This window comes from Salvelinus fontinalis, chromosome 5 (assembly GCF_029448725.1).
Source record: "Salvelinus fontinalis isolate EN_2023a chromosome 5, ASM2944872v1, whole genome shotgun sequence".
Taxonomy (NCBI): domain Eukaryota; kingdom Metazoa; phylum Chordata; class Actinopteri; order Salmoniformes; family Salmonidae; genus Salvelinus; species Salvelinus fontinalis.
This window is the reverse complement of record NC_074669.1, coordinates 53,360,278-53,488,580: the sequence shown is the minus strand read 5'-3', so window position 1 is coordinate 53,488,580 and position 128,303 is coordinate 53,360,278. Positions and strand designations below refer to the sequence as shown.

The window sequence follows — 128,303 nt, the reverse complement described above, 5'->3', positions numbered from 1 at the left end:
GAAATTATTTGATGAAACATTGAATTTGAACTGCTATTAGCCCATAGAAACACATGAAATAACAGATTCTAACATGGAGAAAATCTAAAGGAGTTCTGTTTTTGAAGTGTCTGTGCTATATCTGAGAGAGACCCGAAAGCTCATAAAAAAACAATAATTAGTGTAATTACCCATATACCTTTCACGTGGAAATGCCTTATTCACTTCCATTCATTTTTCCGTCCCGGTACCGGGACACCTTCAGATGAGTCCCATGACGCTTTGTGGTGTTGTAGAGCAAAACATCATCATGCTCATGAGAGTGTTAATCTTTCCATACAGGGATCATATTAGTTTGGACGCTACAGACGTTTTTGTGAGAAGAAAGATTTCCGGGATGTTTCCTGGTCTGACCAACCCCGCTGTAGCTCTGCCGCCTTCCACCACAGACGTGGAAGGCCGACATCGGCGGACGGGATAGATTGAGACGCAGCCCATGCCAAAAAAATACACATCTCATGCTGAAACAGGCAGATTTTGATGGGGATGAAAAAATAACAATAACACTTTTCCCATCTCAAGATGTTAAATTTAAAAAAAATACGATAGTGACTATTAAGAGCCAAATAAGGTAATAGGGGTGACAACTTCTTCTTAAATCAGCCATAAATCCCCTTGTGATGCTTTTACACTATGATTTGACTATTAGATGTTAATTGGACTATTAGATAAAAATTATATAGTTACACCATATTAAAACAAGAGTTCAGCTCACGTAACAGGTTTGACCTTAAAATGAGGAACAGGTGTGGGGGGGAGGGGTTACATTAAAGTGAATCACTAATAAAAAATTATCTTCTGAAATAACTTTGTCAAAGCAACCAAATAACTAGGGCGTTACAATGATGGTGAGAACTTGGGAGAAATATTGGGGTTAAGTGGGTTAAAATCTTCCTAGAAGTCACAGATGATGCACAGAGGGATGTACAGTTGAAGTTAGACGTTTACATATGTAACGGATGTGAAATGGCTAGCTAGTTAGCGGGTGCGCGCTAGTAGCATTTCAATCAGTTACGTCACTTGCTCTGAGACATTAAGTAGGGTTGCCCCTTGCTCTGCAAGGGCCGTGGCTTTTGTGGAGCGATGGGTAACGACGCTTCGTGGGTGTCAGTTGTTGATGTGTGCAGAGGGTCCCTGGTTCGCGCCCGTGTCGGGGCGAGGGGACGACGTAAAGTTATACTGTTACACATACACCTCAGCCAAATACATTTAAACTCAGTTTTTCACAATTCCTGACATTTAATCCTAGTAAAAATTCCCTGTCTTAGGTCAGTTAGGATCACAGCCTTATTTTAAGAATGTGACATTTCAGAATAATAGTAGAGAGAATGATTTATTTCAGCTTTCATTTATTTCATCACATTCCCAGTGGGTCAGAAGTTTACATACACTCAATTAGTATTTGGTAGCATTACCTTTAAATTGTTTAACTTGGGTCAAATGTTTCAAGTAGCCTTCCACAAGCTTCCCACAATAAGTTGGGTGAATTTTGGCCCATTCCTCCTGACAGAGTTGGTGTAACTGAGTTGAGTTTATAGGCCTCCTTGCTCGCAAAAGCTTTTTCAGTTCTGTCCACAAATTGTCTATAGTTGAGGTCAGGGCTTTGTGATGGCCACTCCAATACCTTGACTTTGTTGTCCATAAGCCATTTTGCCACAACTTTGTAAGTATGCTTGGGGTCATTGTCCATTTGGAAGACCCATTTGCGACCAAGCTTGAACTTCCTGACTGATGTCATGAGATGATGCTTCAATATATCCACATAATTTTCCTGCCTCATGACGCCATCTATTTTGTGAAGTGCACAACATGATGCTGCCACCCCCGTGCTTCATAGTTGGGATGGTGTTCTTGGGCTTGCAAGCGTCCCCCTTTTTCCTCCAAACATAACGAGGGTCATTATGGCCAAGCAGTTCTACTTTTGTTTCATCAGACCAGAGGACATTACTCCAAAAAGTATGATCTTTGTCCCCATGTGCAGTTGCAAACCGTAGTCTGGCCTTTTCATGGCGGTTTTGGAGCAGTGGTTTCTTCCATGATGAGCGGACTTTCAGGTAGTCGATATAGGACTCGTTTTACTGTGGATATAGATACTTTTGTACCTGTTTCCTCTAGCATCTTCACAAGGTCATTTGCTGTTGTTCTGGGATTGATTTGCACTTTTCGCACCAAAGTACGTTAATCTCTAGGAGACAGAACGTATCTCCTTCCTGAGCGGTATGATGGCTGAGTGGTCCCATGGTGTTTATACTTGCGTACTATTGGTTGTACAGATGAACGTGGTACCTTCAGGCATTTGGAAATTGCTCCCAAGGATGAACCAGACTTGTGGAGGTCTACAATTTTTTTTCTGAGGTCTTGGCTGATTTATTTTGATTTTCCCATGATGTCAAGCAGAGGCACAGAGTTTTAAGGTAGGCCTTGAAATACATCCACACTTTCACCACCAATTGACTCAAATTATGTCAATTAGCCTATCAAAAACTTCTAAAGCCATGACATCATTTTCTGGAATTTTCCAATCTGTTTAAAGGCACAGTCAACTTAGTGTATGTAAACTTCTGACCCACTGGAATTGTGATACAGTGAATTAAAAGTGAAATAATCTGTCTGTAAACAATTGTTGGATAAATTACTTGTGTCATGCACAAAGTAGATGTCCTAACCGACTTGCGAAAACTATAGTTTGTTAACAAGAAATTTCTGGAGTGGTTGAAAAATGAGCTTTAATGACTGCAACCTAACTGTATGTAAACTTCTGACTTCAACTGTATGTCAAAATGCTGAATTTTCGCAATGTAGCAAGTCTTTCTTCATATTAAAAAATCATATTTATTGAATTTTCCATGTGATCTATGATATATTACAGGGCACGTAATTTAATACAACAGGCTTAACAATTCAATATTCATGCACAAAATCTACTTAAAATATCAAAGGGACGCAAAAGGCACTAATTGCATGGAACGACACACCTACAAGATGAATGATCCAGAGCTGCTTTGCTTTCTTAACAGTTTTGTCCATATCCTGCTTCTTATTCTCATCTCCTGACAGAAGATCTCTGTGTCTTAATTGCCTTTCTCCTTTCCACTATCTTCCTGTTTTCTTTCTTTGTGGATGAACAGCATATGCCTGTTGAGGTTAACCTTGTAATTGAAGCTTTTTCCACATTCTCCACACTTAAATGGTTTCTTTTCCATGTGAATCATTATATGTTTGGTTAAGTCACTCTTTTGCTTGAAGCTTTTCCCACAGTCACCACAGCTAAATGGTTTCTCTTCCGTGTGAGTCAGTAAATGAGAAGTTAGGTTCCTCTTCCTGTTGAAGCTTTTCCCGCAGTCACCACAGCTAAATGGTTTTTCTCCTGTATGATTCTGGATATGATCAATGAGGGTCTCCTTGCGATTGAAGCCTTTCCCACAAAATCTACAATGAAATGGTTTTTCTCCTGTGTGAATCATTTGATGTCTGTTCAGGGTCTGCCTGCGAGTGAAACTTTTCCCGCAGTCACAACAAAATTGTTTCTCCCCTTTCGTCTTTCCATTTTCGTTCTGTTTTCTTTCTTTGTGGACAAGCAGTATATGCCTGTTAAGGCCAACCTTGTGATTGAAACTTTTTCCACAGTCACCACAATTAAAAAGTTTATCTTCTGTGTGAATCAAAATATGTTTGGTTAGTTCTCCCTTCAGCTGAAATCTGTTCCCACAGTCTCCACAGCTAAATGGTTTCGCCTCTGAATGAATCCTCGAGTGGATCTTCAGTCGGCCAACCTGAGTGAAGCATTTGCCACAGTCAAGGCAGCAATGAGTTTTTTTAGACGTGGTGTTGTTTTTTTTAGATTTCCTCAAAGGTTTGAGATCCAACAGTTTACAGTCACTCCCTCTGTCCTCCACAGTCTGGGTCTGGGGAAGATCACATTCACTATTCACACAAGGAGGAGCGAATATGAACTCTATGATGTCAGCCTCCTGTTCCTGAAGCTGCCCTACTTCCTGACTGGTCCTGATTTCCTTCTGCTCCTCTTTAATCTGTGTGGGCGCTGTGCCCTTCTGGCCCAGACTGGGGCTCCAATCTTGCGCACAGTGCTGCTGCTCAGGTGTAACCTCCTCCTCAGAGACAGCGAGAGAGAACTGGAGGGAGTCTATTTTACGTAGTTTTATCTCCGGTGTGATCCGCAGCAGTCTCTGAAGCCGGTAATTCTCCTGTTTAGAACGGGAAATCTCCTCCCGATACTCCTCTACCACTTTCTCTACTACGTCAAAAATCTCCACTGCAGCCACCATTAAACGCTCACGAACAAACACACTCAAAGACTGTAGTTTAGACATTTTTAGAGAACTGAGAGTTCTGCATCTAAACCCACGCAAAGAAAATACCTGGTGCAAATTCTAAACAATTTTCCCTCTAATTCTACTTCCGTGTTGTTTTCTTCTTTTGTGTTTGTCAGCGGTTGGCTAGTCCCAAACAATAAAACAGCGCCCCTAGCTGGATGGTTTAAAGGTTGATATGGCGAGTGATCATGTAAAATGTTTAAAATAATCAATATAATAATGCTATTTATATACAACGAGTGGTTCTAATTCTGAATGCTGGTTAAAACCGCATTCCAGCCGATGTCTATTCCACAATAGAAATATATAACGTTAAAATGCCTATGTACCCTGTTCCATCTGACTGAGCAATCCACTGTCTCATCAGCCAAGCTAAACAATTTATAAACTTGATCTCCACTATAAAAAGCATCTAGACATTATCTCACATTTCTTTTAGAATAACATTTTGTTTTAAACAGCAGCGATTTGTATAAACCTTTCTGTCTAGCTCTCCGACATTTGCAACATTGTTTCAATATTGTCCCATACGTGTTGGGAGTCATTATGAGGCTGTAGAGATGCCGTTGAAATACAAACTATTGGGAATAAAAAGTATGTACGTCAAACCAGATGGGTTATTGAGATGAGAATGAACATCCTTTCAGAAAATGCAGTGGGGTAATAATAACCAGAGTTGATTATCTTGAGATATTGAAGAATCATAGTACCCGTCTCTGTAACGTTCCACTCCTTGTACTTCGTCTTTGGCAAATGACATTGAGTACAAGGACTTGAATGTAATAGCTGAACAGAGAATGTCAAGCTAGCTAGAAAAATCCCACACATGCTGATGAAAAACAAAATAATTATGACTTCATTAGATTAAGAAAGCAATGGTTACACCTACGTGCCACAGAACCATAAGGAGAAAACGTAATCGATATTGTCTGCTTCATGGTTAGCCTATTTTTTTGTAAATCAACAGATACTGTTGAAAACAATTGGTCATAAAATGACTGGTTGATCAAAGTAAAGAAATTAAATCTGGAAAGGAGTGTGGATTGTTGGTACATGAGTGCACCTTTTAGTTTTAGCTCAGCACAATCACACGTGTTTCTAATCAAGTACATGATGATTGGTTAATTAGTTGATTTTATTCGCAACATTAGTTATTAATAACATCAGTTCACCATTCTCTCATCACCCCTGAGATATATTCCAAAACCAACGGCCATGAATTCTCGTTTCTAATAACGTGAAAATATCAACATAACAGCTGCGTGACTTTCCTCACAGAGCAGGAATGGTTTCCCACAATACTCTGCACTGTTTGATAATTATATTGTCATTCAAATAAAATAAAACTTTATTTACATAGAAAGTTTTACAAAAGTAAATATCTGAAAACTACATGAAGGATGTGGAGTTTCCTTGCTTTCCTAACAGTGTTGTCCATATCCTGCCTTCTCATTCTTAAACCTATTCTCCCTCAAGAGACTGAACAGATTTGGCATGGGTCCTCAGATCTTCAAAAGGTTCTACAGCTGCACCATCGAGAGCATCCTGACTGGTTGCATCACCGCCTGGTATGGCAACTGCTCGGCCTCTGATCGCAAGAATCTACAGAGGGTAGTTCGTAAGGCCCAGTACATCACTGGGGCCAAGCTTCCTGCCATCCAGGACCTCTATACCAGTATACCAAATATTGTCAAAGACCGCAGTCACCCTAGTCATAGACTGTTCTCTCTGCTACCGCATGGCAACCGGTAACAGAGCGCCAAGTCTAGGTCCAAGAGGCGTCTAAACAGCTTCTACCCCCAAGCCATAAGATTACTGAAAATCTAATCAAATGGCTACCCAGATAATTTGCATTGCCCTCCCCACCTCTTTTACGCTGCTGCTACTCTCTGTTATTATCTATGCACAAGTCACTTTAATAACTCTACCCACATGTAAATATATTACCTCAATTACCTCGACTAACCGGTGCCGCCGCACATTGACTCTGTACCGGTACCCCCGCATATAGCCTCGCTCTTGTTATTTTACTGCTGCTCTTTAATTATACATTTTTTATTTATCTTAAAACTGCATTGTTGGTTAAGGGCTTGTCAGTAAGCATTTCACTGTAAGGTCTAAAACACTTGTTGTGCTCAGCGCATGTGAAAAAATGTGATTTGATCTCGGAGATTCTATGGTATCGTCAACCTGAGTTAAAATGAAGTTTGACATTTCCAAATAAAACAATGGTTTCACCTGTGGAAGTTCAGATCCCTTCCTTGACACTCCCACCCAAGGGGTTCTATAGACACAGCAATCAAAAGTTGCATTGATGTTATTTGTCCATTCTGTGAGACATTTTGTTTGTGATCTTGTGTGCAAATGTCACATCCATAACACTGGAGTTGCTCCTCTGTCTTAATTGTCTTTCTTCTTTCCATTTTTGTCCTGTTTTATTTCTTTGTAGATGTTCATGGTCTTGGCTCAATTTGTTTCTAAAGCTTTTCCTGCAGTCACTCTCCTGTGTGTTAAGAATAACCTTTGCCTGTTAAGAGTAACCTTTTAATTTAAGCTTGTCCCACAGTCACTACAGCTAAAAGGGTTCTCTCCTGTATGAGTCCATATGGACCTCTTCAGGGGCCCCTTAAGATTGACATTTTTTCCCACTGAGTTTTTTTTTTTTTTTTAGACGTGGTGCTGCGTTTAGTGCTGGGTTTCTTCAATGGAGGGGTTTGGAACCCAATGGTGGGCTGATGTCAAGTCCTACTGGATCGCTGCTTGCGGCTGATCTGTGGCTGGAGGCACAAGAAAACATTAGTAATGTTCAGAGAATGTTATTTAAAAACATAATCATTCCGTTCTCAGCAAGAACAAAAATCTCTCTGTCTCGTTAAGTGCCCACTAATTGGCCACACCTGATCTAGAGTGCTTGTTTCCTTTGAAATGGGGTTTGTTTGAATAAACTAAAATGAACAGCTTTGTATGAGTTACAAAAACATGGCATGCTCCTGATGGCGCAGTGGACTATAGAGAAAAGAAGATCATAGGTTTGAATCTCACTGATGCCGTGCCACAATAACAAATGTATGTTTGTATGATTAATGCCGAAGCAAATTAAATTACATATGTACTATCTGTGCTTGTTATTAAACGTTTTATTGAAACATGTTCTCAGAATGTTAATTATTTTCAAATAACTTATAATTTCCATTCTCAGAACGTTACTAAAACCTTCCAGGAAAAAACTTTCAGGGAACCATAGTAAAAAGTTCTCAGAACCTCCCTGCAACCTAAAAGTTCACAATCCCAGCACAGGTAAATGTTTTACTTGCGTTCTAAGAATGTTTAAAACATGTTATTTTTTACCGGTCAGGAAACGTATGGCTTTGTTCCCAGAACCAATAGGAAACCAAAAAAAAGGAACCAAGGAACCAAATGTGCTAGCTGGGTAGTGGCTGTTTAAAGAAATCTGAACCATGATTACAGATTCTCTTGGCCCATAGACCACTTTCAGGGTGAGGAACAGTCTAACATCAGGTTGTAAAATCCTGAGCTACTTCTTTAACATCCTTTCAGAGAACTTACTGGGGTAATAATAACCAGAGTTGATTATCTTGTGATGGTATAAAAATCCCACTCAAGTGAATACTGATGCAAAACAAAACAAACACCAATTCAATTAAGAAAGCAACATTTACACCAATCATCCACAGCACAATGAGGAGAAAAATGAATGATGTTATGTTATTTGGTTATTTATTTGTAAATGAACAAATATAATATATTGTGGATTGTTGGTGCGTACATGAGCTCTAGGGAGATTCTCAATTGGGCTTCTCAAGTCCGTCCTCTCCTCGACTCATCCATCCTCCTCTACCTCTGTGACCCAGAAACTGAGGGGATTCGATTAATGCCCCAGGTGAACCGGGTTAGCGTTGATTGCATGCCTCATGACACTCAAGTGGAGACACCTCTCCTCGATTACCTTTTTCAAAAGGCGAGGAGAGGACAGCGGTGAGGACGCGAGGAGTCAAGCACCCAAATTGAGATTCTCCCGTTGTTTGCATCCCAATTCTCCATACTTCTCTCAAAGTGTGCACTTGAACACCTCCCCGTAAAGGATTTCAAAGCATTGAGTTGGTGAAAGCATTGGCTGGAGGGAGTTTCCATTATTATTAAATCCACCAGGACACCTACACCACCCGATGTCACAGGAAGGCCATAAAGATCATCAAGGACAACAACCACCCAAGCCACTACCTGTTCACCCCGCTATCATCCAGAAGGCGAGGTCAGTACAGGTGCATCTAAGCAGGGACCGAGAGACTGAAAAACAGCTTCTATCTCAAGGCCATCAGACTGTTAAACAGCCACCACTAACATTTAGCGGCCGCTGCCAACAAACTGACTCAGCTCCAGCCACCTTAAAAATGGGAATTGATGGAAATTATGTAAAAATGTACCACCAGCCACTTTAAACAATGCCACCTAATATAATGTTTACATACCCTACATTACACATCTCTTATGTATATGTATATACTGTACTCTATATCATCTACTGTATCTTGCCATCTTTATGTAATACATGTACCACTAGCCACTTTAAACTATGCCACTTTATGTTTACATACCCTACAGTACTCATCTCATAGGTATATACCGTACTCTATACCATCTACTGCACCTTGCCTATGCCGTCTGTACCATCACTCATTCATATATCTTTATGTACATATTAGTAGTTGCGGAATTGTTAGGTTAGATTACTTGTTGTTATTACTGCATTGTCAGAACCAGAAGCACAAGCATTTCGCTACACTCGCATTAACATCTGCTAACCATGTGTATGTGACTAATAAATTTGATTTGATTTGACTCTAGAGAACATAATAGAACAGTGTTCCTCAATACATTCCCGGGGGATCCCCAGGGAGTGCATATTTATGTTTCAGCCCAGCACTACCACAGCTGTTTCTAATGAGGGACTTGAATCAATGATTGGTTCATTAGTTCACCCCCCCCCCCCCCTTTCCCCTGAACATTATAACATGTTTAATATGTTGATAACGTCAGTCTTGCCATTCTCTCACAGCCCTGAGAGACATAAAAAAAAAAGAAGGAATTCCTGTTTCTAATAGGGTGAAAACATCAACATACTTTGAACAACAGACGTGTGAGTTTCCTCACAGACCAGGGGCCTGTTGCACAAAACTAGGATAAGGGATTAAGCCAGGATATCTTGGTGATCCTGGCTCAATTGATCCGTAATCCGGTTGCACTAAAGATGGATAGGGGGCAGGAGGATATGTTATGGTATAAATTACCATGGAGATTTATTCTGTGGAGCTAGCCTGCTCCAGACCAGGCTAAATTCCAGGATCTATTTAATCTCATCCCTAATGTCAGTCAGCAGTCACCACAAATGGAAACCAATAGTTATTTCACTGCTCACTATACATTGTTATCACATATAACTAGACCCACTGTCATTATTTAAACGTTTGTGATCATTAATTTCAATGATTTTGGATAAAAAATAATTTTTAGATGATGTTGCTATCATTAGATAATTTACAGTTTCCCATAGACTATAAGGCTATATATAAAATGATAGAATATTAGGGCCACAGAGGGGAAAAAAAACACAAGTAATAATATTGTAACCAGTTGTTTTAAAGGAGGACAGTTGTTAAAATGACAGATGTGGGGCATTTCGTGAAATTGTACTTCAGTATGGTTTCATAAACAAAGACATGCTGATGTGCCAGAATATTAAGTATCACATTGTCATAAGTATCAAAACTGTAAAAACAATATGTAGCTTTTCTGCAGAAAGAACCAGCCTCATAAATTTATGACTTTATCCTTTTTCTTCAGTGTGGCCCTAGTACTCTGTCATATAAACAAATACACATTCCATATGAATATAAAAACACAATGTGTAACATTATGTTCCTTTATTGAATAAGGACAAAACAAAGCAGGTAAACCATCAGCTCCTTTCAAAACTGAAGTCACAGTGACTCTACAAGATGGAAAGCACAGAATCCAAGCATATTATACAAAATGATACATACACATTCAAAGGTCTGTATATAACACACCCTGCATGTCTGCACACTAAAATAAATGCAGGACAAATCCATACACATCAACTGAACAGACAAATGAATGGATGCAGTAGCCTCCCTGCAGCCTTGTATTACACACAGTATACCGCACAAACATCATAAGAGGCCAAATTCGTAAAAAAAACGAACCCAAAAAAACCCAAATTCCTCTGCCACCGCAGGACATATTTAACCAAAATTGAAAGCACACATACTAACTAAAATAATTCAACACATATTGGTCCCTCAGCAGCCGACCACTGTCGTCATCAGGGAAGATTGCCGGATTGTCCCAGTCCATGGCTGGTGGCACTCTGGGGGCCCTCTCCTTCCTCAGGCAGGCCACATTGTGGAGGACAGCACAAGCCACAGTAATATCACATGCCCTAACAGGGCTGACCCTTAATTTGTGAAGGCAGTGAAAGCGTGCCTTCAGGAGGCCAAAGGTCATTTCAACTCTGGCCCTGGTCCTGGCATGGGCATGGTTGTAGGCCTGCTGTGCTTCCTGGGGGTCTGTGAAAGGTGTCAGGAGAAAAGGCTGGCAGCCATACCCCCTGTCTCCCAGCAACACACCAGAGAATTCACCTGTCAACACAATCTCATCATTACTACCTCATAAACACAGAGATATTCTTGACACAGCCATGATGGTTATAAATAGGGGTTGTGTGGCTTACCTTGTGATAGGCACTGATAGATTTCAGAGGCCCGAAAGATTCTGGAGTCATGGACTGAGCCAGGCCATTTTGCCACAACATTGCTGATCACAGTCAGCATTGCAGACCATCTGAAATCATAAGATGAGGAATATTACACCAATCAATGCACATCACTGGCAATGCAGAGTGTTCGTCAATGGACAATATCAAAAAGTTATGTTCACCTGAACATTAATGCTGTGAAAGGATTTCCTATTTCACAAAATCGGCCTCATGGGCACCTGAGGGGGCTTTTATCCTTATGTGTGTGCAGTCCACTGCACCAATGACATTGGGGAAACCTGTCACACAAAGTAATGAGTATCCTACTATGTGTTAACAGTTGTCCTGTAATTTGTAGATCCTCTTACCTGCAATCCTATAGAACTCCTCTTTGATGTCACAGAGTCTTCTGTGGCCAGGGAAGGAGATGAAGACATCTGCTAATGCTTTGATAGCCAGACACACACTCCTTATTGTGCGGCAAATTGTGGCCTTGTTCAGCTGTTCTGCATCCCCCACTGAGTACAGGAAGGCTCCACTAGCAAAAAAGCGCAAGGCCACACAAACCATTTGCTCCACACTCAGTGCATGGCTCCGTGCAGTGCGGTGCTTAATCCTGGGACCCAGTAGTCTGCATAGATACCTGATGCCATCTGCAGAAAACCTGTATCTTTCATATAGATGGTCATCAGGGAAGGCCAGTGGGTCCAACCGGTCCCTGAAGACCCTTTCTCGCCTGAAGGCTCTCCTCAGCACAAGTGCTTCTTCATCCACCACATCTCGCACGAATGGGCATGCCATTGTCAGAGCAGAAAGGAACACACAATTTTGGGCCTTCATATAGGCTAGTGGCCACACCTGGTGCTGGGGGGGTGGGCAAAAGAGGGCGATGCCTTATAACGATGACTTGGTTGTACTGATTGCTGGGAAAATAAAAAAAACCTTAGAAAGATGCCACCGTCCTGTGTGCTCACAATAAGAGCTCATATGTCATGGCTCACTTGACTTTACGAGAATATACCTAATTTTTATTTTGAGCTGTGTCATCTTCTTGGAGCTGGGGGAGGAAAGAAAAATAATGATTAATACATTTGTGTTACAGTTAGCATACAGTGTACATTGAAGGCATATCTCACCTCCCTCTCAAGTTTTTTTTATTTCAAGGTCCAGTTTCCTAATTGTCCTCTTTTTTATTTCGGACTCCAGTGCAAGATTTTCCATCTTTTTCTTCTTGTACTGAATGTCTATGTCTGCCAGTTCTATTTGGCGCCGGAGGTGGTTGCCATACAACTTTCTGATAGCTTGTGAGCTCTGTGAACACAATACAATTAGCGCAGCTGGAATTTGGCAGGATGTGGTGTCCTTTTATTAATACGCACTATGTTGCCAGGCTGGTTTTCCCACTGTATAGCATCTGGGTCCTGTAAAAGAAATTAGATTTTTTGATTTTGATGAGGACTCCTCACCATTGTAGAGTAAATAGTACTTTCACAGTCTTAACATGATACCTCATGCCTTCTGGAATCCAGAGAGATGGTCTCCTCCTCATCATCATCGTCTCCATCATGTGCTGTTGCTGCTGCACTGGGGCCTTCACCCTATCACATTTAATCGGATTCATATTGAAGCTAGTAGACAAGACATGCCAGGCCTACATTATGCCTTTGATGGAGTACTCACTGGATCAGCATCGTCTGGTGCTTGTGCTGGTGGCTCTAACAGGAACACAGTGCTGCCAGACACTGCAAGGCAATAGGTAAACCAAAGTCAGACAGTCCAAATTGATTCAATATGAATGTGGTTGTATCCCATGTAGAGATGGAAGGACATACCTTGAATGAAGCGGGTGGCATCTTGGGAGGAACCTATGCTCGTCTCTTTCCCCCCAGGGATCCCCTCTAAGACGGGCCTGCCTTTATTTAGCTCCAAGGCCATGTCCTCTGCTGGGGTAAGGTCAGCCTTTGGTGACCCACCACCCGTGCCTTGTCTGTGGGTATTCTTTTTCACTGCTAAAACAGTACAGACAATGTGTGAGCAGGCACCTTCTGGGTACAATATATGCTTGTGCTTTGTTAAATATTAGTCAGGGACCATACCATTCTGCAGAATGTTCTTGTATTTGATTTTGACCTGCTGCCATGTCCGTTTTGGCCCGTTCATGTTTAATCTACACACACACACACTTAATGGAGTCACACTGCAAAAAATTACTTGGTATTTTTGTCTTGTTTTCAGTAAAAATATCAAAAAATGTATCATAGCTTTATACAGTGTGATGGAGTTACTTTACACAATTTCACTCATATCTGCAGTGCATTTCAATTAAAAATTTAACCGTTTCATAATTACAGTACAACTGCATTTTTGGAGATGTGAATTAAATATTTGAATTGTAATTGTGATGTTTCAGCGGAGCGGTGACTGTGTAATTGTGCACTACTTACGCATTCAGGCGGTCTGCAATACTTTGCCACGCTTTTTCTCTTTGCTTTATCACTGTGGCGGTGTTGCCTTTCTTCTTAATTATATCTTTTACCTCCTCGTATGCCTCCATGAGGATTTGTGCTTCCGACGGGGAAAAGTACGCGGCTCTAGTTGCCATGGTAAATCAGTTAATCTGTGATCTGTGGCGGGGTCTATTTGAGTGAGCCGTGAGCGCGCACCTATCCAGGATTGGTTTCACCTGGCTTAATGAATCCGTGTCTGCTCATCCTGGCTTGGTCTTTGTGCAACCAATTAAGCCTGGACGCACATGTTTTGGCTTCATTGAGCTCAGCTGAGTCATTTATCCCGGATGTCTTAATTCTACTTTTGTGCAACAGGCCCCAGGACTGGTTTCCTACAATACTCTGTACTCTTTGACCATGAAACTAAATCTCACTCATTTTATAAAACTAAATGAATCACACATACAGTATATTTATCTTAAACCTACAACATGAATGATCCAGAGTTGCTTTGCTTTCCTAACAGAGTTGTCCATATCCAGCCTTCTTATTCCCATCTCCTGATACTCCCATGATCTCTGTCTTCCTTGCCTTTATTTTATCCAAATTTTTCACTGTTTTCTTTCTTTGTTGATGTTCTATATATTACTGTCCAGGTTCAATTAGTGTCTGAGGCTTATCCCACAGTCACCACTGCGAAATGGTTTCTCTCCTGTACCTTTGTGAGTCTGCAAATGCACAGGTAGGTTTTCTGGGAGTTTTCTAGGAGTCTGAAGCTTTTCCCGCAGTCAACACAATTAAAAGTTTTTTCTCCTGTGTGTGTCAGTAAATAAACAGTTAGGTTCCCCTTCTTGTTGAAACTTTTCCCGCAGTCATCACAGCTAAATGGCTTCTCTCCTGTGTGAATCAGTGCATGTTTGGTTAGGTCTCCCTTATGCTTGAAACTTTTCCCACAGTCGCAACAGCTAAATGGTTTCTCCCCTGTATGAGCCCATATATGCCTGTTAAGGGTAACCTTCTGTCTGAAGCTTTTCCCGCAGTCACCACAGCTAAATGGTTTCTCTCCTGTATGAGTCAGTAGATGCGCAGTTAGGGTCCCCTTGTGTCTAAAGCTTTTCCCACAGTTCCCACAAACAAACGACTTCTCCCCTGTGTGAGTCAGTACATGCCTTTTAAGAGAAACCTTTTGATTGAAGCTTGTCCCACAGCTAAATGGTTTCACTCCGGTGTGACTCCGGATATGCTCAGTTAGGTTCTTCTTGTGTCTGAAGCTCTTCCCGCAGACATCACAGCTAAATGGTGTCTCTCCTGTATGAGTCTTTATATGCTCATTTAGGGTCCCCTTGCGATTGAAGCTTTTCTCACAGTTACCACAGCTAAAGGGTTTCTCTCCTGTATGAGTCTGTATGTGCCTGCTTAGGATCCCCTTGCAATTCAATCTTTTCCCGGTGAGAGGTTTTTTAGACGTGGTGCTGGGTTTCTTCAATGGTGGGTTGGGATCCAATGGTCGGCTGATGTCAAGTCCTACTGGATCGCTGCTTGCGGCTGATCTGTGGCAGGAGGCATTGTCTTGATTATCTGGAGGGTCACAGGGATTGTCAAGGTGGGTCACAGTGACAAAAGGTTTGAGATTCACTGGTTTAGAGTCAGTCCCTCTGTACTCCACCGTTTGGGGAAGAGTCAAGGACTGAAGTTGATCCTCCTGATCACATTCCCTTTTCACACAAGGAGGAGTGAATATGAACTCTATGATGTCAGCCTCCTGTTCCTGAAGCTGCCCTACGTCCTGACTGGTCCTGATTTCCTCCTGTTCCTCTTTAATCTGTGTGGGCGCTGTGTCCTCCTGCCCCAGACAGGGGCTCCACTCCTGCTCACAGTGTTGCTGCTCGGGGGTGGGGCCCTCTTCCTCAGAGAAAGCGGGAGAGAACTGGAGGGGGTCTATTCTACATCGTTTTATTCCGGGTGTGATCCGCAGCAGTCTCCCTCGCCGGTCATTCTCCTCTTTAAATTGGGAAATCTCCACCTGGTACTCCTCTACCACTTTCTCTATTACTCCCAAAATCTCTACTGCAGCCACAGTTAAACGCTCACTAGCGAACACACTCAAAGACTGTTTAGACATCTTCAGTGGATTGACAATCACTGGTTTAGGGTCACTCTCTCTGTGCTTCCCCGTTTGGGGAAGAGTCAAGGACTGAAGTTGATCCTCCTGATCACATTCACTTTTCACACAGGGAGGAGTGTATATGAACTATACGGTGTCAGCCTCTAGCCCTTGAATCTTCCCAACCTCCTGACTGGTCCTGAGATCCTCCTGTTCCTTTTTAACCTGAATGGGAGCTGGGTCCTCCAGACTGGGGCTCCATTCCTGCTTACAGTGCTGCTGCTCAGGGATAACCTCCTCCTCAGAGACAGCGAGAGAGAAGTGGAGGGAGTCTATTCTACGTAGTTTTATTTCTGGTGTGATCCGCATTAGTCTCCGTAGCCGGTCATTCTCCTCTTCAGATCTGGAAATCTCCTCCTGGTACTCGGCGACCACTTTCTCTACAACGTCTAAAATCTCCACTGCAGCCACTGCTAAACGTTCATTAACAAACACAATCAAAGACTGTAGTTTAGCCATTTTCAGAGGACTGGTAGTTCGGCATTCAGTCGAAAACAAACTCGTCTCGACTTGCAGAATTGCTTGCGTTGCCGTCTTCTTTTGTGCTTTCACGGGGGTGGCGAGCCCAGAAATAGACAACAACGGCACCTGCTGGATGGTGTTTTGAGCTGGGCTAGATAAAAAAGCAAATTGGAAGGGTGATATTGTGAGTGTGATGTAAACGGAATCAACATAGTAATCTATTTCCCGTATATAGTAATAGTTCAGATGAATGATAAGGCTGTACAGATATCGTTTGAAATACAAACAATTGTATTGGGCATACAATAACAGACTTAGCAAGAGAGAAGATGTTACCGTGTCATTCTGTTTTCACTATTTTACAACGTGATGTTAGACTGTTCCTCACCCTGAAAGTGGTCTATGGGCCAAAATAAACTGTAAACCATTGGGGTCTCTGTACCTTACTTAACCTTTAACTTCACTACATTCCAAAATAAAAGTATTTCTCCATACATTTTCACTGACACCCAAAGGTACTCGTTACATTTTCACTGACACCCAAAGGTACTCGTTACATTTTCACTGACACCCAAAGGTACTCGTTACATTTTCAATGCTTAGCAGGACAGGAAAATGGTCTAATTCACACACGAATCAAGAGAACATCTCTTGTCATCCCTACTGCCTCTGATCTGGCGGACTCACTAAACACATGCTTCCTTTGTAAATGGTGTCTGGGTGTTGGAGCATACCCCTGGCTATCCGTAAATAAAATAAAAACAAGTAAATGATGCCGTCTGGTTTGCTTTAGTCCCAACAACGAATATTCCAAATCAAAACTCGCCTACACCGATGTATGCTCGCCTCCAATTCTACTTTTGCGCTGTCGTCTTCTTTTGTGTTTTTCATCGGATGGCGAGCATCTAGCTGGATGGAGTTGTAGCAAAGAGTGCAGTTGTAAATTGGTGGTCGGGCACATCATTCTGTAAACTTAAGCAGATCTTGCGGTGTTTTTTTTATACTTCTCTCCAGTCTCAATGTATTATTAATATAGATTTGTAGGGAAGAAAATACATGTATGTGTATGTGCGTGGCAAACGTTCAGCTCAGATGATACGGGTCGGTTCTATTGATTCACAAAGGGGCCTGTTTGCTTAACATATAATTACAGCTTGTAACAGTTTGAATATTTACACATTTCCATGACACCAGTGTGAGTGAATAATGTAAGTAATTGGCCAATTTGATTCAATTTAATTAAACTTGATCTGTTCAAAGTTAAACTTTTTGGCAAAACACTGACATTCTTGCAATGTAACGTACCATTAATTAACCATCCGAGAGCCCAAATAGTACCTCATTCAATAGGGGTTCCTTTGCCTGTACATTGTCTAAAAATATTGTACACATAATTACAGTCCCTTTGATATACTCCTTACATCTGTGTGTGTGCATTTGAGGAAAAACATAACAGTATTGATGATGAGGTTCTCTTGTGCAAGTAGCACTACTATTTTACATCACTCCGCCTCCTTGAACAGGGAATGTAATGGCTGACACTGGGCGGTTAAGCGTACCTTGACTGAGGGGATTCAGCAACAACACCGAAACGACTTGTTTGTATTAATTGAGAAACCAGCCTTCTCATGGCTCTTAGAATGAGCCGTTGATCATAACGTGTTACGACAATTTCTTATAAACTCACTGAGGTAATTCATTTCTTTCCACTAATTTTATTAGCCAAGGCAAGTGGCTAGTTCACCACCAGCTAACGTTAGCTAACTTAGCATCATCACGCAGCTCGCTAGCAAGTTAGCTACCCCCTTACCCAAAACAAAACTAGGTTGGTGCTGTATTTTCGAGTAGACATGATTAGCTAATGTATCTAACAAGCTACGTGTACTAATTTTGAACCTGTTATAGCCAACAATAACTAAGTAGGTAGCTAACTATCTTGTCAGGCTGTGAAATCTTGTTTTTAGTTGGCCAGCTAGCTACCTAGATAGGTCACGTTAGCTACTAGCAAGTTGACGTTACCTACGCAAGTGCCATCAAGGTATTGTAATTCCTAGCTAACTGTAATTCCTACTAGCAAGTGACAGTACTTTCCCCTCCGAATTGAACATAAGCTTTTGTTTTGAACATCAATTGTTCAAACTTCCCAAGGGCAGTGAATGTAACAATTAACGTTAGTTAGCCTTCAACGTATTTTCCATTATCGGAATTTCACCCCCAGCTTTCGCGGGGAAGGTAGGGGGGGGGGGGGGCTCTCAAGTGTTACCATGGCGTTCAACTTCATGTTGCCAAACAGTGACAAAGCCAAATGTAAACTAGTTTAGAATTGCATAGCTACATTTGGTATCCCAAATTATGAATACGCCGCATCGATTTGTCCCTATACTTTGTTACGTTAGAAGTTCTCAGAGGGGGGCTATTTGTTGCTAGTGACAGTTGGCTCCTGCGAACTCACAGAAGTGGAGGGAATTTCGTAAACTTTACCGGGAATTCTAGCGGTCTACAACGCAGAGGTTTAACGCTAATCCATCTAGACTAAACCGTGCCCTTTGTCGTGAAGTTGGCAAACTAACGTTACAGTTAGTCATCAAGAAATCCTTACTCAATCTGCTACCTCTCCAATAGCAAGCCAACCAATTAATAGTGGGTGACTGAATACACCGCACAGGTACGTAATCGATAGGTAAGGTAACGTTATTGAAATCGGTATTGTTTATTACTATTAGCTATGTCATAAATAAGTCATACACTGGTTTGTAGCAAGCTAGCTGTAGTGTTTTGGATTATTAACGTTATGCTTCACATGTTATGGTTTAATTTACTGTCATATTTGTCATAGGGGAAAGGTCGGTGAATGTTGACTGTTGCTTAGTTGCAGGAACATTCCGACGAACAAGGCACAGTTTCTGTCTGGAGGCTGTTTCTGAACGCAACAAACTCCTCTAGAATCATGCACTCTGTTAATGTCATTACGGTGTAGCTACTTTGGAAACACAGCTCTGTATATTGGTTTCCTTGTTTGTTTTGACGTGTGTGTGTCAGGGGTTCCATTTGGAAAATGTGGCCCAGACAACGTGACCTGAAATATTTTAACTTGCTGTCAATTTGAGAAATGTTCCTGAGCTATAATGTTATGCATTGTGTGTGTATAACCCATTAGGAAGTCCACTCACGGTGCTCAGAATGACAAACATTTTGATTATGGTATTCATCTTAACAGAACATCCAACTCCTGTAATGAAGCAGACACTAAAGCATTATTTTCAAAAATGTGCTAAAATTCAATTTGTGGGAAAACAAACAGTGCACCTGATGCCAGCGGTTCTATATGTGACTGAGATGACAATCTCTGTTAGAAACTTAGGTTGCTAATATAACTGGGATTTGATATGAAAACCAACAGGAGAGATGCTGGTTTAAATGGCATATGAGGAAGTATTTTTATAAAATAATTGCTTCCACGTTTCTATGGTCAGGTTTTTCCTAGACTGCTTTGTAGCAAGGTAAGACAAGTGGTGGGTGCCGCACTGATAGCATGCCTACCGTTACCTTTGTACTTAAATGGGAGGCGTGTTGCAATTGCCAGTTGAGAAATAAAAATATGACATTTTTAATTGTGGCCATCAAAACCGTTTTGAACAGGTGACTGCGTTAGAATTGTTGCCCAATGACTGGTCTTATTAAAGTACATGTTTTACTCCAGCAACAACAAGCTGAGGAGCTGCTGCTGCTGCAGCTCTAGCGCTGTCTGACAAGTGATATTCTGCTCAACATAGGCTCTGTGTGCTGTGCGCAGGTAAGAAATTATACATTACAACCAATGTTCCCTCGTTTTCTTCGTCACTGAGCAAATTTCAGGTCTGCTGAGAACAAATTTGAAAGTTGTGAAAATTTTGTGCAACTTCTAACGCGCTGTTACTCTGAGCACTGAGGTTGTATCTGCTGTAAGTTAGTTTTAACAGTGGCCATGTGTGTAGGCAACTGTGGCTATTTGATCATAATGTAGGCCTGCCAGAGTTGCCTAGCATCAATAACCATGACGAAAATGCGTCCCATAACATTTTAACATGGAAATAGCTGTTCTCTCTCAGCCTACAGTAGCAGCCAATGTGTGGTATTCAATGTAGGATTCCATGAGACTTTTGGGAAAAAAACACGCAGGGCTTGACAATAACCTCTTCATCAACTTGTCCTTCAGGCAAGGTGACTGAAAATGCTGTTTGACGCAAGAAACGACTTTACAAAATAAAATGCGCTATTGTCATACCATTATTACAGAGAATCAGAAATTATGATACCCTCTGCCTATAGGCTTGAATAAGCTAAGTAGCCAGTCTCAATTTTCTTTTTATACACAAATGAATGTTGTTACTCCTGTGGACAGAGTACATTGGAGGTCGATCATGATTGACCGGTTGGTGACCACTGCTCTAGAAAGTTGAGTGAAGTTATCTGTGAGCTGATATTTCCGCGCTGCAGTCGCGGGGGAGCAGACTCCAATTTTATTTCCACTAAATTTAACAAAATAACCTAATGGACGATAAGCATGACTGTGAAATGTATTTCCATCAATTAATATGAAGCATTATTTTTGCACGGTGTGGATTTTATTTTATTCTCCTGTTCAATTTGGCTGGCAATAATTTTATCGGCTTCATTTTCTTTATTGTCCTAAAGCCAACAATTACCGGCTAATTGAAAACCTGGTGAGTGTGTGTGAGTAAATGAGTTGTTTACAGTATGCCAGTATGAAAGAGTCTCCAGTCCAAAGCCGTTCTAGAGTGTTGACTGACGATGCATGTCAACGACCCAACAGGTGCGGAGCGGAGGAGGACATGGCGACAGGGGGCTCTCCCTTTGACGACTGCGCAGACGAGCAGGAGCTGCACAACTGGACCGTTACCAACGGCAGCAGCCTGGAGGACAGGCTCAACAACATGGTACAGAGGAAACGAGAGTGACAAAGGATGTGTCCCAAATGGAACCCTATTCCCGATGTAGTGCACTACTTTTGACCAGAGCCCTATGGGTCCTGGTCGAACGTAGGGTACTGCTGAATAGGGTGGCATTTGGGACCATTGAGAACGGACACTAAAAGGCTAAATCCTAAATGGAGATTTGCGAAAGTAACAAAAATCTTTGTGATTGCGTAAGTCGTTTGTGGATATATAGCCCCACAGTAGAGGTGTCATAATACCCATAAAGCCTAGAGGTCAAACAGGGAAATGGTTCCAATCATTACCCCAACATTCATCTACACGAAACACAGTCCTTATTTGACGTGTTTCTAAAAACCCTTATGGGGGGGAAATGAATGGTGCAAAAACAGTTGGAACTATTTCCCAACTTGTCCGGTAGGTTTTATGGGTATTATGACTCATACTGTGGTATCTATAGCTTTAGTAAGGATTCATCCCACTCACTGACTAGCTCTAGAGTCTTTCAATCTACCTACAATGCTGACCAAAGCAAGACATGGATTTGAAATAGTGTATTACAAGTTTATTGTAGTGTGTCCTCTTTGGGCAACCATGATGTGCAGTACATGGTATTACATAAAACACATGTATATGAGCTTCTGTCCTTTTAAACTCCAGGTTGAAGTTTCCCCTAGGTAAATGTCAAGGATCAGCTTCCCCCTCCCTCAATCCTAACCTGAACCATTTGTGGGGAGGAAATACAAAAACTGACCCAAGATCAGTGTTTAGGGATAACTTCACCCTACACCCCTTTTGAGCTTCCTGTCCCCTCTCAGGACTGGGGCATCCAGCAGAAGAAGGCCAACCGCTCGACGGAGAAGAACAGGAAGAAATTCTCAGCCGGCGGCGTGGCGGAGAGCCGGCTGACCAATGACATCTCCCCGGAGTCCACACCTGGCACGGGGCGGAGAAGGACAAACACCCCTCACACATTCCCCCACGTCAAGTACACCACCCAGATGTCGGTGCCCGATCAGGCCGAGCTGGAACGTCTCCGGCAGAGGATCAACTTCACTGACCTCGATGAGGTGAGAGGATTCTCCCTAGAGTTTTCTGAACTATGCATTTCTTGGCGGATTCATCTGTGATTGTTGGGGGTTGGTGTCTGGAAGGGGGGGTAATAGTTCATCCGGAAATGTGTAAAGTAGTGATGCACCGATATGACATTTTTGGCCGATACCAATATCCAATATTTTCCTTGCCCAAAAAAACCATAATAATAAAAAAAAAAAGGTTACCTTTTTATTTAACCAGGTAGGCCAGTTGAGAGCAAGTTCTCATTTACAACTGCGACCTGGCCAAGATAAAGCAAAGCAGTCCGACAAAAACAACACAGAGTTACACAAACAAACGTACAGTCAATGACACAATATATGTATTTAAAAAAATATATATATACAGTGTGTGCAAATGTAGAAGGGAGGTAGGCAATAAATAGGCCAGAGGCGAAATAATTACAATTTAGCATTAATACTGGAGTGATAGATGTGCAGATGATGATGTGCAAGTAGAGATACTGGGGTGGAAGAGGGTAAGTAATAATATGGGGATGAGGTAGTTGTGTGTGCCATTTAGATTGGCTGTGTACAGGTACAGTGATCGGTAAGCTGCCCTGACAGCTGATGCTTAAAATTAGAGAGGGAGATATAAGACTACAGCTTCAGTGGTTTTTGCAATTTGTTCCAATCATTGGCAGCAGAGAACTGGAAGGAACGGCAGCCAACGGAAGTGTTGGCTTTGGGGATGACCAGTGAAATATACCTGCTGGATGTGATACAGCCTGGATTCAAACCATGGACTGTAGTGATGCCTCTTGCACTGAGATGCAGTGCCTTAGACCGGTGTGTCCGTGTGTGTGATAACTATTTAACTAGAATGCTTAAAAGGCCACATTAAATATTAGTTATCGGTAAGGGTGCAAAATCAAATTCCAAGTTTTTCAGAAATCCCAGTTGGGAGATTCCTGGGTTTCCCACCAGTATTTCTGGAAAACCTGGGAATTGAGAAAGTTACCGGAATTTTGCAACCCTAGTTATCGGTCAGGTAGCCTAGTGGTTAGAGCGTTGGGCCAGTAACCGAAAGGTTGCTAGATAGAATCCCCGAGCTGACAAGGTAAAAATCTGTCGTTCTGCCCCTGAACAAGGCAGGTAACCCACTGTTCCTAGGTCGTCATTGTAAATAAGAATTTGTTCTTAACTGACTTGCCTAGTTAAATAAAGGTGAAATGTAAAATAATAATTAACATTCGGCCGTGGTTGGGAGTCCTATAGGGCAGCGCACAATTGGCTCAGCGTCGTCCGGGTTTGGAAGGGATAGGGCGTCATTGTAATTAAGAATTTGTTCTTAACTGACTTTCCTAGTTAAATAAAGATTACACACATACTGACCAAAAAGTCATTTTGTTGGCATTTATGTATGTCCCCATTACCAGTAAAACATAATCAGAACCTAATTCTTTCACTTGCTGTGCTGTTTTGTTGTTAATTTGTTCAGTCGTTTCATTCTCAACCAGGATTTCATCATACATGTCAAGCAGTGAAGTTTCAGCTCTCTGTTCGTGGCCTCTTCCTCGGTGCGCACTGTCACCATGTCCGTTTCCATCTTGTCCAGCTGTGTATGTAACATTTCACGTAAACCCTGTTTCTTGTATGCATCGAAGTAGCGGTCCTTGTACATAGCATCGAGCATGGCGGTGACACCTTAAAGAGCGAATGCCACCGACTCGCTTGTTCACAGCCTGTGTTGGCAGTTTTTATAAGCAGTCGTTTCAATGCCATGTGGTGGTTTATTTCTTTACTATCAAATGAGGAGAGACAAACTTATCACACAAGTCAGAGTTATACTTTAACTAAATCTTGAATCACTTATTAATAATAGAGGTCAATACAACGCACACACATATATGTGTGTGTGTGTGTAACTCCGGTAGGGCAACATCTGAAATCTAGTGCACTTGGTATTGTGTATATATATATGTGTGCGTTGTATTGACCTCTATTATTAATAAGTGATTCAAGATTTAGTTAAAGTATAACTCTGACTTGTGTGATAAGTTTGTCTCTCCTCATTTGATAGTAAAGAAATGAACCACCACATGGCATTGAAACGACTATATAATATATATAAGTGAATCGATTGAGTGCTCTACGATAATGATGGCTGGTCGTCGATTCACGGTCAAATGATTCGTTGAGAGCCGCGAGACAAAAGTACAAAAGTATTTTATAGCCAAGATACACCCCTTTCAACCTACATGACGAACAACAGATATATAGAATGGGTCACAAGGTTAAGATTTGTATGAAAGATACTGTTTGCTATGTATTATAGGTATCTGCTGTGTCAACAGTTTTCATTGTATAGAGACCAGTGTCTGGCCTTCTGACTCCAAACTGGAACCATCTCTCCCTGGTACGGTATAGAACAAAAACATTAACTCATGCTCTGGAATGCTCTTTAGGTTTTATCACCCAGAAGACATCGTAAATCTCCTGTCAGTGTTATCTCCCAGAGGCCCATCCTCAGTAGAACACACACAAAAGTTAAGAATACTCCATTCTGTTGAATAAAACAACCATTTGATGCAATAAAAGTATTATAACATAATCTTGCAATTTTGCTCTCACAGCCATGACAGAGGGTATCACGTCTGCTGCAGTTGATGAGCTTATTTCTCGAGTCAGTTGTTCGAATGGAGCTAGCTAGTGTGTTCATGGTTCCAAGTTTCAAACATGTTCTCAAATGCCATTGAAATGGCAGCAGCGGAATGACAACCAGCATTTTCATGAGCATGCAATACGACTTTCCTCAGTACGAAATCCTTGACGACCCATTGGGATGTCAGACTCGGCATGCTCATGGGGTTGATATCGCCGGTCCAAATGTCAGTCGTGAAGCTAATAGCAGTGACGCTATTAGTGTGTTACTCCGGTAGGGCAACATCTGAAATCTAGCGCACTTGGTATTGTGTACCGGTGCTCAACCAGTCGGCAAAAGCCAACCTCACCCACGACAGAGAACTGTTGATTGTCAAGGGCAAGGAATTCCATTATCTTGCTGTTAATGGATTTCCCCTTTGAGTTGTCTCGCTGAACTTTTCTTACTCTTTCGAATGGCTGCTCGACTTGTTGACTGCTCGATCCACACAGCAGACGTTGTGTGGGCTAGGTTAGGAATGCTGTGTTGCGTGTGTAGCGCCAAATTTTTCGTAGCGTCAGTATGTCATGTTATATAGGTATGCACGTCAGCTTTGACATCGGGCGGTGAACTAGACATCGGGCCGATACCGATGTTGGCATTTTTAGCTAATATTGGCCGATTCAGATATATCGTGCATCCCTAGTGTAGATTTCACCAAAGATGTTGTGGAAGGGTACTGTTCTTGTTAAAAAGGCACACTTTTCTTGTTGTCTTTAGGAATGTGAATAGTTGAAAACTTTCAATGTTCCAAATAACTTTCTTTCCAGCTTTTTATATCGCAGAGGTTCTGCTGCGTTCTGTTTCATAGTACTGGAATATAGACTGGAAGCCAGGTTGTGACACATCCCTCGCTCTCTCTTTTCCCAGAGGAGCGTCGGCAGTGACTCCCAGGGCCGCGTCACAGCAGCCAACAACCAGCGAGAGCTGGCAGCGGAAAACAAAAAGCCCTTCAAGTTCCTGCCGCTGCACGTCAACACCAACAAGAGCCGGGAGGCGCCCTCAGCCTCGGCCCCCGCAACCCCCTCCGTCGCCGCCACCGCCAAGAAGCAGAGCCCTGGCCTGGGTCTCAGGGACGCCTTCACCCCCTCCCTGCCCAGCAATGACACCCCCAGGCTAGGTAGAGGGGCCGAGAGAGGGCTCCTTCCCCCTAGGGAGGATGGGAGAGGAGAGCTCAGCATCGACAGTAGCCAGGTAGGCAACGTCTAGGCACTTGGGATTACTGAAGGATTAGGGCTTTTCAGGACTTCTATTTTAGACTACACACAGACAGTATATGTTTTGTTTGATCAACTACTTATTGCACAATGCAAATGATTGAAGTTTGTAGTTTTTTAATACTTAGTTAAAATAGAACAGACAGGACAATGCATACGATAAAGGTAGTTTAGTTTTGGGTTAATTTGTCCTACTCAGTAACCCATTTTGGACAAAATTATATAAATAGCATACCTTGAATGGTGAAAATGCTGTTCCAAGTATGCTTGCACTGAACTGATCGTCATGTACTGTCTGCAAACGATCACATGGTGTGCTGTGTTCTCGCTCCTGTAAGAAAATAAATGGTAGAACAAGGATGGGAGCCTAGGCGAGCAAGATGACGATGAAACCAGTGTGTATTGAGGGCAATTTAAAAAAAAATATGCCACCACCGCATGTTCCCAAGTGAGTTCTGCCCTCGTTTAGCTCAGTCTGCAGTGAGCGGCCTGGTATCCGCGCTCTCTCACACTATTTCTCTGTCTCGCTCTCTCTATCATTTACACTCGCAGACCTGCACGTACACATGCTCTCTCTCTCTCTCTGTTGTCACACTATCTCATACACACCCTGTCCCTCACACACCCTCACACTCTCTGGTGTCCCTGTCAGGTGGTGAGCAAGCTGGTTCAGATCCGGGAGTACATCGGCAAGGCCAGCTCCATGAGGGATGACCTGGTGGAGAAGAAGGACATCCCGGCCAACGTGGAGCGCCTCACCCACCTCATCGCCCACCTCAAGGAGCAGGAGAGGTCCTACCTCCGCTTCCTGCAGAAGATGCTGGTCAGTACAGTACACTGGCTTATCCTGGCTTTCTCACTGTCTCTCTTTCTGTGTCTCGTTGTTTTTCTCCTTTTCTCTCGCTTTGCTTTGATCTGTCTCATTTATTTTTTATTTTTTATCTCTTTTGGCCCATCTCTCTTTCCATCCTTCTGTCATTTAAGGATGAAAGGGGCTGCTTTCGGAAGACTTTTAGTTTCAATTCACTTTTTCTATGGTATTGATAGTAAAAACAAGCTACGCTAGCCTTCTTGGGCTTTTGCTTGTTAAAACTTCTTATGGCTGCATCCCGCTACCGGGATCGATATGACAGCAGCCAGAGAAAGTGCAGGGTGCCAAATTCAAACAACAGAAATCTCTTAATTAAAATTCCTCAAACATACATGTGTCTTATATAATTTTAAAGGTAATCTTGTTGTTAATCCCACCAAAGTGTCCGATTTCAAATATGCTTTTCAGTGAAAGCACTACACCATAGGTCACCATCAAACCACAATAAGCACAGACATTTTTTCAGCGAAAGATAGCAATTAGAAAAAGTAGAAATATAGATAAAATTAATCACTAACCTTTGATTATCTTCATCAGATGACACTCATAGGACTTCATGTTACACAGTACATGCATGTTTTGTTTGATAAAGCCTCCACTATAACGTGACGAAATGTCCAAAAGTTCCGTAACAGTCAGTAGAAACATGTCAAACGATGTACTGAATCAATCTTTAGAATGTTGTTAACATACATCTTGAATAACGTTCCAACCGGAGAATTAGATTGACTTCAGAAGAGCGGTGGAACGGACGTCCTCCTCATGTGAAGGCGCATGGTGAATGGGTGATCAGCTTGTGGCAGTGGTGACTAATTCCTGTCTCCTTCGGCCCCCTTCACATTAGAGTCATCAGACAAAGTTCTATTGACTGTTGACATCCAGTGGAAGCCGTAGGAAGTGAAAGCTCATCCATATCTCGCTGTAATTTCATTGAGAGCTTGGTTGAAAATCGGCCACCTCAGGAAAAAGTTCAAACAGGAAGTGGAACTTCTCAGGTTTTTGCCTGCCATATGAGTTCTGTTATACTCACAGACATAATTCAAACAGTTTTAGAAACTTCAGAGTGTTTTCTATCCAATACGAATAATAATATGCATATATTAGCAACTGGGACTGAGGAGCAGGCCGTTTAATATGGGCACCTCTGTGCACCTTTCATCCAAGCAACTCAGTACTGCCCCTGCAGCCATAAGAAGTTAAAGAAGCCTGCAGTCCACTGCTTCTTTCTCACATTGCTGTTGATAGTTCAAGTAGTTGTGTTTGGGAACTTTTCACTGCACCCTGGTCATGTATATATTTTTTAATGCCAAGGTGTCTGAAACACGCCGACAAGACAGTCGTGTGTCTTGTTCCATTTGGCAGACAAATCTAGGACATGACACGCATTGCTTCTGAACTGCTGGATGGCACGTGTCATTTGATCTTGCTATCAATATTAAATAGGTGACCCCCCTCTGGCATTTATGTGAGTAATTATCAGCAGTCCTATTTTCATTATTGTATACTAATTTTATCACTCCAACCACTGTTCAGGTATTACATTGAAAGGGAAGGAAATGCTTGAGGAGACCTGGTTTCCATAGCTACTACACAGTCAGTATAGGTCAGGCCAAAGAGGGAGCTTGCAGTACGTGCCTACTATTTTACTGACCGCCCCCTCTTCTGTAGGCAAGGGAGAACGAGGAGGACGAGGCGGGAACACAGGACTCGGCCGTGGGTTCAGGCTCATTGCCAGAGAGCGCCTCCCTCAACATGGAGGTGCGCTCCTCGGACGCCTCCAACGCCACCGTGAGTAGCCATTCCTTTAGTTCTGACAGCCCCTCCTGCTTCAGCTAGTTTTTTAAAATTATTTGCTTTTGTATTAGAGGTGTTTATCTCGTTTGTGACCAATCCAATCTGATACGCTGACTAGGGATATGCATTACAATCTCTACCAGATAGTAAGACGCTGCTTCTAGAAGTAGTCACCCAAGCAGACCGAGGCTAATCTTATTGCCCACCATCCCTCACTCTCCCTCCCCCTCTGCATCCCTCCATCCCCCTTCCATTGCTGGTGTAACACCAGGAAGTCTGCGCGGTCAGCATCTGACGCACAACCAGATTTGCTTGTGCGGGCGATTTTTCTAGTGTGTGTGTGTCTCCAACAGGGCCGTGTTGCAGGCCGCAGTGAACAGAAGGAGGAGCTGGAGAACTTGAGGAAGCAGCACGAGCTCCTGAAGAAGATGCTGGAGCAGCAGGAGCAGCTCAGGGCTCTACAGGGCCGCCAGGCAGCACTACTGACCATGCAGCACAGCTCCCAGCACGCCTCCCACACCATGGCTGACACCGGTGAGACACGGGCCGTATAGAGAGGGCGCATGCAAAGGAGCACACACTCTGACTGGACACACAGCGCACATGCAGAGTCGGTAGCTACACACACATACGTAACCTTTTTTATTTGGTGTGTGTGTTCCAGTGCCGACAGAGACCACAGGCAGTGTGTCAGGGCTGAGCATCACCTCGGAGCTGAACGATGAGCTGAACGACCTCATTCAGCGCTTCCACAACCAGCTGCACGACTCCCAGGTACCAGCAACATACAATACCGGGTCGTAGGAATTAGGGCACACCGTAGCCAAAAGTATTAGCGTTTTCTTCTGTCTGATGCCTAATGAATACAACCCTGGCAAACATCAAAATGTTTACTTTACGCCACAGGCTGATGTGGTAATAACAAGGTATTGTTACCCCTCTATTACAGACGTGGTGTATAACCCTGTAACTAGAATGATTACATTTAAATGAAGGGATAACTCGGCAAAATGAAGTCTTCATGTTGAGTAATTAGAACTTGTTACCATTTTATTGTCACTTTATCCTGTGTGGTAATGTGAAGTGCTACCCATCAAAGTAATATATGCTGAGTTATTTGTGTTCATGCACCTACTAACATCCTGTGTCCCTTTCCTTCCTCAGACCAAGGCAGCAGTCCCAGACAACCGCAGACAAGCCGCGAGCCTCTCCCTCTCCCGGGAAGTCTGCCGCTCTCGCTCCTCCCAGCCGTCCCCTCCTCCCCACTCTGCCGCCTCCTCCTTCCTCCGTCCCCCCCCTCTCACCTCCCTGACCTCCATCACCCCTACGTCGGCCTCGGCGGCGAGCGCGAAGCTGACCAAGCTGCAGGAGCTGCAGGACAAGAAGCAGACCATGGACAATATCCTGCAGGAGCTGCACTCGCTCCGCGACCAGACCCTCAACAACAACTCCTGTAAGTTATGGTTTGTCTCTGTAACTGACTAGGAGTAGGTTAACGCCGTCAGGGATGGAGGCCTGGAGAGGGGGGAAGTTATATATATATTTTTTTCTTATTTTAACACCTGCAACTGCCCTTTCCTGCAATCATAACAAACTTTTACATGTTTTCTTTTTTTTTGTGGCGCAGCTCCCATCTTAGGTTCTTTGGGGAGAACCCTGGTGCATATGATAGAAGCTTGTAAGTTTGCTGTTGTGCATGTGTGAGTGATGTGTGGGTTGGTCCCTCAGGTCGCAGCGCCAGTGTGTCCCTGTCCTCTCAGCATAGCCTGGCTCTGGGCGCGGGCCCCTCCTCGGACCGCCCATCTGCCCTGTACAGAGAGCCCAATGGGGCCTCAGCCATAAGAAGGGACGCCTCCACCTACCACCCCTCCACACACACCCAGCAACCCCAGCATGAGGACGCCCCAGCTGACAAACTCCGGTACTAAACTCAAACTATTATTATGATCAGTGCACATCACACCACAGTTGTATTCATGGGGCAAAAAAAGGAAGAAAACTGACAAACGCAGAGGGACTTCCTGGACTTGCCCAAATCAAGTTTTATTGGTTGCATACACATATTTAGCAGATGTTTTTGTGGATGTAGCGAAATGCTTGTGTGCTCCAACAGTGCAGTAACATAAAAAAATTCGCAACAATACACACAAATCTCTAAAACAATGGAAATGTATAAATATATGGACGAGCAATGTCCGGAGTATAGGTATGTATGTATGTACACTACCGTTTAAAAGTTTGGGGTCACTTATACATTTCCTTGTTTTTTAAAGAAAAGCATATTTTTGTCGATTTAAAATAACATCAAATTGATCAGAAATAGAGTGTAGATGTTGTAAATGACTATTGTAGCTGGAAACGGCAGAATATTTTTTATATGGAATATCTACATAGGCGTACAGAGGCCCATTTATCAGCAACCATCAATCCTGTGTTCCAATGGCATGTTGTGTTAACTAATCCAAGTTTATCATTTTAAAAGGCTAATTGATCATTAGAAAACCCTTTTGCAATTATGTTAGCACAGCTGAAACTGAAGATTTCGTACAAAGCCGTGTACTACTCCCTTCACAGAACAACAAGAACTGTCTCGAACCAGAATAGAAAGAGGATTGGGATGCCCCGATGCACACCTGAGCAAGAGGACAAGTACATTAGTGTCTAGTTTGAGAAACAGATGCCTCACAAGTCCTCAACTGGCAGCTTCATTAAATAGTACCTGCAAAACACCGGTCTCAACGTCAACAGTGAAGAGGCGACACCGGGATGCTGGCCTCTAGCAATTTGATGTTATTTTAATGGACAAAAAAAATGTGCTTTTCTTTCAAAAACAAGGAAATTTAGAAGTGATCCCAAACTTTTGAATGGTGGTGTATGTGTACAGTGCATTTGGAAACTGTTCAGACCCCTTGACTTATCCACATTTTGCTACCTTACAGCCTTATTGTAAAAGGGATTAAATAGTTTTCCCCCCTCATCAATCTACACAGAATACCCCATAATTAATTACAAAGGAAAAAACGTTTTTTAGACATTTTTGCAAATGTATTAAAAATAATGAAAATGTTACATTTACTTAAAGATATACTTCTCCTTAATGCAACCGCTGTGTCAGATTTCAAAAAAGCTTTACAGCGAAGGCACACCATGGAATAATCTGAGTACAGCGCTCAGAGACCACAACAAGCCATACAGATACCCGCCATGTTGTGGAGTCAACAGAAGTCAGAAATAGCATTATAAATATTCACTTACCTTTGATCTTCATCGGAATGCACTCCCAAGAATCCCAGTTCCACAAATGTTTGTTTTGTTCGATAAAGTCCATAATTTATGTCCAAATACCTCCTTTTTGTTTGTGCGTTTAGTTCACAAATTCAAATTCACAAGGCGCGAGCACTAGGTCCAGACAAAGTCAAAGTTCTATTACAGTTTGTAGAAACATGTCAAACGATGTATAGAATCAATCTTTTGGATGTTTTTATCATAAATCTTCAATGTTTCAACCAGACAATTCCTTTGTCTTTAGAAATTAAAAGGAACAGAGCTCGCTCTCACCGACCGCACGCCTGACTTAGCTCATGGCATTCTGCCAGACACCTGGTTCAAACAGCTCTTATTCTCTCCCCCTTCACAGTAGAAGCCTGAAACACGGTTCTAAAGACTGACATCTATTGGAAGCCTTAGTGTAAATTTGGTCTGATTGCACTTCCTATCTTGGATAGGCAAAGACTTGAAAACCTACAAACCTCAGATTTCCCACTTCCTGGTTGGATTTTTTCTCAGGTTTTTGCCTGCCATATGTGTTCTGTTATACTCAGACATCATTCAAACAGTTTTTGAAACTTCAGAGTGTTTTCTATCCAAATCTACTAATAATATGCATATCTTAGCTTCTGGGCCTGAGTAGCAGGCAGTTTACTCTGGGCATGCTTTTCATCCGAATGTGAAAATAGCACCACCAACCTTAAGTTAAGTATTCAGACCTTTTACTCAGTACTTTGTAATCGTTGCCAAAGCTGCTTCAACAGCCTAGAGTCTTCTTGGGTATGACGCTACAAGCTTGGCACACCTGTTTTTGGGGAGTTTTTTGCATTCTTCTCTGCAGATCCTTTCAAGCTCTGTCAGGTTGGATGGGAAGTGTCGCTGCACAGTTATTTTCCGGTCTCTCCAGAAATCTTCGAGCAGGTTCAAGTCCGGGCACTGGTTGGGCCACTCAAAGACATTCAGAGACTTGTCTCAAAGCCACTCCTGTTTTGTCTTGGCTGTGTGCTTAGGGTTGTTGTCCTGTTGGAAAGTGAACCTTCCCCCTAGTCTGAGGTCCTGAGGACTCTGGAGCAGGTTTTCATCAAGCTTCTCTCTGTACTTTGCTCTGTTCAGCTTTCCCTTGATCCTGACTAGTCTCCCAGTCCCTGCCTCTGAAAAACATCCCCACAGCATGATGCTGCCACCACCATGCTTTACCGTAGAGATGGTGCCAGGTTTCCTCCAGATATGACGCTTGGCATTCAGGCCACAGAGTTCAGTCTTGGTTTTAACAGACCAGAGAATCTTGTTTTCTCATGGTCTGAGAGTCTTTAGGTGCCTTTTGGCAAACTCCAAGCGTGTTGTCATGTGCCTTTTTTTACTGAGGAGTGGCCTCCGTCTGGCCACTCTAACATAAAGGCCTGATTGGTGGATTGCTGCAGAGATAGTTGACCTTCTGACAGGTTCTCACCATCTCCACAGAGCAACTCTAGAGCTCTGTCAGAGTGACCATCGGCTTCTTGGTCATCTCCCTGACCAAGGCCCTTCTCCCCCGATTGCTCAGTTTGGCCGGGCGGCCAAATCTAGGAAGAGTCTTGGCGGTTCCTAGCTTCTTCCATTTTTAAGAATAATGGAGGCCACTGTGTTCATGGCCACTGTGTTCAATACTGCAGATATTTTTTGGTACCCTTCCCCAGATCTCTGCCTCTATATAATCCTGTCTCGGAGCTCTACTGGCAATTCCTTCGACCTAATTACTTGCTTTTTGCTCTGACAACTGTGGGACCTTATATAGACAGGTGTGTGCCTTTCCAAATCATGTCCAATCAATTGAATTTACCACAAGTGAACTCCAAGTTGTAGAAACATCTCAAGGATGATCAATGTAAACAGGATGCACCTGAGCTCAATTTTGAGTCTCAGCGAAAGGTCTGAATACTTATGTAAATTATGTATTGTGTGTAGATTGAGTTGTTTTTGTTGTTGTATTTAGTACATTTTACAATAAGACTAACATATCAAAATGTGGAAAAAGTAAAGTGGTCTGAATACTTTCCGAATGCACTGTATGTTATGGGATGTATAGACATTGCGGATAGTATGTGGATAGAATATTTAGTATGTCTGTAGGATAGAATATTATATATTCTGCAATAGTTGAATAGGATGGCATTGACTAGAGTACAGTATATACATCTGAAATGAGTAAAACAGTATGGAAACATTAAAGTGACCAGTGTTCCATGTCTATTGGGACTACCTGGACTTGTGTGCCCTAATGAATACAACCCAGTGCCAATGAAGCAAAGGAGACGAGTAGAGGGAACCAAGTCAGACTATTAGCATGCACCCTTTGTATCTCTCCTGTACCGGCAGCTGAAGATCCATACTGCACTGTTCCTTCAGACAAACTCTACCATCCATCACCCTTATCCCTCTTATTCATTCATCAGTCGGCGCAACAATAGATCCAATTAGTTAAGTGTCACTCCTTCATTGATTTCAGTTGTCCGTGTATCAACCTTGGTCTCTTTCCCACATTCCATTTCTCCCTATTCATTCCCCCACATTCTCTCTGAAATTTGACTCAAAAGAAAGACTTGTGGTGCTTTCAATTCTTGAGGGGGGTGCACACTTTGGGCAGAAGGCCAATCCAATCCTTTTAAATCCTCGAGGTGGAGACATTTAAAACAGAATCAAACCATTTTAAAAAAACAGAATCCCCCTCCCACCACAGGAAGCTGAAGGAGGTGCACAAGCGTCTGAACGAGCTGCGTGAGCTGGTGCAGTACTACGAGCAGACATCGGACATGATGGTGGACACGGTTAACGAGAACGTGAAGGAGGAAGAGGAGGAGGCGGAGACTGAGGAGGACGGCTCCATGCTGGAGACAATGTTCGACTCGGAGCAGGAGAACCGCCGGCCCCCCATCACAAACATCAGGTACTTGAGGGACAGACGGAGTAGGGTGAAGTCATTATTACAACTCATTAGAGCTGTTTATTAGTGGGCCTTGTCCATTTGTTACTAAGCATCATTCGAACCGGAAACCACTGACAATAACTGGTTAGCTTCAAACCAAGCATATAATCTGTTCCCTTCATGTGCCCCACATTACCAGGTCTTTATTGTAAAAGATAGCCAGGCAAGTCATTGAGAACAAACTAAGAAATATTATTTAGATGAATACAATTCCCAAGGGTAAATCATGGCAGAAAGTGAAATTGAGTCTTGACCCTCTTCTCCATCTCTCTTTCCCCTGGTCAGAAACCCACAGCATTCTGGGAACTGGACAGAAATGAACAGTCTGACCAACGGCCGAGGAGGAGGCAGCACCAACAACCACGCTGACGGCAGGCTCAACACCGAGTGTGAGATCAACAACCGCTGTGCAGCAGCCAACCTCCGCAGCCTCAACATCCCCTCAGCCATAGGTAGCGCAACGCACATTACATGCTGTACACCTGTACACCCCCCCCCCCCCCTGCTGTTCTCACACATACACACAACCCACTCATCTCACTAACCCTGATTTGTCTCTGCCTCTACCAGAGTGCCAGTACAACCGGCCCTACAACCAGGTCAATGACGATGATGATGACGATGCCCTGGAGGATGAAGAGGTGCGGGGGGCCAGGGGCCGGGACAGCGAGGGCTCGAGCAGGAGGAGCAGCCTGGGGAACGAGGACGCAGACTTCGCCCACAAAGTTCACCGGCTGCAGACGGCCAAGCAGAAACTACGGCAGCTCCAGGAGCTGGTGGCCATGGTGCAGGTGAGAGGACTGACTAGAAGCAGAGAAACATAGCATAGTGCAAGTCAGTAATGGGACCAATCTCATCCAAAAAGTTTACTCAAGTTTGCCAAAAAGCACCTGGATGATCATCAAGACTCTTGGAAGAATTTTCTATGGACGGATGATTCAAAAGTATAACTTTTTGGATGCCATGGGTCCTGTTATACCTGGCGAAAACCAAACACTGCATTCCAAAGTAAAAACCTTACACCAACGGCCAAGCATGGTGGGGATAGTATGATGGTTTGGAGATGCTTTGCTGCCTCAAGACCTGGACGACTTACCTTAGAGCAGAATTCCTGTTCCTTCCATTATCAGAATTCAACAGGGAACTGTCAGGCCATCTGTCTGAGCTGAAGCGCAGCTCGGTCATTCAGCGAGGCAGTGAGCCAAAATACACAAGTCGACATGAAAATGTCTAAAAAGCAATACATTTGATGTTGTGGACTGGCCTAGTCAAAGTCCATACCTAATCCCAATTGAGATGATGTTGTGGCAGGACAAGAAGTGAGCAGTTCATCCTTGAAAACACAAATGCCACGGAGTTACAGCAGTTCTGCATGGAAGAGTGGGCCAAAATTCCTCTTCAGCGATGTGAATGACTGATCAACAACTACAGTAAACATTTGGTTGGAGTCATTGCAGCTAAAGATGGCACAACCAATCATTGAGTGTAAGGGGGCAACACATTTTTCAAACAGGGGCTTTGGGTGTTGTATGTAATTGTTGTGTTATTTGTTCACTCAGGTTCCCTTTATCTAATTATTAGGTTTTGGTTGAAGATCTGATAACATTCAGTATAAAAAAAAAAAAGTGTATATATATGCAAAAGCAGATCATATAAAAGGGGGGCAAATACTTTTTCACAGCGCGTGCGAGTAGAAACATATCAACACACACAAATAAGTCAATAATACAAAATAGACCACATGGTACAGAATCTAAAATGACCATGGTGCAGCTGACTGGTCTAGACAGTTAAGAGTGGAGGAGGACCCTTTTACATTCCAAGAAAATAAAGAGCTGGAATTTGAGCCGTTCAAGATGGGCAATGGCCTTACGGAATAGTAACCATGTGACTTTCTGTCTCCCAGAGTGACGATACAGACGCCACCACGGCCAACGAGGACGAGGGCCTCCACCAGCAGCCCAACAACACCAGAGGTGCTGCTGCTGGCTCCTCTGCAGCAAGGAGCCCCAGAGACCTCACCCTCACAGACAAGGCCAGGTAGGAAACTCACTCACACCCATACGGAGCACTAACACACACACCCGCGGTAGAAGCCGTTGAACCATCATAAGTGTATGAAAGTACCTCCGTCTATTTATATCTGAGTGAGTGAATTTCTGCCTTTAAGCGTGTGTGAATTACACCGCCGGTGATTCTGTTTGTGAATCTAAAATAAGTTGTGTGTCTCAGGGAGAAGCTGTATGAGGAGAAGCTTCGTCAGCAGCAGCAGGAGTTGCAGCAGCTTCACGAGGAACGCCAGCGGCTGATGGAGATCCAAGACCAGATCCAGGACCTGCAGTGGGCCTGCCCCGACCTGCAGGTAACACACACTGAGCACACACCACTCTATTTCCTGATTGATTGTGTTGAAAGGCTTTGGTGTCAGAACTTGTTTCTGACTTTTTAACCTTAGTGCTCTATATTGGGAATAGGGTGTTATTTGAGAGAGCCTCGCCCTTCCTCTCTCCTATCATTCTCTCGCATACACGCTCTACCTCTCCCTCCCATCTTCTCCTCTCCAGTCATCGGTGTCCAGCAGCACAGTGAGTCAGCAGGCCCTGATGAGGAAGGTCCCGGCTGCAGCTTCCACCCCAGCCCCTGCTCCTGCTGCAGCCCCCAAAGCCAACGCTTCTCCTGCCGCCACCGCCGCGCTCAAACCCACAGCCCAGGCCGCCGCGAACGCCTCTGTCACTGACAACGAGGTGGGTTCTTGATTTGTTTTGATCTGACAGTGTCAATTCACAGTAACGTCAAGGATAGTATGCTCATCCCACGAACTTGATGGCTCGCCAAAATCATACAGAAGACTTTTTACCTGGATTTACCTGAGGGTTAGCGTGACCGAGTTAACCATGGCTGGATGTCAGGGAGCTGTATAGGAGTGTGAGTTATCATGCAGACGTAACCATGAAAATGACAGCGCTCATTTACCTTCATGTTTCCCCAGCAGCTGTGGTGTGAGATGCGGCGCCACCAGATCCTGCGGGAGGAGCTGCGCCAGCGGAGGAAGCACCTGGAGTCCCTGATGGCCGAGCACCAGAGGAGGAGCGGCCTCAGCGACTCCCCCTACAGGATGGAGGACTCGGAGGATCACGCCGCCTCCGCCACGCAGCCACTCGGCAGAGACGAGAGGTGAGCGAAGCGTTACCCCCCCCCCCCCCTAGATTAAGACCCCCAAATAATCGGGTGAATTCCATGATGTGAAGCGTTCTGAATGTATCAGATGGAAGTAGATTGATGCTGTTAGCCATCAAATGCTTTCATATCTACATGAAGTGCCTAGAGGGATTGGTTTTGTCTCTTGGTTGGGCCTTGATTGACTTTGTTACCTTCCTCAGGACCATGGCCACATGGGGCGGCTCCACCCCGTGTCAGCTGGACGAGGACGGCTACCCCTCTGAGTTGGGCGCTGAGGAGGAAGAAGAAGAGGAGGAGGAGGAGGATGAAGAAGAAGACGGAGCAGAGTCCAGCTCCAGTGATGACGTCCCATGCTACACTAGGAAGCAGAGATCCTACAGCAACAGGAAAACACTGGGCAGGTCTGTGAAAGAGGCATACAAGGAAACCCATTGTTTTTCAATTACGCATAAATATACAGGGCACAATAGTCTTAACCTCAAAGTCTATTTGATTTTGAATTTTAGGAACCCTTTAGGTATAAAAAAAACTATAATATACATATTTAACCCCTTATTTTTTTGGGCACAAAACTACCTTTGTGCTTCCATGTGTTTGTAGGGGTTACCTTCAGACGAGTCACGTGACACTTGTGGGGGTCGTAGAGCAAAGCGGGGAACACCAACGCGTTCGGGAGTCTCGTCTTTCCGTCGCAATAGTTTGTAGGCCAAACCGTTCCGCCGCCACAGACGTTTTCATGAGAAGACCAATTTCCGGGACGTCTCCTGGTCTGACTGACAACGCTGTGGCTCAGCCACCTTCCACCGCAGAAGCGAAAGGTCGACATGGGTGGATTGAGATGCAGCCCATGTAAACTGATATCACTAGCTTAAACTGACCTATTTGATTTATATATATATATATATATTTTATTATAGGTTTGTTAATAGACTCTTAAGGATTAATCCATTGTAGTAGTGATATGAGGGGTTAGGGTTAACCTTAACCTAACTCCAGTCCAAGAGATACTGAGTCTGCAGGCTTTTGATCCACCCCGTATGATTCTATTGATATATGGTTGAATACGGTATTCTACTGCTATTTATGTTCGTTTTCGTATAGTTTTTTTTATTGTTGTCGAGAAGGAACCTGCAAGTATGGACTTCGTTGGACGATGTATACCATATGTAGCCCCCATACATAATACAAATAAAACTTGAATCTTGGCATCATGAGAGTTCTGTGGGGAAAATTGGGTCTTGCATTCACAGCAGCACCCACAACTCGCTGGACACCCAATAATACAAATATATCACTCTCCCCCTTTGTGCTTTTTCTCCAGCAACGTTCTGAAGCCGCCGCAACAATTCGCATCCGAAGCTAGTGGCCGTCCCTCTCCCCGTTCTCGAGCCAAAGAACAGCAACAAGCCCACGGCGGCGTTAGCATCGGGGGTGCAAGGCGCCAGGAGAACCTGCGCTGGGCGGCCGAGCTATCCTTCCAGGAGGGTTCTGGCCCTGGGTCTGGGTTGGCATCACGCCACTGGCAGGAGCAGGTGGGCACACTACAGAGGCAGCTGGACTTCAGCACCAGCATGTGTCAGACCCTACTGCAGGATCAGCAGGTTGGTATAGCAGTTGGCCCACACTTCAGTCACCTAGGCTTATCTCAAACGTTTGACATGGTTGAGGCGTGCCTGATTTAGCCTGTCAGGTACGAGGCTAGCTGGCATGAGTAGTTTGGTTCCATTGTACCTGACGAGCTAAGGGAACCTCGCATGTTCACTTTGTGGAATGTATTGATTTTGGCATGAGGGGTTTGCACCATTTTTGTTCTTTGTACCCTCCAAGCTAAATTAAGTACCTCAAGTATTTTAAATGTTTGGAGTACACATCCGAACCAGGTCTCTCTTACCAAATGAGGTACTTGAGGTTCATTTAGCTTGCCTGGCACGTGGAGATTGTTTCCATTTTACATGACCAGCTAAGCCAAATAAAGTACACCAAGTATTTCAAATATTCTGAATATGATGTATTCGCCCCCTGGTCTGTTTCACCCAACCTATAGAGAAGGTAGCAGCAACCTAAGGCACACCGCCAAAAAATGTTTGGCATTTCTGCTCACTTTCCTTTCTGTTCAACGTCTATTACGTTTCACTAAAGTAAGTTAATAAAGAAAATGTATTACTCACGCCAGTCTTGTGTTAGAGGTGCCTAAATGGATTTTCTCCACGTTGTCATTGATATAGCACGGTGGCGGTGACACTTATTAACCTATAGGGCATGGTGTTGAATTTATTCAGCGTGTGTCGTCCTGATGGAAATGCCAACGCTGCTATTCCTTTATAGAAATCAGCCGTTGGCTTGAGTTCCTATTTGACTGGGTGTCAGAATCTGTATGGGGAAACCAACTGACGGACAGGTTCATGAATACCATTCTGTTCTCTCTCTCCCCCCTCTTTCTCCTGCCCTTCTCTCTCTATCCGTCTTTCAAACTTTCTTTCTCTCTCCAAACACACACACACACACTCTTTCTACATCTCTTCCTCTCACTCTTCTAACCCCCCCCCCCCCCCCCCCCCCCCCCCTCCAGACGTTGTCCTGCATGCTCCAGACCCTGCTGACGGGACCGTACAACGCGCTGCCCAACAACCTGTCCTCCCCTCAGGTTCACCTGGTCATGCACCAGCTCAGCCAATGTTACACACAGCTGGCCTGGCAGCAGAACAACGTCGAAAGGTAGACCGAACACACCGCTACAGACCAAAACAAATCGACTAGAAAAACGTATTCTATTGGTTTATTTACATTTTTGTCATTTAGCAAACGCCCTTATCCAAAGCGACTTACGACTCACTTAGTAGTAAGTGCATACTTGTTCGTACTGGTCCTCCATGGGAATCAAACCCACAACTCTGGCGCTGCTCTACCAACTGAGCCACACGGGACCCATTTGACACAGATGTACAACAAACATTGCACCATATTTTAGCAATATACTGCAGCTAATTCTCATCTTAAGTCCCCAGAAACGTTACTAATAAGTTAATGTCACTGGCTGATTTTACTGCATGAGGGAAATTATCAGCGTCTGTTTTCCAGACCTCACAATTCAGTTTATGAACATTTTATTTATTGCAGCTCTGGGTTGTTAGGTTCACACGCATGTCATGTCTACGTTAATGTATAGTTCTAAATGCATAGTCAATTAACCGTGATTGGCTATCTGCAGTACATGTGAACATGAAATCAGACTTAAACTTGGGAATTCATGAATGTGATTTAGGTTTTAACACTAACTTGCCTGTATCCCGTTTGTCCCCAGACTGAAACTGGTGCTGAGCGACCTGCTTCGTCAACAACAACAGCAGCAGCAGCAGCCGTCCTCGTCGTCAGGTCAGCAGAACCAGGGATCCACGTCCCGGGACTCCGGCAGTGCCTGTCCCCCCCTCTCCCCCACCAGCCTCTTTCTCCCCTTCACCTCCTCCATGCCCCCCTCTGTCAACCAGGCCCTCAACCTGCCTCCCGGCCTGGCCGGATTCTCGCCCTTCTCCTCCGGTACGCCTTCCAACACCCCTTCAAACTTCCATCCTTCCATCCAATGTTTTTAGATCCTTCCTCGATGTTATGAAGTATCTGTTTTTGTATGAGTGACAGTTTTCTCAAAGGAATGTAAAATCCAAGAATGTACACAGACTATAACGAACATACACACCCCCCCCCTGTCAGAACAGCCTCAATTTGTCAGGGCATGGACTCTCTAAGGTGTCGTAAGCGTTCCACAGGGATGCTGGCCCATGTTGACTCCAATGCTTTTCACAGTTGTCAAGTTGGCTGGATGTCCTTTTGGGTGGTGGACCATTTTTGATACACACTGGAAACTGTTGAGCGTGTGAACCCCAGCAGCGTTGCAGTTCTTCACACAAACCGGTGTGCTTGGTACCTACTACCATACCCCGTTCAAAGGCACTTAAATTCTTGCCCATTCACCCTCTGAATGGCACACAAAATACATGTCTCAAGGTTTAACCTGTCTCATAGCTTTCACCTGATCAGTCTGTCATGGGAAGAGCAGGTGTTCTAAATGTTTTGTATAGTTAGTGTTCAAATGTTTCTTTCAGGGACTGGGTGTGCAAAAATGTATCAATTGCTTTTGTAATAATGTTGTAGAAGGCAGTCTTCTACAAATACCTGTCACCTTGACCCAGTTCAATTCAGAGGTTAGCTTTAGAAATTGAGAAGCTCTGGCACAGAGGGCATACTGGAATACTAGGAGAAATTCCTGATTTGATACACTTGTAACAAAGTTGTTTCCAGATCACAATATACGCAGGTTGATGTTTATTGTCATCAGTCTTGTCCAGGAGGCAGAACTGAGCTATTTTATTTTTTAATGTATTTTTTTTCTCTTAAATAAGCCAGCCAAAATGGTCTATATTGTAAAAATTCTCTAAGAGCTTTTTGTTCTTAATTTAAGGTTAAGGTTAGGCTTTAGGGATAGCAGTTGGGGCTAGGTTTAAAATGAGATTTTATGACTTTGGTCACTAGCTGGCACAGCCGCACTCTGTAGATCTGCCTCCAGAACCAGATTCATAATGGAAAAACCGCTAACTTGCACAATATACCTCAATATGTGTGCTCACTTCGTTTCTTTCTCTCCTCCACAGGGTTTAACTTCAACCCCCTGTTCCCTTCTGCTATGGGTGAGTTCCTTCAGAGTGCTGGTAGCCAAGCCAGCCCAGACAACCAGCAGCAGCAGCAGCTGGATCCCAACACCTCAGTCAAGACAGAGTACTTGAGCTTCCCCCCGCCCCTACAACGCTCCCCACTCAACACTGTAGACAAAAGGTGTGTGTTAGTGATGGGAGGAAAAAATCCATAGTTGCATGTCGTGATATTATTTTTGGACGAAATTGTAACGATACATGTTTTCAGCACTTCTATTTCCCTGACTGATCAAAACGAGTTTTCTCATGCTCTCTCTTGTCCCTCTGTAGCAGGCATAAAGTGAGCAATATGTTTGGAACATCAAATCGCAATACAATCTCTGTCGAATCGCAATACATATTGTATTTTTTTTATTTTTTTTTTATTGTCATTTAGCAGACGCTCTTATCCAGAGCGACTTACAGTAGAGTGCATACATTTTTTATTTTTTATTTATTTATTTTATTTTTTTATACATACTGAGACAAGGATATCCCTACCGGCCAAACCCTCCCTAACCCGGACGACGCTATGCCAATTGTGCGTCGCCCCACAGATCTCCCGGTTGCGGCCGGCTGCGACAGAGCCTGGGCACGAACAAAGCCCAGCCTGGGCGCGAACCCAGAGACTCTGGTGGCGCAGCTAGCACTGCGATGCAGTGCCCTAGACCACTGTGCCACCCGGGAGGTCCCTAAGTATCGTATTGTGATGTCCCTGGCAATTCCCAGCCCTAGTGTGTGTGTGTGTGTGTGTGTGCAAAGAATGAAAGGCATACTTCATTACTACTTAGTTTTCTGTTACTCTCACACACAAAAAAATCCTTCATTAGTCCAACTGTCTTTCTCTGTCTGTATCCATCCCACCAGGCCCCAGAGGCAGAATGAAGGAAGCAGCAGTCGTGGCCATGAATCTGGCTGGCTCAACGTCTCCCAACCTCCAGCTCCTATCAACGAATCCCCCTCCCCTCTACCCCATAGAGGGGCTAACATCCCCCGGACCCAGGCCTTCGACCAGGCCTCCCAGGAGAGCTTCAGCAGCATGCCGGACCCGGCTGACCCCACCACCGTCACCAAGACCTTTAGGGCAGGACGTAAGGTCTCTGCCCAGGCCTGCCTGGCCTCCCGTGACAAGACGCCAAACTCCAAGAGGAGGACCCGGCGGGCCAAGGGACACCACAAGAACACGGGTATGGGGACAGTGTCGGGACATGCAATTCTCAGTGTCGGGACATGTAATGATTTATATTGAGCACTTTTTCTCGAACTTGACATTTTCCTTCCTCTCCGGCAGCTCAGTTAGGGAGGTAACTCGCTCCAACCACCACCATTGTGTAGCACCTGCCTGTTGATATATTCAAAACATAAGAATGGATATTTGAAGACCTCTTAATAATTAGGAGACACAAGCTGAAATGGTGTTGACCAAGTCGCCTTGAGCAATGCCATCTATGCAAAAAAATTAAACAAATGATGTGTAATTGTTTGTTTCTGTTTTATTTCATACGTTCTCCCCTCGATTTGTTTTGAATGTTTCTCTTTCCTTGCTTGTGTGTATCTCCAGGAGTGGAGAGTGACAGCGTGTCCAGCACGGCCGACTTTGTCCAGGAGAGGGCGCCGCAGCCCCATCGCCAGCGGGACCAGAACCAGAGCCTGCTGGACAAACTGACCCAGGAGAAACTGGACAGCAAGACCAAGACAGGCAACAAGCCCAACGACCTCTCCTCCGGTACAAAACCTTGACCCGATCACACCACACCTTGTCCACTCACATCTTTAGTTTGATTATCATTTTTTATTTGGTTTATGTCCCTCACCTTTTTGTAATGTGACCACATTTTACTTTTACGTTTATTTATGTCGTCACATTTTTGTTGTTGATTTTCCTCACAGCGTATGCTTGGAGAACACCTTTCCTTTCTAACAGAATTGCATGCACTGAAGCGCCAGGTAAACTCACCCCTAGCACACAGCTAAGCACCAGCTAACACTGATTGTCACTGATTGAAGTTTGGAGTGTTTAAAAAAAAAAAAAAAAAAAAAACTTTTGTTTAATATCGGTCTTCCAAGCACCTCTTGCATGTAATACAGTTAAACTTTTAACGAACTCAAACTAGATCCCAACCTTTGTAACCTTAGAATCTCTAGCTTGATCTAATATACTTGGCATTCTAATTGGCTTTAAAATATATACATTTTTCAATGCAATTGCTATTTCTTTTACATTTAAGAACATATAACCTGAAATTTGGTACAATGTATTGGATTGTACAGTATCATTGCCTTTGATTAAAGCCGTACATTGCTCTTAGAGAACTACTCGGTGTGCAAGCTTTTTCTCCAACCCTGCTCTTGACACATCTGATTCAGCTAATCAAGGTCCTGATGAAGGTATGTTTTAGCAGGGCTGGAGCTAAAGCCTGCAATGCCACCGCTTCACTACTGGATGGAAACCTGAGATATAGACTGCCACATATGACTGCTTCTTATTACTTGCGACAACATCTTCTAGAGTGTCTTGTCTTGCGGTTTAACACCTCCAGGTGCCAGCAGTGACTTCTCCCTGTTCGAGGCCCTGAGGGAGACCATCTACTCGGAGGTGGCCACGCTCATCTCCCAGAACGAGTCGCGGCCCCACTTCCTCATCGAGCTCTTCCACGAGCTGCAGCTGCTCAACACCGACTACCTGCGCCAGAGGGCACTCTACTCCCTACAGGTGAACACGTCCGAATGAGGATCTAGTGCTGATTCTGGACCAGCACTCCTACTCTGAGACTGTAAATAGTATTTCATACAATCTATGGGTGAACCTCCTAGGAATGGATACAAGCCACAAGGAGCTGCTGATAAAGACCTGAGGGGTTGAAATGTTGTCAAATTATTGTTTATTTTTATTTTCTCATAATGTACAGCTCCTTGTAACCTTCTTCCTTGCTGTTGGATTTTCATGTTTAACCATGTCTCTCTGCTGTTGACCGCCAGGACATAGTGACCAGGCACCTAACGGAGAAGAGTGCGGCCGAGGACCAGGCCTCCTCCCTGGGTCCCGTGGCCTGGGCGGCCGGCTCCCAGTCAGAGCTCACCCCAAGCGAGAGCCTGGCCACCAGCGACGGGGTGAGACAGACGGATATACGCGCACAGGCATATACACACACACACCTACCGCCTCATTAAATCACGTGGCTGTCATATCTCCCACTCCCTCCTTTCTTTTTTCAAACTTACCCCAGCTCTTTTCTCTAGCTCGCTCTCTCCCATAGCTCATTCCCGACACCTCTCGCTCTCTCCAGCCATCCATCTAAAACACTCTGTCCGTCCATTTCTCTCTCTCTCATTACCTCTACCTCTCTCTATACCTCTACCTCCTTTGTTCTCCACCCCACTCTCGTTCTCCACTCTCGTCTTTGATATTCAGTGTTCCAGTTGTCAGAAAGGCTGTGCCTTATCCCATCCGTCAGTCTGGGCGAAGCGTTGCGGTTGCTGCCTGCCGGACAGATTAGATGTGTGGCAGTGCAGGTCTTTGTTCTAGCCCAGGTCCCCGGAGGTTTCGCTCAATTAGAACCATCCCTTTTGTAAATCACTCCTTTGTTCCCCAGTGATGGATGAGATGCCTGATTTCCCCATGTTAGGAGAAAAGGATACAAGGGAAGATCCTCTGCCCATTGTTTTTAGTCTTTTGCATCCCTCACTGATTTCACGAGAGAGAACAGGCGAGAAATACGTCAAGGGAGTTTAGCAGAGCTGTCTCTGAAATGAATCAACGTGTTTTTTTTTGTTACCCCCCCTCGTTCGAGACAATGATGGATGAATGGGTTCTCATTTTGGAAATGGTCTTTTTTTCCCCTTTTCTCGAAATCGTGTTTGTGGTTGAGTAGTGTAACTGAATTCCTTTTTTACCTCTGTCTCTCAGGACGTGTCGGAGAAGAATATCCTGGTCATCAAGCATCACGACCCGAATAAGCGGCGGAATGACGCAGAATCGGTGGACAACGAGAGCACCCTGTCCACCACCTCCAACCTGGAGCCATTCGCTAACGACGACTTAGGTAAAAATAATAATGCACAATCAAAAATTGACACAGTGCTCTAATATACAGCACATTAGGTCAAAAGACAACTTCAGCTTGTGGTAACTTTACTTGAATGTATTATCCCTCATTGCTCTTCTAATATCCTTCTCTTGCTCTCTCCCACCCCTCCTGCCCCTTGCTCTGCTGCCAGGTAACACAGTGATCCACTTAGACAAGGCTCTAGCCAGGATGAGGGAGTACGAGCGCATGAAGCTCAAGGCTGAGCTTAGCCCCAACACCACCGCTGCTACTGCCTCTGAGGCCTCTGCTAACTCTTCTGCTAGCGCTGCTCAGCTGATGGAAGGTACACATCTTTCTCTCGACGGCTCTTTCTCTCGACGGCTCTTTCTCTCGACGGCGCTCTCTCTCTCGACGGCGCTCTCTCTCTCGACGGCGCTCTCTCTCTTGACGGCTCTCTCTCTTGACGGCTCTCTCTCTCGACGGCTCGCTCTCTCGACGGCTCGCTCTCTCCCTCTCTCGACGGCTCGCTCTCTCCCTCTCGACGGCTCGCTCTCTCCCTCTCTCGACGGCTCGCTCTCTCCCTCTCTCGACGGCTCGCTCTCTCCCTCTCTCGACGGCTCGCTCTCTCCCTCTCTCGACGGCTCGCTCTCTCCCTCTCTCGACGGCTCGCTCTCTCCCTCTCTCGACGGCTCGCTCTCTCCCTCTCTCGACGGCTCGCTCTCTCCCTCTCGACGGCTCGCTCTCCCTCTCTCGACGGCTCGCTCTCTCCCTCTCTCGACGGCTCGCTCTCTCCCTCTCTCGACGGCTCGCTCTCTCCCTCTCTCGACGGCTCGCTCTCTCCCTCTCTCGACGGCTCGCTCTCTCCCTCTCTCGACGGCTCGCTCTCTCCCTCTCTCGACGGCTCGCTCTCTCCCTCTCTCGACGGCTCGCTCTCTCCCTCTCTCGACGGCTCGCTCTCTCCCTCTCTCGACGGCTCGCTCTCTCCCTCTCTCGACGGCTCGCTCTCTCCCTCTCTCGACGGCTCGCTCTCTCCCTCTCTCGACGGCTCGCTCTCTCCCTCTCTCGACGGCTCGCTCTCTCCCTCTCTCGACGGCTCGCTCTCTCCCTCTCTCGACGGCTCGCTCTCTCCCTCTCTCGACGGCTCGCTCTCTCCCTCTCTCGACGGCTCGCTCTCTCCCTCTCTCGACGGCTCGCTCTCTCCCTCTCTCGACGGCTCGCTCTCTCCCTCTCTCGACGGCTCGCTCTCTCCCTCTCTCGACGGCTCGCTCTCTCCCTCTCTCGACGGCTCGCTCTCTCTCTCTCCCTCTCTCGACGGCTCGCTCTCTCTCTCTCCCTCTCTCGACGGCTCGCTCGCTCTCTCTCTCTCTCTCTCTCTCTCTCTCTCTCGACGGCTCGCTCTCTCTCTCTCTCTCTCGACGGCTCGCTCTCTCTCTCTCTCTCTCGACGGCTCGCTCTCTCTCTCTCTCTCTCGACGGCTCGCTCTCTCTCTCTCTCTCTCGACGGCTCGCTCTCTCTCTCTCTCTCTCGACGGCTCGCTCTCTCTCTCTCTCTCTCTCGACGGCTCGCTCTCTCTCTCTCTCTCTCTCGACGGCTCGCTCTCTCTCTCTCTCGACGGCTCGCTCTCTCTCTCTCTCGACGGCTCGCTCTCGACGGCTCGCTCTCTCTCGACGGCTCTCTCTCTCGACGGCTCGCTCGCTCTCTCTCTCGACGGCTCGCTCTCCCTCTCTCGACGGCTCGCTCTCGACGGCTCGCTCGCTCTCTCTCGACGGCTCGCTCGCTCTCTCTCTCGACGGCTCGCTCGCTCTCTCTCTCGACGGCTCGCTCGCTCTCTCTCTCGACGGCTCGCTCGCTCTCTCTCTCGACGGCTCGCTCGCTCTCTCTCTCGACGGCTCGCTCGCTCGCTCTCGGCGGCTCGCTCTCGGCGGCTCGCTCGCTCGCTCTCGGCGGTTCGCCCTCGACCTCGCCATCTCTCTCGACATCCCTGGTAGAAATGTGTAAAGCTTGCTCCCCAAAGCCATGTGCTCCGTCCCACTCTCTGGTCTTGTGGTTGGAGGGTGTGAGCACTCCCACTAGTGGATCCAAGTGCAAAGCACTTTGTCTGTCTGCAGTCTCATGTAGAGGCCTGAAGTGTGCCGTCTCACCTTCTTAGTAAAGAAAAATATGACGTGGCAATGGTGTGCTGAGCTGTTTCGTTTCCTCTTGATGCCAGCTTAAAAAACGCACACCTCAGATGGGAGATAATAAGTGTGTGTGTCTGGTCAGGTGACGTCCACTGTCCCCAGATCGACACCCAGCAGCTGGATCGACAGATTAAGGCCATCATGACTGAAGTCATCCCCTTTTTCAAGGTAGGACACACCTCAATACTCTATAGTGGTCTCACTTTTGTCTCCTCTCCATTTATACTAGGGGTGGTCATTCCTCATCCTGGAAAGCTACTGGTCTGGATGTGCAGGCTTTTGTTCCAGATTTATTCTACATTTGGAGTGAGAGTCACAATATACTTATGTTATGTCTTGTGTGACTTGAGCAATGATTCACATTATGTTCTAAGAACAGACATTTTCACTCTTGGAATGAAATGCTTGGTAATGTTAGAAGCCCTTGTTTCTGCCTTAGCCAACCTGTTGATGTCCCAACAAACAATTTGACAAAGCTAGCATGATTGAATCCAGCAGCAATGTGGTACACAGGCTAGCAATGTAATATGTTGTTAAAGGCAAAGCCCTGAAAGAGGTTGTTGTGATCTGTCAGGAGCACATGGACGAGGTGTGTTCCTACCAGCTGCTGACGTCGGTGCGGCGCATGGTGCTCACCCTCACCCAGCAGAACGACGAGAGCAAGGAGTTTGTGCGCTTCTTCCACCGACAGCTGGGAGGCATACTGCAGGTATGATAAGCATTGTGATATTATAGCAATTTAGGGAGAGGTTTTCCCCACTGTGACTCTCAAACCTCAGATTAGTCTGGTAACTGTTTATTTTGGTAGAATAAGAGCTGAAAACATCAACCCGAACAAGTTAACGAAGTGCAGACTAACATAAGAATATATATATATATATATATATATATATATATATATATATATACACAGAAATATTGGTTCAGCCATTTTAAAATAAGTAGTATCAGCAAAGATTTCTATAACTAAACCAAGATAGACCACAGCCTGTTGTTTCCAATGGGAACAAATGAGCCACAGTGGGCAGAACAAGCAAGGCTGGGGGCAGAGCCAAGCACGAGCTAACAAGATCCTATTGGTTCAGCCATTTAAAAATAATAAGTTGTATCGGTGTGCAACTTTCAGAGATTTCTCAACACCTATTCTGTCTATTACCTAGTGCTGTTTTTAGCTTAGCGTTATTGTCAAAATGGAGCCCTAAGTTTCTCCCTCCCCCTCAGGACTCTCTGAGTAAGTTTGCAGGGCGTACTCTAAAAGACTGTGGCGAGGACCTGCTGGTAGAGATCTCTGAGATCCTGTTTAACGAGCTGGCCTTCTTCAGACTCATGCAGGACCTGGACAGCAACAGCAGTAGTACTGCTACTATAGCTAACTCTCAAGCCAGACACAAGAACCACAGGAGACAATCTCCAAATAATAACCAAGTCAAGCGTGAACACAGGAATAATGAGGTAGGTGGGGATAGGGGTGAGTGTTTTCATATTGGATTTGTGTGTGTGTGTCATTCGATCTGCCTAAATGAGGGAATCCATTTCAAGACTGAACATTTCCGTCTACTTTCAGGAGAACAAGTCGCCGGCGGTCGAGAAGTCCTTTTCCCCAGCATATCTTGAAGACAAAGTGAGGAAATCAACATTCAACATCTGATTTTCTAGTGTGGTTTCAAGCCAGGTCCCTCTTTTAGACTACACATCGTGTAGCCCATGTGTTATATTTCTGTCGTCAAACTTGACCCTCCCTAAATGTGTAGCTTTCATTTCAGTGATTATTAGCTGGACACTGTATGAATGTAGATCCATTATAATTTTAGTTTCAATTTGGTTTAGTCATTTTAAAGTATATTGAGTTCGTTTTCTACCCCAGTTTGTTTTTAATAAAAAAAAGGTAATTTGACACCCCTAGTGTAGTCTAAAGGTTGGGGTTAAGGATAGTGTAAATGTCTTAAATAACTCTTTACATCTCACTCTCTGTGTGACAGGATGAAGACGAGACAGAGCAGAAAGAGACCGAGAGGAAGGACAGCAGGAGCAGCGAGGCCTCTGAGATGGAGGAGGAGGATGGAGAGGGTCTGCCTCTCTCTATTAGTGAGTGAACACTACAATACGAGAAGCCAAAATTAGCCTAAAAGCTTCTCTGCAAAGTGAGTTAGTTCAACCACAGCAAACATTGCTAGTGACCGTAACCACAAGAGGAAGCTTGTGATCGACTGTTCGGCAGGTTCACAATGGAGGATTTGTTGTGAATCTTTATGGTCACGTCGTTACAACTCCCGCCAACTTATTTCCAACCAAGTAAACCCCTACTAGGATTTATGATGAGTGCCACACCCTAGACTAGTCATCTCCCAGTGCTTAACCCTTCATGGTTGTTCTTTGCCAGGTCTGTCCAAGGCGGAGACCCAGGCCCTGACTAACTACGGCAGTGGGGAGGATGAGAACGAGGTGGAGGAGATGGAGGAGTTTGAAGCTGAGCCCCAGGACGTCCAGACCTCCCTGCAGGCTAGCAATGACGGAGTTGAGAAACGGGTTAGGACACGTGCCCACACACACTCAGTACACACACTTCCACTTTACTCTCTAGTTACCATCTTCTCCTGTATTTCAGGGAGCAGCAAATGAAGTCCCAGCAAATGGAAACCGAGAGACAAAGTCCGACCAAGAAAGCTCTGAGAGTAACGATGGTAAGAACACTCACTGTTGTTTTTTTCTGTCTCTTTAGCTTTTAGTCAGTCACAATACTACCCGTTTTTCTTTTCATCTACCTTTTGATAAATGGCTGTCGGATGTTTTCATTATAGCAATGTTTGGTCTGATGGATGACTGTGTTTTCAGCCCCTCTGATTCTCAATTAACCCCACCCCCCCTATCCTTTGTCTCTCCCTGCTTCCTTTTTCCCTAAACTTTCCTGCTTGCTTATCCTCCCGCACCCGCCCAGTCAAGAGCAGTAAGTCCGAGTCCATCGAGGTGGTGGACTCCCCAGAGGAAGAGGGGGAGGAGCACAGGAGACCAGAGGGGGAGAGCCAGGGAGGTGTGACCTCCGCCACCACCAACTACCAGGAAGGCTCCCACTCCCAGGGCTCAAACAGCAGCAGCAGCCCTGACACAGAGTCACCCGTCATGGTCAACATAGATGTAAGACCACCACACAGACCTATGGTCCTTTTTTTTTTATTTTCTTCTTCTTTCAAACTACAACAATCTATAAAAAAGTTGATTATGTATATTTTAAATGTGTATTCCAATGTCTTTATTACGTTTCCAATTCTTTATCATTTATATGCTTTCATTCATGCAGGAGGTGGGATCAGGAAACACGAGCCAGAAGTCCGACGAGGAAGACTTTGTCAAAGTGGAGGACTTACCCATGCAGCTCAGTGTCATATGTGAGGTGAGACTAGCCACCCCCGTTATCAATACGTCCACTTCCCTTCTTCCTCTTCTTACAAACTCTGATCATTGGTCTTGTGAAATCTAATAATCTGTGTGTGTGATGAACAGGAGGCACTCCAGAAGAGGATAGTCGAGGAACAGCAGAATAATAATCTGTCTGCTGAGATCCTCAATGGGAACACTGACACACTGGCTGGACTAGTGGGCAACGGACACACACTCAAAGAACCAGGTAGGTCTAGCACAGTTTTCATGAAACCGGTGGAGTGCAACTTCTTCACAGAATGTCCAGGTAAATAAATGTATGTTGCAGAACTGATATTATTCTGTCATGTAGACAAGTAAATGTTGGCTATAGTACTATTTTATCCATCTGCTGTGTTTGCGATATCTCTAGGAAGAATGATTCTTCTACTTTTTTTTCTCTCTTCATCTTTTACAGAAACGATAGGTGCACAAAGTGCATGAAAAGACTCTAGTACAAAACGTTGTCGAATGACCACTACAGAATCATCCTAAAGATGTTCAGACTCCTATTTGTAATTAATGATTGATTTATTGGATGGTAGCAAGGGTTGGCGAGACAATGTCATGACGTGCTAGTGACCTGAGCTTTGCTCGAAACGGTTAGAACAACTACAATGTAACCAACACTGTTTTAGTTTATTTCTACTCCTGAGGCTGTATCTATTAAGCACATCAGAGTAGAAGTGCTGAAGATCTAAGATCAGTTTGGTCTTTTAGATCATAATACATATTGAGTGTATGGACAAGTTAGACCTGATCCTAGCACCCCTGCTCTGAGGCTGTTGATACATACTGCCCCTGAATGTGTTCTATGATTTGTTGCTGATTTGGGGTTTTAGGGCGGGGTTTCTCTCGCTCAATGCTGCTGTTACAAGCCCCGTTTCAATCCTCTAGTCTAGAAAACTTGTTTAAATCGCCTTAGTTCTGTTTTTTACGGATATGGGATCAGTTTGGAATCGGTTTGTCATTTTAAATTGTTTTTTGTTCTGTCTTCTTGGCCTCTTCTCTCTCGCTAGCTCCCATGCTTTAAGCATCTAACCCTTTGAACTCAAGAAATACAACTCTAAAGTACGACTTCAAACTAGATTCAGGCTGCTGGTGAGGCGTTTCATCTTCGGCTGTAAAGACATTGGCACCTAACATATAATTTCATGGGGCTGTCGGTAATGTTTCCCTTCCTTGTTGACATTTTGTTTTGCTTGTTTCTCATGTAATTAGATGTTAACTACTGTACGTAGTTAAGAATAAAATGATGGAAATTTTCAAAGTGGTGGCTTGTCTTTGTAGTCTGGAGACCCAAAATCAGTTTACTTGAATGCAAACTGATTGATCAATGCTTTCATGAGCCCAGTTTATTCCTGGGCACTTTATCAATTGGGTGAAAATCATCCTCTTCTCTGTGATCAATTGGTTAATGGAGATGTTTCCTTGTCATCCCTACCGCGGTAGAAAGGCATGTTAATTTGGAACAAAGCAGTTAGGTGCCATTTGGCCAGTAAAATTGAATCTAAAACAAACAAACTAGACTATTCTTGGAAAATGTGGGGTGACAAGTGTTAGGCAATTCAGAGAAACACCGAGGGTATGTGTCATCTTGTAACTGTACATCAAACATTGAAACAGTGTATAGGCATGGTTTGGAAATGTTAAGTGCGCATTCACTCACAGGTGTTTTGGGTTGCTTGTATGACAAAGCTATTATAATCATCTTTCAAAATATAGTCCTTAATTTACAGCATTTCTCAGTAAGAAAAAGTTGCCCAACTTGTTGCGCAGTGCAAGTTCAAAATGGCTGTCAACCCATACAGAGCTCTGATGTCAGGTATAGCATGTTACTGTACATCCACTATGTTCCAATGTAGGTGCTTATTAGTGCCCACGGGTTAAGCAATTGAGGTTGAGGCAATATTTGGATCGGTGCAGTTAGTGCAAAGACTTGAAATATGTACAACATGATTATCCAGTTGTTTCTGAATCAGTTAAGCCCATCACCACCGTTCTGTGCAATAGATCATTTAGAAACCGATCTGAGGTTTCACCAGGGCATGCAGGGGTTGGGGCAGTCACGGATGTAGGATTCCAGTTTGCCCTCGTTCACGTCCATCAACGTGGTGTATGTGGTCAACTGCAATGACAAGAAGTCAATGTCACTCAGGTGGTCTTTTTGAAAAATACTGACAGGATTTACACATTAAATGTATTTACTTTGGGAATGGTTCAAACTGATAACAGTAAATAAGGGCTCACCTTGTTCAAGACTGGTTTTGTCGACAGCACGTCGTACACTGTCTTCAGTGAGATGTTCTGAGGAGAAAGGATAAGAGGGAAAATCTTAGCACAGACCTTGACTGAGTCAATAATGTAAGGAGCAGAGCTGATCCTTTTTGGTCAGCCAGGGAATGGTTATAGTACTCACTGCCTGCATGGTCTGGTTCATACACTTCATGGCTGGAGTCCTTCGGTTGTCCAAGAACAGAGGCTCCTTCCAGTGATCGTAGTTGGTTTCCAGAACGTACCAGCGGCCCAGCTTCAGCTCAATCCTTCACAACAGGAGTACAATGTTTAGGAATGTGATGCTTCCTGATTAAATCAAATATCTAGGCATCCCCGTGCTAGAGGCGTCACTACCTATCCGGGTTTGATCCCGGGCTGTGTTGCAGCTGACCAGGAAACCCATGAGGCGGCGCACAATTAGCCCAGCGTCATCAGGATTAAGGGAGGGTTTGACCGGCTAGGATGCCCTTGTCCCATTGTGCTCTAGCGACTCCATGTGGCGGCCGGGCGCATGCACACTGACTTTGGTCGCCAGCTGTATGGTATTTCGTCCGACACATTGGTGCGGCTGGCTTCCTTCCGGGTTAAGTGAGAAGTGGCTTGGAGGGGTACCCGCGGCTCTTGACCTTCGCCTCTCCCGAGTCCGTATGGGAGTTGCAGCGATGGGAGAAGACAAATAAACGACCTACTTTACATGCATCCTTAGGTTAGTTTATTACATATCGGCTAGACATTTCAGATTTCCCTTTTGTAGTCTTGATCACATCCCTGAATGTTTTACAAACCCAGTATTTTAACAATGACTATTGTGATGCAAGGTGCTCTTGGGCATCATTATCTACTTTCATTAGTTGAAATTTGGGCTCTAGAAATTCCAACAGCATAAATGTGGGATTTCGTTCCACCCAAGCACCTTCTCAAATCAGACATGCTGGGCTGTAACAGGAGCCTGCCCATCCAGTATTTCTCCATGACAAGTTAGAGACCCCTGCTGCACTAGTAATGTGTTATTGATAGGGTAGTTGAAATTGGATACTAATAAGTGTTTTTAGCCACTCACTCCCAGATGTCGAGGCTGAGGACTCTGGAGCGGGTGATGACACAGCCCTGGCCCGTCTGGTTCCCTCCCAGGATGAAGTAGGCCGGGGCCAGCAGCTTGGTCTGGGCCAGAAGTTTCTTTGCCTCCTCGTAGCTGGACACACACAGGGTTAAAGAGAGGGTGTGTTTTTGTGAGACCAAAGAAATGTCTGTTTCAAAATGCTGGTCTTGAATGTGCTCACGTTCTCCTCCATTATACGGCCCTAATCTCCGATTCCACTTCGTTAAGTATTGCCATCATTAAAGCAAGAATATGTATTATTACCTTCAATAACAAAAAATGAACATTGTCATTTGATACTTCCATGTAAATAGATCCATACCTGGTAGCATTCTCTAAGACGGAACGAGTGAGGAAACTCATCCACATCCCATCTCTATGCCCCAGGATCCACTCCACGATCCCTGAGAGAGGACAGACACACTTAACATTCCCCGCTGCTCATTCATCACAGGTCTATAATGTACTGATTGAAAGCCCGGGAGTCTTACCGATGTATCCGCCATCAAGGCTGAAGCGCTCATTCATGGTCAGAGTGAAAGCATGCTTCAAAGAAAATGAGAAATTAAAACAATTCAGTCAAACGTTACTGTTGCACAACTACCATGATATTAAAACAGATGTAAGAAAGCAATTTTATCATTGGTTAAAAAGAGCACTTCAAGTTCAAGAGATATAAATGTTGATTTCTTCCATTTGTGCCTGCTGAATGCAGCCCGGAGCAGATGAACTCACCGGTTTGATGCCAGTCAACATGCCCACGTAGCCAGCAAAGTTAGTGGACTTGAAGACCGTCTTGTTTCCTCTCTGGAAGTCGATGTTGACCACCAGAGGCTTGAGTTTCTCTGTTATTAACCAGGACCTGTTTTTCATGTCCCACCTGGTAGAGAAAGAAACGAGCATTACTTTCCAGGAAAGAATGTAGAAACTGGAAAATAGTTTACCAAAAAAACATGATTGGTTAAAGAGGTATCGTTCACCCAAATTACAAATGCACACATGATCTAAAAATCAGTGACTGACTAGCGATTTGGGTTTGTAATAGCTCTTAGCACAACAAAATGCGTGGTAGGACCCTTCGTATGCCTTCCTTTATCACTAAACCGTAGCGGTGACATTCTTACCCCATGAATAGTCCAAAGTCCATATTCCGCCCATGGATAAGGTTACCTATGACAATGCAAGGAGAAACCAAAATGCTGTGTGTACATGAGAACTTCAAGCATCACGTCCTACTATTATGACATGTACTTGCTGCATGACTAAAGTACTGATTGAAATGTGTCATAACAAACATGAGCTACTTACCATTTGAGTCCTCTGCCACTAGAGAAGTGCACACAGTAAAGACCTCATAGAAGATGTTGAAGAGGACAACCTCGCCTGGAGTGAAACATGTATAATAAAATCAGAATAGAGGCCGGTGAGACGAACTAGAGACTGAATGATAGTGACATTGTGGTCATGGGTTGGAATAAGGCAATTGTGGGTTAATGTATATTACCAAGGGGAACACCAGAGGCAGTCGCGATTCCTTTTATTTCCTCGTTGAATGGGTAGGGAAGAGTATTCACTATCAAAGGCTGCAGAACACACAAAACAATTAGTCATGGATCAGAAAGAGTTACATGATTAAATCAAACAATAATTGAAATGATTTGATGTGACGAGGTGTCATAGTTTTCCAGTGAAATGATCAAACGCTCTCACCAAGTCCTTGTCCACCAAATCTATCAGTTTCCCACTAGGAACGAAAGCATTTGCCAAATCCCTGATAGCCTGGATCAAGGTGACCAACTGAAGAAAACCAGACAAATAGTGAATAAGAAAACAGTAAAAGTATTGATCTTATTGCAAATACATTTACGTAATTTAAATGGATACAAACAAGACATGTAATGCTCTCACCTCAGCTTTTTTGTCGGTGATGATTAGCTTCCATCTTTCGCTAGGGGGCAAATCCAGGTCTATTGTGTACCAGGTGACAGACCCTTTGAATCTGATCAAAATCGTGACATGATAAGTGTTAGATTGATGCATAATGACATTGAGGTCACTTTACTATCCCCTGAAAGTGGTATTGCACAATATTGTCATGTGAGATTCATTTTATGAGGCTACAGTAGTCACTACAGTAGTCAATGTTGCCCTATGGACAGAGGCAGGTAGATAATGACAATAGGCACCTGTTATACACAATACAAAAACACTTCCTGTTAACCTTCCATAATGTGTGCCTCCTCATGCATGAACTTGTGCCAGGTGTTACACAATGTATGCAAGTTGTTAAGATGTTATGCACATTTGACAGCACCTTGGACAGCTAGCTAACATACTCTAACTAATGGCAAATACTTACGTTGGACCTTTGGGAGGGTACATGCCCGTCTGACATTCTTCGGTATACTGTTAGAGGGCGAAAGAAAGAAAAGCTTTGTTCATGTGCAGACGCATTCTCTAGCCAGCACTCAGGCTAACTAATATTTGGCTGACAGTTTATGATTACAGAATAGTCATTATTTGGATGCACTTACCGGTGGCACAAACTGTGTCAAAACTCCAGATAACGACACCAAGAGAATCCAACAAAACCTATCCATATTGTGCCCCGTTGTTTGTGTGCCTGAAGCTTCTCCCGACTTTTAGTCGGCTTCAAAATACGGAAGTGCATGCTATCCTCGTGATTTGAGAGGAGCGTACCATTACACTATGGGCGGGCGGTTGTAGCCCATAGTGTAAGATTTTATACAGGCATTTTCTCGGATTCAGATACATTGTTTTGTTTATGTCGCGTATTAAAAATATAAAAGTGAAGTGTATAAATAGGCTCCTACTGAGGTGAAATTATATAAATATGTTCTCCCACCCCTGATTGTTATACTGAAGTTAGGTTTCCTACTGATGTGAAATTATATAAATATTTCCTCCCACCTCTGATACTGGTACATTCCTGATTGTTATACTGAAGTGAAACAAGTGCACACATGGCATGACTGGCAATTAAAGATCAATAGAATTGGATTATTGTAGTTAAAGTTGGGCACAGGTTACTCATAAAACAACTTTAAGGGGTTGTGACAAATGACTTTTTAAAGCTAATTCGCTTGTCAACAAAAGCTGTTCAAAATACTTTGAAAAGTATATGAGGCAAAACTGAGGCCTTTTGTCATTCACACCATGAATTATTAGGGATGAGGGGGTAAAATTGAGCTGCCTTTTTCAGAAACCGAACACAAAATTAATAATTTGACCAAATATTTAGAAAGAGGTAATAATTTCATAAAGTATGTGAATTAAGAAACCACATGGAAATAGTAAGCAAGTTAGGTTCAAAAAACAGATTTTGAACTAGTCAAACTCATTTGTTTTAGAAGTTTCATGATGCTTGTATCAAAACCAAAGTAAATCATTTTAAGATTGTTCTATACATCAGTTGGTGTCTCTATTAGCTTCCATATGAGGTCATAAAACTAGCATTAAAGTGCATCCTTGTAGCTGTGTGGGCCAATATAGTCCAAATGTTTGTTTTGGGATAAGTTGAAGTGTGTTTTCTTCCCAGGCGTAATGCAAGCCATTACTGCTGGGATATGAGGCAACAACAGGGCTTGGCCTATGTTAAAAGTACATAGTGTTTGTTAGGTCTTAAGCCTGTGTTAAAATATGCTTAAAATGATTAAGACAAAAAAGTGATTGTGTCGAATTGTGTCTGGGAAATAAAGATAGATATGGTTTTGAAAAAAAAGTGATATTTAATTCCGTACAGACATTTTTCAGTCGGCTTAACTTACCTTGTCCTGTGGCTCAATTTACCACATACCCAGGTTAAGTTTTGCCAAGAGACCACTAAGCTATGTTTTCAAAACTGTAATTTAAAAAAATATATATATATTTCCAGGGATACACAACATCCTGAAATATATGTAGATATCTTTGTTAGAAAGAATACTATATTTCCCTTGATGTAGTGATGCTGAAAGCAAAAAATGGCTCAATTTACCCCACTCTCCCTACAGTATTGCCTAATACACAAACATCAATGGACTGTCCCAAATATCTAACAGATCTACTGATCTGCAGTTTTTTAGTGCAAAACAAAGATAGTGGTGGTAGGCATGTTAGCAATAATTTACAGGAAAATGGGTCACTGGGTAATCTCTCGAATACAATCCAGTTCACCATAACCACTACTGCTGTTTATTATCTGAGATATGACGCATAGGGAAACTCAGTGAAACTATTCAGTCTTCTGAGGAGCCAGCTAGGGAAGGGGTTTAGGGATTGAAATTACACAATAATCACCCAGTTTTACTTTCTCTTAACCAAATAAAATGTATTCATGATAAACAGATTCATCAATGTCAGTCAAACAATCAAACTAATTTTCAAAAAAGAGCCTTTTTGATTTTAACATAAGAAATTCAAAGACGAGTGGACAATCCATAAACTCTTGTATCTTCACTTGCAGTATCGGTCTGCTTTCATCTTGGCTCTCCTGTGGACAAACAAAAAAAGTCACGAGTGGTTATTTTTAGTCCTTACATCACCACTATACACCAGACAATGTAATTAGCTATCATGTGACAAATCAGCTTGTTGAATCACATGTTGAATTGAAACAGGTTTGCGCAAATAGGTTTAGAGTATGTTGGCAGTTTGACCAGTTAAGTGACCGAATCCTGCTATTAAATGGCCATCAGTAAGAGTCATGTCAACAGTAATTTGGACCAGTTCCAGAGCGATTTCTTGGAAAGGAAGTTTGTGTTGATCATTAAAACCAATTTGTGTGCGGTTGTTTCCTTTGGGGCAGCTACTGCCACTGAAATCAAAATTTCACTTAGTCATGCATTGATGTCAATGGGAGACTGAATGAAAATTAGACTTAAGTGGAAGTTTAGGATTTGCCTCTTTGTGAAGATGTTTTTCCCACCTGTCTAACAGCTCTTCGTGGAACTTCCCGTCTTTCCGGGCCATCTTCAGTGTGGTGCTGTCCTCCTCGTTCACCCTCAGCCGCCTGTCCTGGAAACTCTGGAACTTCTTTCTGTAATATCAGAAATCCGTGTTCAGTGAGACATTACACATGATAAGACACGGAAGGACCAGTCACACGCCACTATCAAACACAAAGAATAACATCGCCGAAAAAAAATCTAATCACAGGTGTAGTGAAATGCTTATTTTTTATTTTATTTCACCTTTATTTAACCAGGTAGGCTAGTTGAGAACAAGTTCTCATTTGCAACTGCGACCTGGCCAAGATAAAGCATAGCAGTGTGAACAGACAACACAGTTACACATGGAGTAAACAATAAACAAGTCAATAACATGGTAGAAAAAAAGAGAATTTATATACAATGTGTGCAAAAGGCATGAGGTAGGCAATAAATCGAAAAATTACAATTTAGCAGATTAACACTGGAGTGATAAATCATCAGATGATCATGTGCAAGAAGAGATACTGGTGTGCAAAAGAGCAGAAAAGTAAATAAATAAAATCAGTATGGGGGGTGAGGTAGGTAAATTGGGTGGGTAGTTTACAGATGGACTATGTACAGCTGCAGCGATCGTTTAGCTGCTCGGATAGCAGATTTTTAAAGTTGTTGAGGGAGATAAAAGTCTCCAACTTCAGAGATTCAGAGTCGCAGGCAGCAGAGAACTGGAAGGAAAGGCGTCCAAATGAGGTTTTGGCTTTAGGGATGATCAGTGAGATACACCTGCTGGAGCGCGTGCTACGGGTGGGTGTAGCCATCGTGACCAGTGAACTGAGATAAGGCGGCACTTTACCTAGCATAGCCTTGTAGATGACCTGGAGCCAGTGGGTCTGACGACGAACATGTAGCGAGGGCCAGCCGACTAGGGCATACAGGTCGCAGTGGTGGGTCGTATAAGGTGCTTTAGTAACAAAACGGATGGCACTGTGATAAACTGCATCCAGTTTGCTGAGTAGAGTATTGGAAGCTATTTTGTAGATGACATCGCCGAAGTCGAGGATCGGTAGGTTAGTCAGTTTTACTAGGGTAAGTTTGGTGGCGTGAGTGAAGGAGGCTTTGTTGCGGAATAGAAAGCCGACTCTAGATTTGATTTTGGATTGGAGATGTTTGATATGAGTCTGGAGAGTTTGCAGTCTAGCAAGACACCTAGGTACTTATAGATGTCCACATATTCTAGGTCGGAACCGTCCAGGGTGGTGATGCTAGTCGGGCGTGCGGGTGCAGGCAGCGAACGGTTGAAAAGCATGCATTTGGTTTTACTAGCGTTTAAGAGCAGTTGGAGGCCACGGAAGGAGTGTTGTATGGCATTGAAGCTCGTTTGGAGGTTAGATAGCACAGTGTCCAAGGAAGAGCCGGAAGTATACAGAATGGCGTCGTCTGCGTAGAGGTGGATCAGGGAATCGCCCGCAGCAAGAGCAACATCATTGATCTATACAGAGAAAAGAGTCGGCCCGAGAATTGAACCCTGTGGTACCCCCATAGAGACTGCCAGAGGACCGGACAACATGCTCTCCGATTTGACACACTGAACTCTGTCTGCAAAGTAGTTGGTGAACCAGGCAAGGCAGTCATTAGAAAAACCGAGGCTATTGAGTCTGCCGATAAGAATATGGTGATTGACAGAGTCGAAAGCCTTGGCCAGGTCGATGAAGACGGCTGCACAGTAATGTCTTTTATCGATGGCGTTTATGACATCGTTTAGTACCTTGAGCGTGGCTGAGGTGCACCCGTGACCGGCTCGGAAACCGGATTGCACAGCGGAGAAGGTACGGTGGGATTCGAGATGGTCAGTGATCTGTTTGTTGACTTGGCTTTCGAAGACCTTAGATAGGCAGGGCAGGATGGATATAGGTCTGTAACAGTTTGGGTCCAGGGTGTCTCCCCCTTTGAAGAGGGGGATGACCGCGGCAGCTTTCCAATCCTTGGGGATCTCAGATGATACGAAGGAGAGGTTGAACAGGCTGGTAATAGGGGGTACGACAATGGCGGCGGACAGTTTCAGAAATAGGGGGTCCAGATTGTCAAGCCCAGCTGATTTGTATGGGTCCAGGTTTTCCAGCTCTTTCAGAACATCTGCTATCTGGATATGGGTAAAGGAGAAGCTGGGGAGGCTTGGGAGAGTAGCAGCGGGGGGGGCGGGGCTGTTGGCCAAGGTTGGAGTCCCCAGGAGGAAGGCATGGCCAGCCATTGAGAAATGTTTGTTGAAGTTTGATTATCACGGACTTATCAGTGGTTACCGTGTTACCTAGCCTCAGTGCAGTGGGCAGCTGGGAGGAGGTGCTCTTGTTTTCCATGGACTTTACAGTATCCCAGAACTTTTTGGAGTTAGAGCTACAGGATGCAAATTTCTGCTTGAAAAAGCTGGCCTTTGCTTTCCTGACTGACTGCGTGTATTGGTTCCTGACTTCCCTGAACAGTTGCATATCGCGGGGGCTCTTCGATGCTATTGCAGTTCGCCACAGGATGTTTTTGTGCTGGTAGAGGGCAGTCAGGTCTGGAGTGAACCAAGGGCTATATCTGTTCTTGGTTCTGCATTTTTTGAACGGAGCATGCTTGTCTAATATGGTGAGGAAGTAACTTTTAAAGAATGACCAGGCATCCTCAACTGACGGGATGAGGTCAATATCCTTCCAGGGTACCCGGGCCAGGTCGATTAGAAAGGCCTGCTCGCAGAAGTGTTTTAGGGAGCGTTTGACAGTGATGAGGGGTGGTCGTTTGACCGCGGACCCGTGGCGGATACAGGCAATGAGGCAGTGATCGCTGAGATCTTGATTGAAGACAGCAGAGGTGTATTTGGAGGGCAAGTTGGTCAGGATAATGTCTATTAGGGTGCCAATGTTTACGGATTTAGGGTTGTACCTGGTGGGTTCCTTGATGATTTGTGTGAGATTGAGGGCATCAAGCTTAGATTGTAGGACTGCCGGGGTGTTAAGCATATCCCAGTTTAGGTCACCTAACAGAACAAACTCTGAAGCTAGATGGGGAGCGATCAATTCACAGATGGTGTCCAGGGCACAGCTGGGAGCTGAGGGGGGTCGGTAGCAGGCGGCAAGAGTGAGAGACTTATTTCTGGAGAGATTCATTTTTAAAATTAGAAGTTCGAACTGTTTGGGCATAGACCTGGAAAGTATGACATTACTTTGCAGGCTATCTCTGCAGTAGATTGCAACTCCTCCCCCTTTGGCAGTTCTATCTTGACGGAAAGTGTTATAGTTGGGTATGGAAATCTCAGAATTTTTGGTGGCCTTCCTAAGCCAGGATTCGGACACGGCGAGGACATCAGGGTTGGCAGAGTGTGCTAAAGCGGTGAGTAAGGCAAACTTAGGGAGGAGGCTTCTGATGTTGACATGCATGAGGCCAAGGCTTTTTCGATCACAGAAGTCAACAAATGAGGGTGACTGGGGACATGCAGGGCCTGGGTTTACCTCCACATCACCCGAGGAACAGAGGAGTAGTAGGATGAGGGTGCGGCTAAAGGCTATCAAAACTGGTCGCCTAGAGCGTTGGGGACAAGGAATAAAAGGAGCAGATTTATGGGCGTGGTAGAATAGATTCTGGGCATAATGTGCAGACCAGGGTATGGTGGGGCACGGGTACAGCGGAGGCAAGCCCAGGCACTGGGTGATGATAAGAGAGGTTGTATCTCTGGACATGCTGGTCTCAATGGGTGAGGTCACCGCATGTGTGGGGGGTGGGACAAAGGAGGTATCAGAGGTACGGAGAGTGGAACTACGGGGTCCATTGCAAACCAAAACAATGATAACTAGCCTGAACAACAGTATGCAAGGCATATTGATATTTGAGAGAGACATACAATAAGGCATAAAGTGATTGCAGGTCTTGATTGGGAGAGCTAGCTAAAACAACAGGTGAGATAACAGCAGCTAGTCAGCTAACACAGCAACAGCAGGTAAAAATGGCGACGACTAGGCAGAGAGGGTCGGATTAACTACACACAGATCCTGAGTTAAAGCACAGAGCCGACAGATAAAACACAAATAAACAGAATGGAGTACCGTGAATTAATGGACAGTCAAGCAGGCATCAGCTATGTAGCCAAGTGATCATAGTGTCCAGGGGGCAGCCGTAGATGGAGCAGGGAGGCCTCCACTAAGCTAGCACGCGGCGTTTTAAAGTTAGTAGCCCGGGGGGTGGTCTGCTCAGACGGAGGGGGTCTGCTCAGACGGAGGCCGGTTGAGTGCACAGCGGATGGGGTATTCGTCTGCAGACCAGACGTGGTCGTGTCGACAGAGAATCCAAGCCGGATGGCGATGGCGAAAGAGAGGTTGTGAATTGTAGAATTGTGTTTGCTAACTGGGGCTAGCTTCGTGGCAGTGGCGCTAGCTGCGCTAGCTGCAAGCTAGCTGTGAGGATCAGAAGTAGTGGCTCAGGGATTACGGCAGGAATCCGGCGTTGTTGTCGAGAGACAGTCCGATGCTGGTAAATTGGTGAGTAATTCTGCTCTTCGTGCGGTGACGTTGATAAACCAGTCGTGGATTAGTAGGACTCCAAGTTGCTCCAGGTAGCTAGTAGGCCGGGGTTAGCAGAATGGGCCTTCAGCGGACGTCACGCCTGAGGGGCCTGTTGGAATCCTCGGGCAGATTATGTCAGTATTCCAGTCGTAGAGGATCGGTGGGGTTCCGTGCCCCGTACCGGCAGTAGAAGGGGTCCGGATATTGTAACCCAGGAGTGGGCTTCGGTGGTAGCCCAGGAGCCCTAGCCAGGCTAGCTTCAAGCTAATTGGTGCTTGCTCCGGGATGGAAACGCTAGCCAGGAGTAGTCACCCGGGATTACGGTTAGCTAGTTGCGAAGAACCAGATGAAAATGTTCAGAGTCTGCGGTAGGAATCCGGGGATATGGAGAGAAAAAAAATAGGTCCGCTATGCTCTAGTTTGAGTCATGTTGTACGAACTGGCGAGAGCTTTCCGAGCTAAAGGTTAGCTGATGACCGCTAGCAGTGGTTTCCTGACTGATAGCTGGTAGGTAGTTAGCTGGCTAGCTTCAGTTGAGGGATTCCAGATCCGAAGTAAATAAAAATACTTTACAAAAAAAAACAGATCCACACCACATTGGGTGAGGCTGGTTGCAGGACAGTATTTAGAAGTTGAGGTGTAGGAAAATATTTTAAAAGATATGCGAAGAGAAAGATATAAAAAGATATAAACAAGGGACACGACAGGACAAAGACAGAGACGTCTGACTGCTACGCCATCTTGGATTTTCATCTGAATGTCGTCGTATGTTCCTAGCTCCGACAGTGCAGTAATACCTAACAGCACAAAACAAAACAAAACATGCAAATCCCCAAAATAAAATAATGAAGAAATATTAGAAAGAGCAATGTCAGAGTTCGGAATATAAATAACAATGCACTCTCTGTGGCATAAACCTGACTACTATTATCAATGACAAATGTGTATACAAATGTGTATAGAGCAACTTACACTCGCAAGTACCGTGCCATTTCCATTGAAGTAAACAGTCCTGATAGTAGATACATACAGAGTGCAATAGGCCCTCTAGCAGTGGTTAAAGTCTGTCAGTGGTTTATGATTCACGGGCAGCACTCTGTTCATGCAACACGCTCTGGGATGCTAAGCACTACATCACGATGACGGGCTCAAGGGCAGCCATTATCGGCACGTCAACATGATGAGTCCATTTCCCCCGTGTTTTTTCCTCCTCTAAAATAAAAAACGATGGAGAGAGAGGGGGAAGATTAAAAAAAAATGGAACACGAAGTTGAGGTGGGAAGAGGAGAAACGGAACACAATGACAGCCTTGTTCACGCTTAGCCCTCAGAACTTAATGGGCCGCCGCGGGCCGTAAAAGCGGCGGTTCCGTTCTCGTTCCAATTCCATCCCCGTAGCGTTGGCCCATCAATCGGCCTTTTAAGGGAGCGGGATTGATGAGGTGGCGCCTCTACGCTCCCCCCGCCAGCACCCTCCTCCTTGTGCATCCGGGCCTGTGAATTAGTTGTCAAAATCTCACAGAAGCAGAGTGGAAGGTTGTCGGATGAAAATGGGAGGGAAATCACTGTCTGTCTACGGAAGGTCACAGTGTTCAACCCCTCCACCTTCCTGGCTGTCTTTTCTACATAAAATGCACCCCCACTGTGAGAATTGGTAGGTGAAGTTTAAAGGAAAAATCCACCCCAAAACTATTAGTCCATTGTTGACAGTCCCAATATGTTTTGCATGTCAACCATCAAGTTTAAGATATAGAACTTTCAAAATACAGATATGCAGCCAGTATGAACAATTTCGGTATAATTGCAGTACTCCACAGTCATTTAGGATAACAGTCCACTGTTGATCCTTGTTGGGCATATCTGACTAAAAGGGCTGTCTTAAAGTTGTTCATAAATGCATAAAACATTGTCGTGATATAGGGCAGGCCATGGCGTTTCCGATACCTTTACTTATGTTCATTTGGACAAGATCAGCTGTACAACAGGGGTTTACAACCTCTAGACTAGAGAGCATGGAATCACAGCCTTGTATGATTGCCGCTGCAAATGTTGCTGCCACTGTGAGTGTGATTTAGGTAGACAGACAGTACATACACGTAGTTGAGCTCGCAGTTCTTCACGTTGCCCCTGTCCTCGTCGGCAATGTCGTCGTTTCGCTTGACCTCCCTCTCCGCGCATGACCGGATCTGTTCATCATCATCATCGAGAGAGAGAGACAGAAGGAGAGAGGGGGAAACCACAAAACAGTTGCATGTTGAATAGCAATATCCTGGCCCCCCCTAATGTTCAGAGACATTTTGTTTTTCCCTTCCGTCACCAACTTCACACTGCCCCATTGGGATGTAATTTCTATAGTATAGATGGGGAGGGGTGGGGTTATGGAGCGACCTTGTGAAATATATACATCACCTTAACCATCTCATCGTCCCCCGCCAACTTGCTCTTGGCCTCAATGTCCCCACTTTCACTGTAAGAGATGAAACAGCTATTTGCTGCCATGAGAGCCATTTTTCCCTGGAATGGGGGAAAGAGAAAGAAATTAGTCCCCAAAAAATGGAAGACAAACAGGAATAAAATTAAGAGATTATTTGACAGATGAGTTTCACCTCGCCAGGTAAAATCTCAATCATATGCAGAGAGCATCAAGCTCTCACTCCGAACCGCATCAACAAAGCAACAAGCTGTGAGCAAAACGAGGCTTATCTATATTTAGGGTTACTATGAAACAAGTTCTATATGACATGGCATTATATCACAGTCTTTGTATGCATCGACTTCGACTTTTTTTTTTTGATTGACAGTTGCTTCACTCACGTTCTGGAAAACAGGCTCCCACTGTTCTCGGGAGCCGATGGCGTCGGAACGCCCCACCACGACCCCCTCCGAGGTGATGCCGAGATACTTCCCATAGCCAGACTTCAGGGCTACCCTAGGGAGGAAAACACAGGAGAAACAAAATTCATTCCTGGATACTGGCAGGTTGATTTGAGTGTCTAAAAACTTTTCCAAGACAAAGACCATTTGAACGACAGAAGTTGATGCTCCTTTATAACGTTCTCATTTAAATGCAATTTTGTAGTTATAAAATTGTGAGACTGTAATTGTTCTTCCAAAGTCTATTATAACTCACCAGGGGACACTTTCTATTCAGATAAGTCAACATAGAATGTGCGTAGGTGATATTCACTCCTTTCATACGTACCTAGAGTCTGACAACTTGATGGCAGTGAACTGCTCCGGGGGGTCTGGCCCTTCGTCGTCTGGAAAATTTCAAAGAAAACATTTCCCTTTTAAGAGTCACGAAGCCCTGATTGATATTCTAAAATCAGAGCATTTTCACTTTTTTTTTTACTTTCCTTATTTTTTATCAGAGAGGAGCATTCGTTTTGGTTTAATGAGGATTAAAAACAAGATGACTCTATTATCGCTTCAAACATTTGGGAGCTTGGCTCTGCCGACTTAACATGCAGAGTGTCGCGACGTCGGGCACGATTAGCATTTCTCACATTCTCTCGCCGGGGTTGTGATCTTGAGGAAGAAAAATAAATCTGTTTCAGTGGTGCCAATACAATGCATTTGATCTCAGATGTATTAACGTACAATAACGATGTGTCATTCTGGAAAAACAGTCCATATGCATAATTTCCCCTACCCTTGAGACGTACTGAGCATTCATGTTTTACTAATGCTTCATGGTCCTTAATAACACACAACCTCGGGCTACACGATGTTGCTGCTGTGTGCTATCGATCGCCAACACCCACCCTACTCTCTGAAACCCAGACCTCAAATCTTGCGTAATTGCATCAGATGCTCGATTAGGTTCTGGGGGGGGAGGGGGGGGGGGATGTATGAGAACAGATACTATAAGACTAAAGAAATCTCCACCCTCTTAAAAACAGAAACTCTCAGCTAAAGGCTCCACCCCTTCAGAAAATGTTCCACTTGAAATCATTGCCCCAATTTAAGCACCACCCTAAATGCGGTGGCACCCTCTGGAGATCGGCCACGGGAGTGTTTCGGTTACTCTCAACTTATCGTTTGATTGGTCAATGGCGGTTGGTTTTGGGTTGAAAGGTTACACCTTCAGATGTTATAAATGAAATGCCTTTGTCCTCTCTTATCCTGTATCCAGTCCATGGAGGAAGGTTGCATGATCAATTCTCCTTTCCTAGACTTCTAGGTCTCTGGCTTAGTAAGCCTTTCTTTGTTCACACGTTGTCCTGCAAGTTAAACTTAGGATCTATATGCTTGGAAAATACTGCCTAATGCTTGCTTGTATATATTCATTATCTTTATGGAGTCAGATAAACATTTTAATAGGCTAATTGCTGAGTCGCATGTGATGTATACTGTATATTCACATAATACATATTATCAATATATATTACTGCCCATTATAGCTTCATGCCCTGGTGTCCTTTCCTTTCTCAGTGATGGATAAAAGTTGTGGATGGATTTCTACCCTATTGCTTTGTCCTGCCAGATCAGGGGCCATTGATGAAAGGAAGCTAGTTAATCATACAGTGAAACACACAACGTAAGGATGTGACCATCACAGGTTCTCACAACTTTAGGGAAAGTTAAGGGGGGGGGGGGGGGTCTGTCAATTTCAAGGACAGACTGATGCAAATGTGAATTGGGAAACCACACCTCTGTGTGCAATCATTGAGCATTGGGATAGCGAATAAAATCCCTAGGCTCACATACCACCATGTTTCTCAGACCACAATAGCCAGACGGACAGGTTAAATTCTAATTATATTCCATCCCCTAAAGCAGGCCTATATCTCCCCGTGATCCTTGACCTTAGAGGGCATTCACAACGTCTCCTGCATCCAGTAACTAAGCATCTTGAGGGCTTTTCTCAGTTTGAGAGGGCTAAATTATTCTAGACGGGTTTCCTTCTTACGGAAAATCCCATAAAAGTGCAGAAACATCATCTCTCTCTCTCTGTCCCTGTAACTCCATTTCTCTTTCATCTCATTCAAATGAGCCTGCCTCCCAAGTTTGAGCCCCACCAAGGGAATAGGAGTAGTTCACGTTTTATTTTCCTGGACGTTTTTCCCTCTTTCTCCCTCTTCAATGAAAAACCGTGAGCTGAATCCCAGGTACGCGTTTCTGTCTTTGGGTGGATGGTGGATGGGTTTTATTGAACATTTCTCAAAACATGTCTCACCTTAGGGCAGAGAATATTTGCCTGGAAACTCCCATTTAGTCTAGCTTGGCTAGTTAGGTTAGGTGTTCCACCCCCAAGTCGAGGCCTTTTCCCTGAGGCTCAGGGGCTGGTGTAATGGGGCTCTGGCTTGCTAGTCAGTGGGGCTAACGGTGGGGAGACGAAGCATATCGTCTGTGAGCCTGGATTCAAAGATGTGATTCCAGCACACGTTGGCAAATGTCCCTCTAACTTGTCATACTTGGAATGGTAAACATACAACCGAAAATGAAAAGGTTGGTGCCAATCTTTCCCGTTCATTTTAGATTGTGGACTACACTTTTCATCTTAAACTACCCAGTGGGTCCGGATACTCGCGCTCAGATGCTATCTATTGTGGACCCTAGACAATACCACTTGGTGGTATGAAAACGTGACCAATTTAAATGTTGTGCTGAAAAACTATGCATTTAAGAGGCAAAGAATCACAATGACATTAGGTCAATGATACTCATTTGGATCTTGATATCCATAAACCATGAGACGAGAGAGCTCTTTGCCTGTTACCTTGTTGCATTCTAACCCATCACAGAGCTGTGCAATACATTCCCTCCAAATATTTCATCGTCTTCCTGCCTCTGCAAATGGATGGGCACCATAAATCGTAGCTAGCACCGGATTCATATTGATGATATCCAATAACGTGCTTGAGAGGACAAAGAAATAGATTAATGCCGTGTGTGTGTGTGTGTGTGTGTGTGTGTGTGTGTGTGTGTGTGTGTGTGTGTGTGTGTGTGTGTGTGTGTGTGTGTGTGTGTGTGTGTGTGTGTGTGTGTGTGTGTGTGTGTGTGTGTGTGTGTGTGTGTGTGTGTGTGTGTGTGTGTGTGTGTGTGTGTGTGTGTGTGTGTGTGTGTGTGCAGGAGCAATTCCAGCTTCCTCGCTAAACCGTTACCCGGCAAGCTGTGCAGAAATGAATGTCCTAATAGCTTCTGGAACAACATAGTAGTTCAGTTCTCCCTTTCATTTTCCGTGTCCACTCTCTCAGAGTGTGATTTCAAATTGATTTAGAACGAAACGCCACTAAATCCTATACCGTTTAGGACCAAATTGGTTTAGATTTCAAAATGCTTGGTACCGCACGCAGGCAGCCATCGAATGCGGCGGTCATCGAAAAAGCAAGAAAATAAAGTTGGAAGAAACAATTAGTGAACACCCCCATTCTCCACAAATGAATGACACAAAAAATTCTCTGCCACTTTGCCAGGCTAATGGAACGTGACGTCCATTACGGCTCTTTGGTTTCCTCGCTTCGTATTGGAATAGAATGGAACATGAGAAAACTGGGGTCATGGGGGAGATTTCCTTCCATTCTCTTCTGGGATTCATTAATTTCAGACGATTACCAGCTCCATTTGCTCTGTCTATAATGCCGGATTACAGAATCCAACAGAGACCCAAAAAAGTGCATACAATTTTTGGGGTGATATCAAATTGGTAGTTACAGTCTTGTCCCATCACTGCAACTCCCATACGGACTCGGGAGAGAAGGCATCCGCTGAAACACGACCCCGCCACGACCCCTGCTCGCTTAACATGGAAGCAAGCCGCGCCAATATGTAGAAGGAAACACTGTACAGCTGGCGACCAAAGTCAGCATGCATGCGCACGGCCACCACAAGTCGCTAGAGCGCGATGGGACAAGGACATCCCAGGCGGCCAAACCCTCCCCTAACCCGGACGATGCTGGGCCAATTGTGCGCTGCCTCATAAGTCTCCCGGTCGCGGTCGGCTGCAACACAGCCCGGGATCAAACCCGGATCTGTAGACCACTGCGCCACTCGGGAGACCCCGACGCAGACAATTCAAGTAAATGCAAGTGACATGCTGGGCTGGCTTGCATTTCAAAAACGACTTTATAAGAGGGAGCAATCAACAGGACCACTTTAGATTTTTCTCTCTCTCCTTCATTTCAATCTTGTCAGTTTGAATTGCAAAGTGAAATCATTTAAGAATTTACAGCCATTTTAGAGTGACTCATTCTGACAACTTGAGTGAAGTTGCCATCTAAAACGGCTGCACAAGACACCACATCGCCTTGACTTAAGCAGATTAAGTTCACAAACAACGTGTGCATCAAGCTACCAGTTGCGCGACCACCAATAACCATAATTTATGATAACCATAATGTATGATGATTATAAGTAAATCAAGTTCCAATTGAAACTACGGTCCCACAAGTTTTTTTTTGACACATGAAGATACCTTTAGTTTAGTGCGCCAACCTGTTTTGAGTTGTGCAGACCACCCAAGTTGGTAACATTGGTGCAAGTCACTTGAATCACAGTTGATTTCAGCAGCTGAGCTGCTAGGGATGCTACAGAGATGAGGGGATTCAAGAAGTGTTTTGGCGATAGTTTGCCAAACTACCCTCTCAAAGCTCCTGCAACATCTGGCTGACATTTAACTGTGTCTGTGGTTGCCTGTGGTTGCTAGCCTGGCTCCACATCTACACCAGCGGAAGAAGGCAGAGGGTGATAATGAATGGCACATTCAGCCCCTGGTCAGAGGCCACTTCTGGTGTGCCACAAGAGGGCGTCGTCTCACCATGTCCGTTTATCCATCACATGTCCAACCGAAATGTTCAGTGACACTGGGTATGCTGATGATGTAGGGCTGTCCCGAGCCATATACAACTAACCAGCATCCAGGTGGACACTTCCATGGGCTTGGAGGCAAAAGCAGCTGGATGATAGGGCCACATCCAACAACATGCTCCTGAATGGGAAAAAGTCTGGAAATTCGGATATGTTATTCTAGAGACCATCCACAACCCGCACCACTAATCCTAGAAGGACAGGAAGTACCAGTGGTAACAACAACTAAGTATATTGGTTTTCATCTAGACTCTAACCTCAGTGGTGACAGACATACTACACTGGTCAGACCTTGTCTGGAATACGGTGGAGTGCTGTTAGTTGGATGCAGTAAAAAGCAGCAGGCCCAACTAGACAGGGTGCAGAGGGCCTTGAGGATCATCTCCAGAGTTGGAGCAGTCCAACCACAGCTCCACTCACTGCAGAGCAGGTGAGAGCAGGCTGCAGTGCACCTGGTGAAGGACATGCACACTCTTGACCATCCACTGAATGACCTGCTCCCTCTCTTAAGGGAGGTGACTGCACCACCAGGCTGCTGAGAAACAGACTGTCCTGTGTTACTGCCCGTATTATAAAACAACAAAAACACCACTCTACCCACAGCTGTCAGACTGTACAATAACTTTAGCTCTTACAGACCTAATCTTAACAATTCAGTTATGGACATCCCTTCAAATTAGTGGATCAAACTAAAGGCTACTCAGCACTACGGTTGAAAAGGGTAGGAAAATTTCCGGTAAATTTCTGGAAATCTTTAGAAAATATTCCATGGGACGTTAAGCCCGGGAATTTGGGGAATTTTGCTTGATATCAAAAAAAGTTAGCTTATAACAGTGAACCTTTTTTATGGGATACACATAGGGCAATTCTAGGTCTTGTGGCATATTTTGGTTAAACTATCCCCAATTCAATGGAGTTGTAACCCTCTGCATGCACAGTGCATTCTTCCATCACATGTACAGCTGATTCTCAAGATCTTGCACACTAATGAGATGCTATTGAGCCCACAATACTACACTGTCTGAGCCAAGGACTACATGCTTTCTGGTAAGTTTTGAGTACAATACTGGGTGGGGTGAATATCTTTTATATGACATACATGATTTTTTTGTAACTAGTAAATAGTAGCCTACAGCAAAGTGTGTTTAAATCATTTATAACTTGTTAACAATTTTTGCTAGTTAGTTTTTGCTACCGTGTGGGTTTTAGCTTGCTTGAGCCTGCTAACCGGGGAGTGTTAATACACCTGTTTCCATACCTGTTTCATTTTAAAACATTTATCTTACAAAGGAGTTGTTTAATCTAACTGCTTAACTATTTATCTGTACAGTAATCCCTCGTTTATCGCGGGGGTTACGTTCCGAAAATGACCCGCGATAAGTGAAATCCGCGAAATAGAAAACTTTTTTTTTTTTTTACAATTAGCAACTATTACATGTATACAAATACAGTGACTCATTGTATTTGTTTTGTTTAAAAAAAATAATCTTCTAATCTTTATAGGAAAATGCCACTGGCACTATCTGATGTGTTGAGACATTTCACTGCAGCTAATGTAGAAGGAAAAGCTGTGTACATTTGCAAATACTGTGCCAAATCATATGTGAAGAATGCAACAAAGATGCCAAATCATCTGGCCAAGTGCATAAAGGTCCCTCAGTGCTCACAACAAGCAACCTCTGACAAAAGTCCCTCTACTTCTATTCGAGGTGAAAATGATGAATCAGACACCTTATCGATATTAACAGCTCATGGTCCTCCTGGAATCAGAAGTTTTTTTGACTCAATAGCGAACGTAGTCAGAGAAATGCAGAGGAATGTCTTGCTCGAGCTGTATATGCAACTGGTTCACCTCTGATGCTCACAGGCAATGTGTATTGAAGAGATTTTTGAATGTTCTTCGCCCAGCATACACCCCTCCAACCAGAAATGCTTTATCTACTAATTTGCTAGATACAGAGTTCAAGTGAAGGTCAAGCAAATCATAGAGAAAGCAGACCGTATTGCAATCATCTCTGATGGGTGGTCGAATGTCCGTGGGCAAGGAATAATTAACTATATCATCTCCACCCCTCAACCAGTATTCTGCAAGAGCACAGACACAAGGGACAACAGACACACCGATCTCTACATTGCAGAAGGCAGTCATCCATGACTTTGGACAACAGAAGATATTTGCACTGGTGGCAGACAATGCTGTGAACATGAAGGCTGCTTGGTCTAAAGTGGAGGAGTCCTACCCTCACTTCACACCCATTGGCTGTGCTGCTCATGCATTGAATCTGCTTCTCGAGGACATTATGGCACTGAAAACAATGGATACACTCTACAAGATAGCCAAGGAAATGGTTAGGTATGTGAAGGGTCATCAAGTTATAGCAGCAATCTACCTCACCAAGCAAAGTGAGAAGAATAAGAGCACCACATTGAATCTGCCCATCAACACCCATTGGGGTGGGGTTGTCATCATGTTTGGCAGTCTCCAGGAAGAGAAGGAGTCTCTCCAAGAAATTTCCATATCTCAGTCTGCCGATATGCACAGCTCCATCAAGAGGATCCCTCCTGGATGATGTATTTTGGGAGAGAGTGGTAAGCAGCCTGACACTCCTGAAACCTATGGCAGTAGCCATTGCACAGATTTAGGGAGACAATGCCACCCTGTCTGATGTTCAGACTCTGCTTGCAGATGTAAGAGAAGAAATCCATACTGCCATGCCCACTTCACTGTTGCTCCAAGCAGAGGAAACTGCAGTTCTGAAATACATCAACAAATGTGAACACTTCTGCCTGAAGCCCATACATGCCGCAGCGTACATGTTGGACCCCAAGAATGCTGGCAAGAGCATCCTGTCTGGTGCAGAGATCAACAAGCCATATGTTGTCATCACTACCATGTCTCGCCACCTTGGCCTGGATGAGGGCAAGGTTCTTGGCAGTCTGGCAAAGTATACTTCCAAGCAAGGGCTTTGGGATGGAGATGCAATATGGCAGTTGTGCCAACATATCTCATCAGCCACCTGGTGGAAGGGACTTTGTGGATCTGAGGGTCTTTCCCGTTGCCTCCATCGTCCTCCAAATCAAAGCGCAACTGGTCCTTGTTTGGGAACACACACACCAAAGCACACAACAGGCTGATCAATACAAGGGTTGAAAAATCGGTGGCCATTCAAGCAAATTTTAGGCTTTTTGAGCCTGACAACGAGTCATCCTCAACAAGGTTGGAAAGTGACAGTGAAGATGAGGCCTCAGAGTCTGATGTTCAAGAGGTGGACATTGAGGAGGTCCAGGGAGAAGACATGTAAGCCTGAGAGGAAGACAACCAAAGCTTTAGTTTCTAGACTATCATTTTACAGATGTATGTTTAAAACGTTTTTGGGAGATGCGATGGATCATTGGGGATCATTCAATATCCCCTTTCTTTTGTTGTTCAGTGAAATCATCCCATGTGAAGAGTCAAATCATTTAATTAAAGTTCAATTCATAACTAAATAGTTTTTAAAATTATTTCTATTGGAATGATTTAATAATTTGAAATTAAGTCTACTTATGATAAGGTAAAAGGTTTATGTTTCTGTCTCCATATGATATGGTAAATATATCCAATGCAAAACACATCTACATTTAAATGGTATTAATTTGCATATATATTTTCATTAATTCCCATATATTCCCATTCATTCCCGTTAATTCCCACCTCTGAATATTCCCCAAAATGTGCAACCCTACTCAGTACTCATGTCTTGTGATGAGTAACCCTGCCCCAAAGATTTGTGTTAGGGTAAATCCATTTAAACAAAACTTTCCATACATGTTTGCCCATGGAAACATTTGTCAGAAAGTGACGTTTTGGACCTGAATGCCAAAACATTCAGGAGATAAATGTGCTCAAAGTTGACACATTTTGCACATCACACCATACCATGAGGCATCCATGTCTTCATCACTGGAAAAGAGAAACGGCTGAGTTTGATATAATTTAAAAGCTGTCAAACTATTACAAAAAGTAACTTTCTGAGCACTTCTACAAAGGGCAAATATGTATGGAAGGTTTACTTGAAATCAAAAGGGGTGCTGTCAAAAAGTGATTGAATTCAAAAGGATTTACCCTTCGGTCTTGAATTGTGCATAAGCCCCCTAGTTGTTACCTGTGGTTTGCAATCTCTTCCAGTGTTTGTCTCATAACAGTCTAAAACAGTAATCTGTATCTAAACAAAATTAAAAGTTCCACTACCTTCAACCTCCCTCCCTGCCCCCTGGTAACAGGTGGAGCAGGAGAGTGAGAGCTGTAACAGGGACTCGACCCCTAGCTCATGCGGTGCAGAGGTGAAAGCCTAACGGACTGTACCACAAAAGCCTCTGGATTGAGGCAGTACAACGCTCCCATACGCCACTTACTCAAGCATAACATTTTGATCATGCCCCACACACATCACCAACACTTCAAAATGAACCCTATCGACTCAATGATGTAACAAATGGCAAAATGTCTCTCGAAACACTTCCCCCCTGTCCAATCAAGTAGCATAACAACCTAGTATGGCATACAGCAAATTGTGTGCATCATCATCATGTATTAATGACAAAACACATGACACCCTACTCCCTATATTATTGTGCACTACGTTTGACCAGAGCTCTACGTGACTTGGATGAGAAGTAGTATACTACAAAGGAAATATTGAGTTAATTTAGCTAAAGATAGTCTCTCACTTTTCTTACCTTGATGTGGTGCACCAACTGTGAACAGACCAGTATCCAGGGCATGGATGTAGGAATCAGTCTGCATCTCTATTGCAACCGTTCCTGAAATCTCCCCAAAGCCACTGATACACCACCATCCACCTAGAAAGCAGAAAAAAAACATGATTGTTTGTTACTTTGTGGAGTATCATAGCTAGCTGCCAAGAATGACCAGCAAACAACATACCAACAATATCCGGTTTATCTTGTGTATCGTCCCTTTTTCTTTTCTTATCCTTGTGCTTCTTCTTCTTTCTACAAGACAATTGTGGATTAACATTAGCAAGGTCAAATTAGAAATTGGGAAAAAGGAAAATAGCAAACAGTTAGCTAGCTAACATTAGCCAGTAGCTAACTGTTAATGCCTGGTCAGAGTCGATGAACGATAGCTAGCTAGATATCATTATTAGCCAGCTTGATTCGCCATCTTCTACACAAACAAATATTGAATTCGAAGTTGAGGAATAAACTCACCCCTTGTTAAGTCCTTTCAAAACAAGTTTTGTTATTTTCACTTTTGAATAGTCAGCCATATCTTCAGATTATGGGAAACTAGCTAGCCACCAAGCTAACATAAACAAACGAACGAAAACAACATGCGAGTACGGTGGCTGGCGAGGTAAAAACAAAATATCAGTTACCAAACGAGCGACATCTATTCTTTGGATAATATATTAACATTGTATGTGTTCATAAAACACATTGAATAATGCCTTGTTTGTTTTGCAGCATTTTTTCTTGTTCAATGTAAAAGGTGATGTGTTACTAAGTGTGACAGAGAGTCGTACACGCTCCATATAAGCTCACAGTAATTTAATGGGTAAACCACCAACGTTTATTCTGGATTACTATGGTCATTGCACTAATTGCACTGTTTGTCTACATAACCTGGTTCAAGCATTCATGACATTACCCTGAAGAAGGCACAGTGATGCCAAAACATTTGTGGTTTACCCAATACATTACTGGGAGATTATATAGAGGGTTTGTGACTCTATTTTCTATAGCCTACAGTTTACTAACTGTTACAGTAGTCAGCACCTCTACTAACATTTTTGGGTGTGCAACAGCTCATGCTTTTCACTAGACTAAGTGTGCCAGAGAATCACACACACACATGCACTTAAACTTGCACACACTCACAATATCACCCCAACTCCACACACATCCATCCATGCCGTAGTCAAGGAGCAGCTTAAGTGGCCATGTTTAGAGTCTCTGCACAGTCTCACATAGAGTGTATCTCTGTAAACTACCTGAGTCCAGGCCAAGGCTGGCAGTGAGTGCGAGGGAAATTGACTGTCTGTCTCCTGGCTCAGAGGGGTACTGGAGTTTGGCTTTTCTCTCAATAGACTGTGTGTCTGCTGTCTCTGACCAGAAAATTACTGTAAATTACTACCCAGACATTGGTTCTGTTTTTTCATTCACCAAGACTCCTGGAGGGGCTGAAAGGGAGCATGAACACAGACCAATGCACGCACACGCACACATTCTCTCTCATTCACACACGGGCACTCACACACGCACGCACGCACACACATTCTCTCTCATGCACACTCTCACACACTGGCACTCACACTCTCTCTTTCACACATGCATGCGCACACACACTCTTTCTCACACACAAAGTATTTCTCGTGCACACTCACACACAAATTCATTCTACTTCAACGAACACACATATGTGTGCTGCTCAACATCACACAATGCGCCAGAAACGTTAAACGCTAACTCCACCGACTGCTAACAGGTACATGGCGTTGTGTCAAATTCCTGCACCAATTCCTCCCAGAGTCTTCATTGAAACAACCAACATGTGAGCCATAGCAAGTATCGACCTAGGAGAGAGGGGTGCACTCAAATGAATGTTTATACTAATGACACCCCATTAAGAAAGAATAGGCCAATCAGGAAGCCTGTGACAGGAGGTAATAAATCATTGGATGACAGTGTCAGGAAGTAAAATTAATGAGACAGAAGTCTGCCCTTTGTGGTAAAGCAAATCGCTACCAGGCAGCGGTGTCTCTCAGAGCTGAAAAGTCACACCGACAAAGTGGAGAGACTCAGATGACGTGGGATCACCGAAGTCAATGAAATGCTTTCAGTGATGATAAATGGTCATTTTAGAGAGTTGTATAACTTATGATCAATCAATCAAATGTATTTTATATAAAGCCCTTTTTACATCAGCAGTTGTCAAATTACTTTAAAGATACCCAGCCTAAAATCCCAAAGAGCAAGCATTGCAGAGGCAGAAGCACAGTGTCTAGGAAGACTCCCTAGAAGGCAGGAAGCTATAAGAAATTTAGAAAGAAACCAGGCTCCAAGGGTTGGCCAATCTTCTTCTGTCTATACTTGGTAGAGATTTAAGACAAATCACATATTTTGTTTCACAAACTACTATACTCTATCATATTAGCTAGTATAGCCATCGTACTCCTAACCAGTTACTAGTGATCTGCAAGGACATGCCAGGGTGCAAGCAATATGGTGGAATTCCCTCACACCCTTCCACTTACCTATAGTTTGGAAGGAAATTAGGAAATTTGATTGGATCACAGCCCAGTAACATTTCTCAAAGGGGAAGATTGTAGTGAATGTTCTCTGGATGTCAGACTTAAAAATAATTCAGATATATTGCAGTGATAACAAAATTTGATTATAAACACTGCTGCTTTTGAAAATGTTTGCAATGTGTTTGAGTCGGAGGAGCGAGTAATACCACATACATTTGCAAACATGAAAGTTAGTCTTGTTTTCATAAATATTTTTTGACATTTAGAGTAATATGTGAGTGTGAATCAAATGAGAATCAAGATTTAAGCCTCAATTAGCCAAACGCTCAGACAAAACCAAAGATGTCGCTGGATGGAAAGAGAAGTCACTGCAGCTTAGATTTGACTGTTTTTGACAAAGTTATTAAATCGGTTTCAAGCAAACACACAACTGAAGACGCTCTCTGTGGAGGTTTAGATTGGTTGTGTCCCAAATGGTACAGTGTTCCCTTTGTAGTGCACTTCTTTTGACCAGGGCCTATAGGGCTCAGACTCTGCCTCTTGGTAATTGAGCTCTGTGATGTTCCCTTTCGGTCCTTTGTCTCTTTTTCATGTCCTTAAAATGCATTTGATCTAATAAGTCCGCCTGCTCCATTAGCTGCCTTTCAGCTGTGAAGGAAAATTCATCGTCGTTTATGTGGCCAAGACCCAAAACAAGGATAACAAAAAATTGGTTTAGGAAATTGTATTTCAGAGAGAAGAGAGATGTTAGTGGTATTTGGTTGTGGCATTTTAGTTTGACTTCTAAGCGTGAAGGGATTGTGAAAGTAAACTATGACAAACCATTGAAAGTTAATATCAAAGTGCACGCACGGGCATCAGCACGCACAAATATACACACGCACGCACCACAGTAAACTATGAACCCTATGATGATGGCTATGCACACAGTAAGTAGTTAAACGCCCAGGAACGCAATCCCATTTGTAAAATGATGAGATTGACCAGAGGTGTTCCTAAATAACAGCTATCCAGTAAAAAGCCTCTGGAGGACTGAGTGTTCCGTCAGATAACGGCAGACAGTTTCGAGACGTCTCAATTGATAGGAACTGACATGCAACACTCCCCTCTCTCTCTCTCATTCTCTCCCTCTACCTCTCTCTCTCCCTCCTTCTCTCCCTCCTTGTTCCACTCCTTCTCTCCCCCGTTCCTTTCCCCCAAACCATTAGCTCTACAGTCCCTCAACTCCTGTTCAGCCCGCCTTGCAAACATAAGTGCCATCTACTCTCCCTCGCAACCACCTCCCTCCCTCCTCTCTCCCCGCTGTCACTCAAACCCTTCCTGCGAGGACTCGGGTGAGTCAGGGTGAAGTGACTGACAGCGACCGAGCAGGTATCCCCGACTCCCTGTTAAGTGACGGCGTGCAGTTACGCTCCCCTATGGGCCCCTCTCACTTTGTCAATGTCACCGTGCCCCGCTGACGGCTGCTCTTCAGGGATTACCAACACCTGTAGTGCTCTTCTATGTGGGTGACATTGGTGAGACGGAAGAGACGGAGAGAGCTTGAGTAACGGATTCTTAAGATGTGGTCCCTAGGGGCTCACTGAGTAAAAAAAATGACACAGTGATGTCATCTCCTGACCGGATGGTGGCGGTGGGGGGGGGGGGGGTCTTTGTCATTTGAGAGGGGCGTAACCTCTGACCTGATTATTATAGTAGCTGTTGGGGACTTCCCAACCTATGGATACATGGCCCAGTCCAAAAACAACCCCTAGCCTCTAAATCAAAGGCACTTTCTGTAGACCTGAAAAAAGTGTGTGAGTATTCCCTGATAATGGGCCTCTGTACGCCTATGTAGATATTCCATTAAATATCAGCCGTTTCCAGCTACAATAGTCATTTACAACATTAACAATGTCTACACTGTATTTCTGATCAATTTGATGTTATTTTAATGGACAAAAAAAATGGCTTTTCTTTCAAAAACAAGGACATTTCTAAGTGACCCCAAACGTTTGAACGGTAGTGTACATTTAGTTCAAGCTTCACTAAGCTCAAACAAAGCTAGCACTTTGTGTGTGGCCCCGTGATGTCTGTGGGCCCTGCATTTCCAATTCTGTTTCAAGATAGAAGAGAGAGTGCAAATAAAAAGCTAATTAACGTTAAACTGAAGATGTGCTGCGCTGTATACTCCCAAGTTGAAAAACCGATTAACTCAGGAAGAAAAAGGGGTTCAGACGATAAAAGAAGTAAGAAGCAGTCTAGGGGCTAGTGTTTTGGAGCGAGTAGAGTACTTCTCTCATGGTGTGCTGGACTGTGGCATTGCCTGACTTCATGGGGCTGTACTTCTGGAAATTGACTACAGTCTCTAGTCATTTGTGGGGCTTATGGCAATTTGGCCGCAGGCTATGGAAGATGGGAGTTCAGAAAATGGATAAACAGCCGTGAAATGTCCTTTCAGGACCTTGTTGGAGGTAACAGACAACCCATTTCCGCTTTGTTTCACTCCCCACCCTTCCTTTTTTCCGCCTGTATTTTTCTTAACGCTCACTCGGAGCCTAGGGAGGACGAGAGACTTTGCACTCTCTGGGGACGAGTGTCGCTAGCGACGCCGCAGGGAGGAAAACAGAGGTAACCACTTTATGCGTTCCAGGTGAAGAGGTCGGATGTTGGTGATAGGACAAAAAACGAGTAGTAATTCTCATAAGGCCAAGTGAGAGACAAGTCAATGGTGGTCTCACTTCGCTAGACATGCCATTTCACGGTGGCGCACCTGACAAAGCCATTTCAAACAATAGACTTGATGGAGAACTGACATATGAATGGCTGCCAAACAAAGGTCCGTGGTGAAAATTGTAATTATCAAAATGGCTCCATCCACGGTCATTTAAAACAGGGTCGCTCCTAATTTTAAGGGTTCCTACATAAGGACTTCATTACACATTCATAATTCCAACATTATACATTCATGACAGTAGCCTACTTCAGTATTTCATAACTACACTCGTTTCAGGTGACCAAATGAGGGTGGCTCATTTCATTAATGCTTTTGTCAACAAATGCATACTGATAATTGCAGTAGTAGTGACATTGATGTACAAAAATATTAGTTCCTCATATTAGGGGTTTTGAGAAAAACAGTGATTTGAGAATATCCCTTTACAACCATCTTCTCCGATTCCATATAGTGCCACGGACCACAGTTAAATTTAGGCCTGTAGCTGGCTCTCTGTAATTACAAACTGTGCAGTGGACATAGAAGAAACCAGTCATTTTGGTGTCCAGTAAAAAACACGAAAAAAATCATAAAAATGTCTTCCCTTCTCTTTGTCAGAGTACAGTAATACTCCATTGGACACACTAGTGACACTCCGGTTTCTCGCAGGTTACCCTGCGGTAGATGTCCTACAGTACGCATTCATACAGACAGACACATCTCCCTGTACACCTCAGCATGCCTTCTCCCTGGCAGGTGCTCGCTGTGTGGGGACTCTGAATGCCGTTGGCACACACTCCCGTTCCTGCTACACAACCCCCTCACCCTCTGTCACTCTCTCCTTTCCTCCCTCCTTCCCACCCTTGTTCCACTCGTCTTATGCTGGTCCCTCGACCCTTTCATCCTTCCAGACCTAAAGGTTGTGCTTCATCAGTTGTGAATGTTAAAGTGATTAATTTAGCAGCCAAATGGGTCTTGTTGCTGCTGGGCCAATGAGATTAGGCTGTAGAGTTCAGTCAATATGTGTGTGGGGGGGGGGGGGGGGGGTGCATGTTTGCGTGTGTCTGTGTATGTTTAAAATTCAGTTTCAATATTTTATCATAGTCTACCCTCACCCCTGTCTGTCACATGCCAACACTAGGGGGCAGTACCACCTCATAGATACTGTACGTATTAACCACTAAGATCAGTGCTATCTGAGATCCTTGGGATGTCCCTACCCTAAACCCTAACCTTAAGCCTTACCCTTACCCTAACCTTAACCATAACCATAACCCGGTCTTACCTAACCCTCACCTTAACCATTTTACAATTCTACTTCAATGGGGTAGGGATGTCTCAAGGATCCAGGATTGCAGAGACCTAACCACTACCAGCCCAAGCCAAGTGAAATTGCTCATGCACAGTGCTTCATGCTGCCAGCCTGCCACAGAGTGTGCCACTGAGAATTAGGTAGCATTCCAAAGTAAATAATACTGAAATGTATTTGGGATATGCATATCTGAATGCGTAATTCAGAGGAACATCATTATATTTCAAGGAAATCTTATATGGCTTGTGATTGGAGTGGTGTGGAGCGTGTGTAGAGGGTGCAGGACCAGCCACCTGGAAAGAGAGGAACTGGTTTAAAAAGCACACATGATTTTCATTGAGGCCGTTTTCAACGGCATAGGTACAGGTTGTAGGAGGTGAACAGATCCATGTTGTGATAGAGTTTGAGTTTGTCTACTGCTGATTGTTATGAAAGGGTTAGTTCCAGCCACACAATCTGATTGTTCAGTTGATGGTCCTGCTGTGATTATATATTGCAGTGTGGTTACTTAGACCTCATAAAAAACAACTAACAGGTCTACATCAATTATTGTCGACATCCTACGGACATCCTTAAGGTTTTGAGAAAAATACTGTATAGGGTTGTGTTCAGTAGGGTATACTGCAGCAAAAGGTTTTGCAACAGAATTTATGATCCTCCAATCAAACAGTCCTCCACTGTAGGAGGCCCTGCAATCACAAGCTTTCATTGTGTGTGTGTGTGTGTGTGTGTGTGTGTGTGTGTGTGTGTGTGTGTGTGTGTGTGTGTGTGTGTGTGTGTGTGTGTGTGTGTGTGTGTGTGTGTGTGTGTGTGTGTGTGTGTGTGTGTTAGGGTTGAATATTTTCTCAGTATTTTACAAATTTTCCAATAAATCACTTTTCTCCCCTTTCTCCTGGGAAACCCAGTATTTCCCGCCAAAACCGGAAGTGTCATTCAAAAGCATTATAAAGCATATGCATGTCTGGATCTGATTAAAGCTTTGATCAGAATGAACATTCAAGCCTGATGCTACCTGAGCCTGATGAGCCATACATTAAATACATTTTATGAGCCCTTCATTAACAACATTTAATGAGCCCAAGCCCCAAAAAAAGCCCAAATAATTGTGCCGTTATCCAATACATATATGATATAGGCTACTGCACATTATGCACGACAGAAAAACAGAAAAGCCCATAGATGTAATTTGCTACACGCTCTCTTTGGTAAATAAATGAAACTAGCTCCAGTAGGCTAATCTTTTTGAGCGTGGACTGTATTACTGTACTGTACTATATGGACTGGAATTACCCACATCGTTCAAACCATGATAAAAACAGAAGAGAACATGCAATTCTGGTGCAGCACATGCAGCCTACAAAGTTACAAGTATAGGCTAGCGAATTTGATTTTAATCTTGAAATATAATAGGGCCTATTTTTATAATTAGTAGGCCGACGCATATATACCTTTCATAATATTTCCCCTAATGTTATTAGCCTATCTCCTCTTTCTCTCTCTATTGTTGCTTCGTTTCTTCCTCCCTTTCAAACAGTTAGGCTAAATGAAATAAGTGAATCATTCGAATGACATCCTTGAATAATATAATGTGAGATAAGAATTAGATGCAGAAGGCTTTCACTTCTCTTCACGAAGATTGAATGGTTATGGGTCTGAATAAATAACTGCTGTAGCCTACCGCCATTGCGTTCGCTCTTCTTTCAAACTACCCGTGAGTTCTATTGGCTGCTGTAAAAAATGGTCTATTGGTAGAAGAAACGCAACAAAAATAAATAAGGTCCAGCAAGCTATTCTAGTCTAGCTTTTCCTGCATGGGGCTCCAAGAGCTAAGGAGCATTGTTTAAGGAGAGGCCAGCGAAGCACAGGTGCTTGCGTATTGTGCAAGAGACAGTGGCTAGAAGCTTATTATGCATAACCCATCATTAATTAGCTAACTATAAGGCTAATACTGTATTGAATGTATTTCCTGAAAAAAGTAGGCTAGGACATCTACAGTATATATATATGTCTGTATATATCAATCTACAACAGGATTATTTTTTAAAGCAACGGTTTTCGAGTGATAGGCTATTTTAAAACTCTGCAGCGGCAATAAAAAAAAGAAACAATCTTTACAATTAAAAACAAGGTGACCTCTGAAAGCCAGATGAATATTGGTAAATAAGACTCGCATTCGGTCTTTATATTACTGTAGCGTAGACCATGCTGCAGCAAATGTAGGCCAACCTGTCAAAAAAAAAAAGTTACCATGAGACGATAGGTCTACATGTATTGTGAACTGTGCTCCATACTGAGATGGGTCTGTCCCCACCCTGAGCGTTGATTCAGAAGCCAGATTTAGACGTTGCATATAATTTAACAGTTCCATTTCACGCTATGCTGCTCATATAAATAATTTATACAAATGTACCGGTTTCTCGCAGTTATTTATCCCTGAAAAAGGGAGTGGTTTTGGCCGGTAAATCCCGGTAAATCTCAGTAAGCGTGTTCCCGCCATTCAACCCTAGTGTGTGTGTTGCATGCATATACATGTGTGTGTGTGTGTGTGCAAACCTGGCGTGAAGTGAAGATACACTGAATGATTAACAGTATGTCAGTCTCATAGCAGCTGGAACATGATTCACAGCTCTCTGCATTATAGATGTATGGTTGGAGGTTTAAAAATACACAGGTTGGTGAATAATTCAGCCCCTCCCTCTCACTTTGAGTGATTTTATCCTGAAATGTTTGTTTGTGTCCCAAATTCCCTATGTAATTAAAAATATATATATATTTTTTACCACTTTTTTCTCCCTAATTTTGTGGTATTTAATTGGTAGTTACAGTCTTGTCTCATCACTGCAACTCCCATACGGACTCGGGAGAGGCGAAGGCCGAGAACCGTGCGTCCTCCAAAACACAACCCAGCCCAGCCAAGCCGCACTGCTTCTTGACACAATGCTCACTTAACCCGGAAGCCAGCCGCAACAATGTGTCGGAGGAAACACCGTGTCAGCGTGCACTGCGCCCAGCCCGCCACAGGAGTCGCTAGTGTGCGATGGGACAAGAACATCCCTGCCGGCCAAACCCTCCCCTAACTGGGTCTCCCGGTCGCGGCCGGCTGCGACAGAGCCTGGAGTCAAGCACTGCGATGCAATGCCTTAGACTACTGCGCCACTCGGGAGGCCCTAGTGCACTACTTTTGACCAGGGGACATAGGGCTCTGGTCAAAGTAGAGCACAATGTAAGGCTTAGGGTGAATGGGAGTTGCAAAATTTGGAATAAGCAAAGGCTTTGAATTCTTGTGAAACATATGGACAAGGGCATGTCAAATTGGGTGTCAAATGATGCTGAGTCTGTATTTGTAAGAAATTAAGGCATATATACATGTTTCAACCAATTTCCATCCTAAAAATGAGGAATAAGCAAAGACTTTGATTTCATGTCAAACAGGGTCAACCAGAAAACATCCACTGGAAAAGTCTAAAAAGGTTTTAGAAACACATCAAAAGACAATAAAGTTTATGTAAAGAACCCTGGCATCTAATATTAACACTAACACTTTTTATCTGCCTAAGTAAGAAACATTGCCTTGCGCCTTGAAATTCCGCTACGAAAAATCCACACATCTTTAAGATACAGTATATATATATGAGGGAGGAAAAAGGAAGTTCACAAGAGTAACAAGTAAAGGTAGACCTACCAATTAGTTAGTGTTTTTACTGATATACATTTTGTTTATGAATTATTAAATGATTAAAACTCAAAATTCCATTACCAAATTGACAACAGAATTCCCCCCCCCCAAAATCGGTAACAGAATCCCCCCCCAAAAAATTGGTAACGGAATTTCTGCAATTTAATTGGCTACAGTGGGATATCATAAAAGTTACAAACCATAGTTGGGTTCACAAGTTGGAACAGCACAGTACACTACAGTAAAGCACAGTACTACACAGTAGAGTACAGTAAATTGGAGTATAGTTTAGTAGCACAGAACAGTACAGTAAAAAAAACTAGAGTATAGTTCAGTATAGTACAATACAGCACAATAGAGTTGAGTACTCTATAATGTACTGTATATAGAAGTGTACTCTACTTTACTGTACTGCACTCTAGTCTAATGTTCAGTACTGTACACTGTACTCTACTCTACTGAGCTCTACTGTGCTGTACTTTGATGTCCAAACGTGTGAAATACAGACGTCTATGATTTTTTTCAGATTTGCTATGGTCTGGACCAACCAAATTGGGTCTTGTTTGGTAGTGGAGCTCATTCAAATAATAGCCATTGTGTAGAATAATACCCTAGTATGCAAGGGAGGATATTGCATATTTCTACCTTTGTGTACCTATTTCATGAAGACAATAACGTTCATATCTATAATCATGCATTTACAGTCGAAAATTACATACACTTAGGTTGGAGTCATTAAAACTTATTTTTCAACAACTCCACAAATTTCTTGTTAAACTATAGTTTTGGCAAGTCGGTCAGGACATCTACCTTGTGCATGACACAAGTCATTTTTCCAACAATTGTTTACAGACAGATTATTTCACTGATAATTCACTGCATCACAAATCCAGTGAGTCAGAAGTTTACATACACTAAGTTGACTGTGGCTTTAAACAGCTTGGAAAATTCCAGAAAATTTGGCCATGGCTTTAGAAGCTTCTGATAGGCTAATTGACATATTTTGAGTCAATTAGAGGTGCATCTGGGCATGTATTACAAAGGCCTACCTTCAAACTCAGTGCCTCTTTGCTTGACATCATCAAGACCTCAGAAAAAAAAGAAAAAAAAGTCTGGTTCATCCTTGGGAGCATTTTCAAAACGCCTGAAGGTACCATGTTCATCTGTACAAACAATAGTAAGAAAGTATAAACACCATGGGACCATGCAGTCGTCATACAGCTCTGGAAGGAGACGCGTTCTGTCTCCTAGAGGTGAACGTACTTTGGTGCGAAAGTGCAAATCAATCCCAGAACAACAGCAAAGGACCTTGTGAAGATGCTGGAGGAAACGGGTACAAAAGTATCTATATCCACAGTAAAACGAGTCCTATATCGACATAACCTGAAAGGCCACTCAGCAAGGAAGAAGCCACTGCATATGGGGGCAAAGATCATACTTTTTGGAGAAATGTCCTCTGGTCTGATGAAACATAAATAGAACTGTTTGGCCATAATGACCATTCTTATGTTTGGAGGAAAAAGGGGGAGGCTTGCAAGCTGAAGAACACCATCCCAACCGTGAAGCACGGGGGTGGCAGCATCATGTTGTGGGGGTGCTCTGCTGCAGGAGGGACTGGTGCACTTCACAAAATAAATGGCATCATGAGGCAGGAAAAATTATGTGGATATTTTGAAGAAGCATCTCAAGACATCAGTCAGGAAGTTAAAGCTTGGTCACAAATGGGTCTTCCAAATGGACAATGACCCCAAGCATACTTCCAAAGATGTGGCAAAATGTCTTAAGGACAACAAAGTCAAGGTATTGGAGTGGCCATCGCAAAGTCCTGACCTCAATCCTAACAAAAATTTGTGGACAGAACTGAAAAAGCGTGCGAGCAAGGAGGCATACAAACCTGACTCAGTTACACCAGCTCTGTCAGGAGGAATGGGCCAAAATTCTCCCAACTTATTGTGGAAGCTCGTGGAAGGCTACCCAAAACATTTGACCCAAGTTAAACAATTTAGCGGCAATGCTACGAAATACTAATTGAGTGTATGTAAACTTCTGACCCACAGGGAATGTGATGAAATAAATGAAAGCTGAACTAAATAATTCTCTCTACTATTATTCTGATATTTCACATTCTTAAACTAAATTGGTGATCCTAACTGACCGAAGACAGGGACTTTTTACTAGGATTAAATGTCAGGAATTGTGAGAAACTGAGTTTAAATGTATTTGGCTAAGGTGTATGTAAACTTCTGACTTCAACTGTATGTGTAGTACAGATCAGGGACCCACAATGTAAAGCCCTTACCATAATTCTGTTACCAGGTGTAAATACACATATCCTGAGGCTGCATTTATTGTAGCTGGGGATTTTAACAAGGCTAATCTGAAAACAAGGCTCCCTAAATTTGACCAGCATATCGAATGCGTGACCCGGGCCGGCAAAATCCTGGATCATTGTTACTCTAACTTCCCGAGACGCATACAAAGCCCTCTCTCGCCCTCCTTTCGGCAAATCTGACCACGACTCCATTTTGTTGCTCCCAGCCTATAGACAGAAACTAAAACAGGAAACGCCCGTGCTCAGGTCTGTTCAACGCTGGTCCGACCAATCTGATTCAACGCTTCAAGATTGCTTCGATCACGTGGACTGGGATATGTTCCGGATAGCGTTAAACAACAACATTGATGTATACGCTGATTCGGTGAGTTTATTAGCAAGTGCATCGGTGATGGTGATGTTGTACCCACAGCGGGTATTAAAATCTTCCCCAACCAGAAACCGTGGATTGATGGCAGCATTCGGGCTTAACTGAAAGCGCGAACCACTGCTTTTAATCAGGGCAAGGCGATCGGAAACATGACCGAATACAAACAGTGTAGCTATTCCCTCCTGCGGGCTCTCCTTCATCGCAGCCAACGTGAGTAAAACATTTAAACGTGTTAACCCTCGCAAGGCTGCCGGCCCGGACGGCATCCCTAGCCGTGTCCTCAGAGCATGCGCAGACCAGCTGGCTGGTGTGTTTATGGACATATTCAATCAATCCCTATCCCAGTCTGCTGTTCCCACATGCTTCAAGAGGGCCACCCTTGTTCCTGTTCCCAAGAAAGCTAAGGTAACTGAGCTAAATGACTGTCACTTCCGTCATCATGAAGTGCTTTGAGAGACTAGTCAAGGACCATATCACTGCCACCCTACCTGACACCCTAGACCCACTCCAATAGGTCCACAAACGACGCAATCGTAATCACACTGCCCTAACCCTTCTGGACAAGAGGAATACCTATGTAAGAATGCTGTTCCATTCTTACATAGAACCCTCCAAACTCGTCATTAAGCTCGAGACCCTGGGTCTCGATCCCGCCCTGTGTAACTGGGTCCTGGACTTTCTGACGGGATGCCCCCAGGTGGTTAGGGTAGGAAACAACATCTCCACCCCGCTGATCCTCAACACTGGGGCCCCACAAGGGTGCGTTCTCAGCCCACTCCTGTACTCCCTGTTCACCATGACTGCGTGGCCATGCATCCCTCCAACTCAATCATCAATTTTGCAGACGACACTACAGTGGTAAGCTTGATTACCAACAAGGACGAGACGGCCTACAGGGAGGAGGTGACGGCCCTCGGAGTGTGGTGTCAGGAAAATAACCTCACACTCAACGTCAACAAAACAAGGGAGATGATCGTGGACTTCAGGAAACAGCAGAGGGAGCACCCCCCTATCCACATCGACGGGACAGTAGTGGAGAAGGTGGATAGTTTTAAGTTCCTCAGCGTACACATCACAAACAAACTGAAATGGTCCACCCACACAGACAGTGTGGTGAAGAAGGCGCCTAAAAAGGACTTTCCCAAATGTAACTGCAAGCAAGGATATGCATATTCTTAGTACCATTTGAAAGGAAACAATTAGAAATTTATGGAAATGTGAAAGGAATGTAAGATAATATAACACAATAGCGCTGGTTAATTGATAATGCAAAGAAAGAAAAAACGTTATTTTGTATTTTTTTGTACCACCATCTCTGAAATGCAAGATAAATTAACCATTGCAAATCTGTTCAATTTTTTGTATCAAGACTTCCCAAATGTGCCCAATTTGTTCATTAATAACTTTTCATGTTCAAAATTGTGCTCTCTCCTCAAACAAAAGCATGGTATTATTTCACTCTAATAGCTACTGTAAATTGGACAGTGCAGTTAGATTAACAAGAATTTAAGCTTTCTGCCAATATCAGATATGTCTATGTCCTGGGAAATGTTCTTGTTTCTTACAACCTCATGCTATTCGCATTAGCCTACGTTAGCTCAACCGTCCCGTGGACGGGACACTGATCCCGAAAAAGTTTTAACAGATTATTTGGAAAATGTGGACACAAAAAAACGGAGGGAGAGTTTACCGAAATTCTGTTACCAAACTTAGCATCTGCACAACTCTTCCAGTAAATGGGTTTTTGTAAAATGTTCGGTGTAAATTATTAATGGTAGTCCTGGTGCAGTGGTGGACTGGCCGTCGGGAGCACTGGGACGGTGGCCTGAGGGTCGTTTTGGCCTGCCGTGAGTAGTCGACTTGACCAGCGATAATATAGCAAGCAGTAATGAGTTGGCGGAGAATCCACGCATCAGGCGCGACTCTCACTCTCTCGCTGCAGTGTCCCCGCGCCAAAAAGGACATCAGGTCTCTCCGTGACGCACATGGCAACCGTCTCCTTGCTTCTCTACCGATAACATTTTAGACAAGTCGCACGGCGAATTGGAGCAGAGAGGGAGAGAATAAAAAAGAGAAAGGCCCTTGCCACAGACACAGCTAAATGCTGCAAAATAAGCGACATGTTCACCAGTAAGGGACCAGGTCAGTCAAAAACACTAGCTAAAACATACACTGACACACGACACCCAACATGGCTAGCTAAGTAGCCTAGCTAATAATAGTGACACAACGTCCGGTAGGCTAAACAGTTTGCACGTCTTATGTTTCCGTTTAGGAATTATATCATAGCAATGAGTGCAACATAGCGATCATAATATGACATTGAAGGCAATATGTTTCAACTTGTCACGCCCTGACCATAGATTGCTTTGTATGTTTCTATGTTTGGTTTGGTCAGGGTGTGATGTGGGTTGGCATTCTATGTTGTATGTCTAGGTTGTCTTTTTTCTATGTGTTTGGCCTAGTATGGTTCTCAATCAGAGGCAGGTGTCAGTCGTTGTCTCTGATTGGGAGCCATATTTAGGTAGCCTGTTTTCCTTTGGGTTTTGTGAGTGGTTGTATCCTGTGTTAGTGTTTTCACCATACGGGACTGTTTCGGGTTGTTTGTTTTGTACTTTTGTTATTTCGTTCAGTGTTCGTTTTGATTTATTAAATATATCATTATGGACACTTACCACGCTGCGAATTGGTCCGATCCTTGCTACTCCTCCTCAGACGAAGAGGACGAAACCCGTAAACTAGTAAAAATAGTAAACCTAGACTATGGACTTGCCAGCATTCGGTCATGACTCATGCCACATAAGCTAGGGAAAGTGAACTACAGAAATCTCTGAAACTGGAAACACTTATCTCCCTCACTAGCTTTAAGGACCAGATGTCAGAGCAGCTCACAGATTACTGCACCTGTACATAGCCCATCTATAATTTAGCCCAAACAACTACCTCTCCCCCTACTGTATTTATTTAGCTCATTTGCACCCCATTATTTCTATCTCTACTTCGCACATTCTTCCACTGCAAATCTACCATGCCAGTGTTTTACTTGCTATATTGTATTTACTTCGCCACCATGGCCTTTTTTTTGCCTTTACCTCCCTTATCTCACCTCATTTGCTCACATTGTATATAGACTTATTTTTCTACTGTATTATTGACTGTATGTTTGTTTTACTCCATGTGTAACTCTGTGTTGTATGTGTCGAACTGCTTTGCTTTATCTTGGCCAGGTCGCAGTTGTAAATGAGAACTTGTTCTCAACTTGCCTACCTGGTTAAATAAAGGTGAAATATATATATTTTTTAAAACATACACTGTACAGCGAAACAGGCTCCAGTATTGTAACCATAATACATCCATGAACGTAACACAGTAGCCTGTGTGACACAGCACAGGCAATGAAAAAGCTCATTAGCGCCATTAGTACCAGCATAACAAGTTACTACAATAATATACAGCTCTGGGAAAAATTAACAGTGGTCTCTTCATTTTTCCCAGAGCTGTATATTATTGTAGTAACTTGTTTTGCTTGTACTAATGGCGCTAATGAGCTTTGTCATTGCCTGTGCTGTGTCACACAGGCTACTGTGTTATGTTCCTGGATGACAAAAGGGGGGGGGGGGAGAGAGAGAGAGCCCAGTACAGGGAAAATAGAAAGGGACAGCGAATGCACTGAAAATACATTTCATTATTTTGCCCGTCCTCAGTCCAAGACTTTTGACTTATTTATTAAGTACCACCCAAAACAAACCCCTCAAAGAGTAATTTCCAATGTATTCCACTCCAAATATGGCACAGACAGAAAATGGCTGACATACAATGAAGTAACTCACTCCTTGTTCTGCTCAGTGTTTCTCGCGTTCGCAAAACCTTCAGCCAGTGATAGTGCATTTGTCAAAGGAGGCATGCAGGCCTGGAAACATACTCATCAGAGAGTACAGGAACATGACAGAAGCAAGACCCATAGAGAAAGTGCAGAAGCCCTTTCCCTCAGAGCCAGAAAAGCAGACATATGTACCCTTCTGAGTGATAAGCTAATGTCAGTTCAACGAGACCGGGTCAGAAAGAGGCAGGTCATGGAACGTGTGATTGATGTAGTTAAAGTTATTGGTAAATGTGGGCTTAGCTACAGAGGACACAGACACGAAGCTGCATATAACTTGGAAAACATGGCCGTCAATCATGGCAAGTTCCTTGACCTTATATTGTTGCATAAGCAAATATGATGTATGCCTACAAGAGCATGTTAGTGATTGCATTGAGAAGAGCAAGAAGCAGATGGGAAGTAAAGGAAGAGGGTCCTTGGTAACTATGACGTCCAAAACAACAGCAAATAAAGTAATTGAGGTCCATCAGAATGTTGATTCAGCATTCAATTGCTGTTGAAGTGAGAGAGGCAGGGATGTTCTCAATACAAATGGACACAACACAGGATTTAACATCCAAAGACCAGTGTGCAGTAGTTCTGTGACATGTCACTGATGTTGTCCACCAGAGACTCATTGCGGTCATTGGACTGTGAGTCATCGACTGGACAGTACTTTGTGGACCTTGTGAAACAGACCCTTGAGAAGATGGACATAGATATCAAACAGTGTGTCGGTAATGCAACAGACGGAGCAGCTAATATGCAGGGACAATACAGGGGCTTCTCTGCATCGCTCACAGGAGAGTCTCCTAACCAACCTATGGTGTTACTTACATGTCCTCAACCTTGTGCTAACTGACACCCCTGGGGTTGTTGTGGCAAGTGAATCCCTTTTCTCACTACTGAGTGACACTGCAGTGTTCATTCGAGATTCCTACAAGCGCATGAAGCTATGGGAGGAAACCAGTGAGGACCAGGAGACACAGACGGCTTGATGTAATTGGTGAAACACGCTGGTGGGCCAAAGACGAGGCCTTGAGGAAAGTATTTGGAAGCTTTGCAAAGCCTGACCTTGCACTTTACACGGATGTGGTCATCACTATGGAAATAATTGAAAAGGATGTGACCATAAAACCTGTCATCCGAAGCAAGGCCCAAGGGTACAAGGATGCTCTCCTAAAGTATGAAACCATACTTACAGCTGAGGTTTTTCTCAGGATATTTTAGCAGATGTTCCCTCTCTTTAAATACTTGCAAACAAGTGGCATGGATATCGTAACAGCACAGCACTTGGTGACGGGAACGGAGGATAACCTGAGAAAGTGTACCCGATACTTTGAGGGTGTGAAGAGGGCAGCAGACAACTTTGTTGAGTGGGCCAATGACATTCTGGGGGAGCAGCAGGACTGTGATGCCGAAGCTCAGACTGCTCTCCCAGAGAAGGGGGGGGGGGGGGGGGGGGGAGAGGGGGAGAAGGGGAGAGAACCAGGTGAGTTGGCAGAAGATGTGCCCATTGCTAATGCCGATATGAATTACAAAATCAAGATCCACAATGTGATACTGTTGTTGAAAGCATTCACCGCTGTTACGCAGCAAATGCAGTGCTGTGTGCAGATGTCTCCTGCATGAATCCGAAGCATTTTCCTGAGATCAGAGAAAAGGGCCTTCCAAAGACAGCCATGAAGGAGCTCAGCAATGCTAACGGGAATTTGATGAACATGCCACTGTTGAGGCATTGCAGGCTGAATTGGTCAGCCTTGCACAACAGTGGGAAAGGCTGAAACAGTCAGCATTGGAGGAGTACAACACCAGGGCCGCCTCCGCCACTGATGAATCAGGGGAAGGCTTTGAGGATCCTGATGAAAGTGTGGAGTTGGTGAGTAGAAGTTGTTTCACATGTAAAAAAAACAAAAAAACTACCGATATGCTGCTATCTTCTCCTGTTTCAGTACAATCTGCTCACGGATGCGTATCACATCATTGGTTTGGGCTAAAAGTTCCTCCTAACCCTATCCATCACTCAGGTGGCTTGTGAGAGGACCTTCTCCACCCTGAAATTTGTGAAGAACCGCCTAAGAACCTCCCTCACTTAAGAGAACCTTGAAGTGTTCCCTTTGATGGCAACAGTGAAGGAGATTCTTATGAGACAAAGATGACATCGTTGACAAAATGGCAGAGAGCATTGAGTTACTGCGCCGCCTACTGGTTTACTAGTGGTAATTACTTCCTGGTTACTCTGAAGTAGCTATGCTATGACTCTTAACAGGCTGACAATGGTGAAAGAAGATTTGCTGTGAGTTAAAGCTTTTATACAGAGGCATCTCTTTTGGACTTTCAATTTATACTTGCAGTTATGTAGCCATTGTTCAATTTCATTGACTCAGTTTATAGATGTGTTTATTGTTGTGCTGTTTGCTTTATGGACACCAGTGAGTGAACATTGTAATCTACATTTTTTTGTAGATGAGTGCTTTTTTGACTTTAGTGTTATACTTACATTGTTGTAGCTTATGTTCAAGTTCAGTGAATGTGTGTGTGAACTTTTTTGATACTTTTGATATGCTTGATGCTTGAATATAAAGATAATCATTTGAACAATTGAGCTAACTCTGTATATCTCATTCTCTTTTTAAAAAGTGTAGGCTAATTGTTTTGTGTGTCTAGCCTTGTACATTTGTATGTGCTATGATTGGTGTATTCCTAGTGAGTTTTTGAGGGTGCACCCATAGCCATAGCCTTGAAAACTCAGTGTTCAGATAGGCTACTTGTTGGTCAGTCCCAAATGTTTGTATTTTGTAATGTGGCTAACTTTCCTCCCAGATGAACATATTGGCCAAATGTATAACTAGTTTGGTACCCGTTACATCAACAAATAGGTTAGCCTACAAAATGAGCGGTCTGGTGGTTTGCGTGAACAGAGTGGCCTGGGATGGAGTCAAATTCCCGTCCTGAATTATTGTTTCAATACACCCCTGTCCTGGTGCATAGAGTTTTATGGTTTGTTAAACTTTGAAATCAATGGTTTTTGTTTGGAATACATTTTAATTGAACAATCTGAGTCTCGGCACAATTCTGTTACTGTGGAATTACAGATAACTGGAAAATGTGGTGAAATGGAAAGAAAAACATATTTAAACAAATAGTCCTACATGTTCTCTGTTTGGTTTAACCTCAATAGTCTAAAGTGGCTCCCTTTCCTTGCCTCCTCTCCTTACCTCCTATCCTGCACCTGATTATGCACTGATCTCAAAACACAGGATGGGTGAAAGCAACATGTAGGATGCCTACCAGGAATGATATCTCACCTCTCCATTTCTTACATTTACATTTAAGTCATTTAGCAGACGCTCTTATCCAGAGCGACTTACAAATTAGTGCATTCACCTTATGATATGTCAGTGCAGATGGTGAGGAGGCCATGGATACCCTTTGATGCTCATTCAGGTACTAGAATGTCCTCCTGCCCTCTCAGCCTGAAAGACAGCTCTTCAGTCGCTAATAAGGCAGGCTACATCTCTTACCCATGACCTTTTCCTGACAATACTGCACTGTCCAATCAATAACCTCCATTCAGTTGAACATCGTCCAATAAATGGGCTTTGGTCCTTGTGCATGGAGTATTGTGATGCTATGGAGTCAATATTGAAAATAACAGTTTGTATATTATGGCATGATGATGAATATCCTTTGTATTCTCCCAAGGTTGATTTTGTTTGACAATTGAAATGTTGAAGTAAGGTTCTGGACGACAGCTTCAATTATTTTCATTTTACATTCCTGTGACTGAGCACCTCTTTAGCAGTCCAGAAAATATCTGAAATCCTGGTTAGTGTCAGTACACTACAACTATAAAGATTGATTAGACAATTGTTAAGCTCCACTGTTCTCAGAGCAGAGAATTGTCTTATCAAATCCTCACGTCAGAAGCATTTTCTGCAATTAATCGAGGAAATAGTAGTGTAGAGCATCACATCCACTATTCCAAACAAATTACAGAGAGCTACTGCATTGCAAATGCATTATTCATCCCATTCTGAATCAGACACACGGCTAGGCAGCAGGTAGGCTCATTTGTATTTCTCTCTGCTGCATTTGAGATGATGCAAACATCCACTCTCACTCTAAATGTCAACATTCTAGAAACAAAAAAGCATATCTGAGACAACTGAAGTGTTTTAATACTCGGGTTAAGAAACTCTTTCGATCTGATCTTAGATCACCTTTGATTCTGAAGTTGTATTCTGAGAGGAGAGATGCCGAGAATGGGTTGGAAAGAGAGATAGACAGAAGGGAAGAGAGAAAGAGGGAAAGAGAGACAGAGAGAAAGCCAAGAGAGGAAATGGTAGGGAGTGAGGAGGCAAGAAGAAAGACTGGGAAAAGGGAGATGGAGCGAGAGTGGGGGAGGGGGTATTGAGAGAGGGAGTGAGATAGGGAATGAGAGGAGAAAGCGGAGAGGAAGAGAGGATAAGCCTTCTGCAAAATAAATAGTCTACTTCAAACAAAGCCAACAGAGAGGATGTGCTGTGAAAGGTAATGGTGTGAAGGAGATCCAATCTGACATTAATTTGGTGTCAATGGAATTCAGCGAGTCTAATGTTTGGCTGTGTGAACCCTTTGCTTTGCACAAATAGTAGTGTTATATGGACAGTACATGATGAAAACACAGACTTAGAGCAAGATAATTCCAGTAAAATAGGTTATCAGATTTTGTCATGTTTGACTTAAAATGTTTAATGTATTCCAGCATCTCCGCTCAATATTAGGAAGATGTTCCTAATGTTTGGGATTCTCAGTGTATATGAAAAGCTAACCTGTGCTAAGATAGGCTATACTCTGAATCGCTATTCACAATTACCCCACTGTGGGGGAAAACATGGGTGAGTTCTCATAAACCACCAGCAAAAAAAGCCACAATTTACATGTTGTTTATGAGTGCATTTCACACTACTTTTGGATTATAATTGGATTGTAAGGCAGTTGTCATGCTTAATATAATGTGTGTCATCGTCGTAAATCAACTACATTATACTTAAAAAACACTTCAACTTTAATCAGTAAAATGGTTGTAGCTTTTAGCCTATCCTATGTCAATGAGCGTTAGCATTCTAGCTAACAACTGCCTCATCCAAAATAGGTATTTTGCTCTCCCAGACAAACACAATCTTATCAGCTCTTCAAGCAATAATCTAAACAACATTGTAAGCCTGTGAGAACCCCAAAAAGTTGTCTTGTTTAGAAGTAATAGCTACTTAAATCTAGGCTATGTTGAATGGGCGTAAATGGCGAAGGGCAGTTGTTCTCCTCCAGGGTGGCCGTTGTAGGCCTTGTTTATGAGGTGAATAGCGACTTGGTGTATATCAAGTTTCTATGGTTACCATGGTGCGGTGAGGAAGCCCTGGCAGAGAGCTCTATAAATATTGAATATGTGTGTTATTTCTAAGTGTTTGTTTTGTGATAACTTTTTGAGAGTTGAGTTAAAATATCTGGTGGTGCAGCGGGATTTATTTAAGATACTCTTTAAAAGAAGTAGAGTTTCAGATGTTTTCAGAAGATGGGAAGGGACTCTGCTGTCCTGACATCAGGGTTAAGCTTGTTCCACCATTGGGGTATCAGGACAGAGGAGAGCTTTGACAGGGCTGAGTGGGAGACGCCCTCCCGTACCGGGCGCCAGGATAAAGTGATTAAGGGGGCAGTTGAAATCGGCGAGGGGACTAAATGTTTGGAGTTCTTGCATCGGAATTATATTGAATCCTGCTTATATACTGTAATCACGCTATAACACAAGAAACATCAAGTTTAAATGCAGAGACTCTGTGATCATCGAGTCCTTTTGAAATTCTCTGCTGCGCTGTACTAGCACAATGGACAGCACCCTACAGCTAGGCCATTTTGGTAATGAACATAGGCTACAAGATAGATAGACCAATTCGCCTATTACAAACAACCTATTTGAATGCAGCCGTAAACAGCTGTCTTTCCAAAATAATGCAAACTTAATCCTGAAAGTAGTAGCCTAGTTATTCATGAATGCAAACAAAAATACCGAATAGCAGTTTGGCTTAGAATACCGACACAACTGCAAATGCTAATTAATTTAACTAGACAAAACACAGCTACCGAGTAGTAGGCCTAGTAAACAAAATATCAGATCGATAAAGGCATGGCACAATCTATATTTAGGCTAGATTTACAGAAAACAAACGCAGTAAACAAAAGGCGAATGGAGATCCAAAACCAAAACATGGCCTACCGCCTTACTGCAGGGAGATGCAGCCATGCACAGCTGTCTTGACAAATAAATAGGCCTAGGCCTAAATAAGCCTTCAAACATGCAAAATCATGCTGCTCGGTCATGAGTTCAGCAACACATTGTGATTTGGCACAATTCACTTCTGTGAATCAAATTTTACCCAAGAAATGAATTTGGGAAGGTTGAATACCAGGCGTGCTGCTGCGTTCTAGATAAGTTGCAGGGGTTTGATGGCACAAGCAGGGAGCCCAGCCAACAGAGTTGCAGTAGTCTAGATGGGAGATGACAAGTGCCTGGATTAGTACAGTTTTTACATTAACATTTTAGTCATTTGGCAGACGCTCTTCTCCAAAGCGACTTATAGTTAGCGACTTACATTCATCTTAAGATAGCTATGTTGGACATCCACATATCACAGGCATTTAAAAAGTACATTCTTCCTCAATAACGTAGCTATCAGCAGAGTCAGAGTTAGAAGGGGGGTGGGGGGGACAAATTCAAGTGCTGGTTAATTTGTATTTTTTTTTAAATGGGGGGGGGGGGTCGAGGTGAGGAGAAGGATTATTTAAGATACTGTTTGAAGAGGTAGGGTTTCAGATGTTTTCGGAAGATGGGCAGGGACTCTGCTGTCCTAGCTTCAGGGGGAAGCTGGTTCCACCACTGGGGTGCTGTCACCGCTGTCGTAAGAACGGGACAAAGGCACAGCGGATGTTGAGTTCCACATATTTAATTCAAAGAGAAACTTAAACAAAACAAAATATATAAATAAACAAACAACTAAACGTGACAATGTGGTGCACATGCACAAACACAAAACAATATCCCACAAACACAGGTGGGAAAAATAGCTACTTAAATATGATCCCCAATTAGAGACGACGATTCCAGCTGCCTCTAATTGGGAATCATACAAAACACCAACATAGAAAATATAAACTAGAACACAACATAGAAATTATAAACTAGAATACCCCCTAGTCACGACCTGACCTACTACACCATAGAGACACAAGGGCTCTCTATGGTCAGGGTGTGATAGTACCCCCCCCCCAAAGGTGCGGACTCCGGCCGCAAAACCTGAAACCAAATGGGGGGTAACTAGTGTCGGTGGCCGCTCCGGTGCGGGTCGTAGCCCCCCCCAGACCCCGGATCCGACCATGTGCCGTGCTGAACGCCGTGCCTGGATTGGGCACCAGCGCAGAGGAAGGCTCCCGCCTTGGAGCTGGCCTGGTCGCCGTGCCTGGACTGGACACCGGCGCTGAGGAAGGCTCCGGCCATGGAGCTGGGCTGGCCTCCGTGCCTGGACTAGGCATTGGCGCAGAGGAAGGCTCCTGAGTTGGACTGGACACCGTGCCTGGACTAGGCATTGGCGCAGAGGAAGGCTCCTGAGCTGGACTGGACACCGTGCCTGGACTGGGCACCGGCACAGACGAAGGCTCTTGCCATGGAGCGGGACTGGACGCCGTGCCTGGACTGGGCACCGGTGCAGAGTAAGGCTCCTGCCCTGGAGCTGGACTGGACGCTTTTCCTGGAAGCTCCGGACTGCTGACCCTCGCTGGAGGTTCCAGACCGTTGACCGTCGCAGGAGGTTCCGGACTGTGGACCGTCGCAAGAGGTTCCGGACTGTGGACCGTCGCAGGAGGTTCCGGACTGTGGACCGTCGCCGGAAGCTCCGGACTGGAGACCGTCGCCGGAAGCTCCGGACTGGAGACCGTCGCCGGAAGCCCCGGACTGGGGACCGTCGCCTGGAGCTCCGGACTTGGGACCGTCGCCGGAAGCTCTGGACTGTGAATGCGCACTGGAGGCCTAGTGCGTGGAGCCAGTACAGGTGGCACCGGACTGTTGACACGCACCTCTGGGCGAGTGCTGGAAGAAGGCACAGAACGTACTGGACTGGGAAGGTGCACTGGAGTCCAGATGTGTGGAGCCGGTACAGGTTTCACCAGACTGCTAACCAGATCCTCTGGTCGAATGTTGAGCAGAACACATTTGCACAACATCTCTCTTCTCTCTCTCTCTCTCACAACTTCTCCATCGCCTCCCTGACGGTCTCTGGCTCTTCAGGGAGAGTGCAGGGAGCTGGCACAGGATGTGCTGGCACAGGATGTACCGGCACAGGATGTACCGGACTGGGGACACGCACATCAGGACGAGTGTGCTGCAGCATTCTCATCACTACCACCTCCCTCCGGAATCTTTCATCGAATTCCTCCTCCGACTCCCACACAGGCTCTGGCACTCTCCACTGCTCGACCGCCAGCTCCATGTGTCCCCCCCCCCCCCCAAAAAATAATCTTGGGGTTTCTTTGACAGTGGACTGACGACACGCTCCTCATGGCGAGTGCGAGGAACCAGCACAGGACATACCGGGCTGAGGAGGCGCACTGAAGATCTGGTGCGTGGAGCCGTCACATATGGCACCGGACTGATGACCCGCTCTTCAGCACGCTTGCGCTGCCGCATACTCCTAGCCAACTCCATTCTCCGGTATCCTTCCTCACACTGTTCCATCGACTCCCATGCTGGCTCTGGCACTCTCGTTGGGTCGACTGACCACTTCTCTATTGCCTGCTCCATGTGCTCTGGCTCTTCCCGCGGCTCAGCCGGCCCCCCCTTGTGCCGCCCAAATTGATTTGGGGGGGTTGTCCTTGTGCTTTCTGTGGACGCGAACCCTGGCGTCGTCGCTGTCCTCCATTATTACCTTCCGCCTGCCGCCAAGGAAGGGTCTCGCATCCCCCCATCACTTCTTCCCATGTCCATAACTCCTTTACCTCGTGGATACGCTGCTTGGTTCTCTTTTGGTGGGATATTCTGTCACGGCTGTCGTAAGAACGGGACCAAGGCGCAGCGGATGTTGAGTTCCACATATTTAATTCAAAGAGAAACTCAAACAAAACAAAATATATAAATAAACAAACACCTAAACGTGACTACGTGGTGCACATGCACAAACACAAAACAGTATCCCACAAACACAGGTGGGAAAAATAGCTACTTAAATATGATCCCCAATTAGAGACAATGATACCAGCTGCCTCTAATTGGGAATCATACAAAACACCAACATAGAAAATATAAACTAGAACACAACATAGAAATTATAAACTAGAATACCCCCTAGTCACGCCCTGACCTACTACACCATAGAGAAACAAGGGCTCTCTATGGTCAGGGCGTGACAGGTGCCAGGACAGAGAAGAGCTTAGACTGGGCTGAGTGGGAGCTGCCCTCCCGTAGGGGTGGGAGAGCCAGGAGACCAGAGGTGGCAGAACGGAGTCCTCGGGTTGGGGTGTAGGGTTTGAGCATAGCCGGAAGGTAGGGAGGGGCAGTTCCTCTTGCTGTTCTGTAGGTAAGCACCATGGTCTTGTAGTGGATGCAAGCTTCAACTGGAAGCCAGTGGAGTGTGAGGAGGAACGAGGTGACATGAGAGGAATTGGGAAGGTTGAAAACCAGGCGGGCGGCAGCGTTCTGGATAGATTTGCTTGGGTTTGATGGCACAAGCAGGGAGCCCAGCCAACAGCGAGTTGCAATAGTCCAGACAGGAGAGGACAAGTGCCTGGATTAGGACCTGTGACGATTGATGTGTGAGGAAAGGTCATAAAGGTCTAAGGATGTTGTAGAGCTTGAACCTGCAAGAGCGAGTCACTGCTTTCATGTTTGCAGAGAATGACAGGGTGTTGTCCAGGGTCACGCCAAGGCTCTTTGCACTCTGGAAGGGGGACACCGTGGAGTTGTCAACCATAATGGAGAGGTCTTGGAGCGGGCAGGCCTTCCCCGGGAGGAAGAGCAGTTCCATCTTGTCGAGGATGATTTTGAGGTATGGGCCGACATCCAATCTGAGATGTCTGCCAGGCATGCAGAGATGCGCGTCGCCCCCTGGGTGTCAGAAGGGGGGGAAGGAGAAAATTAGTTGAGCGTCGTACGCATTGCAGATGGAAGACCATATCCCATCACTGCAAGGTTCCTTTAAAAAAAAAATGTAAGTGACTTTGAGATTCTGTATGAAAAGAACTATATAAAATAATACATTATTGTTATTGTTATATTTATTATTATTATTATATCATCCAAAAGGGGACTCCTGAAAAGAAAGCTTGTACACTGTAAATGCTGTAAATGCAACGTTGAAGTTTTTACAGTAAAAATTGTGGAGATCTACAATTCTTTTTCTGAGGTCTTGGCTGATTTCTTTTGATTTTCCCATGATGTCAAGCAAAGAGGCACTGAGTTTGAAGGTAGGCCTTGAAATACATCCACAGGTACACCTCCAATTGACTCAAATTATGTCAATTAGTCTATCCAAAGCTTCTAAAGCCATGACATCATTTTCTGGAATTTTCCAAGCTTTTTAAAAGGCACAGTCAACTTAGTGTATGTAAACTTCTGACTTCTGAATCTGTCTGTGAACAATTGTTGGAAAAATTACTTGTGTAATGCACAAAGTAGATGTCCTAACCGACTTGCCAAAACTATAGTTTGTTAACAAGACATTTGTGGAGTGGTTGAAAAACGAGTTTTAATGACTCCAACCTAAGTGTATGTAAACTTCCGACTTCAACTGTAACTATATGACCTGAAGTCTATCATGAACACGTTTTCAACCTATTTTGACAAATGTTTTTTCCTCTGTTACACACATCACAGATTACACACACACTCTTCAAAAGGTATCTCCACCATCTACAGCCATTGGTCTCCACCCAGAGCATACAATACCTCCACTGTAGCAAACACACAGGTCACAGTGAGGTAACTCAGGTGTGTAGACAGCCATTGCTTAGAGACAGAGGGGAGGAGTTGCAGTGTGGTCTTTATAACTGAACTTCAGTTACATCAAATTCCATGTAGTTGTTTCACGTGGCTATAGCCTTTACAAAGGGAACATACACTACATGACCAAAAGTATGTGGACACGTGCTTGCCGAACATCTCATTCCAAAATCATGGCCATTACGGTAATATGGAGTTGGTCCCTGCTTTGCTGCTATAACAGCATCCACTCTTCTGGGAAGGCTTTCCACTGATGTTGGATCATTGCTACGGGGACTTGCTTCCATTCAGCCACAAGAGCATTAGTGAGGGCAGGTACTGATTTTGGGCGATTAGGCCTGGCTCGCAGTCGGTGTTTCCAATTCATCCCAAAGGTGTTTGATGGGGTTGAGGTCAAGGCTCTGTACAGGCCAGTCAAGTTCTTCCACACCGATCTCGACTAACCATTTCTGTATGGACCTCGCTTTGGGCACAGGGGCATTGTCATGCTGAAACAGGAAAGGGCCTTCCCCAAACTGTTGTCACAAAGTTGGAAGCACAGAATCGTCTAGAATGTCATTGCATGCTGTAGCATTAAGATTTCCCTTCACTGGAACTAAAGGGCCTAGCCCGAAACCATGAAAAACAGCCCCAGACCATTATTCATCCTCTACTAAACGTTACAGTTGGCACTATGCATTCCTGGCATCCGCCAAACCCAGAATTGTCCGTCATACTGCCAGATGGTGAAGCTTGATTCATCACTCCAGAGAACGTGTTTCCACTGCTCCAGAGTCCAATGGCGACGAGCTTTAAACCACTCCAGCCGACACTTGGTATTGCGCATGGTGATCTTAGGCTTGTTTGCAGCTGTTCGTCCATGGAAACCCATTTCATGAAGCTCCCGACAAACAGTTATTGTGCTGACGTTGCTTTCAGAGGCAGTTTGGAACTCGATAGAGAGTGTTGCAATCGAGGAGAGATGATTTGTACACGCTATGCACTGAATCACTCGCCGGTCCTGTTCTGTGACCCTCTGTGGCCTTACAACTTCTTGGCTGAGCCATTGTTGCTCCTAGACGTTACCACTTCACAATAACAGCACTAGCAGGGCAAAAACCGACTTGTTGGAAAGGTGGCATCCTATGATGGTGCAACGTTGAAAGTCACTGCCCTCTTCATTAAGGCCATTCTATTGCCAATGTTTGTCAACAGACATTTCATGTCTGTGTGCTCAATTTCATAGACCTGTCAGCAACGGGTGTGGCTGAAATAGCCGAATCCACTAATTTGAAGGGGTGTCCACATACTTTTGTATATGTCGTGTAGTTCAACATACACTACCTCACTGCAGCAAACACACAGGCTAGATGCAGATAAGGTGCAATAGCCATCGATTAGAGGGAGGGAGCAGTTGAGTTTTGGACTTTATCCCGAATTTAATGTGGTTTAACAAGTTGACTCTACCCAGACCATACTATGTCTTTGTAGAGGTGGAGATGTGTCCCGAGGCAATCAGAAAATGTTAACTAATCACATTCTATCTGATTTATTGCTCTTGGGAAATAAGTAGGCCTGTGGATTTAGTACCTGGTTTACTCATAATCTGACACACCAAGACATCAACACACAGAATTATATACAGTGCAAAATCATTTCTATACTGTATGTCTCATTCAATCCTACATAAGCGGCTATAGCCCAATCTTCGAAGAGATAGATATAGGTCTTTATGAAATTGAACATTGCATACGGTGTCCATATTAGGACAGCCTCAGTGTCCGCAGGTTGTCCTAATATGAACACCGTACATTACAGACTGGGTCATGTTGGCCACATCCCACTGGGCACACAGTGGTTGAGTCAATGTTGATTCCACGTCATTTCAATGAAATTACGTTGAACCAACGTGGAATCGAAGTCTGTGCCCAGTGGGATTGTTCTATAAATACTCTACCAGCTATTTCCCCCCTCAATCCTAATTCCATGGGAACTGTGTTGGGATTATACACAAAAGGCGCATCTTTGACATGGATTTGCATGTTTGGATTAGTAAAGCCTTGTAGTAGAAGCTTGCAGAAAGCCATCATCTTGTTCTGACATACATTAACGTGATGCTTGGTTCCCTTTTTATACATTTTTTACAAACAGACGCTACTCATCTGAGCCGAGTGTGAGGGCCAGGATAATTTCTCTTCTGAAAAAGAGAACATCATTTAAATATATTTTCTTGCTTCTATCTATGTGAGGCAGATAAAGCTCCTCACCTTCGACTATCTACCGTAAAAAACAGACAACCAGATCAAATGGTCCAATTTGCATCTCGGACTCCTCAGAAATGAGCGAGACTGGGTGAGATACCGTGGATTGAGGATTCTTTGGCGCTCGAGTGCTGTCGAACTGTTTCTCTGTTTTGCACAACATGTGTTTTCCTTACACATATTCTGTACACATTTCCAGTCGATTCTTACTCTGCCTACAGCATATCCTTTCACAAATCACGGTGAACAAAACAACAAGTTGTGAATAGCAGGTGCCCTTTAGTAGGCCTGTGTTTATTCAAGCTACACCATGCTATTCTCTTCTCCTTATTCCCCCTTCCTTTCTTTGACAAAAACAAGCCAAATGTACAGTAGTCCTCTGGGCGATCATGTATTATGCATCTCCACACACATTTGCTTATCTAATAGGAGCGTATCGTCTCTGTTATTTAGGAAGCTTAGGGAAGAGAATGCCCCTGGGCCTCGCCTGGTTCTAATCTTCAGATCTGGCTCATGATGTCACATCGGTCCGGGGAACGAGAAGCTACTCAGCGGCTCAAGGCGACGACTCTGGTTTCGTAGCGTAAAGTAGAGAGACTTTATGTTGATTAAAGTTACAGTCTGCAATTTGAAAACAACAAAACAGGGTGCCCTAGATGCAAGGACTGACAGTCCATGACACCCAAGACATTGTTTGTTTACGTTCCTGTTTTTTTGTTGTAAAAGAAATAGATCATATAACCTTTTTAAATGATTAAACTCATGAGGCATTTATGAGTTATATTCTTCAAGAATCAATAAGTAAATCTCAAGAATTTAAATGACCGTTAAACAGCTTCGCAAATCGCAAATTTCCCCTTTTAAACTCAGAGAGAGAAAAGACTCTGAAAGGCCTTAGCAGAGACAGTCCACATGATTGGGGTTTTGGTCCTCATAGTGCCTGTAGGGCGAGATAATACTCCCTGTATCATCACATCTATCTCTAGACTAAAGACACGCACCATATTGGTATTACAAAGGATTTTTCTTCCAAATCACTGGTTGGCATAGATCAAGGGCTGACGTCTGTGAAACGTAATAATTAGCTCCCATGTGAAACCTTTAAAAGGACCGTCATTTGTAGGTTAATAAACACAGGTTTATGAGAATATTGACGTATATAATGTCTTTGTTTCAAATATTAAAAAGCTGCTAATTTGATTAGCCTTCTATAGAATTCTTCAATTGGTATGTCTTCCGTAAGACATGCTGTGTTGGCTTATATCTTGTATGCACTTCAATAAGCCATTCCAAAGATCAAGAACAGTCAAGTCACCCACAAACGGATCTGATATGACATTGGCTCAATGACATCTGTGTCTCCGTCTATTCAACTCCACCAGATTTCGTTTGAATGGGTACAGCGTCCATATTAGTACATCTGAATGAGACAGAATGAATAATTGTTCAGGGGGTTAGTAATTAAGCTAACATTGAAAACTCATAGACCATCCCCTTTAGCTGAGTTGCGAGTCAATTCCTTGAACATCCTCCCAGGCCAACATGATACTGCCTTCAGCGTTTCCCAGTAACCAGTCTTAAGGAGCACACTTCTGGGCAATACAAAGGGTTAGCTGTTCTCCCGGACAGTATTTCTCAAACTCTTTAGTAGACCGAACAATGCACTGTTTTGTTCTACCTCACCAACAACAGCTTAACAGGTCATTGTGAAAGATAATTTGTTTTCGTTGAGTCACCTGGCAAAAGTACGATTTAAACACCTGATTTAACAAGTCAACTAATCACCTGATTCAACTAATCAACGCATTATCAAGCCCTTGGTTCAACCAGGTGTGTTAGAGCTGGGCTAGAGTCAAAATGGCCAACCCAATGGATCCTGTTTAAGACTGAGGATGTGTACTCATGTTACATCAAGTGTATTCATCCATTCCAGCTGGGAGGACAGGTGCAGTCGTCAGGACTATAGGCTGTTCAGCACATACAGTAGTAGGAGTGGATTACTGTTTATTTGCGTGCAGTGGGGTGGGGGGGGGGGAGTCCCAGCATAAGACCCAGCCCTGGAAATCACAGCCGGGGACAGAGAGACAAATCAGTGGAGCAGCATGGAGACGGTGGCATTCATCAATGATAGATGGGCCTCACTCCCAGCCAGCAGCCAGCACACTGTGGAGACCACAGTACAGTAGAGCATGCTGAGAAGCACAGAGAGATGCATTCACACACAAAGGCATAATTACCTATTCTTCTTGTTTAAAGGAGATCCTACTTTAGGGCCGTTTCAGAAAATATCTGATGTACGGTGTCCATATTAGGACAGTCTCAGTCTCAGCAGAAGGCTGCCATAATAGAGACACTGTGTATTTGTGCCACGAAAAACCATTATGTCCAGTCATTATTATAAAAAGGGTCATCAGGTTTGAGCTGAGACCGGTTAAGCCTCAAGTTCTCCAGTGTTTCATTGTCACTGACTTTAACAAGGTAACCATGTCATCACGTAAAAGAACCTAGAACAACATCCCGATGTGACAAATTGGCTTATCAACTCCTGTCAGAATGCAGGACCTTCAGACTCGGGAGAAAACGCTCAGCTCTATTTTTCCTTAAAGGAACATTCCACCCAAAAAGTATTTTTTGGTATTTGTTTCATTATATATTATATATATAATTAATGGCTGTTAACCACTTTTCTGAGTCCTCTTCAGCCTATGGGCACCATGGTGTCCATATTAGGACAGGTTTGACTGCTGAGACCGAGGGAGTTCTAATATGGACACCATGCTGGTAGAAGATGGTCTTCCTCTCTGAAGCAACTGCAATTCTAAAGTCTTGAATGGGTTTTGAGGTGGAATTACTTCATGACAGCATACCACACAGTAACAGCACTCCTGCGGAAGAAAATAAAGACAATAATGTGAGCAAGACAAGGAGGTGTTAACACCGCCAGGCACAAAAAGGCAACCTGAATATTCTCAAATGATCCTGCAATTGCTTGCCACACTCCAGTCAAATATTCACTGCTGAACAGACTTCCTACTCATTACCTAAGGCCCTGATAAAACTTTCTCTACTGATGCAAACTTAACTTCAGCAAATTAGCCTTGTTCTACTTCGAACACAATCTGTCATGCTGCACATGTATTCTCTGGAGCTTAAAAAGGGATGAATGACTTGTACCCACAAGATCTGACACTACAAATGAAGTTCCCTCGGGGAAAAAGAAAGTCCATCTAAAGTATTCATGTAACTTCAAGTAACTTCCTTCATCTAACTGTATTATCTGTGAAGAAATGTACACAACGTTTCAGGTTTATCTATACTTAGAATCATGTGGAATATACACTGCTGCCGGTAAAGGAATCTCTGGTACTTAGTAAATGTTTATCGCAGCTTGACAGGTACTTGCAGTGTGTCGTCAGGTTAATATGAGGATACAAAGCATCAGTCTCAGTAAGGTTGTCAGATTCTGCTCTGGGTGCATGTCAATGCCTCTGGAAATGCTGCGGCCATAGGATACGTCCCAAATCGCACCCTATTCCTACAGAGTGCACCACTTTTGACCAGAGCCCTGTGGGCTGTGTCCCAAATGGTACCCTATTCCATAAATAGTGCACAAAAGGTTGCTGGTTTGAAACCCCGAGCTGAATTGGGGGAAAAACTGCCGGTGTGCCTTTAAGCAAGGCATTTTTTGCTCCTGTGAGTCGCTCTGGATAAGAGCGCCTGCAAAATGACTAAAATGTTTAAATGTAATAGGAAATAGGATGCCTTTTGGGACGCACACATGGAATTCCCCTGAGAGTGTGTTATATCTTACAGATTTATGTTAAACCTATGATATATGATATAATGTTAAACCTATGATATGGGTTCATATGGAAGTTAGGACACTTCTAGAGTTAAAGGGGGGTTTAAATTGTGTGGGGAGTTTTGTTTTCATGCAAGCTAAGAATCTCGTTGTCCATGATAACAATAGAGACCCACAGTGGAGGTGTCATAATACCCATAAAACCTAGCAGTCAAACAGGGGAATGGTTCTAATCCATTTTTCCCATAGGGGATTTTAGTAACACTTAAAATGTGTACTTTGATGCTAATTAGCGTTTTCGAATCTGAGAGTAAATAGAACCGAATATATTGCTAAAAGTCACCTTGTCCTAGAGAGTTTTACACGGTTATTAAAACGTCATGCCAGCGTAAGCCTACACGAAACACAGCCATTATTTTATGGTGGAAAAAACGCTGTTTCCCTGTTTGACATCTACATTTTATAGGTATTATGACTCATACTGTGGTAATATATTCATGTTAGGACCTGACGTGGGTACATTTGTCCATAATATTGGTTTATGTTAGGATCTTGTAGTCGGTATCGATATCAATTCACTGACCGCACGCAACTCTAGTACATTATTGGTGGGAACTTAGGCATGTGACTACTCGCTGGGTCCAACATTGAATGAGAACTTCCATCAGAGCAGCCCACACTCAGGCTCTTTATAGCTGGTTTGAGGTGCTAATTCCAGTACTCTAATTGGTGTTTCCACACAATCACACCTAATGCTTCTCTACACTAAGCAAGCCCCTCTCTTGAGCAGGGGGAGGTACCCCTAAGCAAAAACACAAAACTTGTAAGGGCACAACCTACTGGGCACACACTGTTTGAATCAATGGTGAATTAAATGACATTGAACCAACGTGGAATAGAAGTCTGTGCCTAGTGGAGAGACAACATAACGGAGGGAATAGGAGGTACGGACAAACACAAACCCATAAAGACACACACACACACACACACACACACACACACACACACACACACACACACACACACACACACACACACACACACACACACACACACACACACACACACACACACACACACACACACACACACACACACACACACACACACACACACACACACACACACACACACAGAGAGAGAGAGACACACACTTTTGACACCAACATCATGCAATTCCAATCCACAAGAGCCTATGCTACCTTATTTTTTTGATTGTCACAACCTTTTCAGATGTGGTGTACCTCCTCAAGTCACCACCTCTCAAAAAGAAGAGTCAACAAACATTGACTGGCTCACATCTTCAAATGAATTGGTAATTAAGCCTACAGATGTCTGTCCACTTTCTACCTGCCTTCTTTTCCCCTCCCTCCATCATTTCCACCTGCCCGACTTTGCCTCCAACAATCTGTGTTTCCCTGCGTCCCCTGTGTCTCTCGCATTTGTAACCTTTCAGGATGCTAATTGTGGCGGGGAGAGTGGCAGGAAGACAGCTGCGAGATCAGAGAGAGGGAAATAAAGAGAGAGAGAGAAAGAGTGTGAGTGTAGAGAAGGGGTGGAGAGAGAGGGAGAGAGAAGGAATGAAGAGAGAGGGAGAAAGAGAGGGGGAGAAAGAGAGAGACAACAAGTAAATATGGGGGAAAGAGATGAAAAGAAAAAGGGAGGAGAAACGGGTGGGAGAGAAAGAGAGAGAGCATGGACGAGAGAGAGAGAGAGCGAAGAGAAGAGAAGACGACAGCAAAAAAGTGAGAGCACATGGAAAGGTTATGATCCGACCCTGATCCCCACACCTGTCTCTTCCAACTGCTCCTTCCACTACATACATCTGCAATTCAGCAGGCATTAAGAATGACCCTCATTAGCGTTAATGACTCGTGCTTTACTCAGATCCTAACAGTATACAGTGTAGCGGCGCTCTCATCATACGATCACATCACAATCACATACAATTATTCAAACACTATTGAACACATTCATGTGCTTACTTTAAAAAAGTGAGTCTTGAACCAGGGGTGGCCAACCCTCCACCTGGAGATCTACTAGGTGACTCGTGTTGCCAGTTTTACAGTGTAGCCAGGGGTGGACAACCCTCCTGAATTCTACTGGGTCTGCACTCTTTTTCTCCAGCCCTTCCTGTTACACCTGATTCAGCTCATCTTATGGGATGATAATTAGTAGAATCAGATGTGATACTGTAGGGCTGGATCAAAAGCCTGCACATCCAATAGTTCTCCAGGAGGAGGATTGGCCACTCCTTGCCTTAAAGGTCAAGTCTGTGACCTTCTCCAACTGAGAGGATCGATGCGATGCTTGGCATGGTGTTGAAATAGACTGCTGTTTACTTTAGGATGGTCTTTCTCTCACTCAGTGAGAAAGGTCAGGAGACATTGTTACTACAGTCCATTCAGACCCCTTCACTTGTTCCACATTTTGTTACGTTACAGCCTTATTCTAAAATGTATTAAATTGAGGGGAAAAAATATACATCTACACACAATACCCCATAATGACAAAGCAAAGACAGGTTTAGAAATGTTAGCAAATTTGTTAAAAATTAAAAAATTAAATATCACATTTACATAAGTATTCAGACACTTCAGTCAGTACTTTGTTGAAGCACCTTTGGCAGCGATTACAACCTCGAGTCTTCTTGGGTATGATTCTACAAGCTTGGTACACCTGTATTTGGGGAGTTTCTCCCATTCTTCTCTGCAGATCCTCTCAGGCTATGACAGGTTGGATGGGGAGCGTCGCTGTACAGCTATTTTCAGGTCTCTTTGGAGATGTTCGATCGGGTTCAAGTCCGGGCTCTGGCTGGGCCACTCAAGGACATTCAGAGACTTGTCCCGAAGTCACTCCTGTGTTGTCTTGTGTTGGAAGGTATACCGTCGCCCTAGTCTGAGGTCCTGAGCGCTCTGGAGCAGGTTTTTATCAAGGATCTCCCTGTACTTTGCTCCATTTATCTTTACCTCGATCCTGACTAGTCTCTCAGTCCCTCCCGCTGAAAAACATCCCCACAGCATGATGCGGTCACCACTATGGATCACCGTAGGGATGGTGCCAGGTTTCCTCCAGATATGATGCTTGGCATTCAGGCCAAAGAGTTCAGTCTTGGTTTTATCAGACCAGATAATCTTGTTTCTTATGGTCTGAGAGTCCTATAGGAGCCCTTTGGCAAACTCCAAGCGGGCTGTCATGTGCCTTTTACGGAGGAGTGGTTTCCGTCTGGCCACTCTACCATAAAGGCCTGATTGGTGGAGCGCTACAGAGATGGTTTTCCTTCTGGAAGGTTCTCCCATCTCCACAGAGGAACTCTGGAGTTCTTTCAGAGTGACCATCAGTTTCTTGGTCACCTCCCTGAGCAATGCCCTTCTTCGCTGATTCCTCAGTTTGGCTGGGGGGCTAGCTCTAGGAAGTGTCTTGGTGGTTCCAAACTTCTTCAAATTAAGAATGATGGAGGCCACTGTGTTCTTGGCGACCTTCAATGCTGTAGAATTTTTTTGGTCTGTGCCTCGACAGTCCTTTCTCGGAACTCTACGAACAATTCCTTCGACCCGATAGCATGGTTTTTGCTCTGATATGCATTGTCAACTGTGGGACCTTATATAGACAGGGTGTGCTTTTCCAAATCATATCCAATCAATTGAATTTACCACAGGTGGACTCCAATCAAGTCGTAGAAACATCTCAAGGATGATCAATGGTAACAGGATGCACCTGAGCTCAATTTCGAGTCTCATAGCAAAGGGTCTGAATACTTATGTAAATAATGCATTTCTGTTTTAATACATTTGCAACATTTTCTAAAAACTTGTTTTAGCTTTGTGGTTACGGGGTAAGATGTGTAGATTGATGAGGAAAAAAAATCCCAAGGCTGTAACGTAACAAAATGTGGAAAAAGTTAAGGGATCTGAATACTTTCCGAATGCGCTGTGTGTTGCTGAGACACAAAAGGGTAGACGGTGAGGTGTGAAGCCATACAAATACATCCCTAGAATGGGCAAGGTCCCATCTCAGAACACTGAATTGAATGAGAATTTTGGTTCTAGTCATTCGAATTCTACAGAGCAGCGCTGGTGCAGTGAGGACACAGGTACTTCAGGGCCGTGTTCATTAGGTATGAAATGGAAGAAAACTGAGTGAAACGGGGAGGTACTATGTCACGATCGTGTGGAGGATTGACGGACCAAAACGCAGCATTAGGAAAATAAGCCATCTTCCTTTTTATTATGAAGAAGGAGAACCGAAAACAAAACACTATTACAAAACTAACAAAACAAACAAACGACCGTGAAGCTATCAACGTAGTGCACATACAGGCTACAAACGTATAACATAGACAATTACCCACATCAAACGAAAGTCTATGGTTGCCTGAATGGGTTCCCAATTAGAGACAGCTGATTTCTGTTGTCTCTGATTGGGAGCCATATTTAAGGTAACCATAGGCTTTCGTTTGATGTGGGTAATTGTCTATGTTATACGTTTGTAGCCTGTATGTGCACTACGTTGATAGCTTCACGGTCGTTTGTTTGTTTTGTTAGTTTTGTAATAGTGTTTTGTTTTCGGTTCTCCTTCTTCATAATAAAAAGGAAGATGGCTTATTTTCCTAATGCTGCGTTTTGGTCCGTCAATCCTCCACACGATCGTGACAGAATTACCCACCAATACAGGACCAAGCGGCATGTAAAGCGGCAACAGGACCCACCTACACAGGATTCTTGGACATGGGAGGAAATTTTAGACCGGGAGGTACCAGGAGAATATAACCGCCCCAAAGCTGAGCTGGAGGCAGCGAAAGCAGAGAGGCGGCGATATGAGGAGCTAGCTCGGAGGCAGGAAAAGGATCTGGGCTACACTACGTGGGAGGAGATCGACAGGTGGGCGATCAACCCAGGGAGAGTGCCGGAGCCCGCCTGGGATTCTCTGGCGCAGTGCGAGGAGGGATACCGGCGAATGGAGGCAGCACGACGAAGTGGTAGGAAGCCTGTGGGAAAACCCCAAAAATTTCTTGGGGGGAGGCTTAAAGGGAGAGTGGCGAAGTCAGGTAGGAAACCTGCGCCTACTCCCTGTAATTACCGTGGAGAGCGAGAGTACGGGCAGACACCGTGTTACGCAGTAGAGCGCACGGTGTCTCCTGTACGTGTGCATAGCCCGGTGCGGGTTATTCCACCTCCCCGCACTGGCAGGGCTAGATTGAGTATTGAGCCGGATGTCATGAAGCCGGCCCTACATATCTGGCCACCAGTGCGTCTCCTCGGGCCGGTTTACATGGCACCAGCCTTACGCATGGTGTCCCCGGTTCGCCTACATAGCCCGGTGCGGGTTATTCCACCTCCCCGCACTGGTCGGGCAACGGGGAGCATTCAACCAGGTAAGGTTGGTCAGGCTCAATGCTCAAGGGAGCCAATACGCCTGCACGGTCCGGTATTTCCGGCGCCACCACCCCGCCCCAGTTCAGTTCCACCAGTGCCTACACCACGTAACAGGCTTCCAGTGTGTCTCCAGAGCCCTGTTCCTCCTCCACGCACTCGTCCTATGGTGCGTGTCTCCAGCCCGGTACCACCAATTCCGGCACCACGCACTAAGCCTCCTGTGCGTCTCCAGAGTCCTGTGCATCCTGTTGCTGCTCCCCGCACTAGCCCTGAGATGCGTGTCCCCAGTCCGGTACCACCAGTTCCGGCCCCACGCACTAGGCCTAATGTGCGTCCCCAGGGTCCAGTATGCCCTGTTCCTTCTCCCCGCACTAGCCTGAAAGTGCGTGCCTTTAGCCCGGTGCCTCCAGTTCCGGCACCACGCACCAGGCCTACAGTGCGCCTCATCCGGCCAGAGCCATCCGTCTCCCCAGCGCCGTCTGAGCCATCCGTCTCCCCAGCGCCGTCTGAGCCATCCGTCTCCCCAGCGCCGTCTGAGCCATCCGTCTCCCCAGCGTCATCTGAGCCATCCGTCTGTCCAGAGCCATTAGAGCCGCCCGTCTGTCCCGAGCCGTCAGAGCCGATAGTCAGTCAGGAGCCGCTAGAGCCATTCGTCAGTCAGGATCTGCCAGAGCCGCCAACCAGACAGGATCTGCCAGAGCCGCCAACCAGACAGGATCTGCCAGAGCCGCCAACCAGACAGGATCTGCCAGAGCCGCCAACCAGACAGGATCTGCCAGAGCCGCCAACCAGACAGGATCTGCCAGAGCCGCCAACCAGACAGGATCTGCCAGAGCCGCCAACCAGACAGGATCTGCCAGAGCCGCCAGCCAGCCATGAGCAGCCAGATCCGTCAGCCAGCCATGAGCAGCCAGATCCGTCAGCCAGCCATGAGCAGCCAGATCCGTCAGCCAGCCATGAGCAGCCAGATCCGTCAGCCAGCCATGAGCAGCCAGATTCGTCAGCCAGCCATGAGCAGCCAGATCCGTCAGCCAGCCATGAGCAGCCAGATCCGTCAGCCAGCCATGGGCCGTCCCTCAGTCCGGAGCTGCCGTCCCTCAGTCCGGAGCTGCAGTCCCTCAGTCCGGAGCTGCCGTTCCTCAGTCCGGAGCTGCCCCTTATCCTTGTGCTGCACCTTATCCTGGTGCTCTCCCTTATCCTGGTGCTGCCCCTTATCCTGGTACTGCCCCTTAGTCCGGAGCTGCCCCTTAGTCTGGAGCTGCCCCTTAGTCCGGAGCTGCCCCTTAGTCCGGAGCTGCCCCTTAGTCCGGAGCTGCCCCTTAGTCCGGAGCTGCCCCTTAGTCCGGAGCTGCCCCTTAGTCCGGAGCTGCCCCTTAGTCCAGAACTGCCCCTTAATTCAGAGGGGTTAATGTGGAGGGGGGTCATTTGGAGGAAGCTACGGAGGCGGTTAGTGACTGTGGTGGGGTGGGGACCACGACCAGTGCCGGAGCCGCCACCGTGGAAGGAAGCCCACCCAGACCCTCCCCTAGACTGTGTGCTGGTGCGCTCGGAGTTCGCACCTTAAGGGGGGGGTTATGTCACGCCCTGGCCTTAGTATTATTTGTTTTCTTTATTATTTTAGTTAGGTCAGGGTGTGACAAGGGAAATGTTTGTGTTTTGTCGGTTTTGGGTGGTTATATGGTAAAGGGGGTGTTGGGTGTAGTGTATGGGTTTGTGTTGAGTGTATGTATCTAGCTGTGTCTATGGGTGTGTAGTTTTCTAGGAAAGTCTATGGTTGCTTGAATGGGTTCTCAATTAGAGACAGCTGGTTTCGGTTGTCTCTAATTGGGAACCATATTTAAGGCTGCCATAGGCTTTAGCTGTTTGTGGGTCATTGTATATGTATATGTCGACGTAAGTAGTTTCTGTGTGCACTTGCGTTTGAAGTTTCACGATCGTTTGTTGTTTTGTTAGTTTGAATAAGTGTTTCGTGTTCATCTTCGTCGTGGTAAATAAAGAAGATGTATTCATATCATGTTGCGCCTTGGTCCTCTCATTCATGTCAACACGATCGTGACATACTACCTGAAGTTGTCCAATAAGAACAGCTTGCTTTCGTTTTCAAAATGTTTTGAAAACATGTTTTGCCCTTAAATGTGATACATTTTAACCTTCAGGCAACTGTAGTCTCAGAAACCCTATCCAGGTCCCCTTTCACACAATAATCTTGGCTATCTGAATGTAATGGGTGCGTGGCAGGGAAGTCAGGCGCAGGAAAACGAACTTGGTATAAACGGAGTCGTTTAATACGTGCTCATAAAACTCCAAAAACCAAAATATACAAAAAATAATACAAGTGGGTACAAACTCCGCCGCACACCGACACATGACTTGCACATAACATACAATAAAACAATCTCCGACAAGGACATGAGGGGAAACAGAGGGTTAAATACACAACATGTAATTGATGGGATTGGAACCAGGTGTGAAGGAAGACAAGACAAAACCAATGGAAAATGAACAATGGATCAGTGACGGCTAGAAGGTCGGTGACGTCGACCGCACGAACAAGGAGAAGGCCCGACTTGGGCGGAAGTCGTGACACTAAAACTTGAATCACAGGTGGCTGGTAATCTGTATAGAATCTCTGTTCCTCTGTGCTCTCTTGTAATCTCAGCTCAGACTATAAATATGTATTTACTGTGTTTTGTGTCAGAGAGGCAGCTCTCCCCCATCTCCACAGAGTGGAGCAGCTCTAACTGGTCTTATCTGGCCTGGCTGCTGTCTGGATGGCTGTCTGTGTCCTCAGCTGCCACAGCGGGAGATAGATTCATCGGGAAGGAAACTTTACATGTTCAGGGGAGGGAGGAGAGGATGGAGGGATAGGGGGAGACAGGATGGGGTTGGAGAGGGTGAGAGACAACAAGGTGAGAGCACGACACATAGTGAGGATGGGGAGAAGAGCTAGGCATAAGGTGAAAGGGAGAGAGATAGAGACAAACAGAGGAAACGGGATAAAGCTTCAACTCGCAGCAGTGTAGCGAGAGGCTGTGCTGTATATACGGAACCAACGGATCTTTTCCATTTTGTTTTGTTTTTGTGCAATCTTTGCTTAGTTTCATCATGTCTAGGGTTGCACAATTCCAAGGGTCCTCCTTTATCAATCATGGATAGGCACAAATCTGTGCATAAACCATGCCTGCGATCATTTCCACGCAAAGTGTGAGATTTAGCAATATGAGCGTTTGCTTGAGTGTGTGCTTAGATTTAGACACAGCCATGGCCATGCGTACACACAGTGCCATGTGGTGTAATAAGAGAACTGCTTGTTAAGCGTAGAATACGGAAAATATATGTTGAAAATGTGTGAAATTGTGTTAGTAATAATTTGATACCTTTTCAAATTAATTGTGCTGTATTTCCATTGTGAATTTATGCAACATATCTTGACAGTCTGTATATAATTGGTCCACATCAGTACAGTAATTTGTTCAATTAGAAGCACGTGTGAAAGTGAAACCATTGTTGAAATACTATAAAAGGGGGAAATGGAATGAGAGATGGCTGATCTTACTCTGTTGGAAGATTTGGCACATGCTGCATTTCGCAGAGATTGTGTTTATCTAGCCAGGTGGGACTTTGCAGAAAGTATAGATTGGCTCATCAGATATTGATTCCCAAAACCAATCGTATAGGATATTTGTGAGGATATAAGACCTACTTTAAAAAGGCAAACACATGCCATTCCGATGCACATCCAAGTGCTATCCACCCTCATGTTTTTGGCAAAGGGCACTTTTCAAACGGGAGCTTGCCGGATCGACATTTCACAGCCCTCCATGAGCCAATGTTTTGGATGAAATCCTCAGCAAAACGTACGGTAACACATACAATTTCCCTACACCGTCGCACAACAGGTTGAAATCAAGAGGGGGTTCTTTGCCATGATGCCATCAATGGGTTCCCAAATACGAACGGAGCAATAGACGGCACCCACATCGCCATTCCAAGATGATTTCAACTTTGCGAACATAAAAAAAACATAATCCTGTCATAGCATGCCTCAAATGTATTCATAAATAAACACACTCTCCCACAGGACTGCGTGTGTTCAGTTAAAGGCTTTTAGAGACAACACTCTGAACTAAACAAGCTCTTCACTCTGAACGGCCCCACGAGAGTAAATTACGCTCTCCATGTTTTGTCTCTGTGTAGCAACGCTTCATAATTGTTGAGGTGCTGCACTTTCAGGGCTGCCTGCTCTGTATGGTGCTCTGTACTAATGTGTGTCTGTGTGTGTGTGCGTGTGTGCGTGTGTGTGCGTGCGTGCGTGCGTGCGTGCGTGTGTATGCCTGTGTGTGAGCTGCCTGCTCTGCATGGTGCTCTGTGCTAGTGTGTGTGCATGTGTGTGTGTGTGTGTGTGTGCTGCCTGCTCTGCGCTAGTGCTGCCTGCATCAAGGTGTTGTGACAGTCAACTCCCTGCTGTGGAAGCCACTCTGTATTTATGTCAATTTAACAAAACAACGCTTAGTTTTCTCCCTCCCAAGGCTGCCGCAGACAACAACGACGATATTTCCAATGGAAAATGTCAATAACATCATATTGGATTGTAGTGAAGACCAGGACAGGATTTGTTTAGCGATGTGTTATTGGCGTTAGAGAAGAGGAGAGTTCCTGGAGGAGGGAAACCCAATAGAGATGTGAATATCCCAGGAGCATCAGGGTCAAATCATCTCTGGACTGTTGGTCTGTTTGTCTGCTACAAATGAAAAGACGCCAGTGGTATGCGAAGGGAAGCCAGGCTTCCCCCCCCAAAAAATTGAGAAAGATAAAAAATATATATTTTTGTGTCTCTGTTTGATCAATTTCCTTCAATTCACAAGAGGCTGAATGTATCTCACCGGAGAAAGCATCCGCGCGAACAAAACAGCTCCCCTCTGTCTCAGTATGTGTAGGCCATCTATCTGATGCTGTCTGGTCAAAAAGAGCATAACATTGTTGCCGCCCATAGCATTGAATGCAAGGGAAGCCAGCGAGCCTATTGGCCAATCGGCGTTGAGCTAAAATGAGTGAGTGCAGCTGTGAAAAAAAAGTGTCAAGGGAAGCCATTTGGGATTTGGCCTCAGACCAATCACATCACATCAGAAGCCAAACTTCATTGACAGATTTTTTTTTTGAATTTTTGCATCTCGTTGTGTTGTCCTCCGGTGGCTAGCTAAAATCGTCTCTTTTCTAAATGAACCATGGATGGAGATAGGGATTTGGACTTGTGGTTTTACTTAATTCTCCGTACTGGCCAATGATTATAACGCCGATTCTGATCCAACCATAAATTCATACATTATAAATTCATACCCATGGCCTGAGGGGATGGAAGTTCAACATGTAGCTAGATGTAGTAGGCCTGGCCCATCGCTGTCCATGAAAGGAAGTTAGGCTAACTAGCAAGCATTTTAGCCATGTAGCCTAGGACAACAAAAACTACAAGTGTGTATACTGTATGACAGAGTCGTAGACCATTTAGGCAACATGAAAGAGGATGGCATTGGTGTTTCTCTACAAGTAGGGTGAGTCAACATGTGTTTTTTTCTACTTACACACAGAGAAATCAGTACCATGGACAGCCACATCATATTTAGCTTACGTATGATTGGACAAAATTATTTTTGGCATCTTTTAGTTGTCACTGAATTGGACTAAGCATAGGTGATTTGAGGATGTTGAAACGTCGAAGTTGAAATGGTGCTGGAATAGTGGAGGCAGCTCCTGTTGTTTTCTTTGCGACTTGCGGTCACTCTCCGTGGTTCTAAATCAATAGTTGTTTAGTAGTCTGAAAATGTCTGAAACATTACCTTACGTGACCATGCTGTAGGTCAAACAGTTACATGCAATACGTTTTGTGGACTTCATCGGACAGATGTTGCTCTCTGGTTTTGTGATGAAACAAAAAGGTGTGGTTTAATTGATTCTGCCACTGTCTTCTTATTATCTCAGCCTTAGGTCCATATTTCACGGTGTCAAGGCATATGAACTAACAGGTTACAGAGCAAACAACGCAATTATCACAGCACATAGGCTGTAATATGGCAGTTTTCTTCTGTCTTAGCTTCCCCGGGGATTTTACCCACGCACTGCTACTGAAAGATGCGGAAGGAGATTGGACCAGAACCTGAGGAGATATCATCTGTGGGTTTACAGTAGTGTAGTCTTGTAGCATACCTTAGGGGATTCAATAATGTGTTGAGGAGATGCAGTCATCCCCATATGAATTTTACATTTGGCTCTATACTCCTGCATTTGAGAATGAATGTATTAGGCAACAGTACAGAATGTCACCTTTTATTTGAGAGTATTTTTGATGCGTATCTGTTTCACTGTTTAGAAACAAATGCACTTTATGTATCTAGCCCGCTCATTTGAAAGTGTAAAAAGTATTTGTGATAAAGCAAATAATTGAGGCATCATCGTATAGCTAACGAGTCGACGGTATGTTTACGTGAGCGTGTTTATGCTCAGACTGAGCTCACAAGACCTCTGAGAAGCTAAATAATTTTGACTAACGTCTCCTCATTACCATGACTGGGGTTGAGCGTACCATAGCTGCAGTGTAAATCTACTGTGGGAAGAAGAAATCAGACACAGCGTTTACACAACAGCAAAATCACCACAAACTGCCGTGCTAATAAACTGGACACCAGGATATGCGCTAGTAGGTTCAGCTGTACCAAACAGGCACTCACTGTGGGGTTGCAGAGAGGACTGATATGTAGGCTGGGAATAATAGGGCCTGTCATGAATGTCTCCCTCCACTTTTCAGCTATAGATGCATTTCTATAGAACCTGTGTCTCTCTCTCCACTCTCCAGGTGTTCATGTATTTCTATAGAATCTATCTCTCCTCTCTGGTAGAGATGTATATCTATAGGATCTGTGTCTCTCTCTCCACTCTCCAGGTGTTCATGTATTTCTATAGAATCTATCTCTCCTCTCTGGTAGAGATGTATATCTATAGAATCTGTGTCTCCTCTCTGGTACAGATGTATTTCTATAGGATCTGTGCCCATTGGAACAACCCAGTCTTCAGAATCAGGGGGATAAGCTCTTTCCTTGCGGTTCTACGCCCAGGGAGACAGATTTGCAGCTAATAACATCTGAGCAGCTTCCCAGAGCAGCACTGCTGTTCCTCCTCCTGCCAAAGACCTGTCAGCAACACACTGGAGCTGGCAGGACAGACAGATAGACAGACAGAAGCTAGGAAGAGGGAGACACACACACAGTATTGTTTTACTAGCCTTGTGGGGACACACAATTGACACACACACACACACACACACACACACACACACACACACACACACACACACACACACACACACACACACACACACACACACACACACACACACACACACACACACAATCAGAATGACAAGTGTGCATTTCATGTGACCTTTGCTTTACAAGTCACATCCTCAAATGGTTTCAGAATGGACATAAACTCAATTTTTTCCCCACTTGCACCATCACTCATAACCTTCAGCTGGTCCAGTGTGTTTATTTGGATCCCCATTAGCTTTTGTAGAAGCAGCAGGGGTCCTTCCTGGGGTCCAGAAAAAACATGAAACATGACAAGTAACACAACACAGATACACTAATAGACAAGGACAGTCACACAAATGTAAAATACAAATGACTTGTTTCATGAAATGCACACAGCTGTGATGAATACCAATAGTGAACTCTTTCTAAATGGCTTCCGATATGATGATTCCTGTGGCCTGTAAATGGGCGGAGTCAGTCTTGCTGACCGACCTGCCACAACAATTGGATCAAACAGGCTCTAGTCAGTCTAGTAAAGCAATTAGTATGTCGGTCCCCTCAGCAGTCAGAAAGGGCCTGAGTGTGTGTGTGTGTGTGTGTGTGTGTGTGTGCCATTTCTTTCTGGCGCATAACAATAAGCACTTAGCCATCTCCTGGGAGGGGGGTGAGTCAGTGTGTGTGCGCGTGTGTGTGTTTATGTCGTGTCGTGCTCCTCCGCTGCCACAGAGTTGCGTAATAACGAGGTTAGAGTGTAAACTCAAAGGCAAGGGGAAGAGCGAGAAGAGTATATAGAGAGAGTGGTGTATGGGTTTCTCTCAAGTCTCACCTTTAAACGTAATTTGTTCTTTTTACAGGAAACAAAGTGCTGTTAGCACCGCTATAGAGCTACTCCTGTCTGGAAAGGACAAAGCTGTTACTCACAAAGTCAATATTTTTCAAATATTGGAAATTCTTCATGTTATTTTAGTAGGCCTTCAGGGAAATCACAGGCCTATTTGTCAGCCATACTTTTCCCATTGGAGACTGTATCAACATAGACACGTCTCTCGTGTAAAATAGACTTTTAATCTCAATCGATTCACCTGAATAAATAAAGGCAAAAATAATGACAAACATTTGAAATAAGCTATTTAAAAAGGTTTTGTAGGAGGTGAGAAGCTGTCACTCCGTCGTTGCATATGTTTGACAGTGCTGTTTGTCTCTGTCTATTTTGAGGGGCTCTCAACTTCTCACAGCAGACCACTCTGTCTGGCACAGCGACTCCACATATTCATATCGGACTAATAAACCTTAAACTGTAATAACTGAGTCCAACTTAGGCATGACTTATGGGCCCGCCTCCACCTCTCATCTGCCATCAATTGGCACATCTGTCAATCAATCATCCCGCTGCTCTCTGTAACACTCGTCCAGTTATCACTTGGTTCCAGCTATTCTTCAGCAGCTGTCTATCATTCGTCAGGATGGATGAACTGATTAACGATGATGCTATCCCTCCTCACGGCACACTGCCCACTATACGTCTACTAGCACTGCATGTTGTCTTACTCTCTCTCTCTCGCGTCTCAACGAGGAGCTTGGTGTTACAGCAGGCTTTCTTAATCCTAGCGTTGGGGTGCACATTTTTGTTCTTACCCAGCACTAATTAACACTTGGTTCAGCTAATTAAGGGCTTGAGGATAAGTTGAATCAGGTGCATGTGCTACCACTGGCTGCCATTGCATATACTGCAGTACGGTGTGTTATTTTAGTCCAACTGTATTGTATATAATTGCCCATAGCCCGAGGCTCGTTAGCTTCCTAGCCTAGTGTGCCAGCTCATTACTACTGTATGCTCGCTGCCCCTGTTTGTATTGTGCGCTATGTTAGCTTCCGTTGTACATAGTGTGCTATTGTTTATTGCTACTTACCGTACTGGCTGTTGTGAGCTATGTTTAGCCTGCTACAGGTATAGCCATGACCTATTACTGCTTATGCACACGTACCAACACCGTTAGCACAGCACTGATAGCACGCACTGTTATTATATTGTCATTGTATAGCACTGCTACTGCTATTACCACAGTCTAATATATATGATCTTGTCTTCTCTTGTAGATGCCTTGCGTGTCCGTTTTGCCTTGTGTGTCTGTTTGGTCTGTGGTAATAAAGTGTGAATTATAACATCCGTGTTCTCTGCTGGTCATTTCCATCCTCTTATACCTAAACTGACACCTCTTTTCGGAGACCACCACAAGGTGGAGCTCTTTTTCACAACTGATGGATCAGTTCAGTGCAAGGCCGGCCACATTTGTTTTGCACACTGATTAGAGGACCAGTACATATCACATGTTTCTATCACAGTGCAGCATATCAGCTGTGTTACAATGCATTGGTTTTTGACTGTATCCCCCGTTGTTCCAACATCAAGACGAACCGTTCGATCCTTCTCCGCCGTTCATCTGAACCACTCGTTTCGACTCTAATTGGTCTCTCTCATAATGGACCTGCGGGGACTCAGGCGGCGGGTAGCGGGTAAATGTATCTCCTGTCTCTCTTTCTCTCTCTTCCTGTTTGTAAGCAAGTGAGATGGAATCCCAGGTCTACAGTGAGCTCTCCCCCACGATCCTATAAGGCCCAGACCGAGTAGGAAAAATGGGAAAGGGGGATACCTAGTCAGTTGTACAATTGAATGCATTCAACTGAAATGTGTCTTTCGCGACCCCTCTAAATTGGAGGGCTGCCTTAATTGCCCGGGAAACAGTGGGTTAATTGCTTTGCTCAGGGGCAGAACGGCAGATTTTTACCTCGTCACCTCGGGGATTCGACCCTGTAACCTTTTTTACAAGCCCAATGGGTTTGCTTGAAGAACCACTCTCCCCTTATATAGGTAATGAATGATGGGGCGATGTGGTAAAACATGAGAGCCAGACCTGTTGAGCTGCCTAATGGGGTAATGTGGTAAAACATGAGAGCCAGACCTGTTGAGCTGCCTAATAGGGCGATAATAGGGCGATGTGTTAAAACATGAGAGCCAGACCTGTTGAGCTGCCTAATAGGGCGATGTGGTAAAACATGAGAGCCAGACCTGTTGAGCTGCCTAATAGGGCGATGTGGTAAAACATGAGAGCCAGACCTGTTGAGCTGCCTAATAGGGCGATGTGGTAACACATGACAGCCAGACCTGTTGAGCTGCCTAATAGGGCGATGTGGTAAAACATGAGAGCCAGACCTGTTGAGTTTCCTAATAGGGCGATGTGGTAAAACATGAGAGCCAGACCTGTTCAGCTGCCTAATGGGGTGATGTGGTAAAACATGAGAGCCAGACCTGTTGAGCTGCCTAATGGGGTGATGTGGTAAAACATGAGAGCCAGACCTGTTGAGTTGCCTAATAGGGCGATGTGGTAAAACATGAGAGCCAGACCTGTTGAGCTGCATAAGGGGGCGATGTGGTAAAACATGAGAGCCAGACCTGTTGAGCTGCCTAATGGGGCGATGTGGTAAGACATGAGAGCCAGACCTGTTGAGCTGCCTAATGGGGTGATGTGGTAAAACATGAGAGCCAGACCTGTTGAGCTGCCTAATGGGGCGATGTGGTAAAACATGAGAGCCAGACCTGTTGAGCTGCCTAATGGGGCGATGTGGTAAAACATGAGAGCCAGACCTGTTGAGCTGCCTAAGGGGGCGATGTGGTAAAACATGAGAGCCAGACCTGTTGAGCTACCTAATGGGGTGATGTGGTAAAACATGAGAGCCAGACCTGTTCAGCTGCCTAATGGGGCGATGTGGTAAAACATGAGAGCCAGACCTGTTGAGCTGCCTAATGGGGCGATGTGGTAAAACATGAGAGCCAGACCTGTTGAGCTGCCTAATGGGGCGATGTGGTAAAACATGAGAGCCAGCCCCTTTTGAGCTGCCTAATAGGGC

At 44.4% G+C, this 128,303-nt stretch overlaps 4 protein-coding genes across 13 annotated transcripts; 1 reads left to right on the top strand and 3 right to left on the bottom strand.

Moving 5' to 3' along the window:
* Nucleotides 1-10,279: 10,279 nt before the first annotated feature.
* On the bottom strand, nucleotides 10,280-16,325 carry LOC129855824 (uncharacterized). 2 transcript variants are annotated; one of them, XR_008759565.1, is made up of 9 exons: nucleotides 13,266-16,325; nucleotides 13,002-13,178; nucleotides 12,850-12,911; nucleotides 12,678-12,767; nucleotides 12,306-12,590; nucleotides 12,191-12,226; nucleotides 11,538-12,092; nucleotides 11,146-11,255; nucleotides 10,280-11,053 (listed from the first exon to the last, which is right to left on the bottom strand). XR_008759565.1 is itself a non-coding variant. In XM_055923871.1 (6 exons), exons 1-6 carry the CDS (start codon nucleotides 13,426-13,428, stop codon nucleotides 12,313-12,315), a joined length of 702 nt encoding a protein of 233 aa, XP_055779846.1. In that variant the 5' UTR covers nucleotides 13,429-16,325; the 3' UTR covers nucleotides 12,233-12,312. The 2 variants fall into 2 exon arrangements, 1 of the variants encoding a protein (XP_055779846.1); XM_055923871.1 differs by lacking the exons at nucleotides 10,280-11,053; nucleotides 11,146-11,255; nucleotides 11,538-12,092; nucleotides 12,191-12,226 and having other exon boundaries at nucleotides 12,233-12,480; nucleotides 12,549-12,590.
* A 1,414-nt stretch (nucleotides 16,326-17,739) lies between these two features.
* LOC129855821 (pericentriolar material 1 protein-like) lies at nucleotides 17,740-53,779 on the top strand. 9 transcript variants are annotated; one of them, XM_055923866.1, is made up of 39 exons: nucleotides 17,740-17,933; nucleotides 21,056-21,179; nucleotides 21,995-22,246; nucleotides 25,785-26,108; nucleotides 26,784-26,954; nucleotides 28,671-28,790; nucleotides 29,150-29,330; nucleotides 29,461-29,570; nucleotides 29,961-30,249; nucleotides 30,525-30,717; nucleotides 34,780-34,986; nucleotides 35,311-35,477; nucleotides 35,596-35,816; nucleotides 36,932-37,065; nucleotides 37,258-37,387; nucleotides 37,590-37,769; nucleotides 38,015-38,199; nucleotides 38,406-38,606; nucleotides 39,527-39,806; nucleotides 40,775-40,920; nucleotides 41,507-41,739; nucleotides 42,849-43,029; nucleotides 43,755-44,074; nucleotides 44,449-44,613; nucleotides 44,778-44,834; nucleotides 45,428-45,600; nucleotides 45,867-45,998; nucleotides 46,795-46,930; nucleotides 47,106-47,258; nucleotides 49,178-49,263; nucleotides 49,670-49,804; nucleotides 50,317-50,547; nucleotides 50,660-50,716; nucleotides 51,075-51,180; nucleotides 51,476-51,621; nucleotides 51,701-51,776; nucleotides 52,031-52,227; nucleotides 52,391-52,483; nucleotides 52,594-53,779. In XM_055923866.1, the coding sequence occupies exons 2-39, from the start codon at nucleotides 21,075-21,077 to the stop codon at nucleotides 52,783-52,785; spliced, it is 6,465 nt and encodes a 2,154-aa protein (XP_055779841.1). In that variant the 5' UTR covers nucleotides 17,740-17,933; nucleotides 21,056-21,074; the 3' UTR covers nucleotides 52,786-53,779. The 9 variants fall into 9 exon arrangements, with proteins under 9 accessions (XP_055779841.1, XP_055779836.1, XP_055779834.1 ...); XM_055923861.1 differs by having other exon boundaries at nucleotides 19,943-21,179; XM_055923859.1 differs by having other exon boundaries at nucleotides 17,740-18,907; nucleotides 19,943-21,179.
* A 56-nt stretch (nucleotides 53,780-53,835) lies between these two features.
* Nucleotides 53,836-58,563, bottom strand: LOC129855822 (acid ceramidase-like). Its single transcript, XM_055923868.1, has 14 exons — nucleotides 58,420-58,563; nucleotides 58,245-58,291; nucleotides 57,794-57,884; nucleotides 57,596-57,682; nucleotides 57,390-57,468; nucleotides 57,194-57,268; nucleotides 57,010-57,055; nucleotides 56,621-56,765; nucleotides 56,377-56,431; nucleotides 56,208-56,289; nucleotides 55,847-55,978; nucleotides 54,929-55,052; nucleotides 54,760-54,816; nucleotides 53,836-54,637 (listed from the first exon to the last, which is right to left on the bottom strand). Exons 1-14 carry the CDS (start codon nucleotides 58,483-58,485, stop codon nucleotides 54,548-54,550), a joined length of 1,176 nt encoding a protein of 391 aa, XP_055779843.1. The 5' UTR covers nucleotides 58,486-58,563; the 3' UTR covers nucleotides 53,836-54,547.
* A 1,625-nt stretch (nucleotides 58,564-60,188) lies between these two features.
* On the bottom strand, nucleotides 60,189-78,520 carry LOC129855823 (protein FRG1-like). Its single transcript, XM_055923869.1, has 9 exons — nucleotides 78,368-78,520; nucleotides 78,081-78,148; nucleotides 77,873-77,995; nucleotides 68,547-68,604; nucleotides 68,159-68,273; nucleotides 67,754-67,858; nucleotides 67,439-67,530; nucleotides 60,813-60,923; nucleotides 60,189-60,377 (listed from the first exon to the last, which is right to left on the bottom strand). Exons 1-9 carry the CDS (start codon nucleotides 78,424-78,426, stop codon nucleotides 60,341-60,343), a joined length of 768 nt encoding a protein of 255 aa, XP_055779844.1. The 5' UTR covers nucleotides 78,427-78,520; the 3' UTR covers nucleotides 60,189-60,340.
* Nucleotides 78,521-128,303: the final 49,783 nt, after the last annotated feature.

Coding starts and splice junctions, on each gene's coding strand:
- LOC129855824 (XM_055923871.1), bottom strand. CDS start 13,428: ATGATACATTTTTTGATATTTTTACTGAAAACAAGACAAAAATACCAA. Junction 12,768..12,849: donor CACCAGACGATGCTGATCCA/GTGAGTACTCCA, acceptor TAAATGTGATAG/GGTGAAGGCCCCAGTGCAGC. Junction 12,591..12,677: donor TGGATTCCAGAAGGCATGAG/GTATCATGTTAA, acceptor TTTCTTTTACAG/GACCCAGATGCTATACAGTG.
- LOC129855821 (XM_055923861.1), top strand. CDS start 20,964: ATGAGTTGTTTACAGTATGCCAGTATGAAAGAGTCTCCAGTCCAAAGC. Junction 41,740..42,848: donor ATTCTCGCCCTTCTCCTCCG/GTACGCCTTCCA, acceptor TCTCCTCCACAG/GGTTTAACTTCAACCCCCTG. Junction 49,264..49,669: donor AAGTCATCCCCTTTTTCAAG/GTAGGACACACC, acceptor GTGATCTGTCAG/GAGCACATGGACGAGGTGTG.
- LOC129855822 (XM_055923868.1), bottom strand. CDS start 58,485: ATGGATAGGTTTTGTTGGATTCTCTTGGTGTCGTTATCTGGAGTTTTG. Junction 57,269..57,389: donor TGCCTCTGGTGTTCCCCTTG/GTAATATACATT, acceptor GTTTCACTCCAG/GCGAGGTTGTCCTCTTCAAC. Junction 55,979..56,207: donor GTCTTAGAGAATGCTACCAG/GTATGGATCTAT, acceptor GTGTGTGTCCAG/CTACGAGGAGGCAAAGAAAC.
- LOC129855823 (XM_055923869.1), bottom strand. CDS start 78,426: ATGGCTGACTATTCAAAAGTGAAAATAACAAAACTTGTTTTGAAAGGA. Junction 77,996..78,080: donor AGATAAACCGGATATTGTTG/GTATGTTGTTTG, acceptor TCTGCTTTCTAG/GTGGATGGTGGTGTATCAGT. Junction 68,274..68,546: donor ATCAAGTTGTCAGACTCTAG/GTACGTATGAAA, acceptor TTTCCTCCCTAG/GGTAGCCCTGAAGTCTGGCT.